General features: G+C 51.8%; 4 protein-coding genes and 1 long non-coding RNA gene across 19 annotated transcripts; 2 read left to right on the forward strand and 3 right to left on the reverse strand.

The window, feature by feature from the left end:
• Window positions 1-8,282: 8,282 nt before the first annotated feature.
• Window positions 8,283-9,773, reverse strand: LOC100999736 (dnaJ homolog subfamily C member 8). Its single transcript, XM_009203569.3, has one exon. It carries the CDS (start codon window positions 9,732-9,734, stop codon window positions 8,973-8,975), a length of 762 nt encoding a protein of 253 aa, XP_009201833.3. The 5' UTR covers window positions 9,735-9,773; the 3' UTR covers window positions 8,283-8,972.
• A 19,123-nt stretch (window positions 9,774-28,896) lies between these two features.
• HCRTR1 (hypocretin receptor 1) lies at window positions 28,897-39,941 on the forward strand. The gene is made up of 8 exons (XM_021938754.2): window positions 28,897-29,925; window positions 30,075-30,253; window positions 31,386-31,629; window positions 32,019-32,134; window positions 34,089-34,315; window positions 35,551-35,672; window positions 37,346-38,434; window positions 38,539-39,941. The coding sequence occupies exons 1-7, from the start codon at window positions 29,727-29,729 to the stop codon at window positions 37,534-37,536; spliced, it is 1,278 nt and encodes a 425-aa protein (XP_021794446.1). The 5' UTR covers window positions 28,897-29,726; the 3' UTR covers window positions 37,537-38,434; window positions 38,539-39,941.
• A 488-nt stretch (window positions 39,942-40,429) lies between these two features.
• PEF1 (penta-EF-hand domain containing 1) lies at window positions 40,430-55,726 on the reverse strand. Of its 8 annotated transcripts, XR_002522165.2 has the most exons (6): window positions 51,510-52,500; window positions 45,764-46,061; window positions 43,721-43,876; window positions 43,065-43,208; window positions 41,115-41,408; window positions 40,430-40,788 (listed from the first exon to the last, which is right to left on the reverse strand). XR_002522165.2 is itself a non-coding variant. In XM_003891486.3 (5 exons), exons 1-5 carry the CDS (start codon window positions 55,357-55,359, stop codon window positions 41,179-41,181), a joined length of 852 nt encoding a protein of 283 aa, XP_003891535.1. In that variant the 5' UTR covers window positions 55,360-55,726; the 3' UTR covers window positions 40,430-41,178. The 8 variants fall into 8 exon arrangements, 7 of the variants coding, with proteins under 7 accessions (XP_003891535.1, XP_031522380.1, XP_031522376.1 ...); XM_003891486.3 differs by lacking the exon at window positions 51,510-52,500 and adding an exon at window positions 55,336-55,726 and having other exon boundaries at window positions 40,430-41,408; XM_031666520.1 differs by lacking the exon at window positions 51,510-52,500 and adding an exon at window positions 54,874-55,287 and having other exon boundaries at window positions 40,430-41,408.
• LOC103883147 lies at window positions 54,705-64,202 on the forward strand. 2 transcript variants are annotated; one of them, XR_645273.3, is made up of 3 exons: window positions 54,705-54,790; window positions 62,334-62,473; window positions 63,922-64,202. It is a non-coding gene; the product is annotated as an uncharacterized LOC103883147 (long non-coding RNA). The 2 variants fall into 2 exon arrangements; XR_002522184.2 differs by lacking the exons at window positions 62,334-62,473; window positions 63,922-64,202 and adding an exon at window positions 58,726-59,756 and having other exon boundaries at window positions 54,709-54,790.
• On the reverse strand, window positions 62,985-115,234 carry COL16A1 (collagen type XVI alpha 1 chain). Of its 7 annotated transcripts, XM_009203592.4 has the most exons (72): window positions 114,905-115,234; window positions 113,176-113,282; window positions 111,111-111,185; window positions 110,883-111,000; window positions 109,588-109,711; window positions 109,012-109,278; window positions 108,329-108,409; window positions 108,072-108,197; window positions 107,198-107,251; window positions 106,874-106,900; window positions 106,299-106,334; window positions 105,233-105,259; window positions 104,185-104,247; window positions 103,861-103,902; window positions 103,691-103,735; window positions 103,554-103,589; window positions 103,107-103,169; window positions 102,602-102,646; window positions 102,421-102,516; window positions 102,190-102,228; window positions 101,531-101,575; window positions 101,370-101,396; window positions 100,743-100,853; window positions 100,326-100,361; window positions 100,045-100,080; window positions 99,856-99,966; window positions 99,447-99,482; window positions 96,958-96,993; window positions 96,805-96,849; window positions 96,354-96,485; window positions 95,537-95,572; window positions 95,241-95,348; window positions 94,827-94,949; window positions 94,668-94,721; window positions 94,424-94,465; window positions 94,051-94,086; window positions 93,911-93,964; window positions 93,651-93,719; window positions 91,749-91,793; window positions 91,631-91,657; window positions 90,827-90,886; window positions 90,588-90,635; window positions 90,416-90,469; window positions 86,050-86,103; window positions 85,799-85,831; window positions 83,519-83,635; window positions 83,392-83,433; window positions 83,212-83,298; window positions 82,440-82,484; window positions 81,430-81,474; window positions 79,630-79,683; window positions 79,003-79,056; window positions 78,414-78,467; window positions 76,874-76,918; window positions 76,719-76,772; window positions 76,420-76,455; window positions 76,010-76,072; window positions 73,486-73,557; window positions 73,223-73,276; window positions 72,242-72,286; window positions 71,997-72,041; window positions 71,646-71,699; window positions 71,165-71,218; window positions 69,480-69,530; window positions 69,055-69,144; window positions 67,583-67,618; window positions 66,919-66,963; window positions 65,791-65,979; window positions 65,285-65,351; window positions 64,361-64,537; window positions 64,080-64,157; window positions 62,985-63,334 (listed from the first exon to the last, which is right to left on the reverse strand). In XM_009203592.4, exons 2-72 carry the CDS (start codon window positions 113,246-113,248, stop codon window positions 63,132-63,134), a joined length of 4,851 nt encoding a protein of 1,616 aa, XP_009201856.2. In that variant the 5' UTR covers window positions 113,249-113,282; window positions 114,905-115,234; the 3' UTR covers window positions 62,985-63,131. The 7 variants fall into 7 exon arrangements, with proteins under 7 accessions (XP_009201856.2, XP_017814626.2, XP_009201864.2 ...); XM_017959137.3 differs by lacking the exon at window positions 113,176-113,282 and having other exon boundaries at window positions 114,905-115,182; XM_009203600.4 differs by lacking the exon at window positions 90,588-90,635 and having other exon boundaries at window positions 114,905-115,063.
• Between the last annotated feature and the right edge of the window lie 18,853 nt (window positions 115,235-134,087).

The following is a 134,087-nucleotide window of genomic DNA, read 5'->3' on the forward strand; positions in this document are numbered from 1 at the left end:
TTTAGAGAGAGAGTCTCGCCGTTGCCCAGGCTGGAGTACAGTGGCAGGATCATGGCTCACTGCAGCCTCGACTTCCTAGGCTCAAGCAATCCTCCCACCTCAGCCTCCCAAGTAGCTGGGACTACAGGCATACCACCACACCTGGCTAATTTAAACAATAAAAAAAAAATTTTTTTTAGAGATGGGGTCTCACTATGTTGCCCAGGCTGGTCTAGAGCTCCTGGCTCAAGTGATCCTCCTGCTTCTACCTCCCAAAGTGCTGGGATTGAGAAGCCTTTTTGACTCCCCAGGACAGCCCTCATCCATCACCCAGACTCCACTCTCACACCACTTCCTCCATCATAGTCCAGCATGGGAGCTGTCCACACCCTTCCTGACACGGGCCTCTGAGAGCAGGGCTGTGCCTCACGCTCTCTGCTCTCAGTGTGGCCTAAAACTATACTGGGCATGGAAGAAACACCAGACCCGTTTGCTGGAGGATGGAGGAAGCCTGCGAATGTGGATGCCCACTCGGCGGCGCCTATCCCGGCAGTGTCAACCTCCGCAGCAACCCTGCCCCCTGGTGGCTGAGTCCACACCTCCCCCTTGCTGCAGCCTAGAGAAGTAGTGGAGAGAAGCCACCTGTGCAGAATTTCAGACCTGAGCCCCTGCTATGAGTTCGTGTCTTACTCTTTGGAGCCAAAACTGTTCTGTGAGACCTGGAGACTGGCACAGGGGGACAAAGAAGAACTGGACAGAGCTGGGAATGGATCTCAGTCAGCCCGACTCCAGAGGCCAACTCATTGCTGTGGCCCCATGTGTCACCTCTCACCCAGATGTTGTGCTCCAGACTGTCCAGGAGAGAGTCTGAGTCTGGCTCTTTTTTTTAAAAAGACAGGGCCTTGCTTTGTTGCCCAGGCTGGAGTGCTGGAATGCAGTAGCGTGATCATGGCTTGTTGCAACCTTGACCTTCCAGGCTCAAGCAGTCCTCCTGCCTCAGCCTCTCAAAGTGTTGAGATTACAGGCCATGTCACCATGCCCAGCCCCAGGTTAGACTTTGAGGCACCCTAACCTTGTGGCAGTGTCCTCCACTCGGGCCTCCTTTCAGGTTCCTCATCTCCCCCAGCACACATACCTCCCTCAGCCTCTCACTCACAACCAGGCAGACCCAGATTCAAGTTCCACTGGATTCCCTGGAGTTCATTTTCCACTCTAAACCTTTGAATCTCTGTTCCCCAGTCTTTCCTTGTTTACATATTTATTTATTTTTGAGACAGGGTCTTATTCTGTTGCCTAGGCTGGAGTGCAGTGGTGCAATCACAGCTCACTGCAGCCTCAACCTCCCACGCTCTGGTGAGTCTCCCACCTTGGCCTTCCAGGTAGCTGGGACCACAGGTGTGAGCCACCACGCCTGGCTAATTTTTTGTATTTTTTGTAGAGACGGGTTTCACCATGTTGCCCAGGCTGGTCTCAAACTCCTGAGCTTAAGCAATATGCCCGCTTCGGTCTCCCAAAGTGCTGGAACTACAGTTGTGAGCCACTGCACCCTGCCCTGTTTCCCAGTCTTTAAAAGGACAGTAGTGATTTCCGTTATTTCTGTGTGGGAGCTGCCCTTGATTGGGAAATTTTAAGAATAAGGAAATGCGGGCCGGGCGTGGTGGCTCACACCTGTAATCCCAGCACTTTAGGAGGCTGAGGCGGGTGGATCACAAGGTCAGGAGTTCAAGACCAGCCTGATCAATATGGTGAAACCCTGTCTCTACTGAAAATACAAAAAATTAGCCACGTGTGGTGGCAGGCACCTGTAATCCTAGCCACTTGAGGAGGCTGAGGCAGGAGAATTGCTTGAACCCGGGAGGCGGAGCTTGCAGTGAGCTAAGACCACCCCACAGCACTCTAGCCTGGACAACAGAGTGAGACTCTATCTCAAAACTAAAAATAAAATTAAAATTAAAAAAATAAGAAAATGGGAGAAACAAGCTTGCCCACTGAGAGCTGGACTGAAGAAATCAGTATCTAGGCCGGGCGCAGCAGCTCACGCCTGTAATCCCAGCACTTTGGGAGGCCCAGGCAGGCGGATCACAAGGTCAGGAGTTCAAGACAAGCCTGGCCAATATGGCAAAACCCTGTCTCTACTGAAAATACAAAAATTAGCCGGGCGTGGTGGTGGTCACCTGAAACCCCAGCTAGTCGGGAGGCTGAGGCAGGAGAATCGCTTGAACCCAGGAGGTGGAGGTTGCTGAGATCACACCACTGCCCTCCAGCCTGGGCAACAGAGTGACACTTTGTCTCACACACACACACGAAAAGAAAGAAATCGGTATCTAATGAATGACAACAGGGATGTGCAGAGTCACCTTAAAAGGCCAGGCTACCTCTAACTCCTGAGAAAGATTCTTTGCTTGGCCAAACTTATTCAGGCTCTTGAATCTTCTCCTAAACTCATCTGAGCATTTCCTTGTAAAATTGGGTTTTAGCTAAAGAACCCCACTTAATCCCTTTAGGCAGAATACCTCATCTTCTACCCCTGATCATCCTTGATATCTGATCAGGTTCCTCGTCTTCCACCCTTCCGTAGGTGATGTCTGGTCACCCCGGCCTGTCTTCAGCAAGAATCCTGTTAGGTCAATTTAGTCAGAATCCCCCTTAGTCCTGCTGTTTCTTCTTAGTAATTTTTCCATCCACTGGCCCCCACCATCCTCCATGACTAAACTCCCACTTGCCCATTCTGTATTCAGAATCGAACCCAGTCTCTCTCCCCCACTGCAAGACCCCTGTTGCAGTGGTCCCTAATACCTCTCAAAATGGTCCTGAATAAAATCTTCCTTATCATGTTTTCACAGGTATCACTGAATAATTTTTCCTTTAATGGTCCTACAGAAGTTGGCAGGCACCATGGTGGAAACATCGACTCAACTAAAAGAGATGAGTCTCCGTGATCCCAAGATGCTGAGTGTTGTTCAGGGAGGGTCGGCTTGGCCATTGGACCAGTGACCAAGCTGAGCCTTGTGTTCGAATGGACAGGGGGTGTTCCTGATGGACTCTGAGGATGGTCCTTTCCCCATGGTAGGCTGGTGCTCTGGAGACCTAGGTGTGGTGGGTTTTCTTAGCCTGGGGCCATAAACTCAGGGTTTCAGCCTCTAATGCCGTTGGGACTTGGCAGATGCATGAGGAAGCCAGGAGTGTCAGAGAATAGGGAGTAACGGGGTCTGTGTCCAGCATGTATTGGAGAGTGTACGTGTGCCTAAATGCATTCAGAATCAATGACTTTTAAAAACATGATGCCATCCTGACTCACACAGGGTCTCCACAGGAAACAGATGGTGAACTCTAATTAGGAAAATTGGGGTAGAGTTTATTTTCAAAAGGATGAATGACAAAGAAGGGTCTAGGGAGGTCATCAGAGAGAGTGCAAAACTCTGGGTCTAGCGGTGACCTGGCTGTCACTTCCCCTAGGCCTACAGGGCCAAGGGGTAAGAGAGGTCACCAGAACTCTGAAGGAGTCATTTAAAGTAGAGGTGGCCTGCCAGCGAGGAAGCTGGGGAACAAACCCCTCAGCCTGGCTCTCCCCTCCCTCTCATTGGCTAGGCTCTGCACTTACCAAATCCCATGAGAAGCTAGAAGGCAAGGAATCACGGCTGTGGACTTTCACATGAACAAGAAATTAACTTCTGCCTTATTTAGACCTCTCTTTTCCAGGGTCTTTTGTAACATCAGCTGAACCCGTAACCTAACAAATATACTCATAACAGGAAACATCTGCCAAAAAGATATGATAATCATGAACTTACACATATCTCGCAGAACATGCTTATTTTGGTGAAACATATAAAGCAAATCTGGCAGAACTGCAAGAAGTTTATAGACAAAGTGGAATTGTAGACAAATATATAGATAAAGTGGAAAATTTTAATTGAACTTTCTTAAAACCAATGGATCAAGTAGCAAAACATTAGTAAGGCTACAGAAGTTTGTACAATATAATTAAAGATCTCCAGCTACTAGATAAACAAGTTTTACACCCCCACCCACAGAATACCCATTGTTTTCAAGCTCATGTGGAACATTTTTCTAAAAATGCTGCCTACTTGGCAACAAAGAAAGTCTAAAATTTGTTCAAGGAATCAGTATCGTCAGTCACATTTTCTCATCCCAATATAATAAAATTAGAAATCAATAATAAAACGTTGGCCAAGAAAATCCAATATGTTCAGGAACTTAATGACTCATTTCTAAGTAATTCACAGGCTAGGAAGAAAATTATTAATATAATGGAAATTACAAGATATTTAAAACTGAATAACAATAAGCTAAAGTGAAACTTGGAGGGAAAACATGTTTATTAAAAACAGGAAGAATTGGTAACAAATGAATTAAGCATCCAACTCAAGACCCCAGGAAGAGATATCAGAAAACCCCAAGAGAATAAAATAAAGGAAATAATAAAGATAAAGCAGAAAGGGATGATACAGAAAACAACCTAAAGTTGAGATGAGACTTTTTAAAACCTTAATAAAATAAATAAATCATTAGCACAAAATAGACAATATTAGGAACAAAAAGAAGGCTATGGCTAGAGACGCAATCAAGGTTTTAAAAAAATCACAAGAAAACACCATGGGGACCTCCAGTTCTGGCAAGATATCAGACTAAGTTAATATGGAAAATCTAGGAGATAAACTCAGAAGGAAGAAGTGGTTTGTAAGAAAAAGTAGAGAATAAAAAAAAATCGTTAAGTGTTGACAATTCAAACAAGCAGAAACTTCATAAAAAAAATTTAGAAGACTGATTAAAAAGAAAAAGAAGGCGTGGCCAAAAAAAACCCAAACAAACTGGGAAAACAATATAGTGACAGACAGGACACTATGATCAGAGTTCAAAAGCATTCTAAGGTTGTGCTAAAGGTGGAAATTGATTAACTTCAGACTTTAAAACTGAAGTATACATGTTAAAAATTTACGGATGACTGACCAGGCATGGTGGCTCATGCCTATAATCCCAACACTTTGGAAGGCTGAGTTGGGAGGATTGCTTGAGGCCAGGAGCTTGAGACCCACCTGGGCAACATTGCAAGGCCCCGTCTCTACAAAAACTAAGGAAGTTAGCCAGGCATGTGACGCACACCTGTATTCTTAGCTACTGGAGAGGCTGAGGCAGGAGGATCACTTGAGCCCAGCAGTTTGAGGTTGCAGTGAGCTACGATTGTGCCACCGCACTCCAGTCTTGATAGCAGAGTGAGATCCTGTCTCAAGAAAATAAAAATAAAAACAAAAACAAAACAACAACAAAAATACCTCAGTACCTCAGTTTGTTTCAGTCGCTGTAGTTGGCCTTTGTTTCTTGCAGCTAAATGCATCGGGCAAATACTAAGCAACAGAAAGCTGGTGTCACTTTATAAATATCAAACAACCTGAATACAAAGGTTTTTTTTTTTTTTTCTTGAGACAGTCTTTCTCTGTTGCCAGGCTGGAGATCTCAGCTCACTGAAACTTCTGCCTTCCGGGTTCAAGCGATTCTCCTGCCTCAGCCTCCCGAGCAGCTAGGACTACAGGCTCACGTCACCCCTCACCAGCTAATTTTTGTATTTTTAGTAGAGATGGGGGTTTCACCATGTTGGCCAGGATACTCTCCATCTCTTGACCTTGTGATCTGCCTGCCTCGGCCTCCCAAAGTGCTGGATAAAGGTTTGAATATAGCTAAAGCAATCCTTGAGGGACTATGTGTGTTTACTCTTAAATACATACATTTGATAAGAATAAAGATGACACATTAATGATTCAGTATCCAATTTAGGAAATCAGAAAAAGACAACATAATAACAGCACCCCATCCCCCACCAAATAGCAGGAAATAATAAAGAGAGAAATCAATAAAACAGAAAACAAAGAAACAATAGAGATGGTCAAAACAAGTGACTAATAAAATAGATCTATTTCTAGCAAGTCTGAGAAAGAAAAAAAGAAGGCCCAAATAATATTGGAAATGAAAAGGGGAGGACATGCGCAGTAATGTCTGTAATCCCAGAACTTTGGGAGGCTGAGGTGGATCACTTGAGGCCAGGAGTTCAAGACCATCCTGGCCAACATGGTGAAACCCTATCTCTACTAAAAATACAAAAATTAGCCAGGCGTGGTGGTGCATGCCTGTAAGTCCAGTTACTAGGGAGGCTGAGGCAGGGGAATCTCTTCAACCCAGGAGGCAGAGGCTGCAGTGAGCTGAGACTGTGCCATTGTACTCCAGCCTGGGCAACAGAGAGAGACTCTGTCTCAAAAAATAAATAAATAAATAAATAAAATAAAATAAAAGAAAGAAAAAAGAAATGAAAAGGGGAATTTAAGTACAGATAATTTCAATCATAAGAAACAATATCATGGCCGGGCTTGGTGGCTCACACCTGTTATCCCAGCCCTTTGGGAGGCTGAGGCGGGTGGATCCCAAGGTCAGGAGATCCAGACCACCCTGGCTAACACAGTGAAACCTTGTCTCTACTGAAAATACAAAAAATTAGCCAGGCGTGGTAGCGGGCGCCTGTAGTCCCAGCTACTCAGGAGGCTGAGGCAGGAGAATGGCGTGAACCTGGGAGGCGGAGTTTGCAGTGAGCCGAGATCGCGCCACTGCACTCCAGCCTGGGTGACAGAGTGAGACTCCATCTCAAAAAAAAAGAAGAAGAAGAAGAAGAAAAAAGAAACAATATTACACAAATAAATTTGAAAATGCAATGTAATGGGTGTCTGTAAAATGTAACGTCAAACCTGACTTAAGAAATGGAAAAGTGGCCGGGCATGGTGGCTCACACCTGTAATCCCAACACTTTGGGAGGTCAAGGTGGGCCGATCACTTGAGGTCAGGAGTTTGAGACCAGCCTGGCCGATATGATGAAACTCTGTCTCTACTAAAAATATAAAAATTAGCCCGGTGTGGTGGCATGCTCTTGTAGTCCCAGTTACTCCAGAGGCTGAGGCAGGAGAATCGCTTGAACCCAAGAAGCGGAGGTTGCAGTGAGCCAAGATTGTGCCACTGCACTCCTGTCTGGGGAAAGAGCAAGACTCTGTCTCAAAAAATAAAAAGAAAAAAGAAATGGAGGCCGGGCACGGTGACTCATGCCTGTAATCCCAGCACTTTGGGAGGCCGAGGCACATGGATCAAGACCAGCCTGACCAACATGGTGAAACTCTGTCTCTACTAAAAATACAAAAATTAGCCAGGCATGGTGGCGCACACCTATAATCCCAGCTACTCAGGAGGCTGAGGCAGGAGAATCACTTGAACCCGGGAGGCAGAGGTTGCAGTGAGTCAATATACCACCGCACTCCAGCCTGGGTGACAGAGCGAGACTCCACGTCAAAAAAAAAAAAAAAAAAGAAAAAGAAAGAAATGGAAATGAGAAATAATAACATTAAAGAAATAGTTGTTCAGATCATTCTGTTTTTATCTTTTCAATCTCTCCTGGACCTGTAGTTATCATATCATTTGCATTCTTAGTATTTATTAATTTGTGCCTTTCCTTTTAGAAGAAATCAGCCTTGGAGGTTTGACTATTTTTTTAAATCTTCTCAAAGAACCGACTTTTGGCTCATTAATCCTCTTTGTTTTCTGTTTTATTAATTTTTGCTCTGATCATTTCCTTTGTTCTGCTTTCACTAGGTTTATTCTATTGTTCTTTTTTATTTCCTAAGTTAGAGCAATATATAGAATATTTTCAGAATTCCAGTCATAACCTCCCCCATATCCCCCAGAGGTAACCACTACTCCAACTTCTATCTCCATAGATTAGTTCTGGTCCCTTTTGAATTTCATACAAATGGAATTAGAGGGTATCTACTCTTTCTGGCTTCTTTCACTCAAAATTAGGTCTGTGAGGTTCATCCCTATTGTTGCCCGTTTCAGTGGTTGTGTGTGTGTGCTTGTGTGTGATGTGTTTTGGTGTATAGCATTCCATTGTACAAATATATTACAATTTATTTTTTATTTTTTATTATATTTTTTGGGGGGTATAAAAATTTATTATACATGCCGGGCGCGGTGGCTCACGCCTGTAATCCCAGCACTTTGGGAGGCCGAGGCGGGCGGATCACAAGGTCAGGAGATCGAGACCACGGTGAAACCCCATTTCTACTAAAAATACCAAAAATTAGCCGGGCGTGGTGGCGGGCGCCTGTAGTCCCAGCTACTCAGGAGGCTGAGGCAGGAGAATAGCGTGAACCCGGGAGGCGGAGCTTGCAGTGAGCCGAGACTGCGCCACTGCACTCCAGCTTGGGCGACAGAGCGAGACTCTATCTCAAAAAAAAAAAAAAAAAAAAAAAAAAAAATTATTATACATAAAGAATATTACCACTAACAAATGCAGACAGGCTAGGACATGGTACTGGGTGGAGGACGGCTAGCTCTTTGGAAAGTGAAAGGTTTGAGTGGCGTGGACCTCATGCCACGCTGATTGGTCAGTAGATGGGGGCACATGCCAAACACCACAGGGCATCAGGGCATCAGATGCCGCTCTGTGTGCCCACAAGTGTTCCCTGTCTCATCTGGGCCTTCGAAGGGAGCACACCCAGAAGCCAGCAACTGAAGCGAAGGGGCTTCCTAAGGTGCCCCTTCCAGGCTTGTCTCTGAAGTCACAGCAACACCATTTTAAGCAGTATGTTTAATCGGATGATTTCCACAAACTATCCACGAAGTTTCTAACCATCACAATTCAGTGAAGTACAAAACACTGAGTGACAGGCTGTGGGGAGAGAAGGCAGCACCAGTGGTGGCACCTTCCAATCCTGGTTGTTCTAGGGGCAGGGAGAGGGGAAGGTCTTTTTTTTAACCAAGCCCTTCATTTCAATGTACAAAAGAATTACTCTGATCAATATTAAATTGTATTGAAAACAAAATGGACTAAAAAGCAAATTCTACTCTATGTTGGGGTGGAAGTGGGAGGAAAGAATGAGTCCTTCGAAGCAGGAAGGGAGATAGCAGGGGGAAGGTTCTGTGCCTGTGACCCCGGGTGGTCACTCACGCTGCTCCATTTTTATTTTTGGTGGTCTCAGGAAGGTCCGATTTTTCTTCTCTTTCTTCCCCTTTGTATTGGCTTGGAAGTTTCGCCAGCTGTCCACACGACCATCTCGACTTTCCTCAAAGTTTTTCTGCCACTCTCTTTCCCGTTTGGCTTTTTCTTGAGCTTCAATCTCTTCTTCCCTTTGTTGTTTCCTTTCATGCATCTCTTTGGCTTCTCTCTCTTTCCTTTTAATTTCCAGCTCAGCAAAGAGTTTCATTGTCTGTTTATATACAGCTTGTTTGAACAGTTCAGGATCATCCTCCTCTACAATTGTAGGTTTTCCTTCCTTCTTTAACTGTTTTTTTCGCTCTTTCTCAGTGTGTTCCACGTATTCTTTTCCTGCCTGAATTACATCCAGGGCCCTCTTCTTTTGCTCCTGATCCAGTAGCAACTTGTAAGCTTTGTCCACAGCTTCAAAAGCCTTTTGTGCTCTGTCAGCATCATCTTGATTTTTGTCAGGATGCACCAAGATGGATAACTGCCGAAACCTCTTTTTTATTTCCTCATCTGTAACTTCAGGATCTATCTGAAGAACCTCAAATGGGTTCAAATTGAAGTAAGAGGAACCAGGACGGGTCAGTCTTTCAATCTGATTTTTCGATGTTAGAACCGAGTCTCTCTTCTCTATTTGTTTCACCTCACTGTAAAAGGTCATAAAGGCTTCCTCGGTGCTGCCTCCGCTGCCCGAAGTCCCGCTCTCTCCTGAAGCCGCCATTTCCCCGGACCAGCCACCACGTCTATTTTTTATTTTTTGAAACGGAGTCTCGTTCTGTCACCCAGGCGGGAGTGCGGTGGCACAATCTCGGCTCACTGCAAGCTCCGCCTCCTGGGTTCACGCCATTCTCCTGCCTCAGCCTCCCGAGTAGCTGGAACTACAGGCGCCCGCCACCACACCCGGGTAATTTTTTGTATTTTTAGTAGAGACGGGGTTTCACCGTGTTAGCCAGGATGGTCTCGATCTTCTGACCTCGTGGTCCACCTGCCTTGGCCTCCCAAAGTGCTGGGATTACAGGCGTGAGCCACCACGCCCAGTCCTACAGTTTGTTGATTTATTCAACTGTTGATATACATTTGGGTTGTTTCCAGAAGTGTGTTTTTAAATTTCCAAACATGTGGTATTATTTCTCTCTTTGTCACCAACTCTTAATGGTATTTTGACCAGAGAAGGTGATGTGTATCACTGTGACTCTTGAAATTAAGACTTGCTTTATGGCCTGGCATGTAGTCCACGTCTGTAAATGCCCCATGTGTACTTGAGAAGAATAAGCATTGGGTGTTGGGTTCTCTTGTGTCACTAAATCGAGCTTGTTAATTGTGTTGTCCAAATCTTATACCTTTACTATTTTTTTTTACTGATTAGTCAATCAATAATGAAAAGAGCTATTTTGAAGCGTCTCACTTCTAAGAGTGTATTGTCAGTGTGTTATTTTTGGCTTGTCTCTACCATGTTGCTTTTTTGTTTTCAATTTGTCCCACTTTGCGGTTGCCTTCTTGCCTTTTTGAAAAGCAGACTGAGCTTTTGTTTGTTTTCTTACTTCACTTTTCTGTCTACTGGTTTGGAAATTATTGACTCTATTCCTATTCCTAGAGTGGTTCCCCTTAAATTTTTGCACTGCACACTTAACAAAGCCTAAATTTAATATTTCAACCCTACTTCCAAATAATACAAGGACCTTGGAAAACTCCAACTCCAATGGCCACCCCCTTCCTCCTTACATTCAAATTTCGTTTTAGTCCTGGCCCTTTTGTTTTCAGCCCCCCAAATTGCCATCATGATTATCATTATACTATTCAATGTTTGTTTAGATTTATCTCCATGTTCATCATTTTTATTTCCTCAAAACTTGTTCTTGTATCTCAGGCATCTTTTTCGATCATTTTTTCTTTTCTGAAGTATATGTTTACACATTCTTTTACTGTAAGTCTGTTGGTAGATTTTATTTTATTTTTTTTTTTTGAGATGGAATTTCGCTCTGTCACACAGGCTAGAGTGCAGTGGCTCGATCTCGGCTCACTGCAAGCTCCACCTCCTGGGTTCACGCCATTCTCCTACCTCGGCCTCCCGAGTAGCTGGGACTACAGGTGCCTGCCACCACGCCCAGCTAATTTTTTGTATTTTTAGTAGATACGGGGTTTCACCGTGTTAGCCAGGATGGTCTTGATCTCCTGCCCTTGTGATCCGCCTGCCTTGGCCTCCCAAAGGGCTGGGATTACAGGCGTGAGCCACCGCGCCAGGCCATCTGTTGGTAGTTTTTTTTTAAAACTTCATTTTGAGATCATTGTAGATTGACATGCTGTTGTAAGAAATAATACAAAGATTCCTTATACCTCACATCCCCTTTCCCTCAATGGTAACATTTTGCATAAATATAGTGCAATAGCACAGCCAAGAAAATGACATTGATGCAATCTACTGATCTTATTTAGGTTTTACCAGTTTTATATGCACGTGTGTGTGTGTGTGTGTAGTTCCATGCAATTTTAGCAAATGTAAACTTGTGTGACTGTCATCACAGTCAAAATACAAACTGTTCCATCATCAGAACTGGTTACCCTTTTATAGCCACTACTACTTCCCTCCCTCCAACATCCCAACCCCTGGCAACCAGTAATCTGTTCTCTATCTCTACAATTTTTTTATAACGAGAATGTTATATTACTGGAATCATAGTACATATAACCTTTTGGGACTGTCTTTTGGCTTTTTCTCACCCCTGCACAATTCCCTTGAGATCCATCCACATTGTGATGTGTATTGACAGCTCTTTCTTTTTCATTGCTGAGTAGTAGTCCATGGTATGAATGTACCATAGTTTAACCATTCATATACTGAAACACTGGGTTGTTCCCAGTTTTTGACTATTACAAAGAAGGCTGCTATGAACATGCATGTGCAAGTTTTATGTGAACAAAATGTTTCATTTCTCTGGAATAAGCACCCCAGACTGCACTCACTGGACCGTAGCCCTGTGCTTTCTAAATCTGCAAATGACTTTAATCCTCATTCTTGAATCATAGTCTTTACTGGGTTCATGTGTCTGAATCAACAGTTTTTTTCTCTAGGAATTTTGAAGAAATCATTCTTCTGACTTCTATCTTTAATGGCTATTGTTGCAAAATCTGCTGTCTGCCTAATTGCAGTTCCTTCGCACATAATCTATTTTTCCTCTCTGGCTGTCAATAGTTTTTATTCAGCTTTGGCATTTTCCAGTTTCAATTCAATATATCCAGCAGTCCTCCATCCTTTCTATTCCCTCTATCTGGAAATTTGCTTAGTAACATGTTAGATCCTATTATTTTTTTCCCCATATCACTTTCTTTTCTATTCTCCATCACCTTGTCTCTCTCTATTGAATTCTGGTTAATTTTTTCATATCTGTCTTTCAGCTTTCTCTTCAGCTATATCTAACCTACTGTGCTTTTCAAAACCTTTTTTTTTTTTTTTTTTTTTTAAGGCAGACTCCCTCTTTCACCCAGGCTGGAGTGCAGTGGCACGATCTCAGCACGCCACAACCTCTGCCTCCCCGGTTCAAGTGATTATCTGCCTCAGCCTTCCGAGTAGCTGGGATTACAGATGCGTGCTACCACACGCGGCTAGTTTTTGTACTTTTAGTAGAGACTGAGTTTCACCATGTTGGCCAGGCTGATCTCAAACTCCCGACCTCAAGTGATCCACCCATCTCGGCCTCCCAAAGTGCTGGGATTACAGGCACGAGCCACCGTGCCCAGCCTCAAATTTTTTAAATTGTGAAATATAACACAATATGGAAAGGCATATCAAATACAATTGCACAGCTTAAACAATAATTATAAAACAAACATCTACGTAATCCTCATGAAGTAGAAGATGATAGGCAATCCTAAAAGCTCCCTGTGTACATCCCATCACAATCCCTTACTTTCTCTCTTAAAGGAAACCATTACCCTCACCTTATGGTAATTATTGTCTTGCTTACTTTTTCTAGCTTTGTCCTCTCTGCATGCCTAAAGATGTGTTTTAACCTGTTTTTGGATTTTAAATAAATGGAATCTTACAGTGTGTATTATTTTTGTCATGCTTTTTTATTCTACATTGTGTTTTTAAAGATTCATTCTTTTTGTTATGAATAGCTATCATATGTTTAGTTTCACCACTGTATACTATTCCATTATATGAATATACCACAACTTACTCATACATACTTTTGTTGATAAATACCTGATTATTTCCATCTTGTGGCTACTATAATGTTGTTTCTCACCTGATACCTAGCCCAGACATCAGGTTTTCTTTCTTTTTTTTAATTTCAGCATCTCATTTTCCTTTGTAGTGTCTCTATTTAGTTGTTTTTTCCACATCTGCCTCATCACTTTTTTTTTTTTTTGAGACAGTGTCTCCCTCTGTTGCCCAGGCTGGAGTGCAGTGGCATGATCATGGCTCACTGCAACCTCTACCGCCTGGGCTCAAGCAATTCTCCCACCTCAGCTTCCTGAGTGGCTGGGACCACAGATGTGTGCCGCCATGCCCAACTAATTTTTTTTTATTATTATTTGTAGAGACTAGGTCTCGCTATGTTGCTCAGGCTGATCTCAAACTCCTGGGCTCAAGCAATCCTCTGGCCTTGGCCTCCCAAAGTGCTGAGATTACAGGTGTGAGCCACCATGCCCAGCCTGCATGATCATTTTTTAGAGTATCTTTTTGCTTCTTCATTTTTGTAATTTGATGTTATATTTACTAAAATATTTTATTCACAATTATGGTGTTTTATGTTCCATGTTTGATAAATCCAATATCAGAAGTCTTTGGGGTCTAAGTTTATTATTTATGGTTTCCAGCTGGCTCTCAGTCATGGTGACTTGATTCCTTGGGATTTTTGTTAACAGTGTGATACAGGTATGTATTTATCTTTCTTCCACATGGAAAACTAGTTTTCCCACCACCATGTATTGGAGGGAATTTATTTAAATGCCAACTCTGACATAGGTTGAGCTTCCAGTTTGCACAGCTCTGTTTCTGAGCTTTCAATTCCATCCCAACCATTTATTTGTACATCCCTCTACCAATATACCTTCCTACCTTAATGACTTTCATTGTATACATCTTGATATGTGGAGGGTGATTCTCCTCATTTTGTTAATTTTCTTCAAAATTACCTTGGCTACTCTTACCTATTTGTTCTTTCATATGACCTTAGGATAAGCTTGACATGTTTCCCAAGATATTAATTTTTAAAAACTCTTCTTTGAACCTCTTATTGAAAGTAAAATAAATTTATAGGTTAATTTAAAAATAACATCTTTACAATTAAGTATTTTCTTCTATGAGCAAGTTATACTTCTCCATTTATCTGGGTCTCTTGAATGACCATCAAGAAAGTTTTAGGCCAGGCATGGTGGCTCACGCCTGTAATCTCAGTACTTTGGGAGGCCAAGGTGGACAGATTGCTTGAAGTCAGGAGTTCGAGACCAGCCAGGCCAACACGGTGAAACCCCGTCTCTACTAAAAATACAAAAATTAGCTGGGTGTGGTGGCAGGCTCCTGTAGTCCCAGCTACTTGGGAGGCTGAGGCACAGGAATCTCTTGAACCCGGGAGGCGGAGGATGCAGTGAGCCAAGATCGCATCACTGCACTCCAGCCTGGGTGACAGAGCAAGACTCTGTCTCAAAAAGGAAAAGAAAAAGAAAGTACAAATTTCTCCATAAAAATTTTGCATATCTCTTAGGTTTATTCCTAGGCATCTCATAGTTTTTTTATGCTTTTATAAATGGTGTCTTTTATAAATAGCATTTTATGTTTGTTGCTCAACAACTGGGATGTGTTCCAAGAGAGGATTTTATTTGTTGTGTGAACATCACAGAGTGTACTTACCCACACTTAGATGAGATAGCCTACTACATATACACCTAGACTATATGGTACAGCCTGTTGCTCCTAGGATACAAACCTGCACAGCATGTTATTATACTGGTTACTATAGGCAATGCAATGGTGAGTATCTGTGTATCTAAATATATTTAAACATAGAGAGGTTACAATAAAAATATATTATGAAAGATTTTTAAATGGTACACCTGTATAGGGCACTTGCTATGAGTGAAGGTTGCAGAACTGGAAGTTGCTTACTATACACTACTATAGACTTTATAAACTGTACACTTAGGCTACACTAAATATATTTTTAAATTTTTCTTTAAAAATAAATTAACCTTCACTTCAGTAACTTTTTAAATTTATTAAAACTTTTTAATTGCTAAAAACTTTTTGCCAAGCATGGTGGCTCATGCCTGTAATCCCAACACTTTGGGAGGCCGAGGTGGGAGGAGGCCAGCCCAGACCCTTAGCTGTCACAGTATTATGGATGCTGGCAGAAGACTTGAGAGTCTTGGGTCAGAGACAAAGGACTTTATTACTCATGGCCCAGGAAGCAGCATCAGCTTCATGTCTGAGTCAATAGTTTCACTTGCCCCCAAGTCCCACAGTGATGTTGAGGGCAGTGGGGGTGGTATAGACGGATGACGCACATGCAATGAGTTTGCATAATAGCAGAGGAACCCTGAGTTTAGGGAATGGAAATCCCTGACCTTTGCAACTGTAAAAGTTATCAGAATCAAAATGGAGTCACTAATATGTTAAAAGTGACAAATAGAGCTGGAGAAGGTCATGAAGAGACAGCTCTCACGTACAAGTTGCCTGATCACAAGAACTATCCCAATTAGTCAGGCGTGATGGTGCATGCCTGTAGATCCAGATACCTGGGAGGCTGAGGTGAAAGGATCACTTGAGCTCGGGAAGCAGAGGTTGCAGTGAGCTGTGATGAAGCCACTGCACTCCAGCTTGGGCAACAGAGGGATACCCTGCCTAAAAAACAACAACAACAACAAACCCTATCCCAAAAGACTGCAACAACCATCACAATCTTACACACAAAATACTGCAAGGCTATCTGCCCAGAAATTGCCTGTCCATCCTCAGACTAGTGCCATCCTTATTATTGATCCTTGTAGCCAAGGATAATTATCTTGAACAATGGTGGATTCCTCCTCATTTTTCCCTCAAAATCTTTTGCCTTTACCTTCATGAATATGCATATGGTTTACTATGGCACACATATTCCCATTGCAATGCCTATTCCCGAATAGATATCATTTTCTTTTAGAGAGCCTCTTTCTCTGTTTTTTAGGTTGACATCACAAAGGGAGACATTATTAGGCCGGACAGTAATCAGTCTCCTGTTCAAGAAGGAGACACTAACTATATGTTCCAAAGATGGTTAATATACCAACATCCTTGAAAAGACAGTCCAGAACAAAAGAGCAGTTAGTGCCTCTGTGTGCAGGGCATCCAGAAATGAACCAGATCCATGGAAAATTCTCTCTCAACATGAACCTTCTCAACAGTTTTAATAGTTTGCCTGTAGAATCTCTTAGATTTTCTATGTAGATGATCACATGATCTATAAATATAGAATGACCATTTTATTTCTTTCTTTCCAGTGGTTTATACCATTTACCATTTATTCCTTTTTTTTTTTTTTTTTTTTAAGGCGGAAGCTTGCTGTGTCACCCAGGCTGGAATGCAATGGCGTGATCTCAGCTCACTGCAATCTCCATCTCCTGGGTTCAAGCAATTCTCCCGCCTCAGCCTCCCTAGTAGCTGGGATTACAGATGCACGCCACCACATCCGGCTAATGTTGTATTTTTAGTAGAGACGGGGTTTCACCATGTTGGTCAGGCTGGTCTCAAACTTCTGACCTCAGGTGATCCACCCACCTCATCCTCCCAAAGTTCTGGGATTACAGGTGTGAGGCACCACGCCCTTCTGATGACCAAGGTTTTCTGGGCCAAGCTCTCAGGTTCCTGCTCCTTGGTCCATAAGAAAAATTCTCTCTTCCAGTAGTCTCTTCAGCTCCTGCAAAAACTCAGGCCACTCTGCCAATGAGGTCAGACATACCGGGACTCCAGGAGTGGTCAGGAGAGGCATGACTGAGGCTGCGAGCCCATGACATGGGGCATGGAGTCAAGTCATGCTTGTTAGTAGGTAGTGAGGCTGTGATGAAGTTCAACTGGGAGGACTCTAGCTCTTGCCCTCCACTAAGGACCCTACTTTATATCATCAACAATAAAAGGGATATTGTTCTTCCATAATCAGTCTTTTGCTTTCTTTCCCAGCATGTCGGAATCTGGGTGAGGAGGAAAAGGACTATTTAAAGGAGACCCCCTTGAAAACTGGATATCCATATGCAGAAGAATGAAACTAGACCCCTATCTCTCACCGTATACAAAAATCCAACCAAATGGGTTAAAAACTTAAATCTAAGACCTCAAACTATGAAACTGCTACAAGAAAATTCCCCAGGACATTGGACTAGGAAAAGATTTCTTGAATTAAATCCCACAAGCACTGGCAACCAAAGCAAAAATGGGCAAATGGGAATACATCAACTTAAAACGATTCTGCACAGCAAAGGAAACAATCAACAAAGTGAAGATACAACCCACAGAACAGGAGAAAATATCTGCAAACTATCCATCCAACAAGGGATTAATAAGAAGAATATATAAGGAGCTCAGCCTGGCGCGGTGGCTCACACCTATAGTCCTAGCACTTTAGGAGGCCGAGGCGGGTGGATCGCCTGAGCTCAGGAGTTTGAGACCAGCCTGGGCAACACGGTGAAACCCGCCTCTACTAAAATGCAAAAGAAATTAGCCGAGTATGTCATCTTGCGCCTGTAGTCCCAGCTACTCGGGAGGCTGAGGCAGGAGAATAGTGTGAACCCAGGAGGCAGAGGTTGCAGTGAGCCAAGATCAGCCACTGCACTCTGCCTGGGTGACAGAGCAAGACTCCTTCTCTCTTTTTTTTTTTTTTTTTTTTTTTTTTTTGACGGAGTCTCGCTCTGTCGCCCAGGCTGGAGTGCAGTGGCCCGATCTCGGCTCACTACAAGCTCCGCCCCCCGGGTTCCCGCCATTCTCCGGCCTCAGCCTCCCGAGTAGCTGGGACTACAGGCGCCCGCCACCTCACCCGGCTAGTTTTTGTATTTTTTAGTAGAGACGGGGTTTCACCGTGTTAGCCAGGATGGTCTCGATCTCCTGACCTCGTGATCCGCCCGTCTCGGCCTCCCAAAGTGCTGGGATTACAGGCTTGAGCCACCGCGCCCGGCCGAGACTCCTTCTCTATTAAAAACAAACAAACAAACAAAAAGGAATATATAAGGAGCTCAAGCAACTCTATGAATCTAATAATCTGATTAAAAATGGGCAAAATACCTGAATAGACATTTCTCAAAAGAAGACATACAAATGGCAAACAGGCATATGAAAAGTTTCTCAACATCAGCAAACAAAGTTATCCCATCTTCATTCCACCTACCTTGTTCTAGCTGCTGGCAGCCGACAGGATGGCGTTCACCCACACTGAGGGTGGGTCTTCCTCTCCAGTCCACCGATTCAAACATCAGTCTCCTCTGCCCACACCCTCACAAACACACCCAGAAACAACACCAGCCATCTAGGCATCCCTTTATCCAATCAAGTTGACACCTAATATTAACCATCATACCATGCATAAGTACATAACAATAAAGTAGCAAGAAGATGCTACAAAAATTGAGATGTGGTATAAGATAACAAAAGTTTAGAAAATACTCAAGTAAAAGCCTATTTAGTGAGTAACAAACCAGTATTCACCATCAACACCCCACCCCCTAACAAATGCAGACATCTGGAACATACAAGGAGGGGAGAGATTTTTAAAGAGAGGGAACTGCTTTCTGAAAAAAATTAAATGATCTTCGACAGTCACGATGGTTCACACTTGTAATCCCAGCACTTTGGGAAGCCGAGACAGGCAGATCACCTGAGGTCAGTAGCTCAAGACCAGCCTGGCCAACATGACGAAACCCCGTCTCTACTAAAAATACAAAAATTAACCAGGCATGGTGGCACGTGCCTGTAGTCCCAGCTACTCAGGAGGCTGAGGCAGGAGAATCGCTTGAACCTGGGAGGTGGAGGTTGCAGTGAGCTGAGATCGCACCACTGCACTCCAGCCTGGGCGACAGAGTGAGACTCCGTCTCAAAAAAAGAAAAAAAAAGTGAGTGATATTTTTCATAAGGACTAGAGTGCCTACAGGGAGTGTTGATGTCTAGGGTAAATCCTTCCTTATGTGGCCCAGGGTGGAGGCTGGAGTGTCTGTTTGCATGTCTGCCCCCCTGCCACGTACCCTAAGCCTGCTGGTTCATCCTCCCCCACTCAGTCCGTGAAAGGACAACCTAATGACATTTTCAGACATGCAAAGATTCAGAAAGCTTTCCTTCCATGTACCCCTTTTTAAAATGCTATTTGAAAATATACTTCAGATAAAGGGACATAATTCGAGAAAGAGAGACATAGCGGATTCACAAAACAGTGGAATTAACCCAGTAGCACAGTGAATAGAAATACCAGAGGTCCATAAAGCCATCCGTCAAAATTACAACAGGAAGTCAGAAGGTTTGGAGAAGAACGTCTTTAGGAAGAAAATGGGCTCCATTCAACAAATAATGTAATTAAGAAGCTGGAAGATTTTAATGACTTGACTTAAAAGGCATATGTTTCTTGTCTCAAGGAGAAAAGAGGAAAGCAATTACAAACTCCACGAGAACAAGAAATTGTGTAAGAAAGTCATGGTCCAAATATGAAGTGAATTAAAATGTCATATGACTCTGAATAGCTGAGGGAGTGGAGGAGAATAACTTCAGCTTGAAGCCTGGAGCGTTTCCCTTTGAGTAGCATTTAAACCATAAGATTATAGTTCCTTCTCTGTGTGTCCCAGGATTCTATTTGGCTCTGTAGAGAATAATGTTTATAGAATCATCATATTATTTAAGAACACGTTATTGATTTTCAATATTTGAAATTCAGAGATAGACAATACACAAAACTAGAACATTTCAGTTATGGATATAGAACTACATGCAAATGTAGCGGTTTAGCAAAAGGAATTAGGAGAGAAAGCAAGAGTGATGTTTCATCTTACACAGTGGGGAGTTAACAGATAGCGCATGAAATTAATGGCACAAGAAAAAAGAGCTGGAAATATTTGTATCTAACCAAACTCTGGAGGGAAGTTACCTTTGCTAAATTCATCTCATCTTTCTTTTCTTTTTCTTTTTCCTTTCTTCTTTTTTTTTTTTTTTTCAGGCAGGGTCTTCCTCTGATGCCCAGGCTGGAGTGCAGTGGTGCAATCACAGCTCACTGCAGCCTCAATCTCCTGGGCTCAGATGATCCTCCCACCTCAGCCTCCCAAGTAGCTGGGACTACAGGCACCTGCCACCAAGTCCAGCTAATTTTTTGTATTTTTTGCAGAGATGGGGTTTTCCCATGTTGCCCAGGCTGGTCTTGAACTTCTAGGCTCAAGTGATCTGCCAGTCTTGGCCTCCCAAAGTGCTGGGATTACAGGCATGGGCATTACCGGTGGGAGCCACAACACCTGGCCATAAACTCGTCTTTCATAGTAGGAATTGTTTCAGACGCTGTTAGTTCTTCAATAACTACCCCTTCCTCTACCTTTAGTCACAGAACCCTTACATCTCAGCTGGACACCACCTGACATGGCTACCCAGACACAAATTACATTTCCCAGCCTCCATTGCAGCTACATGTGATCAGTTGACCAAATTCAGGTCAAGTTGATGTTAGCAGAAGTGATGCGCCTTTCCGCTTAGTTGAATTATGGACGTGACCAGCCATCTCTGACCTAGGTCGAGAGTTTTTTAATTTTTGTGACAGAGTCTTGCTGTGTCACCTAGGCTGGAGTGCAGTGGCATGATCTTGGCTCACTGCAACCTCTGCCTCCCAAGATTCAAGTGATTCTTATGCCTCAGCCTCCTGAATAGCTGGTCTTACAGCTGTGTACCACCACACCTGGCTAATCTTTGCATTTTTAATAGAGACAGGGTTTCACCATGTTGGCCAGGCTGGTCTCGAACTCCTGACTTCAAGTGATCCACCCACCTTGGCCTCCCAAAGTGCTGGGATTACAGGTGTCAGCCACTCCACCCAGCCTAGGCCAAGAGTTTTGTCATAAATATTATAGTAGCTAATAGTTATATACATGCTAAGTACCCATGGGGCACCTTTCAAAGTGTTTTGCAGGTATTAACTCATTTAACTCAATGGGGATGTGTAGTCACCTCCTATTGCTGCTGTAACAAATTAACCACAAACTTAGTGGCTTAAAGCAACACAAAGTTATTCTCCTACAGTTCTGGAGGTCAGACATCTAAAATCAGTATTTCTTTCCAGGAAAATCCATTTCCTTGCCTTCTTCAGCTTCTACAGGTCACCTGCGTTCCTTGGCTTGTGGGCCTTTCCTCTTATCACCACGACCGCTTGCTTCCATCCTCACATCTCGTATCACTACTCTGACCTCTTGCCTCCTCTTATAAGGACCCTTGGATTTCAAGGAGCCTACCCAGATAATCCAGGTTAACACCCCCAACTCAAAATATTTAGCTTAATCTCTTCTGCAAAGTCCTTTTTGCCGCATAAGGTAACATTCAAAGATTCTAGAGATTAGCACTCGGACATCTTTGGGGAAATATTATTCTCCCTACCACAGATGGGTGCTATATCATCCACTTTTAGAGATTATGAAACTCAATGTTTCATGCCCAGGATCACATAGCTAGTAAGTGGCAGATCCATGGTTTAAACCCATACAATATGGTCCTAGAATCTGTTCATGTAACCACCATACTCTTCTATCCTGGCAGAATTCTGGCTTTCTGATGACCATGGAATTGCCTGAGCAGCCCTGGATATCCTGCAGAGAGAAAGACACTTTTTTTTTTTTAAGACCAAGTCTCATTCTGTCGCCCAGCTGGAGTGCAATGGCACGATCTCGGCTCACTGCAACCTCCGTCCCCTAGGTTCAAGCGATTCTCCTGCCTCAGCCTCCCGAGTAGCTGGGCTTACAGGCGCCCACCACCACACCTAGTTAATTTTTGTATTTTTAGTAGAAATTTTTTTAGTAGAAAAATTTAGTAGAATTTTTTTATTTTTGTACTTTTAGTTTCACCATGTTGAGACCAGGCTGGTCTCAAACTCCTGACCTCAAGTGATTGACCCGCCTTGGCCTCCCAGAGTGCTGGGATTACAGGTGTGAGACACCTCACCCAGCCAATAAAAACACTTTCAACTTTCGAAGCCACTGTCATTTGGTGGGGCTCTTTGTTACAGTCGCTATATTCAAATACAGGAGTTAATAGGTAATCCACAGAAATAAAAATAACGCTTTTCATTTTTTCTGAATGGTTTGAATAATTTTACAAGGAAAATGTGTTGTTAATTTCAAATAACACAAATTTTAAAATCAAACCTGCTTAAGTTGCGGGACAAAACTGCCGACCTGTCTACGTCGCACCTGGGTTAAACCCTCCCACCATCTTTGGGATAGATTGAGTTCAAGCACCTCAGCCTGCCCTGGAGGCCAGCGTTTCACCCATCTTTTTGTTTCTCATTGCTCCTCTTCATGGGAAGACTCTCAGGCCAAACTAGTATTTGTTGCATACTAGTTTGCAACAGGCCTTTCACCATGCCCACTCCTTGCCTGTGCTCATGCTGTCCCCTCTACCCGGAATACTGCCCCTTCTTCCTCTCCCACTCCTGTCTAGCATGTCTCATTCAAAGCCTAGCTGTGAGCTCCTATTCATCCCTCAATACCTAGCCCAAATTGCCTCTGGAAATTTTTTCTGTTTATCTTGGTCTTTCTCTGCCCTGCTAAATATTTTCCTCAAATGTCTGGTGATCCAGGTTATAGTTTGAAGCCCCAGCTCCCCACCTTTCCCACCACACACACACACACACACACACACACACACCCCTCCCAGGAAGAACCGGCCCCTCCTTCTTTGCCCTCCCCCACTTGTGTGTCCCTGTGTCAAAATAATCACACCAGCACACATTTACTATGACCATTGTTTATTATTAATATTATTTATTATTTTAGGATTTAGATCTTTAGCAGCTCCCAGGACCAATACATGGCTCAAAACAATACCAAATGTCCACTTATGTCACGATGTCTGACAAATGATGACCACTCTGACTTCTTAAAATGTTAAATTATTTTTAAATATGTGCATGTGTATGATTATGTCTGTCTCTGCCCTGCTGGTGCCGCAGCTCCTGATGCCCTGCACACCTATCTGGTCTCAGAGAATCCTTACAAATTCTGTATGGCAAAGGTCCTTGTTAGTTTCCTCTTATAACCAGCAAAGTGAGGTACAGAGAAGCTGTTAGTTTTCTATTGCTGCTGTAACAGATTACCACAAATTTAGCAGCTTCAAACACAAAGCCGGGCACAATCGCTCACGCCTGTAATCGCAACACTTTGGAAGGTCAAGGAAGGTGGATGGTTTGAGCTCAGGAGTTCGAGACCAGCCTGGGCAACATAGCGAAACCCTATCTCTACAAAGAATACAGAAATTAGCCAGGTGTGGTGGTGTGTGCCTGTGGTCCTGGCTACTTGGGAGGCTGAAGCAGGAGGATTGCTTGAGCTGGGGAAGTTGAGGCTGCAGTAAGCCATGATTGCTCCACTGCTCTCCAGCCTGGGCGACAGAGTGAGGCTCTGTCTCAAAAAAAAAAAAAAAAAAAAATATATACACACACACACACACACACACGTGTGTATACATTATATGTATATATATAATATGTGTATATATACACAAATAAAAACAACATAAGTTTATTCTCTTATGGCACTAGAAGTCAGAAGTCCAAAATGAGTCTTGTGGGGCTAAAATCCAGGGGTTGGCAGGGCTGCATTTCCTCTTCATCATCTTGTCTTCTCTTTCGGACCCTCCCGGCTCCCTCTTATAAGGACCATGTGATCACACTGGGCCCACCTGCATAATCCAGGATAAACTCCTCATCTCAAGACCCTTAATTTAGCCACATCTGCAAAGCCGCTTTTGCCATGGAACATAGCCACAGGTTCCGGGGTTTAGGACGTGGACATCTTTGGGGGCCATTATTCAGCCTATCACAGAGATGAAGGAAGTGACCAGCCCCAGATCACCCAGTAGTAAGCAGCAGAGTGGCGGTCTAATCCCAGTCTTCCTGACCCCAAATCCTGGCTCCTGACCTCCCCTCAACACCAGGGGCGGGGTGGGGACGGGGTGGGGGCGGGTGGGTGGAGATGTATTTTCTGTGGTTTCTGCGCACTGTTGTTTGTGCTGTCCCATTCCGCCCCCACCCTGCCTCCACAAGCTCCATCCTGATGCATTTCACACCACCCCTGTCCACTCGTCTCCATGAGGGTCTCCCTAGCCTAACCAGGAGAGTCTCCGTCTCTGCAGCCTACCCAGTCTCCGAGTTTGTTGAGTGAGTATGTGGGTAAGGGGACAGACAGAAGGCTGCCGGCTCCAGTCCCTTCTCCCTGGCTCCTGCCACTGACTTGAAGATGTTCTCTAGGCCGGGAGCGGTGGCTCACACCTGTAATCCCAGCACTTTGGGAGGCCAAAGCAGGAGAATCACTTGAGCCCAGGAGGTGGAGGTTGCAGTGAGTCATGATCATGCCATTGCACTCCAGCTTGGGCGACAGAGCAAGACTCTGTCTCAAAAAACAAAACAAAACAAAAAGGGAAAATGATCTCTAGCTTTGGGAGTCACAGAGAAAGCCTGACTCTGGGTCCTGGGCTCCTCCTCTCCTAGTGGCTGCCTGTCTCCTTCAAGTCACCCAGACCCTGAAGGAGGGGGCCCATCCAGAGGAGAAGAGGCACAAAGGCTGAGGACCTGGATATGGGGAACAGGAGGTCTCTGGGTCCCTTCCTGGGCATGAGCTCCCAGAGGCCACTGCTGTTGGCCAAAGACCAAAACACTGCAGCTGCTCAGTGGTCTCCCTAGGCTCCGCCCTCAGAATCCCCCTTTCCCACAGCACAGCCCATCTCTCCCCTCACCCACCCCACACCTCGGCCTGCTGCCTGATCTCTGCTCTTCTACAAAGCACCTCTGCCTTCTCCAGAGTTTTCCTATCCACGTTCCCAGGTCTGTAGCGGCATTAGCAAGAGGAAACCCAATTACATTCCAATTACTCTAGTCCTAGCCAGACAGAGGTTACTGTAAGTCACAGCAGGATTGGGAAGGAGGAGGAGGTAGCACCTGGGGCCAGTGCCTAGGGTGACACTTGAAGATGGATATGACAGGGACCTGTGGCTCAGAGGCTCAGGATTAGATCAACAAGGCTGGGGCTGGCTGGTTCCAGGAAAGAGGTCGTGTGGGCCCCTGTTGACAGACAGCTCAAGCACAGCAAAGCCTTGAGGCCAGTCCTCCCTGGGCAGAGGAGGCGCCAGGGCTGGGAGCCCAGCCTGGACATGGAGGACCTGAGGTCCCTGGGGCCCTCCCTTAGACATGGGCATTTTGCCAGAGTTCCCAGAGCCCAGTGCTGTTGTGCTGAGGACCAAAATCCGGCAGCTTCTTGTAGGTCTTCTAGAGCACTGCTGGTTCCCACTGCCCTGCCCCCAGGATTTTCTCTGAGCATACACCCACTGTCTCTCATGCCCATCTAGGCCAAGTAACTGGTCTCTCCCACCCTTAGGCTGTGGCGAAATAGGCCAGATTCAGGACCAGAGGGGCTGCGAGGCCTAGTGCCTCCAGGCCACAGCCCTGGCTCCTGCTGCTGACTTGAAAATGCCTGGCCAGGGTCTGCTAGGGGAGACAGGGAGATCTGTTGCTTGTGATGGCAGGAATCTCTCAGGATCCCTTGACCTGGGGAGCAGCCATCTTCGGGGTACCAAGGGATAAAGGGTGGGGGAAGGTTAGCAATTGAGATCCCTCTTAAGTGGAGATGGGACTGACTCTGTGAAATTGTATACTGGGGGGAATTCCCAGCTATGATTTCCTCCCTACATAGACATGCACCACCCTGTATCATGACTTGGGAGAACCTGGCGAGCCCCTTGCCCACTCCAACCCGTGGTATCTGCGAAGCCCTGAAATATGGAGATCTGCACTCTGGGCTAGGTTCTAAGCCTGGGCTGTGCTGGGCTTGGCCGGTGCCTACCGCCCACACAGAAAAACATGAATCTGTACCTTCCACACCGCTGGCTGCACCTTGTTTGCCGCAGCTGTCATTGGAGTGTCCCCACACGATCTGCCTCCCATCCCCCCCACGTGCTGCAGCCCCCTCTTCAGCCCCTACATAGCAAACAGTCACAGCTCCAGGTTGGGGGGAGAATGTGGGGGGATAAGATGAGTCACTGCTGTAGGAACAGATGTACCAAGTTCCGCATACGCACACTCACATAGCCTTGCACACAAAGGCATGGCCACACTCACATTCCCTCACTCACAGGGAAACACACTGGGGGGCCAGTGCTAGTCAAAGCCACAGTTGAACATTCAGATCCACACTGAGAAACACACATCTCCTCACACATACACATTCCTCCCAGACACCAAAACACAGAGACAGATCAAGACCCAGACAGACACATCCCACCCAGGGTGACCTCCAGTCATCAACCCAGAGCCCATCCCCTGCTCATATGCACAGTCAGACACAAACACACTGGATTCCCTAGACACACACCACTGCCCTTACTTGAATTCAAGACTCAAACACAAACACACACGCATGCATACATATGCAGACATGCACGCACCCACCCACCCCCACACACACACACACCCGCCCCTCTTCTGAGTCTCTTCACTCATTCTCCTACCTTGGCCAGCACCTAGGGCAGGCAGGATATCACCCACCATGCAGATGCCATACCTGCCCAAGGACAAAGTTCTGCCTTGAGTTTAGCTTCAGTCCATCCTCCTGTTCTGCAGAGGTGAAGGTCACTGGCCCCCTCCCTTAGGCTGCTCCAGTTCCTCTCCCACACCTCTTATGCCTAACAGTGCATCTCCAGAGCCTTTGAAAAGGGCTTTGGCTGCAACGGGAAAGATGGTGGTTACATCCCAGGAGTCACCTCCCAGGAGGGAAAGAGTGTGAGTTTCAGAGGGTGACGTGTTAGGAAGGTCCTATCCTGAGGTAAGGGATGGCCAAGGTGACTGCATGATGCTCAGGCAGTCACCCTTCACCTACCTGTGATTTCCAGAATCCCCAACCTTCAAACCTTTGCACCTGCTGTTTCCTGACCTTGAATACCTTCCTCAAATACCACGATCCCCCTTGCAGGGCTACCGTCTTATTCTTCAGGTCTCCAAGGAGATGCCCCTGCTCCAGGAAGCCTGTTCTCATGCCCTGGCTGAGTCGGTCTGTCCTCCCGTGCCCCACAGTTCCCAGGGCCCTCACACTCTCCTCACACCACAGGTTAATTGCCTGGGTGTACACCTGCCTCCCCCAGCAGCCAGAGGGAGGGAGGGAGCCAGCAGGTGAGGGAGCCTCTGTCTGGTGAGAGAGGCTCATAGGCCTGAGAGGGGCAGAGGCTTGAAGCCCCGCTCTGCCTCTGCTGTGCGACCTTGGGCAAGTCATTGCCCCATGTGGGTCCAGTGTCCTCATCTCTAAAATGGGGACAATAATGACCACCTCACCAGGCTAATATGAAGATTAAATGAGATCAGTCATCATGTGCATTATACAAATGGTAGCTGTATTATTATAACTCATTGCCTGGCACACAGCTTAATAAATCGTTATTTGTGGAATTAACGAACCCCCACTTCTGTCCCCATCAGTGTCCTTGTTTTTTGGGGGCAACAGTAGGTATAACAAAAAGAAGAATTGGGGGCAGATAGGATGGGGGATTGGGAGATGGGAGAGAAGGGCTCTCTGGCATCGTTGGGAGCTAGCTGTTCCAGCAGCATCTGGAGCTGGGCTGGAGGCGGTGCAGGCGTCCTCTCTGTCTCATCCCTGTGACCCACCTGTGCCATCCTCCTCCTCAGTTATGTCAGGCAGCAAGGAGAGGCGCGGCTGGGCTCCACCTCTGCACTGTGGCCCTCCGAAGCTGCCAGGTCCGCCGGCACACACTAAGTGCGCCCAGAATGCGGGGTGGCCAGGGGCATAAATGTTGAATGAATGAGGATGGAATGAATGAACGGATGGACGCATGAATGGAGGTGGGATGGAAGCGTGAAGTGGGAGACGAGAAGAAACGAGCGTCTCCCTCCGCCCTGCGGGTCTCGGGGCTGGAAGACACGGAGCCAAGACCGTCTGGGGGCTCCCACCCCGCCCTGCCCCTCCCGCCGGCCCTCCCTTCCCGCAGCGCGCAGCCCGGCGGAGCCCGCGCCGAACCACAGCCCGCGCAGTTGCCGGGGCTCGCGCTCAGCCCCGCGAGCCCAGGCAGCGCAGCCTAGGGAGGGGGCTGCCCCGGCCCCCTCCTGCAGCCCCGGCCCCCAGAGGCTCGGCCTTCCTCGTAGGAAGGCGAAGTCCCCGATGCCAGGTCCGGGTACCAGCAGCCGAGAACACCCGGGTCCCGGAGCCAACAGGTGCGGGGTGTGGGGGACCCCCAGGCCCGGGATGGGGGTTCCAAAGGACCCGCGGCGAGGGATGGGAGGAGCCAAGAGTCTCGGGGGGTAACCTGGGTGCTGGGAGACTGGCTCCTCGGCCAGCGCTGCTCTCCTCCAGGCAGGCTCCGAGTGCCCTCGCTCCCCGTGCCTTCCAGGAGTCCCCCGCAGCCCCCGAGGTGCAGGAAGGTCCCGTGGACGGGGCGGGCCTGCCAGCGTTCAGTGGGGTATGAAGGCGTCCCCTCACCCTCCCCAGGGGTCTCCAGGGATCCGCAACCCTCCGGCACCCGGCCGGGGTCGTCTTAGCCCAGCAGGGGGAAGGAGGGGCTGAGTGCGGGAGGAGGGAGGGGCGGGGAGCTGGGCTGGCTGGATTTATGAATGGAGAGCGGCCCGCGCGCCGGAACAGCGCCTCCTGGCGGCCGTCGGGGAGCGTCGCGGCCCTGGGGACCCAAAGGGGGCTGCTTAGCGGGCCTGGACGCTCCCCTTGCTCCCAAGGGGTCGTCAGTCCCTCCGCGCACCACCCACATTGTGTGTGTGTTGTATGTGTGCGTGTGCGCGCATGCCCACCGGAGGGTCTCGCAGGTATGGCGGGTGGGGCTTGGGTCTCTTAACACCTCCTTTGGCCCGTTTTCCCAACCCAAAGTTAAAGCTTGTGAACTGGCTCAAGAAATATTTGCAATCGGGATGGCTTATCCTCTCAAATCTATGGTGTTTGATGGGTTCGAACAGACCTGGCTTAGGAGCTTTGTGACCTTGAGCAAGAGACTCAATCTCACTGAGCTTCCCTCTCATCTGCAAAGCAGGGTACCCTAATAATGGTAACCCGAAACGTCCCCTAAACTACCTTCTTGTACCAGGTTCTTGGTGAAGCACTTGGCACGCATCGGAGCTCATTACTCCTCATCGCGGCCCTGTAAGGTAAGTAGGGCTGTCACCCCATTAGACAGATGGGGAAGCCGAGGCTGAAAGAGGCCAGGTAAGCTACCCAAGGCAACTGGTGTGGAATTGGGATGCAACTCAGGTCTGTCTTCTTCCACCAATTTCATGACTGTGAGAATTAAGAGGGAACTTATATGCAAAGCACCTGGCACACTCCCTAATTTCCTTCCTTCTCTCTTTCTCCACTCTCTCCTTTCCTTCCTCCCTTCAGGAAGTTTGGGGCTGAGATCCAAAAAGAACTGGGTGCAAGCCTCCAGGCACCCTGAGGGGAGTGGGCTGCGGGCTGGCCCAAGTTCCCTCCTCCCCCTCTGCAGAGCCTAGGATGCCCCTCCGCCGCAGCAGCTCCTGAGCTCATGGAGCCCTCAGCCACCCCAGGGGCCCAGATGGGGGTCCCCACTGGCAGCAGGGAGCCATCCCCTGTGCCTCCAGACTATGAAGACGAGTTTCTCCGCTATCTGTGGCGCGATTATCTGTACCCAAAACAGTACGAGTGGGTCCTCATCGCAGCCTATGTGGCTGTGTTCCTCGTGGCCCTGGTGGGCAACACGCTGGGTAGGTCCAGCGCTTGCCCTTCAGTGCTGCTGGCTTTCCCTGGGGATTGAAGGGGGGGGATGTATGTGGGGAGGGGCTCGCTGATTGGGCAGAACTAGGATGGGTGTGGCTCTGCCATCAGCTTCACCTCACCCCGCTGCACCCTGCAGTCTGCCTGGCCGTGTGGCGGAACCACCACATGAGGACGGTCACCAACTACTTCATCGTCAACCTGTCCCTGGCTGACGTTCTGGTAACTGCCATCTGCCTGCCGGTCAGCCTGCTGGTGGACATCACTGAGTCCTGGCTGTTCGGCCATGCCCTCTGCAAGGTCATCCCCTATCTACAGGTGAGCTCTGCCCAGGCACCCCTCACCACTCCTTGTCACACCTGTACAAAAACGACGGCCTTGCGTAGGTCTCAGTGACCCTCAGACTTGCCTTTCAGACAGGTCAGTGGCTCGTGACCCCTGAAGTGTCATCCTCTGCTGCTAGCAAGGGGAAGCCACCAGATCGGACACTCCAGGACACAGACACAACCCCACACAATCACAGAGATCCCCTTCTGGTCACAGCCACAGACATATACATAGGCACGTGTGGACACATAGAGTCACCTCCAGGTACACAGGCACACAGTCAAGGAAAAAGGCATCAGCCCACAGTGACACATACACAACACCCTGGGCCTGCTCCCCAATCCCAAAGGGGCAGACGTGAGGAGCCTGATGGAAACAGCCTTCTCCTCTCCCTCCTGCACTGGCCAGGAAAGACCCCAGTGGGGGAAACCAGGATGTCCAGATGGGGTTAGTGGGGTGGAAGAAGGCTTCTCTCAGTTTGTATCCTGTGATCCACTTCCTGCACCCCAGAGGGCAGGGGGTACCCCTAGAGGCAATGCCTACACACCTGTGGCCCAGACTCATCTCCGTCTCCCAGAATGAGGGTTTTTTCCTAACAGCCTGGGGTAGGGATTGCATTCCATGGCAGAGATAAATGCCTCTTGGATTTCCCAGTTTTGAGGCTTCCCACTCAACCGGTTAACTCTGGTGACCCTGAGCATAAAGACAGATGGATGAGGGAATTCTGTGCCTGTTTCCTCATCTGTAACAGGGGGGCAAAAGCACTTACTTTGTGGGATTGCCATGAGGATGAAGAGAACAGTGCCCAGCACACAGTAAGTTACATAGGTACAAGTTATTATTCACCGGAGGGGTCCACCTACCATGTGCCAGCTCTGAAGCTGGACATTGTTTACACATGATTTCACTTATTCGCACAAGAATCCTGCCAGGTAGATGGTATAAACCCATTTCTGTAGACAAGGCTCAGAGACGGTGAGTGACTTGCCCACATTTACACAGCCAGTAAGTGGTGGAGTCAGGATTTGCACTGCCCTGCACCTGCCGTCAGCCTCCTCACTCACCTACTCTCACATCTCTGGGTGGCCCCCAAAATGACTGACATTGTGTCCCCGTGGGGCAGGCCGTGTCCGTGTCAGTGGCAGTGCTGACTCTCAGCTTCATCGCCCTGGACCGCTGGTATGCCATCTGCCACCCACTATTGTTCAAGAGCACAGCCCGGCGGGCCCGTGGCTCCATCCTGGGCATCTGGGCTGTGTCGCTGACTGTCATGGTGCCCCAGGCTGCAGTCATGGAATGCAGCAGTGTGCTGCCCGAGCTAGCCAACCGCACACGGCTCTTCTCGGTCTGTGATGAACGCTGGGCAGGTAATGGTGGAAGCCTCAAGCAGGCATCCCCTCAGGTGGGCACTTCGGGAGCACGTACCCCAAGGGCAAGCATCTAGCAGGGTCCCTTCCAAAGTGGGAAATCCCAGGGCAGGTATTTCCCCAGGGGACACCCTAGAGTGGCTCCTACCAGGGATACTCCCAGGGTGGGTGCCTCCCTCATGCAGATATCTGCTCTAGTGCAGACATCCTTCCAGGAGGGACACCCCAAGTTGGACAACTCCAGGGTCTCTGTCTGTCATGGTGGCTGTATGGGGTCCAGCTGCTCCTAGGCCTTGCTTTGACCCTAGTCAGGACAGGGTGGCATTGCTAACCAGGGAAGGGTGGGGCTCGCGGATTGGGCCTGACTCTGTATCTCTTGACCCCTGCAGATGACCTATATCCCAAGATCTACCACAGTTGCTTCTTCATTGTCACCTACCTGGCCCCACTGGGCCTCATGGCCATGGCCTATTTCCAGATATTCCGCAAGCTCTGGGGCCGCCAGGTGAGGCCCACTCTGGTGTCACTGTGTGGGCTGGGGGTGGGGGTGCTACTGGTCTGAGTAGACAGTCCTCTGCCATCAGCACGTGCCATCTTGGCTGCAACCAAAGAGAGGGGAAGCCCAGAGACACGTCAAACTCAAGGCCAAAAGCACCAGTGGCTACCCTGGAATGGAATAGTAACACATCCTTCTAATATTAGTGGCTGCTGTTTATTGAAGTATCTACTCCCAGATAGTCTTGCATCCTCTTAGCCACCATATATTACCCACATTAAATATATGAGAAAACCGAGACCCAGAAGATCAACGTAACTTCCCCCAAACCACTCAGCTAGTGAGTAGATCAGGAACTAAAGCCCAGATCCGTGAGCTTCCACTGCTGAGTTTAGTACCACTGCAACAATAATAATAGCAACTCCGTGTTGCTTGCCAAATTAGGCACTTTGCATCCAGTGTCTTAACAACTTCTAACAAAAGAAGCAACGTTACCCACGTCACAAATGCCAAATAAGGGCAACCAACTTGCCAGATTCAACAGCAGCAGAGCCTTCTGGTTCCAGGGCCTGTCTTCTTTCCTGCATTACAGACTGACCCTGGGTGGGTTTCCTAGGTTTTTTTGGGGCAGGGGTGCTCAGAGGCCCTTGGCCTAGTGAGTGGGAGTCCTGGACTGGTGTCTGGGCGGTAAGAAAAGGCAGGCCAGAACATGACCAGGCTCAGGAAGGGACTCTCACACCTGGGGACGTCACCTACATTCCACAGGAAGTACTGGCTTGCGCCCAGGCCATGCCGGGCAGTGGGTGGGGACACGGACTGGCTGTGACCCAGGTCCTGCCTTGGAGGCGCACCCAATCCAGCAGGGCCCTTCCTGGCTGGCCAGCCCTGCAGTCCACCAACACTCATCACCTGCTCCCACAGAACCCCCAGCCAAGCAGGACACAGGCACGATCCTCCTCATTTGACAGACATGAAAGCAAGGCTTAGAAAGGAAAATGAGGTGGCCAAGGTCACATAGCTCACAAATGTCTGAGCTAGCTCTAGACCCACGTTTCCAGAACTCTAGCCCCATGCCCCTCTGTGGTGGGTGATTCGAGTGTCTGGTGGCAGGAGAGGCTTCTCCAGGAGCCCAGAACCACTCCAGGCTTATAGGCACTGGTCCAGGCCATTCCATGCTGCCCACCTGCCCACCCCTTGCCCAGAGCTCCTCACAGTCTGGTATGACCCAGAGGAGGCACAACTCACCCCCACCCCTACTCTCAAAGACAGTGTTGGAGATTTAGGGAGGATGGATGGGCAGTTGAGAGGATGTGGCCTGGGGCCTTGTCAAGGGTCCCCACCTCTTTGAGTCTTAGTTGCCTCATCTATCCCTAAGGACCAATAATATCTTTCCACAAGGCATGTTGTAGGGGGTTTCACAAACAGCTAATGGAAAATGAAAGTCTAGGCTGGGCACAGTGGTTCACACCTGTAATCCCAGCACTTTGGGAGGCTGAGGCGGGCGGATCACCTGAGGTCAGGAGTTCAAGACCAGCCTGGCCAATGTGGTGAAACCCCGTTTCTACTAAAAATACAAAAATTAGCCCGGTGTGGTGGCACACACCTGTAATTCCAGCTACTCGGGAGGCTGAGGTTGAAGAGAGCCAAGATCGCACCATTGCACTCTAGCCTGGGTGGCTAGAGTGAAATGCCATCTCAAAAAAAAAAAAAAGAAAAGAAAAGAAAATGAAAGTCTATCATTCACTCTCAAGTCCAGAGTGTTAGTCTTTATCATAAACATCAGATTCCTTCCTCTCGCAAAGGTTCCCTATCATAAACATCAGATTCCTTCCTCTCGCAAAGGTTTTATCCCTTTGCCCATCTCCACCCTGCCCAGGGTCCAGCCTGGAGTGGGCCCCACAAAAGGCAACCACCCTCCCAAGGTGCTATACCCACCGCTGCTGTCTCTATGTGTGCTGGACAGATTCCCGGCACCACCTCAGCACTGGTGCGAAACTGGAAGCGCCCCTCAGACCAGCTGGGGGACCTGGAGCAGGGCCTGAGTGGACAGACCCAGCCCCGGGCCCGCGCCTTCCTGGCTGAAGTGAAGCAGATGCGTGCGCGGAGGAAGACAGCCAAGATGCTGATGGTGGTGCTGCTGGTCTTTGCCCTCTGCTACCTGCCCATCAGTGTCCTCAATGTCCTTAAGAGGTGAGAGCCTGGGGTATGGTTGGGGTGGGGAGAAGTTTGAGGTTGGGGAAGGAGCTCTCCTTGCTTGGGAGAAAGACCTGGCTCCACCCTTCTCCACTATGTGACCTTGGGCAGGCCATTTCTCTTCTCTGAGCCTCTGTCTCCTAGGGCTATTGTGAAAATTTATTCACTTAATCATCACATTTTAGGGGGTTGGAAATAACCAGTGAACAAGTGCACAAGACAGACAAAGTCCCTGCCTTCATGGAGGCTGCATTCTAGCGGGAGAGAAGGGAAGTAAATAGAAAAATCAATGTATATTATAATGTCAGGAAATGACAACTGCTGGGAAGAAAAATAAAATAGTACAGAGAGTGACAATGACAAGGGTTGGTGGGTTTTTGCTTTTGCTTTAGATATAATGGTTTAAAAAAAGCAGGGGGCCAGGCGCATTGGCTCACGTCTGTAATTCCAACATGTTGGGAGGCCAAGGAGGGAGGATCGCTTGAGGCCATGAGTTCAAGATCAGCCCGAGCAATATAATGAGACTTCATCTCTACTAAAATTCAAAAAATTAGCCGGGCATGGTGGCATGTGCCTGTAGTTCTAGCTACACAGACTGAGGTGGAAGAATAGCCTGAGTCCAGGAGGTTGAGGCTGCAGCGAGCCATGATTGCACCGCTGCACTCTAGCCTGGGTGACAGAGCTGTCAAAAGAAAAAAAAAAAAAAAAAGCCTTTCCAAGGAAATGACCTTTGAGCAGAGACTTGAAGGAAGTGAGAGAGCTAACCATGCATGTGTCTGGAGGGACAGCAAAAGAGGGTCACAGGGCGCCGGGGAGAGAATGCAGGCTATCGGACAGAAGACAGTCTCACTTTGAGACTGTGCTTGGCCACCTCCTGGTTGTGTGATCTTCGGCATGTCACTTTACTTCTCTGAGCCTCAGTTTCCCTAATAGAAAAATGGATGATGTCTATGACTCATCATGTTGCTGTGAGGATGGATGAGAAAGTGGATGGGAAGCCCTAGGGGATCCAATGGCCAGAGGCTAGAGATGCCCATCGCGGTGCTTGATACCCTCCATGCTTGAGAACCCCAAAGCCTGGCCAAGACCTCAGGTACAGAAGGCAGGAAATGTGGACGGAAGTGGGCAGCAGGAACTCTTGCCCTTTACAGCTCAGGTTCTGTGAGCAGCACTCCCCCAATACACGCGCACACAGCTACTCCACTTCTGACGCTCCTCTACCCTGGGCCTAGGGTGTTCGGGATGTTCCGCCAAGCCAGTGACCGCGAAGCTGTCTACGCCTGCTTCACCTTCTCCCACTGGCTGGTGTACGCCAACAGTGCTGCCAACCCCATCATCTACAACTTCCTCAGTGGTGAGCAGGCTGGGGATGCAAACTCACTGAGGGTGGCCAACAGTCCACATGACAAGTCTCCCCATCCCCAAGCCAGGGCCCAAATAAAGGACGGTGGGTGAGGATGTATCTGCTGTGGGCACAGTGATCCTGCTCTGGGAGGACCCACCCCGAGGAGCCCTGTCCTGAGTGGGAGACGGGCCACACTCCCCACGGTGGCTGGCACCCAGGATCCAGTTGTGCAGATTCTGCAGACCAGTGAGTGAGTGGAAGGGCAGGGGCTAGGTCAGTTCACCCCCCACTCCCACCACGGGTGCAGGCACAGCAAGACCTCCAATCAGCACAGGCAGAGGAGTCCACCCTCCCCAGAGGGAGTCAGACCTGTGGGAGGAGGGCCCTGGAGCCCCTGCCTGAGGAAGGATTGCACAGTCCAGGTGTCAGGGCTAAAGGAGGGTCACTGGCAGATAGGCCAGGCCCAGGAAAGGGCTTCCCCCGCTCAGCTAGACACACTGGCAGAGCGACCAGAATCTCAGGGGTTGTCCCCTTTGGAAGTCTTCCTCCCCTGCCGCTCCCACTCCCACTCCCACTCCAGGCCTCTCCTCTCTGCTGTCCCAGTGCCCACTCCCTCCCTCTACCTCCCAGTCTCAGGGTGGTAATGGCCCTGAGGCTGAGCTCAGCAGAAGTGTGACTCACCAGCCCTCTGACTTTGGGACTAGACTTCTAAAGAACAGGTCCAGATGACTGTTCAAGCCTGGACAGAAATAATCTTTGAGGAACTATTAAAAGGTTAAAGAAGGGATCCGGAGTCAATAGTATAACCCTCATTGAGACTCAAGAATTACTCAACAAGGCTGGCTGCGGGTTTCCAGCTCAGAAAAGAGAACAGAAGATGAGCTCTGTGGGGAGGGGAGGGCAGACAGACTTACTGATACATATGCCTTTGTTTGGCCTATGTTTACTGAGCACCTACTGTGTGCCTGGCCCTGTGCTGGGTACCAGAGAGGCTGGCAGGCTAATGACACATGATCAAAGGGGCTTCAGCCTGACAAAATCTGTTTCCATGGTATACTTGGGCTGAACAAGGTGGTGTGGCGGTCCCTCCTTCCCTCCTACCCCTTGAGAAGGGCTTTGGAATTAGAATTGGGTTCAGCTTCTGGCTGGGTGGCCTTGGGCAAGCCACTGTACCTATGTGCATCTCATCTGTGAAGTGAGGATAAAGGACTCCAGTCTTTCAGGGTGCTGGGATGCTCTGGGGAACAGAGGCTGAGGCGCCCGGCACAGCGTGACTGCCAAATGCAAAAGGGCTGCTGCCACTGTCATTTTCATCATTAAAGGGCAGAGAGGGCACAAGCCTAGCAACAGATAGTGACCCCCATGTACACACCAAGGAGAGCAGAGGTGACCTGAGGCCCCTGAGCCAGACACCACGTTTTGAGCCAGCCTCTGAGCCAGAGCACAGTCAAGGAATCAGATGGCAACTGCGTCTCTCCTCGGGAACCCGCTCCAGGGCCTCTGTCCTCTCTCCCTGGCGGTGCTGAGGTTGCCTCAGGGCTCTCCCTCCCAGCTCTATCCCTCCCTCCCTCCCCGCCTCCTCACAGGCAGCTTGGCTGGAGCTGCGTGGGTGTCCCTGGGCTCAAGGCCCCTTCCTGCTGCATCTGTCTCCTTATGGCTGTGTCTTTTGTCTCCCAACCAAGGCAAATTCCGGGAGCAGTTTAAGGCTGCCTTCTCCTGCTGCCTGCCCGGCCCGGGTCCCTGCGGCTCTCTGAAGGCCCCTAGTCCCCGCTCCTCTGCCAGCCACAAGTCCTTGTCCTTGCAGAGCCGATGCTCCGTCTCCAAACTCTCTGAGCATGTGGTGCTCACCAGCGTCACCACAGTGCTGCCTTGAGCGAGGGCTGCCCTGGAGGCTCCAGCTCGAGGGATCTGCCCCTACCCCTCATGGAAAGACAGCTGGATGTGGTAAAAGGCTGGGGCTTCAGTCCTGGGTTTCTGCCTGTGTGACTCTGGATAAGTCACTTGCCCTCTCTGAGCTTGTGTCCCCTAAGCAGGGTTGATGTGAGGATTAAGCATGCTGAAGCAAGTGGAAAGCTCCCTGTAAACTGTGAAGTGTTGTGGACACGATTATTGTTGTACTTCTCTCACTTGGCCATACCCCACAGTATAATCTGTCCCCATCATCCTTCCAGAGCTTGGCCATCCTCCTAAAGACCGCTTTCCTACCCAATTACCGGCCTTCCCTAGAGTCTGCCCTAAAGGTCCCAACAGGCATTTCCATCTGGTTCCGTGGCTCCCTGAAGCCCAGGGCTGCGCTTGGCCAGCTCTTCTGATGCCTGTGTGAACTAATCTGGGCCCAGCCTTTCTCCAGTGGGCCACAAGCGCAGCCACACCCTAACCAGGTGCCAAGGGCACACACCACAGACCTGACCTTGTTGGCTTTGTGGTGTGATAAAACACTCTCCATGGCCACTTGGCACAGAGGCCAGCAGCCCGAAGCAACTGTAATTAAAGCCTGGCACTGAATGTTCCCTTTCCTTGTCATTGCACGAAATCTGTGCTGCTGAGGTTAGGAGCAGAAGAAGGTGGGGAAGCTAGGGGGAGGGAAGACAAGAAGGCACTAGAATGCTCTTATCTGCTGACCTCCCACCCCCACCACACGGGATCCAAGATGGACTTAGCCAGGCCTCGGCACACGTGGTGCTGCCTCCTCATGCGGTGCCAATCCTGTGACGCCAGAACCTCGCCCCTCGACACAACTGTCTGCTCACAGGCCCAATGGCCTGGGGAAGGTAAGGGGGGCCGGGTGGGCAGATAGCGGGTTAATGGGCTGATTTACTGTTATCCTCATCTTCTTGGAAACCAAGGCTTGCGTCTATTTTCTATGAACTCACAGGATAGAAAGAGAAAGCCACAGACTTGGCCAGACATGCTCCGTCTGCCACCGAGATGATTTTAAGGCTGCCAAAGGCTCTGAGCCTTGTTGCCAGAGCAGGACGTGGAGCGCAGTCTGAAGTGCTACTCTGCTGAGAGGAACAAGGACATCTGGCAGGGGCCAGCTCTGCTATGCTCACCACCAGGTCTGCTTAACTTGATTAATGGAGCTGTGGGCTCCCTCTGACCTCAACCGTCAAGAAGGTGGGCAGAGCCTTGGTGCTGCCAGGGGCCCGGCCCAGGAGTGTTGAAGCACTGCTCATCCTAGGCACCCCGCTTTACCCAGAGCAGGTGGAATGTGTGGCCTAAGTATGCCACCTGCTCTCCACACGACTTACCAGCCCAGCTCTCTGTGGACGGCGCAGAGCTCCAGCTGCTGCCATGATGGGTTCTCCTGCTCATTCCACACTCCCACTGGGCCATAGGATCCAAAGCGGTTGGCACAGTGCGTAGGCAGGCTTGGAGGTGAGTGTGCAGGATGAGGTGTGACAGCTGGCCCCCAAGCTCAGAACCAACCAACCATGCTCATAAGATCAATCCAGGTCTTGGGCTCCTCAGCCTCAGCTGAGCACAAAGGTGAGAGACTACAATTGGCACCATCGGGTTTCAGCAGACACTTGGTTCAGTGGGAACAAAGAAACAACAGGCGCTGCTCCTAATGGCTGCAGTTCTACTCCACGCTCTGCTGGCTGAACCCAGCACCATGGGGGGCCTCAGCCCTCCACTCTGGGGGACTCAGATAAACTGAAGAAAATTCAGGGGAGGTGAACAGGATGCCGAGGGGAGAGATGCTCAGCGAGGGACTGCTCAAGAGCCCGGGGCTATCTGGCCTAGGGAAGGGAGGACTTGGGGAAAATGTGGTATATAGGGCAGGCTCCACTATGTAGAGGGTTGGCATGCAGAAAGGGTGATGTATGTCCTGAGTGGCCCACAGAGAAAACCACAGCCAATGGTGGTGTCTTCAAGATGGCAGGATTTAGAATCCACACCAGGAAGATGTTCTGCCAGTCATGGAGGAAATGGGCTGCCTGGAAAGGCACTGGGTTCTTCGCCTTTGGCGAAGCAGAGGCCAGACTCACATGGGGCCTATGAAGGGAATTATAGCTCTGGATAGGGGCTGGCCTCTGGGAACCGGATTCCATCTAATGCTGGGATTCTAGCACTACAGCAGCCCAGAGGAGAACGCAGCTGACCTGGCTAAGCCCGACACACTGCTGGGCCTCACTGACCTGCAAAACAGTCATAGTTACTTCCAACTACCCACTGCAGGGAGGAGAGCCCTGCACAGGGCCTCAGAGCTCTTTATCTCAAAAAGCCAAAAGATAATCACCATTACCCAGAATAAAGCCCCCTGGCAAACTAGAATGTCTGGTGTCTTTGGCTTTTGATTGAAATGTGGTCAGCTCATTATAGACACTCGGTGTAGACTGGGTATTATGCTGATCTAAAGATCTGACTTGCAAGTACAGATGTCTGTGCTTAATAAAAATGGGGGGAAAGTTATGACTTAATAAATGGAGTTTGTCTGGAAGATAAAACTAGGGCCTGAGAAAATAGAAAGGCCAGGCTATGAAGTTTGAGGTAGCTGCTTTCAACCCAGAATGCCTGCCCTAAAACTGCTATGAAATAGCTTCCTGAATAGACCTTCAGGCCATACTGAACTGAACCTGGCAGGGCCCCCAGCTGGCTACCCTACACTTCACTTCCCTCTGGCAGTGGATAGGAGCCCCACATAGGCCATGTCCCCACAAGCTGCTGCTTTCCGCATGGCTGGTGTATAGGATGTACTTAAATAGTCAGTGAAAGAAGGAGTGGATGGACCTGTAGCTGAGAAATCACGGTGGAAAACATGGAACCCCAGAGTTTCATCCTTTTATTGAAGCTTACAATTTCACTGGACTTTTGGCCCCAAATGAAAAAAAATGCAAATTAAAAAAAGTATTGGCAGAGAGAGGTGCCCACTGTCCCCTGGAGACTGAAGCCGAGCAGGGCATGGCAGGCAAGTGAGGGGTCCCAGCTGCGGAGGCAGAGCCTGGCCAGAGGGGCCCAGGGAGCAGATTTGTCTGAGCAGGGCCAGCCCCAGGCAGTTAGAAGTTAACACACAAGGATTTATGGGTGTGGCGGAATCCAAGCCACTGGTCCCATGGGCAGATCTCTCTCATGCTTGGTCAGATTCCACTTTGGAGAAAATGGGCTCGTGTGACAGGATGGCCTGGTGAGGGAACACAGGTAGTAGCGATAATGGGCCAATGAACACTCACCACTGGCATCAGGGTGGAGCTCAGCTGACTGGACACTAACTCCATTACAAGAACCTGCTCCTGGTGCCAGGCTGTGCCACTCAACTGCTCATGGCCATCAGGACATTCAAATTCCATCCTCTCCTCCATCAGGCCCCTATCTGTGTGGCCTTAGCCCCGGTCCTCACTATTTGGTGGCTATGATGCAGGACTCTCAACCCTCTTTTGGAACAGTGTTGCATCAAGCAAGGGAGAATGTTCTTCTAAAGGGACAGGAAAAGAAGAGATGTCCACATACTTCTCTCACTCTAAGAAGCCAGGAAAGGTCACTGGTGCATTCCACTCTCCACAGATGGGTTGGGTCATAGCATCCGAGAAGCTGTCATGGTGACGAAGTCCTCGAAGCTGAGCCGAATGTTGCCTTGTACAGCTGTGTCCTTCTCCCGGAAGGCCTCTGTCAGCACCTGCAGCTGAGTGCACACCTGGATGAAGCGGTCCAGCTGCATGGCAGGATTGGCAGAGCGTGGGCAGTAGCGGGAGACCAGAAGCTGGGTGAACTGGGGGCTCAGGTTGTAGCCCATTTGGGACAGAGCTGGAGAAGAGGGGCACACAGACCAGACACACAAAAACCTGCCATGAGCACCTCCATCAATCAGCAATACTGGATCACAGCAGTTCAAGGAACTTCGAGAGGACGGGCACAGAAGCATAAAGAGGGCAGAGAAATCCCAAGGGTCTAAGATATCAGGAACACAACAGGGGCCCTGTCTGGATGCTACCCTTAGGTGGAAGGCCCTCATCCCTCTTTCTCCCAGTCTCCATTATTGTCTCTTCAACTGAGGCTCATGGGATTCCAGAGATGACAACGGACTATCCACAATCATCTCTGACTCATTTGCATTCCAAAAGGAAGCCTGAGCTCCCAGGACCACCCTGCTTGGGGCAGACATCAGAGGCAGCACAGCAGAGGTATGAGGACCCACTCTGGAGTCAGCCCCTGGGCAAGTTGCTTAGCCTCACTATCCCTATCTTATCATCTCTAAAATGGGGATAATACTTAACTTGTAGGTTCTAGCAAGGATTAAAATGGGTGATCATGTAAAGCTACTTAGCACAGTGACTGGCACATAAAAAGCACTCAGTAAGTGCTATTTTAATAAAGTCACCGCCACTCCAAGGTCTCTTGGAGCATCCTGTCTCTTCACTGGGATGCTTGCTTCCTTCCTTCCTCTGTTCATAACTTACCAGGCCAGGCTAAAACCTCAACTCTCCATTTGTTATGCAGGCCCTTAGGCAGGTTACCCACACTAAACCTCAGTTTTCTCACCTGTAAAAGGGAGATAACAAGGGATTCTTAATTGAAGGGTGTGGAATTATAAATAGTACCTAGCACATGGGAAGAATGAATCACATAAGCCTATTAAAAATAGCAAGCATTCAGTAAATATCTGTTTTGCTGTGGTTACTATCACCCTTACTAATATCCATGGCAAAAGCTGGCAAGAGTAGGTCATTACTATAGGCCATCTCCCCTCCCTTCTGCTGGGGGCAGATGTGGTGCACTCACTCCTGCCCACAGACCTCCTTAGTCTGAATGAAATCCACAGCCTGGGCAAAGGACTAGACTCTCTGGGGAGCCCTTTCTCCCTCCTGGGTGGCAAAGCTCCCTCTTGGGTCCTCCCCCTCCACCTCTTACTAACCTGCCTGAGCCCAAACTGTGGCCTCCTGCCTTACAGAGTCAGTTTGGAACCAGACCTGGGGCTGTGGCCTCAGGTCATCTTCCCCAACTGCAACTTTTAGAGTGCTCGGGGTCCCAAAGTTGGGAGAGAAACTGCCCACTAGCTGGGGTGGCAACAGACCCATCTTTCTGAGCCCTGGTTCAGGGCTCTTTCCATTCTACATGCTAGAAACTGGAGAGGAAGGAGTCACCTCAGCCACACACACTGGTCTCATAGCCCTTAAGGTGCCAATTTTCCATCCTTAAGGCTCCCTGTGGCTGGGCCCATCTCACCCAGCACTCCAGGGTCCAGCCCTGATTCTGGACCCAGGTGTTTCCTTGCCCTGGATCTTGGCTCAGTGCCCCAACTGGGTCACAGAAGGGGTGAGGGACGCAGGCCTGCACTGAGAACAGCATTCTGTAGTGCAGGTGGACATTCGGTAGCAATAGGAAATCCCTTTGTGTATCTTAGGGTGTAAAGAGAAGAGTCTAGCTCTGTCCTGCCCATCGTGCCCCAGCCATGACCCGCACCTTGCTGCAGCTCTGTGTAGCTAATGGAGCCCGAGCGGTCCCGGTCATACTGCTGGAAGAGGTTCTTCCACTGCTGGATGAATTTCCACAGGGCTGAGAAGCCGTAGACATCGATGCGGCCTGACTTGGTCTTGTCAAACATGTCTGAAGGTGAGGAGGGAAAGGAGGGAAGGAAGGCTTCAAGACTGAAAGCCAAGGGTCCCCCTCAGGCCCCACTGAGGCAGCCCTTCTCCCCAGGCTGGAGTAGGCGACTTCACAGAACCAAGGCCTAGGGCCTAGATGCTTGCACCTGAGACACCCACATCAAGCGTTGCACCGTCCTCCTACTCTGGACACCTTTAGCCCCACCCCATCCAGAACTGCATTTTCTCTGCATCCTTGGCACCTGACCCCTCCCTGCTGTTTCCTACCAGGGGAGGGAGTACCATTCTACGAAGAGGAAACTGAGTTAGCCTGTAACTAGGCAGGGTCTAGAACTTAAGAAAGATCTCAGGAAAAGAGCTCTCAGTCTAGGGGATCTCACCCTGAACCTAGCTTCGTCCCCGCAGTCCTCCCTGGTCAATGAATTTCTCTTCAGAATGTCTACCTACCCAACTACTATACACTATCAGGTGGCTCTGCCCCAGCTCGGGCCCAAGGGCAAGGCGGAGACTCACTTATCATCATGAGGCAGGTCTCATCATTGAATGAGGACCAATTGCAGTTGACCAGGGCCTGCTTTAGCTCCTTCATGGAGATATAGCCACTGTGATCTGAGTCCACCGACTGGAACCAGGAGTAGGCCTCAGGATCCACATTGGGAGGGGCGCCACCTGGAGGAAGGGGTGTGAAGGCCATCAACAGAAATGCCAGGAAGGGCCAGCCTCAGTAACTTCCTGGCTACAGGTTTTTCCTACACACAAAGCCTCACAAATTCACCTTCCCTGTCTTCCACCAAGCTGACATTCTTACTCTGATGGAAGAGGACTTTCAGTGAAGATTCATGAGTATTTGCAGTTGATTTCTATTCCATGAGTCCTCTGGAGTTCTTGTATAATGTTCCAGACACTACTCTTAATTGATTTTATGTTTTTAAGGGACCCATACTCCTGTAGCATTTCAAGAATTCTCTGGAAAAGGTGAACTGCGAGATGGGGGGGAATGGGTGGTAGATAAAAGTGTAGAAGTGGCCGGGCACGGTGGCTCACGCCTGTAATCCCACCACTTTGGGAAGCCGAGGCAGGCATATCACCTGAGGTCGGGAGTTCGAGACCAGCCTGACCAACATGGAGAAACCCCGTCTCTACTAAAAATACAAAATTAGCCAGGCGTGGTGGCGCATGCCTGTAATCCCAGCTACTGGGGAGATGGAGGCAGGAGAATCTCTTGAACCCGGGAGGTGGAGGTTGTGGTAAGCCAAGATTACGCCATTGCACTCCAGCCTGAACAACAAGAGCGAAACTCCATCTCAAAAAAAAAAAAAAAAAGGTGTAGAAGCTGGTAAGTCTGTCTATCTTAGGACACTGAGTTAACTGGCCACAATAAGGGTCCCTTCACACAAAGACAGCCATGGGCAGTTGTGGAAGACAGAAACCACTGCCTAGTACCAAAGTTCAGTAACGACAGACGGAAAAAGATCTGCTTGACTTAGGGATTAGTCTGACCTCCTTGGGAAAATCCAGGCAGGTTCTACCCATCATCCTAAAACATCGGTGTCATAGGGGAGCAAGGGCCACAGCCCTGGGGCAGGAGAGATTCTGTAACATGTTTGATCTGTGTAGTTTGTATAGAAGAGCTCAGGCTTTGGAATCAAAGCAGAGCTGGATTCAAACCCTAGTTCTGATCTTTACTAGCTTATGTGACGTTAGGCAAAATGTTTAATTTTCTGAATAATGACTTCCACGTTTCTAAAACGAACCCATTTCCCCAGAATCGTTGTGATGATTAAATGAGATAACAGTAAAATAAAATCCTCAGCAAAGAGCCTGGAATGTGTGTATTCTGAGATATTTTCACAGAAAAACGGATATTTAAACTGAGTTTCTCCCCATGGTAGGCTATATTATCCTCTCCTGGCTAATAATCTCTAGCCAGGAGACACAGTCTGCACACCCACAGACATTGTACTAATATGGTACAATGGTTGAAAAGGCCAGTTCAATAATCTATTATTAGATTATTTGCTAATCTCCCCTTCCCTATAAGAGCATTGTACATCCTCTCCCACTGCCTGGTGGCTTGCAGAGGGGCATCCATTCCCATCCTACTGATGTCAGTCTTGATCAGGGGGTGCTCTGGCCAAAAGAATGCGAGTGGGCAAGACATACAGTACTTCAGAGACACTTTTAGAGGCATTGTGCATTCCTGCTAGCTCTCCTGCTCTTTCTCTCTGCCACAAAGATAACATATCCCAAACAGGAGCTGCTCCTTCAGCATGGATCCCTGAATGAAAACACACACGGAACAGAAACTTAACAGCCAACTAACAGCTGCTGACATATAAGCAAAAGAAAGTAAGCATGAGCAAGTAATACAAACAAATGCTTGCAACAAAACTAGCTGACAGACTTCTCATTTTAAGGACACACACTGAAGCTGGAAGCAAGGTGCTAAGGTGCCAGAGACCAGGCTGCCTGCACACCCACAGGAAGGACAAGGGCTGGCCATGGATAACTCAGAACCACATCAAGAGGTACCCAGAGTCCAAGATCACTACTTACCCTGTCCATAAGGCCCAGGCTGCTGGGCACCATAGGAACTTGGAGGTGGCTGACCATAGGGGCCCCCTGGAGCTGCACCGCCATATGGTCCTCCTGGAGTTCCAGAGGGGAACATGCCAGGATTGGGGTGTCCATAAGGCCCTCCACCAGCTGGTGGCCCATAAGGCCCTCCAGGGGCAGGACCCCCATAACCACCAGGGGGTAGCCCACTGCCATACTGCCCTCCACTATTGGGGGGTCCAGGGTAGTAGCTACCCGGAGGGGCTCCTGGTGCTTGTCCTGCAGCTCCTGGGCAGCCCTGTAGGAAGAGCAAGATTATCAGTCAGAATGATGAGGCCAGAAACTAGGCAGAGTATGGCACTTCACAGCCATAAAGCACTTCCACCACCATCCTTTCAACTGATCTATAGGCAGGGTTGGAATTACGATCTCACTGCTCAGGTGGGTAAACTGAGGCTTCCAGAGGAGCAACGAGTTACCCAAAGTCACACTGCCAATGACTTGCAGAATCAGGGTTGAAATCCTCCTTTCCTAAGTCTCCTTTTCTGCACACCAAAGGGTGGGATCCTGTCTGGTTTGTTACTTTATCCCCAGCTCCCAGTGTAGAATGGATGCTCAGTAAATATTTCCTGTATGAATGAATAGGCAAATGAATCAAACAGAATTCTAAATGTCCATCCTGTGGTACTCCCATCTCTATTTGCAGAACTCATGGGGCAAATGTAGTCTCTAACACACACCCTTGACCCTCATCAGGGACAAATGACATAGCTATAGCATGGATTCATCCACAGCATGTCTTCCTTACCCTAATGTAAAAACATTTCCCTATCCTCACTCACAACTCTGTGAGGCAGGCAGGGGAGACCCTATTTCTAAGGCAATATGATACAGTGGTTTAAACGGCCAGTTCAACAGCCAGGCATGGTGGTTCACACCTGTGTAATCACAGCACTTTGGAAGTCTGAGGCAGGCAGACCGCTTGAGCCCAGAAGTTAGAGACCAGCCTGAGCAACATAGAAAAACTACATCTCTACTAAAAAAATACAAAAATTAGCCAGGTGTGGTGGTGTACACCTCTAGTCCCAGTGACTCAGGAGGCTAAAGTGGGAGGCTCACCTGAGCCTGGGGAGATCGAGGCTACAGTGAGCCATGATCGCACCACTGTACTCCAGCCTGGGTGACAGAGTAAGACCCAGTCTCAAAACAAACAAACAAACAAAAAACAACCAGTTCAAGAGTTCAAGTTCAGGTTCTGCCACTTACTAACTGGACTGACTTATCCTCTCTAAGCCTCAATATCTTCTGCTGTAAAATGGGAATAATAAAGCTACCTCTCAGGTTAGTTTGTGAATGAAATGAGGCCAGTCATGACACAGGGCCTGGCACAGATTAAGCACTCAATAAACACTATTAATAATAGCCTCCTACAGAGGACAAGACTCAAGTCCAGGAAAGTCACACACAGGCTGTGTGGAGGGGCTGGGACCAGAACCTGGGTCTCTTGGCTCTATGTCCAGGGCATCTGTGCATTAGAACATACATGGGGGCATTCCCTCTCTCATCCATCTTCCCACACCAATAGCCAGGGATCCCTGAGGCTCGGAGTGTTCCGCTCCATCTCCCTAAATGGCTAGCACAGGATGCAGCAGAGCACAGCCCCAACACATCTGCAGACAAGCTGAACTCAAGGGCACAGACAGCAGCTAGGCCCAGCTCCAAGGATGGCACCATCTAGATATGTTCTAGATCAAGCTGTGAGTGCACCAGTGGCCAAGCTGCCGAGAGCCTGCGCTTTCTCTTTTTGTTGTGTTTGATAGCTTGAGATAATTACTCTTAAGGCTAAGGCCAAATTCATGAGGTTTTTTGTGGGGAGAGCAGGAAGCAGGCCCTGTCACCTCCCCAACTCAGCAATCCTTGGGAGCTTTTCCTCCCTAGAAGCTGTCAGAGCTACTATACTAGCAAGACTCCTTCACAGACAAGAATGGGTCAGACAGATCTCAATTTAAAACTCTGCTCCCATCAGCTGAGTTCATGACTGTGGGCCTGTGGCTTCATCTTTCTGAGCCTGCTTCCTCACAAATAGAACAATTCCTTCCTCATTGGACTGTTCTGCAGAGTATAAGAAATAAATGCAGCAAAATTCTGTTTAATTTTTAGCTAAAGAATCCTTTGATAACCAACCTGGGCAACATAGTAAGATCCCACCTCTACAAAAAAATTTTTTAAATCAGCTGGGCATGGTGGTACACCAGTAGTCCCTGTTACTTGGGAGGCTAAAGCGGGAGGATCACTTGAGCCTGAGTTGGAGGCTGCAGTGAGCTGTGACTGTGCCACAACACTCCAACCTGAGTAACAGAGAGAGACCCTGTCTCCAAAAAAGAAAAAAGAAAAAAGAGAAAGAACAAATCCTTTGATAAAATAAATAAAACTAATACAAGAAAGTTGCTCTGGCTGAAGTAAGGTGGGGGCTCCAGAGCCCTACCATATGGAACCCCCTTCCCTTGCTAGATTCTGAGGGGCTCTGAAGAACCCTCACAGTGACTGAAAAGACAGTCTGAAAACCACTCACATAAGAAAAATAGTTTTCACAACAGTGCCTGGCATAAAGCAAATGATCAATAAGTCATAGCTGCTATTGTTATATTAATTACTATTATCAGCAAAATCCTGGGCCAGGTGAACTGTGGGGGGTGGGGTATAAAGGAGAGTGAAGCAATCTGAAGGAGCTCACAGTTAACAGGACTTAATATGTAGACGCTGTGTAATGTCTAACAAAACAGCATAAGGAAAATAGGTGTTTGAAATGGAGACATAAGTCATGTGCCACAGGGCTGCAAAGGAAGGAGGGCAAAATCAGGGAGTGCTTCCATGAGAGTGGCATTTGAGCTAGGGCTTAGAGAATGAACAAGATTCCCAAGGGGTTGGAGAGGTGTGATAAGAGAAATACCCAGAAGACAAGTCACTTAACCTAACCCCCTCATTTGACAGACGGGGAGGAGGGAGGGACTTGCCCAAGTCATGCTGTGAGCTGGAGGCAGAGACAAGGCTGGACCACTCCTCTGCACCCAAGGACTCCCCCTGCCTCCTGCTACAATGTTCCTTCCTTAAGCAATAGGGCTCAGGATTCTAGCATAGGATGGAAAGGGAGTGGGGACTTTACAGAATCTGGGCACACCCAAAGAACAGGCCAGACATGAAGCCAGAAGTAGCTGCCCCACTATAAGCCCTGTGAACAAAGCTAAAAACTGCATCTGGCATCTAGGAAACCACCTATAAACCACCCAAGAAACACCCCCAGGCCAACAAAGCAGGTGCGCCAGGCAGGTCTCCTGCCCTTCCGGCTACTGTAGTCTGGCAGCAATTAAACCCTTTCCTTTCCGTCCTGCATTAAAGACCTCCTCTGTAGTTTACAAAGTACTTTCACAAACACAAACACTACTGACAGAATTTTGCCAATGGCCTCCTAACAGAAAAAAGGAAGATGTTAGTTGGCCTCTTTTACAGATGAAGAAACTAAGCCACAGAGCTGTTAAAGGACTTCATTTGGCACACATTTTCAGAGTGACGATATTGTACTAGGCTCTGTGGTAGATGTGAGGACACAACTAAATGAAGTCCTGTCCTTAAGGAGCCCACAGAAAAATCTACTTATGTGCTATCAAGGAAGCTTAGATGGAGGACTTTGTGCTGTTTGAAGAATGAATAAATAAACAACGCATGAGGTGGATCAAGGAAAGCTTCCTGGAGGAAGTGGCAGTGATATTGGAATTGGTCCTTGAAGGATGCAGAGGCATTCTCCAAAAGGCAGGCAGGGAAGGACACTCCAGACAGAAGGGAGAAGAAAGACAAAGGCACAGACTTCAGAGTGAGCATAGTGCATTCAGGGAATGAGTTAAACTGCAGAGCCAAGAATGCCTTGTGAACCCAGAAAGGCAGGCCCTTTATACACTCCTTGACCAAGCACCTCTCCCACTGCATTTCAGTTAGCTGTGAGGTATCAGTGTCTAAGAGTAGTTTCTGTCTGTCTAGCATCTCCCCCATCCAACAGCAAGCTCCCAAGGGACAGACACTGGGCCTCACTCATCATGGTACCCCAGGGCCCAGCACAGTGCCTGGCACCTGCAAGTCTCCACAAATATTTGAACAAATGAACACCACTCTAAAGAGTCTGGTTGGGGCTTTATGCCGGAGAAAAGAGAGCACTATAGAAGGGTTTCCAATAGGAGAGGAACGTGATCAGAACCTTGTTTAGGGAAGTAGCCAGCAGCGGTGTGGAGGATGAGCCAGCGAGGGAGGCAGTAGCCCAGGTGTTGGGCAGGCAGGGCATGAACCAGACAGCACACTGGGGGATGAAGAGAACGGAATGGATTCTGAAGCTATTTCAGAGATAGACCAGACATGACTTGGTGACTAATTAGATTAGGAAAGAGATGGAGGAGTGAGGAAAGTGTTTAGAATGACTCGGGTTTTTCTAGCTTGCACAAGATGAAGGAGGTGGAGCCAACTGAGACAGAATCCAGGCTACACAGGAAGTTTGGGGAAGAAGATGAGGTGGTCCCTGCCTCACAGAGGGTCACCCAGTGTCAATGAGTTGTCAGCAAAGGTCTGAACCAGAAATGAAAAACAGCGTCCCTGACTCCATGTTCTTTTACACTACTCCATGCTCCCAGCCCTTTTCAGAGCTTTTCCAAGAGTTATTTCATACCGATAAACACAAGATTGTGAAGTGGGAGAAAAAAGACAGGAAGAGTTCAGTAACTGCAGCTTCTGAAGCAACACAGAAAAACTATCTCTAGGGCTCTGGCTGATTGCAAATAAGCTACATCTGACGCCCTGGGGGAGCGGGGGGCAATGAACATTTATTGAGGCTCTGCTAGGGGCTTCCAGTTCAATCAGCTCTCACTGATCCTCAGTCCTGTGAGGTAAACACTATCATCTCCATTTTGCAGATGAGAAAATTAAGGGGCAGAGAGTTTAATACCATACCTGAGATCATGTAGCTAGAATTGGTGAGTTGGGATTCCAGTCAGGGTCTGCATGACTCTACACTACCCCCTCCCGTTTGTTCACTCAATAAATGAGTGAGAGCCTAGCATGTGTCTGTGCGAGGGATTGTGCTAAATGTCTTTGTCAAATATAATGAATTTCTACTGCGGACAGAGGTAGAGGGGGAAGGCTGGATTAGGTGATCTCTCAGAGCCTTCAAGCCCAGAAATCAGGGAGTCTCAGGAAAATCTTATTCTTTTTCATCCCAGCACCTAGACCCAGTTCAAGAGCCACATTTTGTAAGACACCCCAAAGATTCTTCAGTCTAACCTCTCAGTTAATAATGGAACCTCTGCAGCACCACGTGGAATCTCTACTTGCACTCGTGCAAGCAGTAGGGAGCTTACCTCCTCCCAAATAACCACCTCAGAAAGTCCTGGGTTTTTTTTCTTTTTTCTTTCCAGTTCTGAGGACTCACTCTTCTAACCTCAAGACCCTGTAAAGCTCAAAGGTATCAAAGGCTGTTCCAAGCTGAGCCCTGACGACGAATGGAGGAGGGAGCATTGCAAAGACAGGTCTGCACCCCAGAGCTACTCTTCAAGTGCATGGGAGGAGGTGGGAAGCCCAAACTAAGGGGTTAAACAATCACTAGACAAAAGGAATGGTTCAAGCATTCACCAGCAGAGCCACTTGAAATAGGAGAGAAGTATGCAACCAATAAACAATGAGCCAAGAACCATCCCCAGACTTCAATTACCTCTGTGCTCACACTTTCAAATCTTTCCAGCTTCATCACTCCGGAGCTACAGACCAGCAGCCTCCTGGACCTTCCCTCCAAACCCATGCCTCCCTGTGTTCTCATCTCAGTGAATGGGGCCCCCTTCCGCCTAATCACGCAAACCTAAAGCCTTAGTGCCCTCCTGGGAACCTCCTCCTTCTTCCTCTCTGTCACCTTACTTAGGCACCAAGTTTTCTCAACTCCACCTCCTACGTGCTTCTCAAATCTCCTCTACCAGGTCACAGTTCTCTTTAGCCTAGATTACCTCAATAGCGTCAAAATCAGTATCCCTGCTTCCTGTTTCTCCTGCTTCAATCCATTCTCACAGCACCCCACGGTGAGCGCTCTGAAGTACAAATGGGACAAAACACTTCACTGGCTCCCTCCCTACTCTTAGGATGAAGCCACACTCCCCAAAAACGCACACAAGTCCCTTTGGGATCTGGCCCTTGCTTACCTTTCTAGTCTAATTTCCTACCCCTTTCCCCCACATCACTACAACTACACTGAACTTCTTAAAGTTCCTCCAAAATCCTAGGCTGTCTTACTTGCTTCCTGGGCTTTGTGCAGCTATTTCCTCCACTGGAATATCATTCCTTTCTTCACTCAGCTAAGTTCTACCAGTGATTCAGTTTTTGGCTTAAATATCACCTCTTTTTAAAAAGGCTTGATGTACCCCTAGACTGAGTTAGGTATCTCACTCTCCGGTGCTGTACCTTACGCTTACTCCCATTTAATACTTATCACATTGCCTCTTCAATCTGCATAACTGCATTACTCCTCCACTTGGGAGTATTCTACATGCCCAACACCATACCTGGCACTTTACATGGATTATCGTATTTAATCTTTAGAGTAATTCTGAGGTATATACCATTATGACTCCATTTTAAAGAAGGGAAAACTAGTCCAGGCATGGTGGCTCATGCCTGTAATCCCAGCACTTTGGGAGGCTGAGGCAGGTGGATCACCTGAGGTCAGGAGTTTGAGACCAACCTGGCCAACATGGCGAAACCCCATCTCTACTAAAAATACAAAAAAAATCAGCCAGGTGTGGTGGCGTGCACCTGTAATTCCAGCTACTTGGGAGGCTGAGGCAGGAGAACTGCTTGAACCCGGGAGGCAGAGGTTGCAGTGAGCCAAGATTGTGCCACTGCTCTCCAGCCTGGGTGACAGAGCGAGACTCTGTCTCAAAAATAAATAAATAAATAAATAAAAATGTTTTTTTTTAAAAAAGGGAAAACTGAGTCTCAGATTTTTGCAACAAACTTCTGCAAAGGAGTGGCACAGCAGGGATTTGACACCAACTCTCTCTGGCTTCAGAAACTAAGCTCTTAAGCACTGAAATCCACCAAGGTGGTTCCCCTATAAGACCAAAGGGTGCCTGAATTTTACTACTCCAATACCCAGTCCCTGCTTGGGTACCCTGGACTGGAAGCAGTGGAAAATTACAGGAATTCTGACTCCTAACAATAGGCTGGAATCCTCCAAAGCTATGTAGTGGGTGGAGGGGAGGCAGCACTGACTGAGATGCTCTAAAACAACCGGTTTCCTTTCTTAGAACACCTGAGACCAGGAGGCGGACAAGGGTATGGTAGGAAAAAAAGCAACATTTCTTTTTCTATTCCAGACTCCTCTCTCTGTGCTCCTTTTCAGTATTTCACTCCAAGAATAGCCCAGGCAGCATAGCATCATGAGAGCAGTCACAGCAGCAAGAGTTGCCACCAGACACTGGCATGTACTAGGCACTAGCAACGTGCCAGGCTCCCTGCATTTCAACCTCATTTTAGCCCTTTTCACAGGTATTATTTCTCCCTTTATATAACAGGTGAGGAAGCTGAGGCTTAGAGCCCTTAGTTTGTCCAAGGGTATATAACTATTAACACAGCTAGAATTCTAGCACAGTTCTGTCTAACCTGTCACTGTTTTTAGGATGCACACAAATTGTCCCTAATGCTTATTAGTATGTAGATTCCTGGGTACAGAACAGGTCTGAAGCGGGACTCGAAAGCGTGCTTTCTTAAACAAGCTCTCAGGTGATTCTGTGGCAGAAGACCAGCCACTGGGAAACACGGCACTATGAATGTTTTCTCAGCCTGTGTTGCTCAGAAATACTAGAGTCACAAAAAGTGACCAGACATCTGAAAAGAAAGAGGGAAGGGGGAGTTTCTATGGTTAAATGTGTTTAAGAAATACTGCATATTATATTCCTTTCTGGAAGATTTACCATGTACATTAGCAAATTAAGAATTTTGAAATTGTTTGTGGTCAACAAACTTATTCAGCTATACTTAAAGAAGAGTATTTCCAAAACTTTAGTTAACTACAGAATCCTCCTATATTAACAATATCTATTAATACCTCACAAGACTCAGCAAACGGAACGGACTTTAGGAAACAACTGCTATGTTACACTTCCTCCTAACTCCAGCCTGCAGTGGCCTCTTTCCTACCTCTCTCTACGGATGCAATAAGAGAAGTCCTAAGCTCTGGTCATGGCCTCACCCTCACTTACTACATGTGACTTTTGGGAAGCCACTTAACCTCTTTGGGTTTGTTCCTTAGCAGTTAATTAGGGGTAATAATACCTGCTTGCCGATAGAGCCTTCGTGATTAGGATAATGGAGGTCCGAATACTGTGTAACCCGTACAAGACTGCACTCTTTGGAAGGGCTGTTACATCTTTTGGCATGTGACTATACTCAGCTGAGCACTGTGTAATATACCAGTTGACCTTGTTTTCCCAAATTTCCTGCACGGGTTTCATCTCCTAAATAACTGTGCGATCGCAGGCCTCTGTGGGCTTCATTTCCTCCTCTGTAAAATGAGGGGTCTATTTTGAGGACCCTCTGGGCACTGGCCTTTTAGAAGTCTAGTAAAAATCAAAATGCTAAAGGGCAACACTTGTTACACCTCACTATGTACCAAACGCTTCGTAAGCATCACCTCCTGACTCTCCACAATAGCTTTATGAGGCAGATCCTATTATTCGGCCCTATTTTACAGGAGGATACTTGGACTCAGAAAGGCAAAACATCTTGCTCAAGGGCTCACAACTATTTAGGTAGTAGAGCTAAGGTATGAACCTACCTCTGACTCCAAAGTGCACTTCAACACCCTACTATCACCCAACAAACAATTCTGGCCACAGAATCACCTTGCTGTGGTATTCCTCACTGAATATACGCTGGGGAAGAGGAATCTGAAGGCAGCCCGGGTTCTGACCTCGGCCCTGCTGCCTAACTGCCTGGTGACTTCAGGTAAGTTCTGTGTCTTCTCGGGGTTCACTTTTCTACATGCGAAATGGCGGTGCTGAACTAAGTCAGTGGTCAAACCAGCTCACTTGTGGCGCCTGCTACGACCAAAGTTTCCTGATGACTCTGATGCAGTGTGGGGTGGGTCCGGAAGCCTGGATTTTTATCCGACGCCCCAAACTAGATCGACGGAACCAGAACTCTAAACGTCCGGTCATGGCTGATGTCCCCGCCCAAGGCCCCCGTGGGGGCCTTGGGAGGCTGTGGAGCCCAGGCCAGCGCCAGCCTGGACCTGTGGGGTCCAAGGTCCCCAAATCCTCGCGTGAGCGACGTCAAAGGGGACGCGACACGACCTCGCGAATGTGCGGTCCTTCATGACGTGAGCCGGGCGCGACCGACGGTCCCTTTTCGGTTCTCTACAGCGCGAGGCCTCGCTGAAGCGAACCCATCGTGGGAAGGGCGCAGAGAAAGCGGGGAAAAAGAGCAGGAGGGCGCCGGGCCTGCGCTTGGCACGGCCGCTACCTGGATTCGCGGGTCCCTCACACACTCACCTGCCGGTACGGATAGCTGGCCATGGCGATTCTGACGTCACACGCAGGCAAGGGGTGGGGCTTTCCGCTCTCAAACCCGCCCCTCGCCTCGGTTTTGGGGCTGGGCCCGCATCTGACTGGACGTCCATGCCTGTCAATCTTGGGCGCAATCGGCCGACGGAAGTGACGATAGGGCGGTGGGCGGATGCCTACCCGAGAGACCAGGGGAGCTAAGTGACTGATGGAGCTTCCGGAAGTCTTGGCCGCTGTGCCGGCGCTAATGTTCCTCCCTTTTCTGAGCTGGAGTGGGCCCAAGCGGTGGTCAGGTTGGGATATTTAGTGAGAAGCCTGGGTGGGATGTCGCTGCGGTAGCCATGTTATAACCTGGCAAGTGGGACGCATGATAGTGACGTAGTTGCTGGCGTAGCTCCTGAGTTTCCGCAGAGGAGCCGTGGGAAAGGAGAGGAGGGGGCCGGGCGGTTCTCCTGACAAGGGGGAACCCACCGACTCTTCCCGGTAGGGAGAGGCAATGGCGGAATTGCTTTTCTAATGTCAAAACACTGGGTACCAGTTAGTAGCCTTGTAGTGGGATACAGATCTGTGGTCTTTGGAGAAAAAAATCCTAGACCGTTAGAGTTGAAGGAAAATTGAATTATCTAGTGCCTCTTTCTTCATAAATGGTGAAACTGAGGTCCAGAGAGGCAATTGACTTGCCCTAGCTCACAGTGGGTGGCCTAGAACCGGGGTCAATGGATGTCCAGTTCTCAGCAGGGAAGTCTAGGTTGTTCCCCATCGCAGGTCAAATCCTGGTGACCGAGTGATCTCAGCACCATGTACTTGCCACTCAGTGGTTCCGGTTGTACACTTATTTGTGTGCTTATTTGATTACTTTGTCAAGTTCTTCCAGGTGGGCTAGGGTTTTGTCTGTTTTTGCTTGTCATTATAACTCCAGTATCTAGTACAGCGACTGACACGATTATTACGAAGTGTTATCCAGCCTAGCCCGTCTATCTAACCAAGTGCACTTTCCAAAATCACAGTGCTGATCATGCCACTTACCCATTGCACAGCCTACAACGGATGCTGTTCATCCACGCCTACAAAATAAGGCCCAGTCTCTTCATTCTGGCACTCCAGGCCCCTTCAGAATCTGGCCCAACCTCACCTTTCCAATCTTACCGCCCCTTCTGCTACTCTGTATTTCTGTGCTCAGTTCCACCATTCAGCACTTCTGCTTTGGAGGGAGGATCTTTGTTTTATCACTTTCTAACTGTATCACCTTTGGCAAGTTTTTTTTTTTTTTTTTTTTTCAAATTTCCAACTTTTATTTTAAGATCAGGGGTATATATGCAGGATGTGGTTTGTTACATAGGTAAATGTGTGCCGTGGTGGTTTGTCGCACAGATCATCCCATCACGTAGGTATTAAGCCCAGCATCCATTAGCTATTCTTCCTGATGCTCTCCCTCCTCCCACCTCCCCCTACCCTCCGACAGACTCCCGTTTGTATATGTGCTCTCTTCATTCAGCTCCCACTTATAAGTGAGAACATGCAGTGTTTGGTTTTCTGTTTCTGTGTTAGTTTGCTGAGGATAATGGCTTCCAATTCCATCCATGTCCCTGCAAAGGACATGATCTCATTCCTTTTTGTGGCTGCATAGTATTCCTTGGTGTATATTTACCACATTTTATTTAGGCAAGTTATTTAACCTCTCTAAATTTCAGCTTTCTTAGCTGACAGGAACACATGTGTAAATTTGAAAATGAGCTTATTGTACCTGCTCATGCCCTAGACTTAGGTTCAAACCATTCCTTTCACCTGGACCAGCAGCCCTCCCATCTCCTGTCCTGCAAGTCTTAGTTCCAATTCCATTCTCCACCTAACCCTCCCACATTCCCCTTAGCTCCAGAGTTAGCCACTCTCTCTTGCCACTCCCCCTTTGCACTTGGTACTGTCACTGTGCCATATTCCAGCCTACCTTGTATAAGGGTTTTCTTTTGATGTTTTCCCCAAAACCCAGTCCTCTCCATCTCAGAAAATCCACCCAGTCTCTCAGGCCAAAAACCGAAGATCATTCCTGTGTGTCCTTTTTTTCTCCATACAATCCCCCACCTCCCTCATCTCCATTAGCTCTAATTCAAACATGTACACATCTGCTCTTTTCTCCCTGTTCGTACTATCACTATAGTCCAAGACACTATCATCCGTGCCTGGATCACTACAATAGCCGATTGACTAATGTTCCTGCTCTCACTCTTCTCCGCACACTTCATTTTCTCCACAGGCAGCCAAAGTGGTTATCTTATTCCTTGACTTCAACTCCCTGGGGACTTCCCATCACTCTTACAACAAAAGCTAAACTCATCCTAATGACATTCATGGCCACACATACCAGCATCTCCAGCCTCATTTCTTGCTGTTGCTGTCCCCCTTGCCTCATTCCAGCCATGCTGGTCTGGTTGTGCCACTCCTGGAATGTACAGAGCTCATTCCTGGATGTTGGCTTTGGCTGATCTCTGACTGCCTGCTCATTCCTGCCTCCAGGTCTTTGGACTAGCTCTTCCCTCTGTCTGGGATATTCTTCCCTTGACTTTTCACCGGTTGGCTTTTCCTTATCGTTCAGGTCTCAATTAAGATATCACCTGGGGTGGGGGGCATTTCTTGACACTGTACCCCACACATTCCCATCATCTCTCTTATTTTTTCATAATACGTGTCACTAGTTGAATTGTCCAATTTGTTTACATGTATATTGTAGAACTGTCATTTTCTTATGTATTCCTTTAACCTCAGCACCTAGAATAGTGCCTAGCATGAATTCAGCGTTAGTAGTTATTATCATCGTGTATTGAGTGCTTACTAGGTGCCAGACATTGTGCTAAGTACTATATGTTGTTTAATTTTCACCACAGTCTTTTGAGATAGATACTATTACCCATTTATAATGAGGAGCTGAGGCTCAGAGAGGTTAAGTGACCTTCCTGTTATCAAAAAGGTAAATGGAACCCAGGCGCAGTGACTCACACCTATAATCCCAACACTTTGGGAGCAGAAGGGAGGACCACTTGAGCCTAGGAGTTCAAAACCAGCCTGGACAACATAGTGAGATGCTGTCTCTATAAAAAAATAGTTTTAAAAAATTAGCCAGGCATGGTGGCATGTGTCTGGAGTCCCAGCCACTCCAGAGGCCAAGATGGGAGGATTGCTTGAGCCCAGGAGGTCAAGGCTGCAATGAGCTGTGTTTGCATCACTGCACTCCAGCCTGGGCATCAGAGAGACTCTGTCTGGGGGTTGGGGCGGGGGGGGGAAGATAAATGGAGAAGTAGGACTTGATCCCAGGTCTGCATTTTTTTTTTAACTACTCAGTATTTAATAGTAAGTCGTGTCTTCTTTACCTTTCTAACTCCCTAGTTCAAAAAAATATTGGTGGAATTGAACTGCAAAACTTCAGAAGGGAAGAAGGTTGAAGGTCAAGGGGGTATATTTGCCTGAGAGAGAACAGTGAGAAGCTGGCCTGCAAACTGGAGTCATGTGACACACACTCACTTATTCCATAAACATATTATCCCATTGAGTTCCCACCTCTTGCCAGGCTCTGTTCTAGGTGATGAGAATCCAGCTCCTATGAGAATTATTTGCCCCCATTCCCCTATGCCCAGCAAAGGGCTTAGGAGAACTATCTGTGGGAGGTCTGTGCTATTTCATGATGGGGCATCCACGTCTTCTCTTAGGGAGTCAGGGACCCGCCAAAGCCAACAGCCGGGGCTGTGCCCCTGAGGACCCACACAGGCCCAGGTATGTTTGTTTTGGAGGGGGCTGGATAAAAGAGAGATCAGGATCTTCCTAAGACTGAAAAACAATCAACTCGCTTCCAAAACCTCAACTACCTGAGGCAGACGGAGGTGGGTGGAGAAGTTCCTGTTATTGTTTCACTTGTAGCCCAAGGGGAAAGCATGGATTCCAGCCTTTTTTTAGAGCACAGAGCACTTTCCTGAGTTGGTGGAAGCCCTGCGGTTGACCCATTAGAGGTGAGGCAGAGCTTGGTAATGAAAGGCCCATCCACTGGAAAATATTGCCTCCCCTAGAGACACAGCCTCCCAAGAGCCACTTGGCTCTGCACCAAGCTTCTGTATGGCTTACTGAGAAGGAATACCAACACCCACCTAATTATTATGGAATTAATTCTCTTTGATTCCAACTAGATCCAGTTCTGAAATTTAAATTCCAGTTGGATGCTGTGGATCAGAGGATGATTTGCAACTTTCCACAGAAGCAACCGAGGAATGAGAACAGCAGACGTGGCAATTTGGCCACACTTCCCTTCCATTATGGGATCATAAGGAGAGTACATTGACATTGTCTATTCCCATAAACTATTCAGGACAGCCACAAAAAAGATCTAGTCCTTTGGGATCTCCAGCACCAAAAAAAAAAAAAAAAAATCCAATGCTGGGCATGGTGGCTCACATCTATCTATAATCCCAGCACTTTGGGAGGCTGAGGCAGGCGGATCACCTGAGGTCAGGAGTTCAAGACCAGCCTAGCCAACATGGTGAAACTCTGTCTCTACTAATACAAAAATTAGCTGGGCATGGTGGCTTACGCCTGTAGTCCCAGCTGCTCCGGAGGCTGAGGCAGGAGAATCACTTGAACCCAGGAGGCGGAAGTTGAGTGAGCTGAGATCGCACCACTGCACTCCAGCCTGAGTGACAGAGTGAGACTCCGTCCCCCCACCTCCAAAAAAAGAAAAATCTATTCTTGTAAAGGGGTTAACAGACCCCAAATGAAGAAAGAGTCTAATTAGATTCTGTTGAATTTGAGTGACAGAGGAAAATATTATGACAAAAAGGAAGATTTAAATTCCAGAAGCATCAAAGTTTAGATATTTCTCTGCAGAATAAATACACAGCAGCCTTTTCTCCATCTTATTGAGCAGAGGGTTTCTAACTAAGGACCCTCCAGTCCTATCCTTCACACTGCAATCGGCGAACTCCCCACTCGGCAAACCTGACTTGACACACCTTTGTGAGAAACTCACCAGTGGCTTCACACTGTGTCTCCCCTGCTCATGCTCCAAAATCCAACCACACTATTCTGTCTCCCATCACTCAGCCTGCTGCACCCAGTCATTTCTGGGCCTTGGCATGTGCTGTTCCCTCTGCCTGAATCCATCTCTTTGTCTAGACACGTTTAGGTTCCCCAGCTGTGCACTCCCCTGGTACCTGGCACTGCCCTGTCATCCCACTTTATTGTAAGTGCTTGTTTAACTGTCTGCTCTCCCTGTGGACACTGGGGGGGCAGGGACCATATCTGTGTAGTTTGCCTTGGGATCCCCAGAGCCTTAGTACAGTCCCTGGGACAAAGTGGGAAAAGGAATGGACTCATCAAGTTAGACTTTTCCAATCTGAATGATCTGTGTGCTGCCTCGAAAGTCTGGAGTAGATTAAGAAGTGAAGACAGAAGGATAATGGGGTTGGAATGTGCAAAAGCTGCCTAAGAGGAATGGACGACACATGCCCCTCCTTGCTTTCTCTTCAGCTTACCCAGCTCCCGAACTGATGAGCAAGATCCATGGATTTTTTGCTGACCACAGTAACAGAAGAGACTATAAAATTCAGCTTTCCATCTGGTTCTTCATGGTCCAAGAAAATACAGCAATTTCAAACTCCAGGGAGACATGCATTCAAATCATGAAAGCTTAAACCTAGCCTGTCGTAGAATCCCTTAAGAGTAGCATGAATTTGACTCAGGAAGAAAAGTGAAGAAGGCATCATTTACTCTATAAGGATCGATTCCCTGGTGACCCTTAAAGGGGATGAGTTTGATATTTCCTCATAGCAGTTTTTCCCCTCTGGTCTTCAAAGCCAACCTGCTCAATTCCACAGCTGGTCCTTGCTTCTCTTTCTTTCTGCCGGCGCCAACATGCTCCTCATCGTAAGGCCTATCATCAGCTAGTACTCGGCAGACTAGGCTGAAAGAGGAAGCTGGCCTTCCAATGGGAGTGCTTTAACATCTGTCCTCTTCCACTGTCCAAAACCTGGCCGCTACTTCAATGCAAAAATGATGCCTTTGCTTTTTAATGTTTTATGTTAGAACCAGGGTTAACTGAGAATAGCTGGGGAGAAATGAAAAAAGAATCAGCACCTCCTTTATCTAAAAACATCACATGAGACACTCGGGCGTGCTCAGGAGTCTGATTTCATTCTCCTGGCCACCAGCACACCTTTGCTCCTGGCAGGAAAAAAAAAAAAAAAAAAAACAGGGCAGAGGTTCTGAAAAGCCATCAATAGGCTGGTCTCCTGTTATTTGGGACCCAACTAGAGAAGGGAATTTTCAGAAATGTGCTAGAAATACCAGCTCTGCAGAGATTTGACAGCCGGTTTGAAGGCTTCAGGCAGTTTGGATAAGCATCTAGACTTTGGGTACATTTCTGAGCCTGCTCTGTGAGTCCTTTGAAGTGTATCCAACTTGAATAAACCTTCCAGATAACTGGGGCCAGTGCAAAAGCTTTCTTTGGAAATCCCCCTGGAAGTGCCTTGTTGCTTTCTCGCAGGGCATCCAGCCCATCAGGACAAGTGATCTAAAAAGTAGAGAAGGAAGAAGCTCAAGAGAGAATGTTTCTATAATGTTCAGTTCACTGTCTTTTTTCCCCTTCCTAGCCTTTTTTACATAGGGAGAAGGGGACAACAGATAGATCACCAAACTCCCAGTGGACTTTGAGGAGCATGAGCTTAGATCTGCTCGTGGCTTGCCCATGACCCCTTTGTACTGATACAACCTGGCTGTTTCTAAAGATCTAGGCTAAAATGTACAGGAAAAGTACCACATATGTTAGAATAATGAAGAATAACAGGAGATATTATTTGCCCTCCAGAAAGTCATTGCTGGAAGCACTTATAGAGAGCTGGTGACGGGGCCATGCATTGGTACAGGCAGAAGGTTCCATCTCATTTCCCAGAGAAGCATTCCCTGGCCACCTAGGACAGAGCTGGAGCCTGTCTTCTCTCCTGTTTGCACAGGTTTTCTAATCACAGAATTACTGGAGCATCAAGAAGTGCCTGCATGCTTGGAAGGGCTTCCAGGCGGATGAACACACCTCAGCACCGGGTAGCATTTTCCCAGGGTGCAACCCGGACCGGCTCTGGGTCACACTGACAAGGTGAAGTGGATGGGCAAAGAGTGGGTGGGGTACCGAACACTGGTTTCTTTAGGGAATCAAATAGGGAGGGACCTTTAAAGCCGGAAGTGGGGCCTTCCAGCATGCTTTGGTTCACTTGAGAGGAGGGGCTGAATGATGCTTCTTGTCTAACTTAAGAGACGTAGGCATGAAAGACAGGGCACAAGATCCCGAGGAGCAAAGGATCATCAGCTGCCCCTATCCAGCAATATCCCACAGCGCCACTGGCTGACCACAGGCAAAGAGAGAAATACCCTTTATTTTTTACTTTTTATTTTCCTAAGACTGAGTCTCATTATGTTGCCTAGACTGGTCTCAAACTCCTGGGCTCAGGCGATCCTCCCATCTCAGCCCCTTGAATAGCTGGGATTACAGGTGTGTGCCCCTGTACCCAAAATGCTCTTTTTTGATCCTGGGGCTAAATGAGAAAAGGAGGGCAACAGGGAGCTCTGGCTGCAGCACCAGAGGAACCCACTGGAAGGGAAAGGGCAGATAGTTTTGTTTCTTTATTATTTAAAAAATATTAACAGCAATTAAAAATAACACCAACAACAAAAACATTCACAACCTGTCACAGAGTCCTAAAAGCTTTGGCCGTTTATTCCCAACGGAGTCCTTCATCCAAAGGCAGGTGGCGATTTCAGCCAAAAGGCCCCTTCATGGTTTTCATGGGTGGGTACTGCTGCTCCATCGGCATGGCCCCAAAGCAGTCAGAGGGGCTACAGTGGCCAGCCTTGCCTGGCTGGCCCATGGGACCCGGGGGCCCAGGGATGCCAGGGATGCCTTGCTGGCCCATTGGTCCTGTTGCGCCCATCTTGCCATAGCCTGGAGGACCTTGAGGACCTAGGGAGGGAAGGGCCACAGAGGGAAAATCAGAAGACCCAGATCATAAGGGGAAAAAAAGCCATAATGGCATCAAATAATAACTTACATTTGATGACTGTTTCTCAAGTTACCACATGTTTTCATGAAGACCTAGTCTGATCCTCACATTGATTCAACAATAACAATACTGCTGGCAAGTTTTATTTAGAACTTCCATGTGCCAGGCACAGGGCTGAGTGCTTTTGATGCATTATTCATTGAATCTGCACAATTTCCTGAGAAAGAAGCTATTTTCTAATTTTGTAGATGAGGATACAGGCTCAGAGAGGTTGCACCTCTGCTAAGTTGTGATGCTGGGTCTCAGAGCCAGGTCATCAGGCTTTGGCCATTTTCCTTCAGGCTATACAGCTAAGCATGCATCTTAGAGAGCACTTCCAGAGGGTTTCAATGGCCTCTTCAAGGTGTACAGCCAGTGAGGTGCTGAGTAGAACTTGAACTCGAGTTCCTCGGCCCCAACTCCATGCAGGTCTTTCCTACTGCGTCACGCTAGCCCAGTTTAAGACTTAAGAACAGGCACTGAGTCTTCCGCCCCCACATCCCCACAGGCCCTGGCAGAGTGTCCTGCACACAGCGGCATTACTATAAATGTGGTTGACTGGCCTGTCGTTGTTTGGAGTTTGACACAGCTGTGTCATAGAAGAAACGGAAAGAAAAGGGGTCTCTGCTGCTCTGGATTCATGGTCTCAAATGGTGGTTTTCCTACCTGGGGGGCCGGGAAGACCGTTTTCTCCTGCAATGCCAACACCAATGTCCCCCTTTTCACCTTTGGTACCAGGCAGTCCTGGAACAAAAGAAATAAAACAAGTCCTATCCCTGAGCAGAAAAATGACGCAGCCAGTCAGATTACTTGAAACAAACACACACACACACACACACACACACACACACACACACACACATCCCATATTCACAACAGACCTCATGGAATACTTAGGTCTGCCCCAAAGGACTACATGTGTCCCTTGGAAACTAGGGCAGAGCTACCTCTCATTCCTGGCAAGCCCTGCCGTCCTTCTCTGCCAATCTGACCAGGGAGCCCAGGTGACCCTGGAGCGCCTGGCCTGCCGGGAGCACCATCCTTCCCTGGGGGCCCTGGTCGACCTGGAGCCGCCGCCATCTCCATGGGGAACTGCATCCTGGAGGTGTAGTAAGCCATTCTCTCTGTAAAAAAAAGGACAAGGACAGGGACAGGTCAGAGGGTCCCCCGGGGACTCAGAATGAATGCAGATGCCGCATATAGGTCACCAGCATGGAGTCCACAGCAGCCTTCCTTCACAGGGATGTCAGGGCAAGGAGTATGGCGGTCAGTCTCCCAAGGGGGGTCCCATGTCCTGGGCTCCACATCGCTCCCCATGGAGATCCTTCCAAAGCACAGATCTGACTATGGCATCTCTGCTCCAACAGCCCTCATTAGTTCACCGCCGGCTTCAGAATAAAGCCTGGATCCCTTGCTTGGCATTCAAGGTCTGCTTCCCAAGCAAGACGTTCAGCCCCTTCAGGACAGGGCCTGTGTTTCCCCCAGTCCCTGGCACATCAATGTTGGATGAACAAATGAACAGAAAAAACACTTCAAATAGACCACCCCAGCCATCTTCCAGTGCCACTCGCCCCTGTATTTAGAGCTCACTTCAGGCAGACTCGTTTGATACCAATTTTCTTGTCTGTCTCCTTTGCTCAAGTGGGGGCTTGGGGAACGCGGGAGGGAATCATTTTATCTCTGAACAGAGCAGGTGACAAGGAAGGTCTGAAGGATAATTGAACATCTGCCTATCAACCCCAGGCCTGTGAGTGTGTGGAGGGTGAGAGCAGGAGGACATTGAGGTTTAAGGAAAAGGAGGCCAAAGCAGGGCAGAGAAGTCTCAGGAAGGGCAGGCAGCACCCACTGCCACCCAGCTGGCTGCCAGTTACCATCAAACATTTTAATGATCTCTTGTCTGATGAACCTCTTGATTTCATCATAATTCACCATGTCTCCCTGAAGAAAGAGAAGAAAACCTGCCTCAATTATACTTCCAAGCCTGGCACTTTCCCCTATGGAAATAAAGGATGGGGAGGAAGGCAAAGGTCCCAGGAGCCTCCCACACTTTTTTTTTTTTTTTTTTGAGACAGAGTCTCACTTTGTCACCCAGACTGGAGTGCAGTGGCGCGATCTCGGCTCACAGCAACCTCCATAAGTCCTTAATCCAAAGTCCTAACCACCCAGAAATGGTACAAAACATTTTGTGCTTAAGTGCATTTTTCTGGGGTGAGGGTCCTGTCTTCCCCACTCTTCTGCACACAGTTAAGAGCCGCCCTCTGTGGGAGCCATGCTCTTTCCCACAGAATGTCAGCAGGAGCTTGGAAGATGATCTGTGCTCCACCCCACATGCCTGCTCTATGGGACAGTGCCCACAGCCGCCAGCCTTCCCCCTTACCATGGAGCCAGGCACACCAGGCAAGCCAGGGCTCCCTGAAGGCCCTGGAGCTCCAGGGTGGCCTCTCTCTCCTGCAGGGCCTGGTGGCCCAACAGGCCCCATGGAACCACTCTTGCCAGGCCCACCAGGCATGCCGGCTCTCCCCTTCTCCCCTGCCTGGCCCTTCTGTCCTGCGGCTCCCGGATCACCCTACAAAGATAGATACTTAGTGCTGTCAAATTTACATCATGATGTCTCACCAATCTGCCCTTTTCTCTCCATCCTCCCACCAGGCCCCCAGTGTCTCCCTCTAGACTGTGGCCACAGCATCCTGACAGGTCACTCCGCCTCACTGCCCCAGAGTGGTCCTTCTAGAAGAGTTCTCCTGGCATTACTCCCTTTACTCCCTGCTTAGAAATTCCGATGGCTCCCAAATGTCCTCAGGATAAAGCACTCATTCGTTGGCTGGGCATGCAAGGCCATTCATGATGTGGTCCTGATCTTTCCTTCCTCAGCCTCCTCTCCCCACCCTCCACTTCCCGCCAGACCTCACTGGTGATAATTCTCTGCTTCTGCCGTGTTGTTGTGGTCCTCCTGGCCTGAAATCCCTTTCTCCTCATCTCTCTCTACCCTGTGCACCCCTCCAGAGCTGAAGCTCCCGTTCCCGTTCTCTCCATAGCCTCTCCGACTCCCCAGGCTGGGTTAGGTGCTCCTCCCTCTCATCCCACAGCACTATGTCTCATCATCTTCTGGAAAACTTGTCAATCCCTAGTGTAAGTGTGACTGGTCTATTGTGAGCACCTATTGTTCAGGGACCTCTGTTTACCTGAGGCCAGGACAAGAGCCTGGAATGTGAGCAGGAGCAAGGGGGTACTCGGGAAATGGAAGCAATGAATGAATGAATCAGTCAATCAGTGTGTAAATGAATTGGAGATTTCCTTCCTCACAACCAATAAAAACCTACCCGGGGGGCCGGGTAATTACCCCATAGGAGAAATTTTCAGACACTATGCTGCTCCAAGTTCTGCAATTTTTTACCTTGCCCAGTGGCCTTCCTGTGTCTCCTCTCTGTGGCTAAAGTCATAACTTGGAGCTGGGCTACATCCACTCATGAGCTTCTCCTCTCAAACCCAGCCAGTGCCCACTCACCTTGGGACCAGGAGGTCCATAGAGTCCCTGCTTTCCAGGGGGTCCCTAGAGGAAAGCAAAAGTCAGAGCTGAAGTCCGGGCAGCATCTCTGAGGCTCCCTGGGGAGGGAGGAGCGGTGAAGAGGCCCTTTCCACAGCCCAAGGCCCCCAAGTGTGTCCAACCAGGCTCTGTGTGAGCAAGGACTGCAGCCTCCCTGCCCGCAGAGGGGCTGACAGCTGGAAGGGAGAGTGATGTCTTCTGGAGCATGGCCTTGTTGAAGCGTGTTGGTTGGGCCCCCATCACAGATGAAGAGAGTCGAGAAGAAGTCAGAATGAGAGGGCCAGTCTGTGGCATACTGGGGGGCCTGGAAAGACGTGGTGCCCAGGAGATGTTTGTTTGGAATTTATTATTATCATTATTATTGTTGTTGTTGTTGTTGTTGTTGTTTTCTTTTTGACCAGGTACAGAGTTTTAAAAAATGGTAAAACAAATCTCACTCCCATCCTTGGCCTCAAGTCTCTAATTCCTCTCCCCAGGACAACAAGGGTTAACAATTTCCTGTATATCTGTCCAGAGATAGTCCGTACATAGAGGGAATGTTTACTGAATAAATGAAGAGGAGTCAGGGCAAGGTGAGGAGGGAGAAGCATCCCCAAGGAAACAGAGAAGACCAGTACAACCGTACCTCTTTGCCAGCTGCACCATCTGTACCAGGTTCACCCTGGGGAGTAGAGAGCAATGGAGACGTGATGAGCTCCATCCCAGTTTGGTGTCAGATGCCTCGCTGTGTACACAGGGCATGCCCAGCCCCCTGTTCCACCCAGAGGCCACGATCCTCCAGCCCTCACCCTCTGACACTCTGGGCCATGGAAACTCAGACCCCCACCCCCTACTCCAGCCTGATCCCAGAGCCCCAACAGCTCCCAGCCCCCATCTACAAGAGCTTTACAAGGGAAGAACAGACCGTGCCTGCCTTGCTGTGTGCTTGGATCCTGGCACCTTACACACTCCCTGGCTCTGAGTCTATGTTAAACGTTTGCTGAATGAACACATGAGCAGCCTGAGCCGGCCCCCTCCCCGAGACCAGCAAGGCTGCCTCCTTTGGCCAGCCCCCTTCTGATGGCTGCTGGAGAAGAGGACTCTGATTGCTAGGTAAGTGGGAGATTCATCCAGGGGCCATGGAGGCTCCTGAGCCTGCAAAAAGGGAGGCAGGGTCCTTGGCACGAATCAGGGCGAATAGGTGTGGTGAGACTGGGCCCTCCTGGCAGATGGGCTAACTAGAGTCAGACACCCCAGCCCAGGCCACCAGCCCCACGGTCACTGCTGCTGCCCCCCAGAAAAAGTCTGCATTGACGGAACGCATCCTGATGGGTCCCAGGAGACCTCGGTCCCTGCCTCTGCTCTCCCAGGAGACTTTTCATCCCTGACCCTGGCAATCAGTTGCACCTGATGGGGTTCACCTGTCTGGAACTTTTAAGAGAGGTAGATTTTCAGAGTGGCTAAGGACCAAGTTCTGGAGTCAGGCAGGCTGGGGTCAAGTCAGAGCTCTTCCACTCACTAGCTATGTGACTCCGAGCAACCTGCCTCTAAGGAAACCTTGCAGAGCCCCCATTTCCTCATCTGTAAAACAGGGACAATCAGATCCACTAAACGGGGCTGCAGCACAGATTAAGACAAAATGCACAGCAAGCACTTAGTCCACCATTCGGCACACATCGATGACCGATATATCAGCGCTCTTAGTGTTAAACGTGAGCTGAGACCAAGTCCTGGTTTCCGAGGACCTCGGGAAGTTACAGTAACAGCACTGCATTTCTGCTTCCTGACATTTAGCAAGATTTTCTGTGGTTACCGACAAGCTCCCCCGGGGAAGGGGCAGGGGCAGAACAGGGACACATAGCCGAGGGGTCTGCAGAAGGTTGATGCTGTGGCACCATCACAGGCAGTGACCTCGTGTGCAGCCTGGCACAGCACTGCCTTGCAGGGCCTGTTCTTCCAAACTCAGCATGATCCTCAGGCCTGAGCACCACGCTGCCATCCTGCCATGCTGACAGCCTCTCTTTCCTTGGAGACCCCAGATATATTGTGCTGTGCTCAACGGGCCTTAAGCCAACTGCTCTTTCCCCCTGGGCTATGCTGTGGGATGTGGGATCTTACCGGGGGGCCAGGGTGTCCAGGGGGGCCGGGCTGGCCTGGGAGGCCTGCAAGGCCCCTTTCTCCGGTGGCTCCTCGGTCTCCTTTTAGACCCTTGAGAATAGGAAGGGGGACAGTGAGAGGGGAGGGAAGCAGGCAAAATGGACCCCCATGTAGACAGAGACAGACACCCCATCCTGTGCCAGGGACTACAGGGAGAGGTGGCACTGCCTGAACTTGCAACAGGACTCTGAGATGACCTCCAGCCCTCTCCAAAGCCCGCTACCACATCCTGGAAGGCGAGATCTTTGGAGGCCGGAGGGGCTGACGCCAGGGAAGTAGGGGATGAGACAAAGTGTTCTGCATCCCCACAGCTTGCTCTGAATGGCGCCACAGCCAAGCAGGGCAAAACTCCTGGGAGGGAGGAAGGAGCGGAGTGTGCTACTCACCACTGCAGAGATCCCAGCAGGTCCTGGCTGGCCTGGAGGCCCTGGTGGCCCCTAAAGAGAGATGAGTCAGTGGGATAGAAACAGATTCTAACAGTAAGACCCCTGGGAGGCACAGGGCCTGACAGCAGGAGCCAGCTCTAAACTGCAGCGCCTCCATTTCCTCTGGAAACCTTCCTTCGCTCTGGTCTTGCACTTGAGCTTCTGACAAGATTTGCGCCCAGAGCTGAGGCCTGGGGGTCCTGGGCACACAGGACCCTCCCTCCAATGCAGGCTGAGTGGAGCATCTGGGGCTGTGCTGAGGGAAATGATCTGAAAGCCATGGCCAGAGGCCAAGTGCAGAGGAGAAAGGCCTGGGGGAGTTACTCCCTGGCCTAGGTGGCTACTGAGACCCCTGCTTCCCTAAAGGCAGCCCACTTCCTGCTGGTCTATGGAGAAGGGAAGACCAGGAGCTGGGGGTCTGTGTAGCAGTGGGGGAGGGGCAGGGGCTTGGCACTGACCCCGCCATCCACAGTGACAAGGAGCCAACACTCGCTGGCCAACACTGGGGTGCACAGGACTCCAATACCCAGACAGACCCGGCTGCTGCACTAGGTCTGCACTAGGGCGGCGTCTAAAATGCCCTCCTCTAGCTCTGATGCCTACATCCATGCCTCTGCAGTGCAAAAGGTCACCTCCCTGGTCAGAGTGACAACTTCTCTGAACCCCCCGGGCACTTGGGTCTCTCTCAGAGCGCTTCCCTTCACACGCCCAGGTGGCACGTTCCAGAGGCCATGGCCTGTGTTCTATTCATCTCCAGTCTCCTGGGGTGGAAGTGTCCAGCATGGAGACTGCCACACTGCAAGACGACGGGGCCAGACGGACAGAAGTGAGAGGCAGAACCCTGCACCCCCTTGGCCCCAGCCCCACTGAGTCTCCAACGGGGCCACGCTTCTGAGCGTGCCTCCCCCTGTCATCTGCAATGTGAGGGGGAACCAGGCTCAATATGGCGTTCCCAATCCAGGGCCTCTGGACCCCTTGAGATGCATAAAAATAGTGATGGGGGCCTGAGAGTTCTTTTTTTTTTTTTTGGTCGTGAACTATTTTTAACATTTCCAAGAGCCTCCTGGAAATTATTATGCAGCCAGCCACAACAGGGCTGCAACAAAATGCCAGTATCTTCGCTTTTCTCTGGAGTCCCATCAGCTCAGTGCCGTCACACTGATCAAAGGCACTGCCTGGCAGTCGTCTATGTTAGTGATGAGTAAAGTAGACAGGAAATTCATTATTGCTTGATAAATGTCCTCTCCAAGTCACCTCATCTTGGGAAACACACCACCTCTTTACCCAGTTGCCCAAGCCAAATGCAGAAGTCACCCCTGGTTCCTCTCTTTCTGTCACTCTGTCTCCCCAGCCCCAATCCAGCTCATCAGCAAATCCCCCGAGCCTGGCATGGCGCAGCGGCTCCACGATTATTTGTTGACTGAATGACCTTCATCTGATAAGTGAACTTGAATGTGCCCAGAAAATAAGAAAATAACAAAAAGCCTGGAAACCACAGAAAGAGTGGCCCAATGCCCCGTCTAGCTCCCATGGCTGGGGCAGCCCCTATGGCAAGTTCTCTCAGGTCATGACAGCCTACGCGCCACCACCCACCCCGCCAAAATGCTAATTCTTATGGAGACAGAGACAAAAGTGGTTCAACTCACAACGTGGCCGGGGGGACCAGGTCTTCCCTGGGGTCCCATGGCACCAGGTTCACCCTGCAGGAGCCAGAAAAAGGAAAAAATGACACTGAAACTGACTGGCTTGCACCATGTGGCTGTCGGGTGGGAGGGGGCTAGGCAGAATAGGTGGTAACGCCAATGGCCAAAGGAGCCGGGCCAATTCCCAGCCTCCAGACCCAAGTCTCCCAGAGAGTTAGGTAGAGAAGGCGGACCCTCAGCCTGAGCAGGCCAGGCCCTGCCTTTTTAGGTTGGCGACCCAGCAACCTCCAGGGAGCAGAACCAGTTACAATCCTTAAGAGGAGAGAGAAAGTTCAAGACATGCAGTGTTGGGTGACACCCCTCCCAGAAGGCTGAGGACGGAAAGCAGCCAATTTGCCAGTGAGCAGGAAGCAGCAGCTACATCCCAGACTCCTCAGAGTCCAAAGGCAAACTGAAGGCAGCCGTGTGGATCCCTGGTCCTCACCTCTGCGCCAGGCCGGCCAGTGCTGCCAGGGGGACCTGGTTTGCCACAGTCACCCTAGAAGAGAGAGGAACAGCTGGAGCTCACCAGACCTTCACTTGACATCCCTACCCCAAGTCAACCTCACATTAGAGGGGCCCTGCCACCTGCCCCAGCTTTGGCCAGAGGCCCTCTGATGCCCTCCAGCTGGTAGACAGAGAAACCCTGACCCAGTCTGCTGCCAGGCACCAGTGGCCCCAGGAGGCTCTGATACTGGGATGGCCTCTCTGCCCAGGATAGGCTGCCATGTCCGCCTGGGGGCAGGCCTTCAGGAAAGCAGACACAACCTGCTTGGCAGAGGTCACCAGCCCTTACCTTAGGTCCTGGGAGGCCAGGATGTCCTGTTTTCCCCTTGAAGCCCTGAAAGAAAAGGCAGGGAGTTCTCCTGTCCCTCATGTCAGCTGGGGCCTCTTCCCACTCCTCCTTTCTCAGTTCAAACCATTCAAACCAATCCAAAGTCATAACACGGTCCATGGAAGATCTGGATTTGAGCTGTTGCAGCCACCCAGACAGAAGCTGCAACTTCGCAGCTTCCAACTCCTTCCTCCAGCTCAACTTACCGGTGGTCCCATGAGTCCAGGGGGGCCAGCAGGACCAGGGTCCCCCTAGGAAAAGAGACGAGGAGGATTGAGACAAGAGTTTTGCTCAGCTTGTATCCAACTCATACCACTGTCCTCCCCTCTCTCAAGCCCTCCTCAGCTATCCCAGGATGGAGGGAAGAATCCAAACCTGGCTCAGCCTCTGACTGGCTGTGGATCCTCAGTGACTTCCAGCCCCTCTCCGGGCCTTAGCTTTCCTTCTTTGGGATATATAAGGGGGCTGACTTTGATTTTTTTTTTTTTTTTTGAGACGGAGTCTCGCTCTGTCGCCCAGGCTGGAGTGCAGTGGCCGGATCTCAGCTCACTGCAAGCTCCACCTCCCGGGTTTACGCCATTCTCCTGCCTCAGCCTCCCGAGTAGCTGGGACTACAGGCGCCCGCCACCTCGCCCGGCTAAGTTTTCGTATTGTTTAGTAGAGACGGGGTTTCACCGTGTCAGCCAGGATGGTCTCGATCTCCTGACCTCGTGATCCGCCCGTCTCGGCCTCCCAAAGTGCTGGGATTACAGGCTTGAGCCACCGCGCCCGGCTGACTTTGATATTCTACCCTGTCCCATGGCCCCAGCCCTTTCAGATTCCCCAGCAAAACCCAAGGAGCCAGGGCTTGCTCAAGTCCTTCCATGTCCACACCCTGATTCTTCCTGAAGCCCAGCCTGGTTTCCTCGGCTGTCTGAGTTTCTGCATACATAGTGCCTTCACCATCTGCCTTTGGTGAGACCTAGCTCGCCTAACCTGCTTAAGGCCACTAGGAGAACTGGGAAGCCAAGGGGCTGTGATGCCATCGGGGAGCTGGAGTGCAGAGAAAGACAGACCAAGGGAGGGCATGGGTGCCTCCTGACAAAGACAGGGATATGTTGGTTCTTTCCATCAAGGTTACCTTGACTTTGGCTCCCTCGGCAAAAAGGAGGGGAAGGGATGCTTGCCCTCCCGGCCCATCATCTCACCCTCAAGCCAGGCTTGCCGTCCTTCCCATCCAGACCATCCAGACCGGCGGGGCCCTGGAAACAGGAAAGAGGCATTTCTGCATGCTGGTGCGGGAGCCCTAGGAGGTGGGAGACCTGGCCCAGCCCCTCAGTTCTCTCCACCCCTCCCCTGACTCCCATCCCAGCACACACACACGTGCACCACACACGTGCACCACACACGTGCACCACACACATGTGCACACACCCCACACACCTGCCACGCTAAAAGGGCACACACTCACCTGAATCCCAGGAGGTCCCGGTGGCCCAGGGGAACCAGGCATGCCTGATGGGCCTCGAATCCCTTCGCTGCCCTGGAAACCATCCCCCCCCACCAATAAAGTCATCAGGGCTTTGCCCTCCCTGTGGAGACCAGGCCCTGGGTCAAGGGTCCTGGTGACTGCTGGAATCAGGACAGCTGGCTTCTGGGCCCCATCTGTCCCTGTCTAACTGCATATGTGCCACTCGTTGCCTCCCCAGGAGGATCTGTCTTCATCTGCAAAGCATCCCCTTTCCTTGCTGCCCCATGAGGAAGGGACAGGGCATCTTCTCCAGTGCTGACCCAGGGGCTGGCATGGCAGGGGCTCAGTAGCATGTGCTGAACTGAAAGCACAGCTTCCATCCACTGCGAATGCTGCCTGTTGCATTCTACTCCTCCATCAGACCCTCTGCCTCCTCCCCACCTACCTCCCGGCCTTTCCCCCCACCCCAATAGACATGGGCCGGGGCTGCACAAAGGCCTCAACAGCGCACCCAGTGCCATGTGGGCTCTGATTCCCCAAGATGAAAAAGTGGGTGCCCCTGTCCTCCAGGAGCTCACAATCCAGTGAGGGTTACGGGCCCAACACAACCAGGGGCAATACAACAGTCCATGTGTTCTGTGTGGAAAGGAGCTGAGGGAGCCCAGAATGGGGAGCAGTTCCCTCTGGCTGGGGATCAGGGAAAGTGTCACAGAAGTGTCACCAGATGCTAGACTCTGGGATTGGGCAGGTGGAAGAGAAAAGCACATGCCAAAGGGAACCTAAGAGAAGGATAAAGATTTGCAAGTGGTCACATGCCTGGCCTGGCCAGGGTGTCTGGGGGAGCCTGTGGGATGGGCCAGCAGGCAGAAGAGGCTGGAAGAGTCACCTTAATGAGTGGGGGCCCTGAACGCTGTGCTAAACTTTACTGAACAGTCAGTGGTTTTTAAGCTGTACTTCTCAGAGCGCTGGGGCTCCTGGGGGAGTCTTGAAGCTGGGGGCATGAAGTGGGGACTGAAGAGGGGGACTCCAGGACCCCCATCGTTGTCTCAGCCAGGGAACTCCACTTGTATTTGTTTTGTAGATTGAGGTTTTTACATTTGCTTTTATGTGATAAAAAGGCTCTGGGACTACAAAATAAAGTCTAAAAACCCCTGCTACAGGCACTGGGGAGCCATTGAAGGTTCAAAGCAGAAGAGTGATGAGAACTGATGCATGGATTGGAGTTTACTAGAAAAGGCAGGGGGAGGCAAGCAGCATAGCAGGGGAGGCTGCTGCATTCTCCCAGTGTGGAGAGGGTGGCTGCCCTGGATCAGTGGCTGTAGGGTGGTCAAGGGAAGGGATCCCACTAGAGAGACTCAGCAAAGGGGAAAAAGAACTTGGGGGGGCATTGCAATGCCACCAGCCACCAGGAGGGGTCAGCACAGCCCCAACCAATGTTGGCCCCCACTGGGAGTTGGGATGAAGAACCACTGGCCAGAGGTTTGGGATTCTCTGCAATGACCAGCCTAAGGAGAGCAGGGGCTGCCACTCAGGTCCTCTGCAGGGAAGGCAAGTGAAGAGAGCTAGCAACCACCACTGTCCCAACCATGGCTGATCAGCGTGGGCTCTGGGGAGGTAGTGAGGGTCCCAGGTCCTCCTGGAGCTGGGAAGGAAGTCTCAGCTCTGCTGCTAACACCACTGTGTGCCTCTGGGCTGCCCCAAGCCTTATGGGCATCAGTTTCCTCACCTGCACAGTGAGACGTTCATGTGTGTGCTCTCAGGGGAAAGAGGCTCTCCACAAGGCTGTAGGCTCCTACCTGTCCCTCTGGACCCAGATGCCCCCGACCCCCAGCTCAGAAGTCAATCTTGGGGCTTCTTATACCACCCACTCAGCACATCTAGGGAGCCCAGAGGTTGGGCCGAGACAGGGATGTCAGCCCCAAACCAAGGCAGAGCCATGTCTCCAGCATTTATCAAGCCAAAGTCAAGAGCAGCCAGCATAGGAGCTCCCCCAACTGCTGCTCCCCCAACCCTTGCCACCAGGCAGGACACAGGCCACCCCTGCCCTCTCTGGGCCCTTGGGGACAACTGGAGCATGGCTACCCAGGAGGAGCCCATTCCCCTTCCACGCTTGTGTCCTCCTTCAGGACGTGCTTCCCCTTCTCTCAGCTCCTTGCTCGTCCTCCCGCCCAGGAGACGAAGGTGGCCTGGGCTGCCTGTCGCATTCTAGTCCTCCATCAGACCACTGCCTCCTCCCCACCTACCTCCCTGCCTTCCCCCCCATCCCAGCAGACAAGGACCTGGGCTGAACAGAGGCCGCAGGCATCCTGGGCCAAGCAGACATCCCGAGGAGCCCACTGGTCCGCTGCAGGCCGTGTCAGCCTCCAGTAGTCACTGGGCCCATCCTGGAGGCCTCTTTTTCCAGCCTTGATGCAACTGGGTCAGTCTTGGAATTTCCTGAAAGCCTGATGCTAGGGGTGGGACAAGGGCATGGGAGCTGCATGGCTCAGATCTGTGACTTTGGCCAGCCCGGGGTCCTGCTCACCTTCTCTGCTTGAGGGCCAGGTGGGCCAGGTGCTCCAACTTTGCCTGGAAATCCAGGGGGACCCTGTATCAACAAAGGGGCAGGCAGGAATGAAAGTGGGGCTGGAGGGGGAGCTCCCCTTCTTTCTTCTTCCTGTGTGTGATGCACTGTTGTTAATACAATTCATTTCGACTTCCTAGAAGCACCACCCGGGAGCATGACATCTGCCGGGCCTGCCGGGCTGGGGCCCACCCAAGAGGCTGGGCTCTCAGGTCCTGGTTCCTGGAATCAGGCCTGGCCACCCAGGCCGTTCTCCCCTGCCTCTCCCCTCTTCTCCCCAGGACCATCCTCCCCTAGCCTGGCCTGGTCAGGCCTGTCCCTCCCGATGAGACCACATCAGACAGAGCCGGCTTTGTGTCTTCTTCACTCACCGGTGGGCCCGGAAAGCCTGGCTGGCCTTGAAATCCCTAGGGTGAGAAGCAAGGGACAGTGTACTGTGCCACCCCCTCTCTCCTGCCTGGCTGCCCAGGAGGAAAGAGTGACAGGTGGGGCACCCTCAAACCCACGGGCGTTGCTCTCCCCTCGGCCCACCATGGCTGGCAGGTAAGGCTCTGGGCATGAGGTAGGTAACAGCCCAAGGACAGGTAGGGTGGGGAGACTAGAGCTGGTGATCATCAGGGACCCAGCCCCTTCTCTGCCTCCCTGCAGCCGGGTCCCAATCGTCACTCACCTGGTCGCCCTTCTCACCCGAGTTCCCTTGGGGTCCTCGCTCTCCTCTGGGACCCTGTCACCCACAGAGAACAATGCAGCCGAAACCTAATCTTCCTGCCCTCAGATCCCAGGACAAGATCAGGACTATGTCTCCCCATGCCCTCCTTCACTCACCGCTGGGCCTGGGGGGCCCGGGAGGCCTTCAGATCCTGGGGGTCCCTAAGGACACAAAGGAACAGAATCAGTCACTCCTCCTGGGGAGGTGAAGGATGAGGTAGGGGGATGTGACAGGGGACTGCCTAGAACAGAGGCGGCACATGCTGGGAGGCCCCTGAGCTGGCAGGCCCCCTCTGCCTGGTCTGCTCAGGCTTCCCTGCTCTTGCCTGAGCTGCTGAACCAGCCTCCTAACTTGTCCTGCCACCTCCTGGTTCACTCCAAGTCAGCCAGCAAATGGCTGCCCTCTTCTCCTCCGACACAGCTCTGATTATGTCACTCTCTTGCTCAAACACCTTGTGCGGCTCCCTCTGCATCTGAGTGGGGCGCACACTTCCCAACAACGTTGGTCTTTGCGGCAGCCTGTGATCTGGCACCAGCCACCCTTTCCCACTTCTCCTCCCTCTCTCCTTCTCATCTTCCGCCTTGCTCAGTCAGACTGCTGTTCTCTGACACACTCTATACCCTCCCACCCCCAGGCCTTTGCACCCTTGGCACAGCTTTCCCTCCTACCTAGAATGCCCCCTTCTCCCCGTTCTAGGTCTCCTGAACTCTTGCCAAATCATTTGATGGCTGGAAGCTGTTCCTGCAGTGCCCCGCCCAGCCTCTCCCTCTGGAATTCCCCAGTACAGACAGCCACAGGGATCCCTCCCTCCTGCTAGTCAGCTCTAAGCTCAAATGCCACCTGCTCAGAGAGGCCTTCCTGCCCCTCCGCTTCGATGGTGCCCAAACACCTCTCCAGCCCCTTCCCCCGTCCCACTTCCTCCAGGAGTCCCAGCCCTCATCGTTCCTAGGCACTTGTTTATTCATCTGGCAGCTGCCTCCCCCATGGCAGGGCAAGAGGGCAACTGCCTGCTGTGTTCACGGAGACATCCTCAGAGGTGAGCCCGGCACCCCGCAGGCCCCTGAGAAATATCTGTTACTGAGTAAATGCCTGATGGGGTTTGCGAATTCTACTGGGGCCTCACTGAAATTGGTGACTCTGTAAGGCTGCAGTCCCAGTTTGACTGATCCTAGATCTGAGGTTTGTGAGGTTTGTCACCAGATAGATGTGGGTTCAAGTCCAGGTTCCACCACTGACTCACTCACTAGCTTCGGGACCCTGGGTGAGTCTCAGCTTTGTCACTCTGGGGGCCCCAGTGTCCTCATCTGGTCACAGCCCAACTCCCGTGCTCAACATGGGGCCTGGCAGGCCTTGGCTCTGGAGGGTGGTCCTGGGGGGCCTGGGGACCACTGGGGGTCTACAGTCCCAGGTCCTCCTTTGCGTGAGGCAGAGGAATGCTTCTGCAGCTGCCTCCTGGCCCCCTCCCCTTGGCAGCCCTGCGAGGATTCTCCTCACAGCCTCCACCTCCGCAGGGCCCAGCCTGTGCTGCAGGCTCGGGGGCGGGGGGGCAGCAGGGGTCACAGTCCTCCCCTTCACAGGCTGCTGCCAAGTCTCTAGCCAGAGGCTGTGCGGCTCCACGTGCAGCCCTGCACCCGCCCCCGCGCTGCTGGGACTCACCGGCTCTCCTTTCTCTCCCGCTGACCCGGTGTAGCCACGTTCCCCCTTGATGCCCTGACAAGTGGCAAAGAGACAGTGGAATTAGCCCCGCAGAATTAGCCCGTCACGGCGCTAATGCGAGGAGTGGAGACTGTAGCTGGCACCCAGACCGGTTCTGGGGGGATGGCACTGGGAGGACTGCTGGGGTCTCCAAAGCTGCCGTGCCTCCCACCAGCCACCGTGCCCCCCAAGCCCCCATTGGAAAAGGAGGATACACCCACCCAGCAGCTTCTGTGGGGGTGGCACCTCTAAGCTGTCTCTCCAATCTCCCAAACCCCCCACCCCCAGGAGGTAGATCTCAGTTCTTGCCGTGTCTGGGCCTGGCAGAGTGTTCTGAGAGTCAGGCCTGAGCAGAGTGGTGGGACCAAGCCACGCTGCAAGGGGGCTACAATGGGGAGAGGAGGCTGCATGGACTTTAGGCAAAGGAAGAGGCTGAAATGCCCGTGAATGGGGAGCCCGCCGAGGGTTGCCCAGCCTGGCTCTGTCCTGACCACCAGCCCAAGCCTCCGGTACCCAGCACCCACTCCCCAGCAAGAGTCCCCTTACTCACAGGCAGTCCTGGGGGGCCCATGGCACCTGGGTAACCTGGTTGCCCTGGAGGACCCTACGAAGAAAGGCAGACATGATGGATAGCCCCCCAACATTTCTGTTCTCCCCTCGCTGGGTAAGAGGGTAGCCAAAGCTAAAACCTCTGAGGCTGCCATCTAGCAGGTGCCAGCCTGCCCCAGCACTGCACACTGGGCCATCTCCCCAAGCCCCAGGTCCCCTTGGTCGTGACCTCCACCACAGACCTGGGCTGGGGGTGCGAACCCCAGCCTGGCCCAGACCCTGACAGCTGAGCCGGAACAGGGATCCCAGAGCAGGCGTGAGGACCAGGGAAGAGGGGGTGGGCAGGGATGCTGAGTGACGAAGGCGGAGGGCAGGAGGGGAGCCCTCAGGGACGCTGCTGGAGGACAGGGGCTATGCATGCTTCTGGCAGGGAGTCAGGGCGCATGGAGATCGGCCTCCTTTGCTCCTGGGGGAGTGTGGAAACCTCACACTGAGGGAATCCTGGCAGAAGGGCAGAGAGTCATAAGGAGTCCACCTCCCAGCTTCCACTTGGCAGCCACCCCTCGGAGCCCAAGCTCTGCCTCCCCAGCTCTTCCTCCCTTTCCAGCCCCTGCCAGCTTCCTCTTACCGGCTCCCCCTTGTCTCCAGTCAGGCCTGTGAGGCCTCGCTCTCCTTGAAGGCCCTTGGAGAGAAAAATCATAAGAAACTGCAGGAGCGGGCTGTCCCCACCCAGCCCCTGACTCCTTCCCCCTGCCCCACTGCCTTCTGTTCCCACTCCAGGCAAATGTGGAGGCCAAAGTGGCTCTCTAGTGTCCCTAGCAAGGTGACCCGTAAGGGTGTGCTCCAGCAGGATGAGTGGTAGAGGTGTGAACCCCCACATATGAGTGCCTTTCAGGAGGATACTCTGCAAGACAGGTAACTGTAGAGATATGCCCTCCAGTGGGGGTGACTCTGGGAGGGTACCTCTCAGGTGCCCGTCACTGGTATGCCCTGCCATGGTAACTGACTGGGGTACACCTTTAGGAAGCTGACAGATCAGATGTGTGCTCATTCTGAGGGGCAACCATCAGGAGAGGTACCCCGGATGGATGCTGCCACCAAAGTGTATCACATCATCAGACACCCAACACTTACCTGTCCAAGTCCCCCACCCCAAGCCAAAGATCACTTTCTTGGAGGGAGGCAGGGGAGAGACACAGGAAGGCTGCCTCCAGAGCAGTCCCTGTCACTTTGTAGGGTGAGAGGGCATGTCACTTTCCACGAGAGCTACAGCCCCCACCCCTAAATCCTTACCCCGGCCTTTGCGGGTGCCGCGCCATTACAGGCATCTTTTGTGCCCCCTTCTCCCTCATCCCCTCAAGAGACGGCGCCCAAACCTTTCCACGACACAAGACAGATGGCTAGACGGACAGATGGCCCCTTCACCCAAGCAAGCAGAAACAGACAAGGCCCGGCCACAGATGAGGAGGTGGGGACAGATGGAACTGTGACGAGGAGGGGCCCTGCTCCCTGAGCCTCCATCACCAGGCCTGGGAGGAGAGGAGCCAGGCCCCAGGAACACGCAACCTGACAAACAGGAGGTTAGTTTCCGTGACCCAGGAGGGAGCAACAGTGAGGCTGGGGGTGATGTAAACACACCTGTGACGATGACGAAGGCAGAGCAATTAACGACACCTGGCAGAAGGAGCCGGCCAAGGTGCCGGGCACAGAGGGGCAGGGCCGCACGACACCCAGAAACCCAACTGGCTGGTATCACATGCCCCACCTTGGAGCAGACTGGGACTGGAGCCAAGGAAGAGGAAGGGAAGAGGAGGCAGCTGAGAGTTTCCTCTAGGACGATGGAAAAGGTGCAGGAAGGGCTGCCTTTAAATCCCTGGGTGCCTCTGGACAGCCCTGCCAAGCAGCAGGGCAGCAAACCTGTGCCAGCCTGCAATGTGAAGCCCTAAAGCTTTGGCATCTCTGCTGGGCTCTGAGCCAGGTGCCTGGCAGGGTCCCAAGAACTACTTTCAGCAAATCTTCAGGCAACACCGAAGGTGGTGAGAAGCAGGAGGCAGAGTGAGAAGGCAGGAATGGAGGAGCCCCCTAGAGGCACCAGCTTAAGAGGGAGGTTCACAAGCTCAGGAGGACTTGCGGGAGTGCTGCAGGATGGTGGGAGAAATGGAGAAGGAAGACAGAACGTGGTAAGAGAGAGAAGAGGAGAGAAAGAACGCAGGAGAGGAGGGAGAGGAGAAAATGAAAAGGAGTCAGAGACTGGGAGGATGTCCAAGCTGCTGTGACCTCAGAGAACCTGTGTCGTTAGCTACCGTGCCTGAAGGGGGACAACAAACACGGAGGACGGAGGTGAAGGCACGACAGGAGGGAGACAAGCAAAAGCCACAGAGACCTGGCTGATGAGGGGAGGGGAGGTCGAGCAGTGCTAGGTTCTTACAGGCAATCCGGGGGAGCCAACAGCACCAGGAAAACCTGGGGGGCCCTGGTGGGAGAAACAGGCAGGTCACATCTCGTAGGCACAGTAACCCTGGACAGCCTGGAGGGCACAGTCTGGGGCTTGGGGGTCATGGGGAGAGGAGGTCATGGGAGTATTTTCAAGGCAACTGGAAAAGAGACTCCTTGAAAGTCTTGGCTCAAAAGACAACTGTTCCTCCCTTGGCTCCGGGAAGAAGGGCTCCTCCGTTGACAGAGATGCGGAACGGCTCCAGAGTCAGAGTGCTTCCTGAGTCTTCCGGAGTCTAACTGAAGACCCGGTTGCCGCAGAAGCCCGTTTCTTTCAGCCTTGCCCACCATGCCTGCCACCCGACCTCCAACTGTCCCCCGAGTGGGGGCTCCCTGGCTCTAAGACAGCTCCCACCAGCCATTTTCTTCTCCAAAGAAAGCATTTTCAGTTCTTTCAATCTTTCCTAGTCACTTCTATTTTCCTGCCATGTCGACATCACAGAGGACTCCAGAATAGATGCCCTGGTCTGGTTTTTGTAGATTTACCCTAGAGATGGCCCTACAGAGCAATGGAGGACAGCTCCATCTAAGCCCCGAGCCCTTGTGGGGACTGGCATCACAGGGGCATGGAGAGGTCTGGCCGGCATGCCGCGTGCTTCCCTGGCTGGGAGGCTGGGAGCCTGAAGCCTAGGCCCCCTGCTGAGGGCAGCCTGGGGCCACTGTGGAAAGTGCAGCAGGGGGTGGGGACAGGGAAGCAAAGATGTGCCTCTGAGGACCTCCCCTAAGCAGGACCATAGGCAGTGGGCAGAGCAGGGTGGTTCCAGGGCATTTGGTAGTAGGAGAGCACAGTTCCTGCAGATGCTCTGTGGAGGGACAGGGAGGGCAGTGGAAGTTCCCTCCTCCTGCCTTGCCCAGCCTTTTGGGGACAAGGCCGCGGGATGGTGTCTGAGCGTAACGACCCCTTTGAGAGCCTCTCAAGCAGGCCAGGGCACCACAGATACTTACAATAGGGCCTGGAGGACCCGGGGAGCCCCTCATGCCAGGCGGACCCTGCAAAGGAAGACAAGGGAAATGGATGAAGAGGACCAGGCCCCATAGAGCCCCCGGGGTTCCAGCAGCTTTCCTCCCAGCTTGCCAGGGCCAAGGTCAACAGAGGGCAGCTGTTGTCCAAGCGGAACAATCTTTCATTTGGCTCATTCAATCATCCTACAAACATTTATTGAGCAACTATTATGTACCAGGCATTAGTCCAGGGGCTAGGATCACAGCATAAACAAAATAAATAAAAACCCTTGCCTCAAAGCAGTTACATTCTAGGGGAGACATGGACACTAACAAATAGAATAGGAGCTGGCACATAGTGGTGTTGAGTTGACACCTGTGGAATGTTCCTGAATGAAGTAAATAGGCAGGATGCTGGAGGGTGATTAGTATGATGCAGGCCAAGGGGACTGGAGGCTCTGGGGTTGGTGTGGTGTTCAATTTTAAAGAGGGTGGTCAGGGGAAGTCTGAGAAGGAGACACTTGAGCAGAGCTGAAGGAGTGCAGGAATGAGCCCCGAAGAGTGTTGCAGGCAGAGGACACAGCTGGGCACTGGGAAGGAAGAATGTGTCCTACCCTGGGTCCTGTGTATCCCAGAGGAGCCATGTGCCAGGAGAGCAGATGAGCCCAGAGTGGTAAAGGGCATCAGTCACGTGAGGCCTCAGAGGCCCCCAGAAGGTCTCAAAGGCAGACAGGCCCCAGCCCCTTTAAGGATGAAGCCTCATCCCTAGTCTTACCTCTTCTCCTCTCTGGCCTGGCAATCCTGGAGGACCAGGCAGGCCTGGGCTCCCAATGCATCCGGGATCTCCCTCATTGTTGTCGCCCTGGAAAAGGATGGAGATGGTGACAGTGGGCAATCAGGGCCTCTTTCTGTGGGGCATGGGGCATGGTCAGGGGAGATAAGGTGAGGCACTCACCCGGGCCTCCTCGGCTCTTGGGCGCTCCAGCGACAAAAAGCACTGCAAGGGACAATGAGAGGCACTCTGTCTGATGAGGCAGCCAGGGAGCCCTCCCACACGGGGCGGCCTCAAGCCCAGTCCCTACCTGGGCGCAGTTGTCGAGGCCTGGCACACCAGGGATGCCCTGGTCTCCCTTCTCTCCCTTCTCCACGAGGTATGCTGGGTGGGCCCTCTGCCCCTGGACACAGTCCCCGCAGATACTCTGATCAGGGAGTGGGGAGAGGAGTGGGGTCTGGGTCAGAGAAGGCCAGGATGGGCCAACTGGGGAGCCCACCTGAGAACCCAGAGCCGGGGCTCCCTGCCCCGCAGTCTTCCTTCTTCCCACACTCCCTCTCTCCCCAACCACATCCCTACGGCAGCTTTGCTCCATCCTCAGGGGACCCACTCCCATCAATTGGCTTTGAGTTTCCTCCAGGAAGAAGCTCTGGTAGAGCTAAGCCAAAGCCACTTTCCAGACAGGCGTGTGGGCGGAGGCGAGGGGCCCGCAGAGGGACCATCTGTCCCGGCTGTTCCTGCAACCTGCACCCACTGCGAGGACAAGCCACGAGGAGCGAGGCTGGAAAGGCTGGCTCCGAATGCCAGCTTCTCTGCCCAAGGGAGCAAAGGAACAGCTGCAGGAGGAGCCAGGCCCTTCCCAGGAGCCCCTGGGACAGATCTCGGATTGCTCACAGGCTCCTGGCTCAGATTGCGCCACCAGAATTGTCTTTCCCACAGGAAGGGGTTTAACCTTCTTTAGGTCACAGACCCCTCTGAGAGTTTGATGGAAGCTGTGGGTCCTTTTCCCAGAAAAATCAAACCCACTAGTGAAAACCAGCCTGTAGTTTCTGAGGACTCAGGAGCCTGGAGCCTGTCTGTGGCCAGTGTGGCGTCCACAGACGCCCAGGCAGGAGCCCCTGCTCACTTTCACTGCTCACCACCAAGCCCAGTGATCATGGCTGGCATTTACTCAGCACCCATGACGCTGGGCACTGTACATAATAAGCCCTGCACATGATCACATCCCATCGTGACGGTGCAGTGAGGCAGGGAATCTATAAGCAGTGTGGAGATGGGAAAGCCAGCACTCAAGACAGGCGGCGTGACTTGTCTGAGGAAAGTGGGAGTCTGGATTGGCGTGGGCCTGTCCTAGGCCACAGTCAGCACTCTCTCCCCAGGCTTCCTGGACTGTGGGTGCAGGTGGTGCTGGGGCTGGGTCAGCATGCCCCGGGGTGCCATCTGACCCCTTCTCCACACTATGCACAGTTTCTATTTGGGATCCTCTGAAGAGCACCTGATGAAGATGCCAGCAGATGAAATGTTACAGGAGAAATGTCAAATCCTGGATTTGGAGTCACACGATCACTGCCCAGTCATTGACAGAAGCAGAGGGGAGCAGAGCTTGGGGTTTTGTTGCCACAACCCCACTGTAATCCAACATGTAACTATTCCCTAGAGATTACCCGGACCTCCTCTGGCTGCTTCTGGAGAAATCTGCCGTTCAGAGCAGGGGAGGGATAGAGAGTCCCCATGCTCTGCCCTGACCAAGGCCCATCAGGGTCACAGGATGTCCAGGGCACTGACTAGCCAGTGTCAGAAGAGGGTGGCCAGGATGACGGGGGCTCTGGAGGCCAACACATGGGAAGGACTCCTGAGGATGCTGAGTCAGAGGAGAGAAAGTCCAGGAACATAAGGGCCTCCTTCAAAAACCTGAAGGCAACCTGGGGAATTACTGTGCTCTCATTTCTAGAGGTGACTAAGCAAAGATGGGCTATGCAACCCTTGATTCCAGTCGGAACTTCTGCTCAGTTTGGGAAGCCGGACCAGGCCCCAGCCCTCTGGTAGGGTATTAAGGCTGTGTACAGGCCCTGGCACAGGCCGACCCTCTGACCAGGTCCGAAGTCCCCTTTCTTGAACTACCAGAAGGGCTTCTCAAATCCATCTCCTCCCTGGATTCCTTCTGGATTGACTAGAGAACGGCTGAAGCTTTCTTCCAGGCCACACCCAATCTCACAGCCCCCTACCACTGCACTTTCCCCTCCTCTGCTTTGCTTTGGAAGCTGCTGGGCTCTGCTGCGGTGTGACCCGGGTGCTATGGGGTCTCATTGCCAGCTGCTGCGGGCAGGCTTCAGGGCTGGGTTCTGCCGACAGCATCTGCCATGTGGGCACCTTCACAGGATTCCTTTAAGCACTCATTCAGCAAATGTTGCCTGGGGGCCTGTTACAAGCCAGGCATCAGCTAGGCCCTCATAGACAGATGCTTGGAACGCGTATTCCCTGCAAACTGCTGCTCTCTCTGCGAGGTGCCACACAGCTGAGCACTTACTGAGAGAATCCCCTTAGGAGACACCCCCGCCAGCTCACACTTCTCTCCTGGGTACCCTCTTACCTTAAGGAGGTGCTGTTCAATTGGTAAGGATCCCTGCAAGAGACAGATGTGTGGGCTCAAGCAGGTGAGGGGAAGGGACATGGAGACTTATGGGATCAGGTAGAGCCTTGGCACATGCCATGCACCTTCCAGCCTCAGAAGGGGGAGAGAAGAGGGACCCCCACTGCAGCTACCGGGCCAGCTTCATAGCTTGAGCAGCCCTGGGAGGGGCAGGGAAGGGGCATGGACAGGGAGTCCTGGCTGGTACCCACCAGTTCCGCAGTGAGCCCAGGCTGTCCTGGCAAACCGTTGTTTCCAGGCACTCCCTGTAGCCAAGAAGAGACACGAGTGAGTGGGCTCCATCTCTCTAGCCTGCTGGTCAGCCTGTTTCCTTCTCATCACCCCGCCTCCTCTTCCCCTTGTCCTGCAGAGCTGAGAGCCCTGGTTGGCACAAGGCTGACATCTATTCTTGGCTCAAAAGCCTCTCGACCCTCTTTATAGGGAAAGCCAAGGAGGCCCAGAAGAGTGACCCCCCCAAACCAGTCCAACAGCGAGTGTTTTCCCCACACACCAGAGGAAGGTCAGAAATTGAGTAGAGGGTCTTCCATGGAACTACTGTTTATTTCTGTGCTAAGTAATTTTTCTATATTTTCTCCTTCTCTTTCTTTTTCCTTTCTTTTTTCTTTTCTCTTTTTTTTTTTTAGAGACGGGGTCTCACTCTGTCACCCAGGCTGGAGTGCAATGGCATAATTATAGCTCACTTAGCCTCGAACTCAGCTCAAGTGATTCTCCCACCTCAGCCTCCTGAGTAGCTGGGACTAGAGGTGCTCACCACCACGCCCGGCTAATTCTTTTGTATTTATTGTAGAGACCAGGTCTCACTGGTAGGCTGGTCTCAAACTTCTGGGCTTAAGTGATCCTCCCACCTCGGCCTCTCAAAATGTTGGAATTATAGGCATGAGCCACCACACCCAGCCTACTTTCTCATTTAATCATCACAGTTATCTTGTTGAACTAGGTACTGTTATCTCCATCTTAAAAATAGCACAAAAAATCCAGAGGAGGCCGGGTGCGGCGGCTCACACCTGCAATCCTAGCACTTTGGGAGGCTGAGGCGGGCGGATCACCTGAGGCCAGGAGTTCAAGACTAGCCTGGCCAACATGGCGAAACTCTGTCTCTACTGAAAATACAAAAATTAGCAGGGCTTGGTGGTGTGTACCTGTGGTCCCAGATACACGGGAGGCTGAGGCAGGAGAATCACTTGAACCTGGGAGATGGAGGTTGCAGTGAGCCAAGATCATACCACTAAACTTTAGTCTGGGCAATCTCAAAAAGAAAAAAGAGAACCCAGAGTAAGTACTTGCCAAAGGTCACAAGTTGAGCAAGGCACAGAGCTGAGGTCCAGAGCGAGGATCACTGGCTTCTAATCCCTCTCTTAACCACGATTCCAGCATCAGTCCTCAACAGACATCCCCAGAACATTCACGGACACAGCAAGGGTGGGTGCTTGCCAGTCAGATTCATCTAGATACAAAATTCTGACTACCTGTGTAACTTTTGGCAATTTATTTGGGGGAAGAAATTCTATGCCTCAGTTTCCTTATCTGTAAAACAGGGATAGTTTATGGTGAGGCTTCAAGGAGACAATGGCTGCAAGGATGGTTAGGTTAGATGCATGTCATCCGGACACTGTTCCCCTTGCAGATTCCTGAGGCACATTTGCATATTAAACACTCCATGGAGGCAGGGAGTATGTTCCATTTTGAATCCCCAGTGCCCGACATGGAGGAGGTGCGCATTAAGTACGTGTTGAGTGAATGCACTGCTGCTCAGCCTGCTCCTCCCTGCACAGGATTTCCTTGGCGCACTCTGAGATATGGCCTCCCTTCAAGTCCCAGCTCCCAGCAATGGAACATATCACCAGCCCCCGAGCAATTTCCAGGCAGACTCTACCAAGCCTGGGTCAGACCTGGAGCCAGCCACTATCCAGCCCTGCTGGCATCTCCGTGCACCATCAGGGCTTAGAGCAGTGCCTGGCACAGGGAAAATGCCTTGAACATGTGAACTATTTTTATTTATTTATTTATTTATTTATTTATTTATTTATTTTGAGATGTATCACTCTGTCTCCCAGGCTGGAGTGCAGTGGTGCAATCTCAGCTCATCGAAACCTCCACTTCCTGGGTTCAAGTAATTCTCCTGCCTCAGCCTCCCAAGTAGCTGGGATTACAGGCATGTGCCACAAAACCTGGTTAATTCTTTTTGTATTTTTAGTAGAGATGGGGTTTTGCCATGTTGGCCAGGCTGGTCTCGAACTCCTGACCTCAAATGATCCGCCGACCTCGGCCTCCCAAAGTGCTGGGATTACAGGCATGAGCCACCACGACGGCCCAAACATGTTGATTATTATGCCCTAAATCATTATTCATCCCCTGCTCCCCTCTCCATGGCCAGTGTGTTAGTTCAGGCCTGATGTTTTGTAATTGTTTACCCAACCTCCCAGAACTAAATGTTCTACCTGCTGTCCTACTGTGGAAGCGAAGTGCAGCCAGAATTGAAACCTAGGCTCAATGACCTACTAGTTGCCTCAGGCAACTTTCTTGACCTCAGTGCCTCAGCTTCCTCCTCTGTGAAATGGATTGAGATGAAATAAGATAACTAAGCACTGGGACTATACGGCCTTGGATGAGTAAGTGCTGTACATCCCTGAGCCTGTGTCTATACTTCAATAAAGGAGCTGCTCGGCCCTTCTGGATCCCACCTGGCATGGGGCAGGTGCCTGTCAGCAGCAGCCTCGGCTTGGTCTCACGCGCTGGCACTAGGCGAGGACTCTGGTGCCTGGGACCAGACTCAGCAGTCACTCTTTTCTGCCTCATTCCCCAGCATGTCTTGGCAGGGTTCACGCTACATCAGCTCTCACTTATTAATGGGTCACTTTGAAATGACTCTTATGCTTCCCCAAGGAAACTGCAAGCCCTCTGCAGACAGAATCCTGCTTCCTGGCAGTGTGGCAGGAAGCCCCAGACACTCGGCAAATGTGTGGCTGCAAATATGTGGCCTGGGCTCTAGTTCAGCACTTCCAATGGGGTAGAGAGAATTGGGATCCTGGCAGAGACTCCCATCAGCAACAGTGGCTCACTAGAGCAGACTCCCAGCCCACGGTGGCAGGGGAGGTGTGCCAAGGTAGCGGGAGCGGGGAGGGAAGATACGAAATGTATCAAATCATTGGGGCAAGGAGGAGTAGCTTGTAAAAAGCTTCCCTGTGATGCTGCCCTGCTTCTTCAGGTGAGAATCACTCTCTTAGGAGCTGGGAGCCAGACACACAGACGGTGGTGTCTATGCCACCTAGAACCTCTGGAAAACATGGCTTGGTATGCAAACCACTGGGAACTGTCCTGAAAGGCATCAGAAGAAGGCAAAAATGGCCTTGCATGGGGAAGCCCCAGTCCAGCATTGTCAATTCCTAATTGGGTGGCCTTAGACAAGATACTTCGTCTCTCAGAGCCTCAGCTTGTCCAGCTGTGACTTAGGAATAATAACACTGCCTTCCTGTTGGGGCTTTTTATGTAAGGCTCAAATGAATGAAAGAATGGATGTAAAATAGTAATAGTACTCGTCATCATAATAATGATAGCTAATGCCTTCTAAGCATTTGTCATATAAATAATGTATAATAGTCATAGGCACAATTCTATACACTTCACATGCATTAACTTGTTTAATACTCACAAAAGCCCTATGAGTTAGGTGCACTTAGCAGAAGAGGACAGTGAGACACAGAGAGGTTAAGGAACTTGCCTACCATCACACAGCTAGCACAAGGCAGAGCCGGGATTCAAGTTCAGGCTGCCTGGCTCTGGAATGTACCCTTTATTCACAGTGTCACACAGATCTTGGCTCCTAATGCTCTCCCCTCACTATCTCTGGCTTCCTTGCAATTCCCCAAACACATCAGGCACATTCCCACCTCTGGGCCTTTGCACTGGCTGCTTTCTCTGCCACAAAGCCTCTCCCTCACAGCTTCTCTCCTCATCTCCTTTCAGTTTTGATTCAAACGTTACCTTCTTTTCAGTACATTTTGCAAATACTTCTCCTGCCCTCGTCCCATTTTCTATCCTCACTCCCTTCTTTACCTTTCTCCTTCGTACATATCACTTTCTAACACACTATATTTTATTTATTTATCTTGCTTATTGTCTGTCTTTCCTACTGAATATAAGCTTCAAGAGGGCAGGGGCTTTTATTTTTAGCCACTACTGTATTCACAGCACTTAAAACTGGAAAAATAGCAAATGTGCAAAAACACGTGTTGCATGAATGAGTGTTGAATGCTGCTCCAAAACAGTGGGCCGGGCTCTGTACCAGGGTAAGGGATTTTTATCTGACCCAGATTGTGGATTCCTGACAGCTGATGCAACAGGGCATTCCTTGAAACCGTGCTGGGAGTGCAGAGCCTGGCCGAGAGGCTCAGTGGGCCCTCCTTGCCACCCTGGTAGGCAGCTGAATAGAGGAATGAGAAATGGCATGTCTGTGTTTTTGGGGTGGGGGAGAAGCGTCCTTGGGGTCCAGCCTGGAGCAGCCACCCTGACCACATGAGCTCTGCCACCCAAACTCCTCCTTCTCTTCTCCCCCTTTACCTGCAGCCCGGGCACTCCAGGGGGGCCTGGTGGTCCAGGAATACCTGGTGGACCCTGAGGGAGAGAGGGAAGAGTCAGAGCCAGCAAAGAGCTCTGCCCCATGGCTGAGAGCAGCTGTTTAGGGTGGACAAGCCGTGGGGTGCTGGCGGACAAGAGGAGACAAGCGACACACCTGCGGGCCCGGCTGCCAGGAGCTGCCCATCCAAAGTCCCGGAGCACCCTGGGTGGGAGTGGGGGTCGCAAAAGAAGGGGAGAGGTTATAGGCAACGTCTACACCAAGCGTGGGGCTGCGTGGAGAGGCGGATGGCTGGGGTGTGCGGCCCTGCGGAGCCCTTGCACCCTGGGCACCAGACGAGGCTGAAGCTGCTCCTCTCCCCCGGGCTGGGGGAAGGCTCTCACAGTGCCACTTACCGGCATGCCAGAGAAGACGAGGTCTCCTCGAGAGGGGCAGGAGCACTCCCCTGGCTCACCCTGAAAAGACAAGAGCCTTTGTGAGACATGGACGAAGACAAAGGGCCTCTTGAAATGGACATCCGAGAGGCATGGGGCTCTAGAGATGGAGAGGCCAGGGTTTCAATCCAGGATCGGCCTCATATGATGTTGCCCTTGGGCAACCTGTTCAACCTCTCTGCACCTCAGCCTCCTCGCCTGTAAAATGGGAACAGTCATTACAGGCGCACGGAGTCTCAGGAAGACAAAATGGATTCGTGTATACAGGGGTCCTGTCGCATGGAGATTATTCAGCAAACCATGGTCCTGCTGTTACAGTCATCAGTTATAACCTTGTCTGCTGCCATGCAGGTAATCTCGTCTTCAGTACAACTGCAGCCCCGCTCCCCTGGCTTCCATGCCCTTCTCTCAGGGGCCCCTCACCTCTCTGCCCTCTCACCACTAGCCCTTCCCAGCTCACTTCCTGCCCCATCCTCTGACTCAGCCCCCATTTGAAAATGCAGCTGCCCTCCTAAGGGGGCCTTGGAGTTTTCCAGTCTCCCATAATCCTGGTTGAGTCTCAGGCCAGCAACCAGGTGAAGTTAGGGATATGTGGAGCCCCTGAAACCAGGGAGCTGGGGGTAGGAAGGAGCCCAGGTTGCCTCCTCCACCCCCATCCTCCAGTCCAAGGCAGCTTCATGTGCACAGGCTCCCCTGATTCGTGGTGGGAAGGCTGGAGGGGCTGCTAACCCCCCAGCGTATGGGTCACAGGCCCTTGGAACTCACCTTCTCTCCTCGTGGTCCCTTTTCACCCTGCAGGGAAGAAACACAGAAAGGTGAGCAGATATGGGTGCCGAGGCAGGGCCAGCCATGGCTTCCTGCTGTCCCGAGACACTGTACTCACTGGTGTCCCTCTGGGTCCCGTCTGTCCTTGCTGCCCATCACGGCCCTGAAGGGAGAGAGCCCAGAGTCAGAGGGTGAGACTGGGCAGCGGCCAGCCATCTGGCCTGCTGCAGAAAGAGGCTGTAGGACAAACAGAAGCAGCGCCAGGCTCCTCTGGCACCCAGGGCCCAGGGCCCATGTTCCAGAGGAGCAGACTGAGGTGCCGAACAAGGAAGAAGACTGGCATTTCCTGAGCACATCTGGGTGCCAGCCACCGGGCCAAGTACCCGTCAGGGAACATTGAATGGAATCCCCTCTCCCAGTCCAGCAGGACAGTATTGTTCTGGTTTTCAGGTGAGGAAACTGAGCCTTAAAGAAACTTCATGATAGACCCAGCAGCCAGCTGCAGCCAGGCGTGTGTAGCCTGAAGTCTCTGCTCTCTCCTCTCTCTCTTTAGTGCTTGATACACTTTCTCCCTATCACAAAAGTTGTGTCTGTTGACCTAACTGGGAGAAGGGGATTTCAGCCCCTTTTTTATCCACAAAAAACTGGAGACTTTGAGAAGCTGTCACTTGCCTAAGGTCACACCCCTAGCAAGTGTGCGGCTGAGGACGGGAAGCCTGCTGGATGGAATTCAGCATGAGGAGAGGTCTGGAACATTCTCCTGGAAAGGCAAGCAGCTTGGACAACGGCATGGAGTCTGCTCAGGCCAGGAGAGGCCAGCCTGGCCACACAGGGCGTTCCCATAGCTCCTTCATGTAGGCTCCTCCACCTTCACACTTGGGACTTAAAGCTCCCTGAGGACCTGGCCCACGTCTTTCATTCTGCCCTGGGGCTCCCTGGGACAGGCAGGAATCCTGGCTGTCCAGCTCTGCGGGGCAATAGAGACTGGCTGTGTGGACTTGGGCGAGTCCCCGCCCGCTTTGGACGTTGGTGCACTCTCCTATCAGTGAATCCCAAACTGGAACTAGAATTTCTCCAGGGATCCGCAAAGATAGAAGAGGATACAGTTCACTGGGCTATTTTTAACATTAACAAAAGCCCAAGACAAATTACGCATTTGCCCACCACCTGGCATGGAACAGACTGGCTGAAAGGTAGCATGCCTTTGATTTAGGCTGCAATTAGATTATCTGGTAAAATTCTAGCAGGTTCATGTGGAGTAGAAGCTGACGACTACACAGGTCTTTGATGACTAAAAATGAGAAAATGCACTTATGATTACTTAATCCGTGCAATTTGTTCAATAGACACGTCTTTTAAAACATGGGAGCCACTGGGGGAATAGTACAAAGGGAAGGTCTTTCCAATTACACTGGAAGTAGTTGCTGGTCTGGATCTGTGCTGTCTGATACTGTAGTCCATAGCCACATGGGGCTATTTAAATTTAAATTAATTAAAATTAAATGTCACTTAAAACTGAGTTCCTCAGTCACACTAGCTGCATTTCAGGTGCGCTCAACAGCCACCTGTGGTTGTGCCGAACACAGCGTTTCCATCCTCATAGACAGTTGTACTGGGCAGCACCGGTTCACATGTCCCTAATGACTAGGGATGGGCTTTGAGTCAGACAGGCCTAGGTTGAAGTCCGTGGCTCTGCCTCCTCACCCTCTGACCTTCAATTTCCTGATCTATGAAGTGAGTTCCCTTACAGGGCTGATGTGAGGATGACATGAATTTCTGTGTTTAGAGCTTAGCACAGGACCTCAGCATGATCACTGCTCAAAAAATGGTGGTGAACATTATTGTATTATTCAAGCATTCCCTTAAAGGAGTGAGGTCTTCCTTGTCTGAGGCTGGGCTGAGGCCTCTCTCCTCCCATGCCCTGTGCTGCTGGGATGGGCAGGGTCAGCTCCATGCCCTCTTCCCAGCAGAAACATCCTTCGTTCCAGCAACACCACCAGAATGGAGCACAGAGACTTACCGGAGGCCCAGAGACACTGGCCCCAGGAGGTCCCACGGGTCCGGTGGCTCCTTTCACCCCTGGAGATCCCTGTATAAGAGAGGGTACAAAGGTTGCAGGGGCAGAATTGGAAGCCAGCTACAACCCAGCAGGTAAGACACATCCCGACAGGTCTTAGGCAGCCCTCTGATAGGCAGCACTTGGCCCCTGTGTCCCCTGTGCCTGCTGCTGGGACACTCTGGAATACTGCAGGCCCAATGCCCATGGAGGCAGAGGCTCACCTGGGCACCCTTCTCTCCAGTGGGGCCAGGTGGTCCCCGAGGTCCCGGAAGTCCCTGCAGATGGAAGCACAGTTAGTTAACCCATATCCTAGAATGGCCCTCTCGCCTGCTATCCTCCTCCAGGACTCAGGCAGACGTACCTGAATGCCAGGCAAACCCGGGGCTCCAGGCTCCCCCTGCAAGTCAGAAAGGGCAGACTAGCACACAGCAGCCACAGCCAACCTGTTCCTCTGGCCCTGCCACACCGGCAGACCTGGTCTGGGTGGGGCATCTACCAGCCCAAATTCAGAAGAGCTCCCCAAGGAGACCCTGAGGGTCAGAGAGGCTGGGGTCAAAGGTAAGTCCCTGACAGAAGCAACAGCAGGCCAGGGTTATGGCCTGACTCCTGGTCCCAGAACTAAGTCCTGTGCATCTGGGGGCAGGCAGAGCCCTGCAGTTTGGGAGTGGATGGAATTAGGTAGTTGGCTAATAGAAGTGTTGAGGGGACAGGCAAAGGCAAGGCTAGAGACTCACCTGGGGTCCCTGGACTTCCCTTCCTGGAGGCCCTGGCTCTCCCTGAAGAGGCAGAAGGACAGTCCCTGGCTCGAGGTTCCCCAGTCACCCTTCACCCTTCTCCCCAGCCCCTTCTCCCCCAGCTTCTCCCTGCCCTGTACCCTGCCTCCATTTCCCACTCCAGGCCCACTGCCCCCATGGATCGGTCTATCCCACCCCTTGCCCTCACGTAGCTGCAGCCCAGGGCCCCAAGACTCACACATACCTGCATGCCCTTCAGACCTGGGGGCCCTTGTACTCCTGGTAGACCGGGTTGGCCCTAAAAGGCACAAGGTGGCCCATGGAGTCCCTGCAGGGGAAAGGGGGACAGGAGGGAGAGGAGGCAAAGCCCAGGCAGGGAAGGGCCAGAGGGCAGGCAACTCACGGGTTTACCAGGTCGGCCCATGCCTTCGGGACCCGGTTCTCCTTTGGGGCCGGGCTGCCCAGGCCGTCCTGCCACATCTGTCACTGTCCCCTGCAGGCTGGGGCAGGCAGTGCAGCCATCACCCTGGTCAAAGATGGGTACAGCCTGGAGCCCATGAGCCAGCGCTGGCACCCAGGCCAGGATACCCTGCACCCCTCTGAACACTCTGCCCCTTGAATGCTCCCACCTCAGCCTGGGAAATCAAAACAGGCCCCTGACACTCCTAGCAGAGGAGAAGCCCTGAGGAGCCTCCACTCAGTGACTCTGACAGCTGTTAAGGCCCCAGCTGGCCCTGCAGTCCTTCCCTCACTGGTGCGCCACCTGATTTTTTTATGCAGCAAACTCCCCTGACCCCAACCACCCCACCTGACTAACCTTTTCTCCTTTTGGCCCCGCAGGGCCCCGAACTCCAGGCTCTCCTGACAGTCCTGGCCGCCCTGTGGTTCCCGGTGTTCCAGGGTCTCCGGGATTCCCAGCATCACCCTGTAAGGAGCGGAGTTCAAGGAAGGCAAGGCCAGCCCAGCCGGGGGCAAGTTGCCCCTGGGACCAGCAGGCACTCACGGTCCTTTGCTGGGGCTGAGGGTTCAGGGCTAGGGAAGGAGGAAAAGGAGGCAAGGAGGGGATCTGAGAGGATGCTGTGCCCACCCCCATGCCCACAGAGGCCCTCTCACCTTCTGCCCCTTCAGTCCACGCTCTCCAGCCTTGCCCTGAGGAGAAAGAATTTCCAGCACCCGCTCACTCATACCAGCCACCCTGAAGTGCCTGGCACCACATCAGTTCGGGGCATACAACAGTAAATAAACAAAACCAAATCTCTGCTTTCGTGCCAGTGAAGCATTATTGCCCAGGGTCAGAGGAGAGATTTGTGCCAGACTCCTTGCCTGGGTGACATGGGCAAATTAGCTCATCTATCTCTGTACCTCAGTTTCTTCAGCTGTCAAATGGGGATGATAAAAATAGTATAGGCTTCTGCCCTATAGGGATCCTGTGAGGTTAGACAAGCGAATATGTCGTGTGCAGCAGTGCCTGGCACATAGTGTCCACTGTGGCAGTGCTGGCCGTTACTATGAAAGCAGTAACAGTGATAATAACCACAGTGGTAACTGCCATTTCCCCAGTGCCCATGGTGTGCTGCTAAGCACTTCACACACGTCATTACTAGGCTTTACTCTGTGCAAGAAACAGAGGTGGAGAGAAGTGACTTGCTCAAGTCAAAGACTTAGTAAGAGGCAAAGCTAAGATTGGAACCCAGGTCTCTCTGGTCCTAGGATGACGCTCTTTCTGCCCACTCTGCCATACTCTGTCCCAGGATAAAGGGCAGAGACCTGTGAGGGCAGCTCCTTCTGGAGACAGAGACTCTGACCCCGCCACACCCTCCCCACTACCCCCAACTGCCCAGGGAGTCAAGAGACCCAGGCAGGACCCCTCCCCTGTCCTAAGCCCCGCCTGCATCCCCCTCCAGAGGCCCCTGCCTATATCCCACCTCACCTGTTTTCCTGGCAAGCCAAAGCCTGGAGGCCCAGGTTCCCCCTTCTCTCCGGATGGGCCAGGCAAGGCCACCACACGGACATCCCCATCCTGAAGGTTGGACAGGGCTGGACACGGCTCACAGGGCTCCCCCTGCCAGGCAAGGACATTGGGTTAGGGGGTCCTCCAGGCCCTAGTGCACTTGAGCCAGGTTTGGAATCTAGGGCTGGGGAATGTCACTGGGTCTGACACTGCACCTCTGCTGGGTGAGGGGTTATCTCAGGAAAGATGAAGGGAGGACAGGAAAGAAACAAAGGTGGAGCTGAGTGATCAGGGGTCTCGTGCCTTGCCAAGGAGTCAGACTCTGCCTAACAGACAGCAAGGAGCCCCAGAGGGTTTGAAGTCGAGCAAGACGAGTGTCTGTCTAGGAAGCTTACCCAGGCTGCAGCACGGAGAATGTCCCCAGACTCACCTTCGCCCCTTTGATGCCTACTGGTCCCACTGGTCCTGGTGGCCCCTGCATGTTAAGACGCTCCAGGTAATGCCCAGCAGCTGCTGGGGCCATGCCTGTCAGCCCCTCCCACCTTGTCCTCTCCCAAGCTGTTGCCATCCCAAACATACTTACTGGACTGCCAGCTGGCCCTGCCTCCCCGAAGTTACCCTGAGAGAAAGCACAAAAGCCATGATTGAAGAGGGGATGCAGTCTAGGTGCCAGAGCAATTGCAAACCCAAAACTATAAAAGCAGCCCCTTTGGATATCCAGACTACCCTCTCATGTCCAGAGAGGAAGAGGGCTTTCTCCAAGGTCCCCAAGGGAGTCTGTGACCAGCCAGGGGCTAGAAGCCCTATTTCTGTTCCCAGCCTCACCTCATGGAATCCAGTCCACCCTCAGCCCTGGCTCAGAACACAAAAATCATGAATGCATTTTTCCAACAGCCTTTCATTGGACACCTTTATACACGGAGCACTAGGCTGAGGCAGTGCGTAGACAGCAGTGAGCAGCACAAACAGTAATGCCTGTTGAGCTTGCACATGCAGAACTTTCTAAATCATTTTAAACAATGGTGAGTACTATGAAGGAAATCAACAAGGTGATGAGACAGAGTAAGTGGAGGTGGTCAGAGAGGTGTTAACCCTGATTATTACCAGAAGAATGAGAATAAGGTCATCCAATGAAAGAATAGGGGGAGGGTAGAAAGGAAAAACATTCTAGATGTTTCTAGTGGGAACCACAAGTACAAAATCTGACAGGTGGGAGTAGTCCAGACATATTCCATAATGGAAAGAAGGTTCATATGGCTGAAGCACGGTAAACCAGAAGAGAAGGGGAAGAAGTGGATGAATGTGGGAAGGATGGGGGCTGGGGCATCCGGGGTCCTGTGAGGCACAGCAGAGCTATGGTAGAAAGCAAGTCACAGAGGGACTGTAAGGAGGGAAATACTGATTCTTCTACAAAGCCACATTAAACTACTGGATGAAGGCCGGGCACGATGGCTCACACCTGTAATCCCAGCACTTTGGGAGGCCAAGGAGGGTAGATCACTGGAGGTCAGGAGTTTGAGACCAGCCTGGCCAACATGGCAAAACCCCGTCTCTACGAAAACTACAAAAATTAGCTGAGTGTGGTGGTGCACGGCTGTAATCCCAGCAAATCGGGAGGCTGAGGCAGGAGAATAGCTTGAACCTGGGAGACGAAGGTTGCAGTGAGCAGAGATCATGCCACTGCACTCCAGCCTGGGCAACAGAGTGAGACTCCGTCTCAAAAAAAAACTACCAGATGAAAACTGGACTGCTGCAGGGCTGCAGTGGCCACCGGCAGGCCAGAGGAGGTTCCACCATACAGGAGAGGGGCCATGGGAACGCAGATTACCATGGCAGTGGTGGGCATGGAGAGAAGTGGAGGAGTGAGAGAACCCTCATGGGCAGAACTGTCAGGGCTCGCTGGGGGGCTAGAGGCAGGAGGGGACAGTGTCAGGAGTGGAGGACCTGAGGACGACCGTAAGGCTGGGCTTTGAGGGGCTGGCTGTGAGCTGATGACTGAGATGGAGAAGCTGGGAAGAGGCGGCAGGCGGGGTGGGGGTGCAAAGGCCCCACATGCGATGTGACACGTGGGCTTCCCCTGTTAGGGTTGAGTCTGCACACATACTTCAGTGTTTCTCACACTTGAACATTCGTACACCCACAGAACCCCTCATTTGGGTAACACTGCATTAGAAGTTCAAGCCTGCCGTTTGTCTCCAATGCAATCATAAATAGATACGTTAACACAGGCACTGAAATTGACCCAGTGGCATAATGAAGATTACAGTCTCTGGAGCTAGGCTTCCTGGGCTCAATCCCAGCTCTGCATCCAATCACCTGTGTAACTTTGGGCAATTTACTTGGCCTTTCTGTGCCTCCGTTTCCTCATCTGTGAAACAGGAATAAGGGAGCACCTACCCCATAAAAACTGGGAGGACAAAACAAGTGAACACACTTACAAGATTTGGAATAGTGCCCGGCACATAATAAGCAATAAAGAAGTGTTACATATTGTCAGTATTATAAAGTAATCTTTGTTTTTTTTTTTGTTTTGTTTTGTTTTGTTTTTGTTGTTTTTTTTTTTTTTGGGAGGGGGGACGGAGTCTCGCTCTGTCACCCAGATTGGAGTGCAGAGGTGCAATCTCGGCTCACTGCAAGCTCCGCCTCCTGGGTTCACGCCACTCTCCTGCCACAGCCTCCCGAGTAGCTGGGACCACTGGCGCCCGCCAGCACACCCGGCTAATTTTTTGTATTTTTAGTAGAGACGGGGTTTCACCGTGTCAGCCAGGGTGGTCTCGATCTTCTGACCTCGTGATCCTCCCGCCTCGGCCTCCCATATAAAGTAATCTTGAATGTGCTTAATAGTTTTAGAATATCATCACACCTACACTAAGGAATTCTCTTACAGAACATGAGGGCTCTCAGAAATACATTCTTTGACTCCAGTCTGCAAAGCACTAGTAAATTAATTTTACTGTGAATTTACCGTCTGAATCTCTTGTTTATATTACCCTTATTCCCCGCCCGCGCCGCTCCTCCCCTGCCTCCCTGCCTAGAAACCCCAGTGTCCCTGACATCTAACCCAGGTCTCACCTTCTCTCCTTTCAGCCCTGGCAACCCAGCTTTCCCCTGAAAAACAACCAAGACAGAGTCTCAACATCTCCCCACTCCCACCTCTCCAAGGCTCCCTGGGTCCCAGTGTCCAACCGGAAAGAGAAACATAAAGAAACATAACCGGAAAGAGAATTGTGTCCTTCAGGTAGCTGGACAGTTTCTTCAGTTAGACAACTGAAGCCAGAGGTGCTAAGAGGAAGTTCCAGGGCAAGGAGCCTGGGGCAGCACAGGGACGGAGGGAGGGACGAGGAGACAGGCCTGGGACACCTGCCTCTTCCGCTCCCTCCTGATCCCTGCCCTGAGACTTGGGATCTGAAAAGCCAAGGAGATCACCAGTATGGCAAGGATGGGCTGAACTGGGCTGGACTGGGAGAAAGTAGTCACTCACCGGAAGGCCAGGCAGACCAAAGCCAGGGGAGCCCACATCTCCACTGGCCCCTGTGGAGGATGCAAGATGCTGGGCCCCTACAACCGAGCTGCAGGACAAGCAGGACTCCCCCTGTGTAAAGAAGAGGAAGGATCAGAAATACTCCCAGGTAGGCAGAGGAGGGCAACCAGGAGAGCGGGGTTCCCTCACCTTCTCTCCTTTGATGCCTTGGATGCCAGGGTCTCCCTGCAGGGAAAAAAAAAAGGTTTGTGGGCTGAGACAGGGCACGATGGGGCACCCCCAAACTCCCTGGCAATATGCGAGGACAGCAATGTCACACACGCAAACCATCCAAACACCTAGGGGTCCCATGGGGTTCAAGGCCAGCACCCCAGAGGCAGGGTTCATCAACCCACATAACAAGCAGGAGCATGGCGGGGGAGGGAATGAGGCCAGGTTAAGTTACCCCAGTGGAAAGTTCCCGCACGTACCCTGTCGCCTTTTTGTCCGACAGTTTTCGGGTGGTCCTGAAAGAAGGGGTCTGTGAGAGAGGGGGCTCACCCAGTCCTGCTCACTCCTTTCCTCCACCCCCAAAACACACCCAATCCTAGGACACAGCCTCACTCACAATAAGGGTGGGCTCCCTCCCAGCTTGCCCAAAAGGCATCCTAGAGTCTCCTGGAAACCCCTGGGAGGTTGCCATGGAGACCTGAGGTGGCACTCTAGCCCAGCCCTGAGCTCTGTGGTTCAGACCCCTTAATACCATAAGAGCCTAGACGCTCTGCCCATAATCTCTCAGTAGCCACGAGAAGTACACAGTCCCTCTGCCCAACTCCTCTCTATGATCATGTCCCCAGGTTTCTTTGTGTGCTGGGGGAGGTCCCTCAGTGGTCACCCTGGGCACTCACCCTGGCTGATACAGGATCACCAGGCTCCCCTTTGGGCCCTGGCTTTCCAGGGAGTCCGACAAAGCTCTGGAACCCTTCAGGCAGTGTTGGGCACACTTCACAGGGGTCACCCTAGCAGAACGGAAAGGCAATAAGTGGACAGGGTGGGGCTGAGACCCCGGGGAAGGCAAGGGGCCTCTTGCACATACCAGCCTTAGACGTTGGGTCTGCCAGAGCCCCACCCCCAACATCAAAGTGGACAGCAGGAATGCCGCTGGGGCTTCCTGTTCAACTGACTCATTCATTCACCACAAGATTCCAGGGCGGCACAGATCTACATCCTCGCTGTAAGCCTTGAAACATGACTGTGTCCCACTGACAGACACGGAAACTTGGGCTAAGAGACAAGCTAATTGACTCAGACCTTTCATAACCATGTGTGTGGTGGAGGCAGGGTTTGAACCCAGCTCACCCCCAAGCCAGGTTCTTTATGTACTCATTGCACATGGACATCAGAGGAAGAAAGGGTGGGGGTCCCCTGAGGAAGGTCCAGCACCCCTAGGCCTAGGGCCCTTGATGGTCACTGTCGTTTGCAGAGAGGGGGGTCCCATTCCCACCCCAATCTGGACAGCCAGGCCTGGGACTCACCTTCTCTCCCTTCACACCTGGTTTCCCCTGTTAGAAAAGAGGCAATGGGCATCAGTGCCAGGGCAGAGGGCTGGTGTGCCAACTGAGGGCTGGAGGACCTAGCCCCTCCCTCCAGAGGCCTTGGAAGAGCAACCCTCCCCCACTGGATTGAAGTCACTCACAGGTTTCCCACCAGGGCCTTCCTTTCCTGGGATCCCAGAGCTGCCCTGTGGTCAGAAGAAAGGATAAGGGGGTTGCCTCCTGGCCAATGCGACTTCGGTGCATTCCCCTTTCCGCACCCGTGCCCCTCTGTGATGGCAGAACATTCTTTGCCAAATCTCCCCATCGCCATTTGTCCCATTTGGTCGGTTCCTGTTGCCTGCCCTCCATGTCTAACCCACGTCATTTCAAAGGAAGAGAGAAAATGAGGCCTCTGTGTGCCCCTTCACTGTGCACAGGTTAGGAGGTCATCCGCGCGACCCCAAGGAAACCCCAGCATCACACACAGAAATTTCCAGAGCTTTCTGCACATCCAGGCACAAGGCCCTAAAATGAGCTTGGGCCCTCCAGCAAAGTCCACTTTGGTCTTTACAACACTTAGACCTGCCCATCCCTATACCTGGAACACAGGCTAAGGTTTCAACCTCAATGAGCACCGGGATGGGGACAGGACACTCCCCGCCAAGGGGCCTGGCCAAGCCGAGCCCAGCCTCCTCCTCCAAAGGCCCGGCCTCCTCCCTGGGACTTGTTTCCCCTGTGGGAAGCTGCCCCGGCCCCTTCTCCTGTCTCTTCCTGTCAAGCATGGAGCTCTCCATGTGACTGCACTCCCATCTATGCTTACCTTGTCTCCCTTAGGGCCTGGTGGGCCACCTGGATCCCCCTGAGGGCAGAAACAGAGTCAAGTGGAAGTTTCCAGGGACCTCTCACCACAGCGAGATCTTCTACCCTCACCCTCTCCTCCAGCCAGGACTCCTGGGACAGAGCCTTATCTTCCCCGCTTCCTTCCCTGGCCAGAGTGGGAGAGGGGTCTCTGAGAAAAACACAGCAGCAGGAGAAGCAAGGAGGTACTCACCGGGGTCCCAGGCAGTCCTATCCCAGGGGGTCCAGGGAGGCCAGGGGGTCCGGGCTCTCCTGCCAGCCCCTCAGGCCCAACAAAGCCAGGGTCTCCCTGGCACAGACATAAGGTGGGCATCAGAGACCTGCTACCCCAGCCCTGCCACCCCATCTCCACCCCACAAACATCCACAACTCACCTTCTGCCCTTTGGGCCCAATGACACAGATCTCTCCTGGCCGGCCCTGTCGGGGGATAAGGGGGAGGGTGTACAAACAGCCCTGAGGCCTGGCTATCATGCACGCTAATCATGTGAGATTACGGGATCAGGCTGTCATTAGTTTTTGGGCTATGAGTGTTAGTAGTACTGTGTTTAGTGAGTATTATGTTTCAGTGCACCCACTGGGAGAGGTGAATGCCCACCTGTCCCACCCTCCCCGCCCCTCCCCCAAACCAGAGCCCACCCTGGTGCCCCGAGGTCAGCACATTGTCAACCTTAGGGTGTTAGAGGTTCGGGGCTCTGAGGCTGGGAGTAAGGAGGCCTGGGCTCAGGTCCTTTTCTGTCCCTGCTTATGCCTCCTGGGACACAGCCCCTCCCCACCCTGTGTGAGCAAGGGGAGGAGGCTGGATTCCGAAGGTTAAATCCCAGCATTCTCAGACCCCGTGCTGGGGGTTGTGGTGGGGAAGGGGGTCCCAGGCACCTACGTCCCGGCCTGGCTTTCCCGGCACACCCTTGAGGCCTCCGTCGCCCTTCTCGCCTTTCTGGCCCTGGGGAAGGAAGAAGCACAGTGACCAGGATGAGGGAAAGGCCTGGGACAGCTGGGCAGCTCCATCTGGGGGAGGGACAACTGCCTTCTAGACCCCTGGTCTCTGTCTCCCCTGAGAGTGAATGGCTTCAATCACCACGGGAGGGTGGACAACAGGAAGAACTTCCAGACCAGCCAGGCCACTCACTGGGGGAATCTGTGGCATTTCCCTCCAGGTCGGTTGGGTATTTGGACAAGGCAGGATGACCAGGGCGGGGGAGGAGGGTCCTGCCAGCTCTGTGCCCACTGACATCCTCTCCTAAGAGAACCCCAATTCCTCCTTGCTCATGGCTGTAGAGCCTGCAGACCTCCCTAGAACCCGCCCCTCCAAATCCAGGCTTGTTACCTTCTCGCCTGTTGAGCCTGGGAGTCCTGAGGGTCCCTGAGATGAGGAGGGGAGACAAAAGAAGGGAGGGAAGGAAGGGAGGGTAAGGCTGGACCCTGGACCCAGCACCCCTGCCCTATCCCTGATCCCACACTCACCAGAGCTCCTGACTGCCCCTTCTCTCCCTTTGGGCCTTCTGCACACTGAACAGGGGAACATGGTGTTGAGCGGGGGCAGAGGGTCACCTGATGGGCTGCCAAGCCCACAGCCCCTCCCCAGGGGCTGGCCCCATATTGGCCCTGAAGCAGGCATCACCTCCAAGTCTTACCTGAAGTGGGGCATCCGGGGAGATTCGAACACAGTCATTGCCCTGAGGGTAGGCAACAAGGGATCAGGGGTGGGAACTCTGGGGAAGTCCCCTAGACGTGTTGTGAGGAGGATCGGCCTGGGAACCCCATAGTCCTAAGTATCCCTAGAAAAGAGGGGCTTCCACACCTGAACCCCTAGAAAGACCCTGGCCCTCACCCCACTCCCCTGATCTGGGCCAGGCTGCAGGCTTTCTGCTGGGATGATGAGATGATGGCTCACATCCCACCTCACCCCAGGGCACAGCTGGCAAAGGTCCTGCCACGGGCAGGGCTGAGACACTTACCCGTGCTCCCTTCTCTCCCTTGGAGCCTGGTGGACCAGGCAGGCCCCGCTCACCTTTCCCTCCCTGAGAGTGAAACCAGAATGGAAGCTAGGACCAGAGGGGGCACATGGGAGCCTCGAGGAAGCTCTCCCCACCCCTGTCCCCCTCCACCCATCCCCCACACATGGGTACGAAAATACGCACACATGTGAGCAGTGTCCTGCCCCGCCCCTCCCCCCACCACACACAAGCATGTGGATTCCACACCCATTCATCCACATGCTCTCCTACCCCAAGAGACTATATATGGCAAATCTACAGTCTCAAGGGGGGTATCCCATCCCCCACACCCGTACCCAAGCACATCAGCTCACACACAGCACAGCTGGAGGCGTATGGACACACACACGCACGGTGGCAGAAACCCACGCTGGCTGAGTGTCAGGCTGCCGGACTTCAAACCCTGTACTTGCTAGCATGTCACTCAGAGCAGGTCATGTCACCTTTCTGAGCCTCAGTTTCTTCATCAATAAAACGGTATTGACCAGCACATACAAGCCTAATTCACAGTTGCATAGCTTCCCTCCCCGTCACTCACAAGCTCTGTGGCCTCGTTAGGCCCACAGGTACATGGGTTCAACTCCAGCCTTTGTGTGCCACACATATGCAAACATGTGTCCCAAAGATGCATGTAGCCACACCCATACACAATCATTCTAACACACCTAGTCAGACATATGTGGGCACAGCTGGGCCTCAGTTTCCCCTGAAGTAAAATGATAGCACCTACGCTGCAGGCTGAGTATTGAGAGGGTTCAGAAGGGTAACAAATGTGCACAGCTCTGGCCCAGGGCCTGGGACACAGAAGGGTCTCAGAAAAGGGCAGCTTTTAGCATCTTTGTACACACACAACTCCCTGCTTTCTCTACCACGCATACACCTAATCACCCTACACACATACAGGCTTAGGTGGCCCTGACATAAACACACAGCCACAGGGTCACATGCTGTGGGAATGGCTGGGGTTGCCAAAGAGGACAGGAATGTCCTGTTCTCCATTAGGACTCACCTTGGGGCCAGAGGGAGCAAGTGTCACCTGAAGGGACAGAGGAGAGGGCATCACACTTCTGGTAGAGAGAGAAAACCAGGGGCCCAGAGAAGTCAAGCAATTTAGACAGGGTCACACAGCATGATAGCAGGACCGGCAGCCTGTATCCCAGCCCCTGCTCTGCCTCCCAGGCAAACTAGCGAGCGGACTCCATTTCCTCAGCCTGTAACATTTGCAGAGAGTCTAACCTACCTCCTCTAACCTGCCTGGCTTTGGTTAGCTCTGCCTCCCAGTTGCTGGGATAACATGGCTGCTTGGTTTCCATGGTAACCCCTGCACATCTGGGGACCATCAGCCTTACCAGATTTGGTGGGGGACTGGATTGAAAGAGGGGGTGGGGAGCAGAGGAGGTACTCCTGATATCCCTCAAAGTCAGGGGGCCTTGGAGCTGAGGGGAGCCAGGGTTGTGCCCTTGGTGGACCAATGTGGGAGGTCAACTCAGAACGTTAGACCACAGAAAAATGGTGACTCTTGCTGCCTATGGAAGAGGCACAGTTGGGTGCCAGGTGGCCTCACACTGAGCCCCTCTCCTTGCCCTTCTGGACCCCCAGAGGAAGGCTGGACCAGGGCCAGCTAGAAAGGGATAGCAGGCTCCGAACCAATGCTGTGGGAGCCCTTGCCGCGTGCTGAGCCAGCTCTTCCCCTTCTCTAGGCCTCTAGGAGAACGCAGGAAGCCTCCACCAGAGCAGGGGGAGACCTTGTGGGGAGTGCAAAGCTGGAATCAGCAACCAAGGCCCTGGTCCTGCCAGCCACCACCCCAGTCCTGCCGGCCACCACCCCCTGCCCAGCCCCTGAACCCGAACACACTGCAGATGACAAGGCAGGTCACCGGCTTTCTTCTACACAGCCCTGGCTTGGTGGGGATGGCAGTGGGGGTCAAGTCCGGCTCTGGGAGATGGGCAGAGAGTGAGAATGAAAGTGTACAAAGACCCCCTTGTCCTCACCCAGGAGGCTGCCAAGCCAGCTCTAGGCAACGTCCATTCCCGGCTCTTGCCCGCTCCACCCTGCACACCCTCCATTCACTCACATTGCTGTCCTGGGCACCATGGACACAGGGTGGACACTGAAAGGGAAAAGCAGGCCAAGAGGTCAATTCTGAGCCCCTGGGGTGAGCCCTCCCCACCTCCATCACCATCAGGCCCACAGAACATCACACATGTCTTGAGTGGAATCTGAGGGGAGCCTGAAAATACGAATCCTATAAAACAAGCCTCACCCCTCATTTCCCACCCACCCAGCCCCACAGTCGTTTTTCAGAAGGGGAAACTGAAGCCCAGAGAGGAATAGCAATACACTCTAGGTCACACAGCATGCTGGGGCAGAGTATGGCCCAGAATCCAAGGGCACCGTGACTGAAGGCTGGGCTCTCCCCATGATGCCTGTGGCCCTTTGCTGCCAACTCAGCAGGAGTGTCCTCCAGGGCTACCTACCCCCCAACCCAAGGAGAGGCAGTGGGCAGACAGGGCCCAGCATCAGGCCCCCAAGGAATGCCAGGAGCTGTGTAGTCAGCCAGCACCCCTATGCTGAGGCTCCGTGCCCAAAGCCTGGTCCAAAGGGTTCACACTGGCACCTCCCCTGCTGCCAGTCCCTTGGGAGGCTTACCTCATCGGCTGCTGTCTCCCGATGGACCTGAGGGAAGGGTGGGGGGCGTGGGAATGGGCAGGGAGCTCAGGGGGCCGAGCACTCTTTCCAACACCCCTACCCCCAAACCAACAGGAGTGGGCACTCTAGAGAGAGCCAGGCACTGCATCTGTCTCACCCCCATCCGTCCTTCTTGATCAGAGCTGGCACCTACATGTCCTAAGCTCTGTCCAGGAGGTGGGAAAGGCGGGAGGAGAGTGGGAGTGGAGCACCTTATCCCTGGGGTTTACAGGGGCACAGAGGGCAGACTGATGGCGTGTGGGGTCCTCCACACCCCACCTCTACCTTTGCTCCCCTTTCTGCCTTCTGGTTGATTCTTCCCGTTAGCTGGGCATCCACCTGGGCAGACAGAGCGAAGAGAAATCCTTGAGGAGGGGGACGTTCTGGGGCTCATGCTGGAAAGGGGTACCCAGGCAGGGGGCATGGACCCCAGGTATGCCCTCAGCCTGGCATCTGGCACCTCCTGGGGCATCGAGGGCCTGCTCAGGCCCCTGTGGCTGCCCCAACAGGTCCCCCTCCTTCTCCCCCACCCACCCATGTGATGTCAGAGCAAACAGGACCATGCATCAATGGGATCCTGTGTTCCTGCAGCCCAAGGCTGGGCAGGACGCCCAGGCGGGCAGGGAGACTGCCAGCCAGGGGGTGGGGCTAAGGGAGGAATCAGGTTTCCGTGCCACCTCTAAAGAACCTGAGAATGGGCAGGGCAGCTGGCCATGGTGCTGGGTGTAAAACCAGTCTGGCACTGGCTGGCCCTGGGCCCAGGAGATTGAGCCATCCCTGCGGGGAAGCAATATGACCTGACCTCTGATCCCAGGTACCTCTGTCCTGGAGAAACTGCCTTTGAGGGACAAGCTTAGTCCTGCCCTCATCAGAAGAGTCTGGATGGCATCCATGAGGGTCTAGGCAGTGCCAGAGGTAGATGGTACCACTCTCAACACCCATAGGTAGGTGGGCACAGGGCCACCCAGTGGTGGCCAGTGGGCTGTCTCTGCCTCCTTGAATCATTTAGGGGTGGTGTACAAATAGGGAGGGCTTCCAGTGCCCCTCCTGCCATGGGCCCATGGCCAACTGACCCTAGTGGCAGACGTCAGTCAGCTCAGGGGAGGGGTATCTCACGTATGCCTGCCTGTGCTGGCATCTTCCTGTCCTGCCCACCCACCTGGCTGTTTTGAGGTTCCTCCAGGCAGAAGCAGCGGGTGTAGACCTTGCCTTCAGACTGTGGATTGATCTCAATGAGCTCATTGCTCTGGGTATCCCGGCGGGCCTTGGAGGTCTCTGGGGGGCACTGTTCAGTGGAAGAGCAGGGCTAGGGTCAGTACAGGAGCAAACTCCTCCTAAGACCTCCAGGCATCACCTTCCAGACCCTCATCTCCAGCACAGTGTGTCCCTGGGCAGTCCAAGGGCCGGGCCACTCACCCCTGCCGGTAAAATCTCACAGCAGCCCTCCTCCAGCACGAGCTCCGGGTCACAGTAGATGTGCACCTGCTGAAGGTCAAACTGCAGGGGACACGTACATCAATTTCACTTCATTTTATCAAATAGCTCTGTGTCCTGGCCCCCCAGGAGGCACAGAGATGTCTCCGCCCCAGGATGTGACCTCAGGGTGTTTCCAGGCTGGCCTGGGAGACATCAAAAATAGAGCTGTCACCAAAGGCAGAACAAAACTGCGCGCACAGGAGCGAGGGAGAGGAGGCCCAGAGGAACAAAAGAGGAGGAGGTTCCATTCATGCTGGGCTTTGAAGGGCTGGTAGCTACTCAGCAGATGAGTATGCAAGGAAAGGCATTCCAGGTGGAGGTAACAGTGTAGGCAAAGGCACGGCAGTGTGAAAGTACTCGGTGAGCTGGTTGGCTAGGATGGAATTGATCAGAGCAGAGCTGCATGGAGAGAGGTAAAGGAAGACAATGCTGCAGACACTTATAAGGACCAGATCATGAAGGACCTTGAATGCCGGGTGAATATGTTTACGCTGCATTTGGAGGGCAACAGGAAAGCAGGGGAAGATTCTAAGCAGAAGGACTTGCTCCGATACAGATTCCAGGAAGCTCACTCAGGTTCCCAGAAGGCAGGAACAGAGGTCAGGGCCTGACCTAGCACTTACCGAGACAGGCTTGCCCTGCTCAGCGTCCAAGCCTAGAAATACATGGCCCACAGGCCTCAGGGGTCGCCGGGGCCCCAGAGGCTGGGAGGAGGCTGAGCTGCAGTCCACATGCACAGAGGCCACACGTCCAGCCACACTCAGCATCAGCTTGTGCCAACGCAGGTCGAAGAGCTGGGGCACTGGGAAGATGCAGGACACAAAGTCGCCATCCTGGCCCTGGGCCCTGAGCTCCAGGCTCCGCTCTTGGTTGTTGACTTCCAGGGAAATCTGGGTAGAATTTGGAAGGGGAAAGGACAGAGATTCAGAGCTCCAGAGTCAGCACAGGCACATTCAGGGACCTCGAACTCATTTCACAGGAGGGGAAACTGAGGCCCAGGAAGAGAAGAAAGCTGGCTGGGGTCAAGGAGCTATACATCCTGAAAGAATGAGGCAGGTATTGGTGGGCTGGGGGCAGGTTTGAGGGTAGGCACAGGATGAAGCAGGGAGATCCCAGAAATCACAAGCCGGGATGAAAGCTGGGCTGGCCTGGTACTACCCAATGCCCTAAGAAGCAATCAGGGCACGGGGGAAGTTCACCTGTGGATACCCATCTGCATCGGTCACTTGAAACAGATACCACGTCTTCTGGTGGGTGTGTTTCTTCAGCAGTAGTGTCAGCACCAGGGCAAACTCCTCCGGGAGGCCCCGAGGGAATACTCGTCTGGAGATGGAGCAGGGAGGGTGCCCCGAGGCTCCCGTGAGGACCCAACTGCTGCCCACCATGGGCCCTCAGGACTGCTGAGCCTACCCAAGACATCCACAGGCACACACCTTCCATCATATATATTCATTCACTCTCCACACCTTTACTGAGTGCCTTCCGTGAGCTAGGTGTGGGTCTGGCTGCTGGGAATAACAGTGGTGAAGGCCGGGCACGGTGGCTCACACCTGTAATCCCAGCACTGTGGGAGGCCGAGGCGGGCGGATCACTTGAGGCCAGGAGTTGGAGACCAGCCTGGGCAACATGGTGAAACCCCATCTCTACTAAAAATACAAAAATTAGGCAGGTGTAGTGGCAGGCTCCTGTAATCCCAGTTACTTGGGAGGCTGAGGCAGGAGAATCGCTTGAACCCAGGAGGTGGAGGTTATGGTGAGCCAAGATCATGCCACTGCACTCCAGCCTGGGCAACAGAGCAAGACTTGGTCTCAAAAAAAAGTACACAGTTGTGAAAATACAGAGGCAGTGCTTGCCTTCATGGAGCCTTCAAGTCTGATGGGGGCAGGGAAGCCATGAGCAAAGAATCCCCAGAATGACTATTTCGCTATTGCATTGCAATTTGAATAAGTACTTCCAATGAACCCAGAATACTCTGGGTGAATAACTGAGCCTAGGGTGGAAGGAGAGATGCTGAAAAAAAGATGGAAAGGGTTCAGCATGACTAGAGCAGCAAGAGATAAAAAAGAGCCTTTTGAGAGCTGAGGTTGAAGAGGCAAGCAGGGGCCAGATCACCCAGGGGCTTGTGGGAGTTTGGACTTCACACACATGGTGCACACACTCACATGCATGTGCCGCACGCACACACACACACACACGTACATGACTCTTGCCAGGTTCCCGCCCACATCCTGTGTTCTCACAGTGCCCATAGGATGCAGACATGTTCCCACCCACTGCTGGCCAGAGACAGGGGAAAGACAGAAGGTAGGTCTGCCAGGTACCGCCTCTCAGCACACCCCGCAAGCCCAGGGGTGGAGACCAGGTTGACTCCTGGCAAGGGGTGGGATGAAATGACCCACAGAGAGGCCCCTGGGTTTAAGCCCCACATCCAGAGTTGCTGAGGAGTGTGGCTGAGGTCAGTGTTGATTCTCAGTGGTCGCATGGATGCCTTTACCGCGTAGGCTGGGTCACGGAGGCCGCCCCCAGGCGCAGGATGAGAGGCCCCTTGGGGTTGCGGATCTTCTTGATGGCAGACATCTTCATGAGGCTGAGTCGGCGGATGAGGTTGAAGCCTTTGGGGGAGACATCAGGTGAAGAGCTCAGCTGAGCAGGCGGAGCGGGGTACAGATCACTCCCAGAGGAAGGTCGTGGGGACGGCGGGATGAGATGGATGGGCGCTCACCAGTCACATTGGCTGGCAGGCTACTACTGTGTTCCAATTTGAGTCCTTCCTGCTGTGAAGGTGGGCAATGTGCACCTGGAAGAGAAGGGGCAGGGGGGCATTAGGTGCGCTCAGGCCAAGATTGCTGCATGGCTGGACGCTTGGGGAACCTGGGAGGGAGCAAGTTTCTAGTCCTCACTCTGGACCATCAGCTAGATCCTGCCTTCACCACCTGCCTTCTGACCCTGGCTCCCCAGCGAGCCTGGAGGCCCAGCAACCCAGCAAACGGTTGGGAAGACTGAGGCCCAGAGACTGAGGCCCAGGCCAAGCTCACTAAGTGAGCCAACAACAGAGCAGGCCCAGAACTCCAGGAACCCAAATCTCCCAACACTCCCAAGTCAGGAGCTAGGCCGGCAAGGGAGGGAATACACGAAACTCTAGGTGGCTCTCGAGCACAGATGGAGTGGGGGGCTGTGTGTTTATACATGTGCCCCTCCATGACGCACACCCAGGTAGGGGACAGAGGAGCTCTTCAGGGGTAAGGAAACGTCAGAATCATGCACACTGTGTGTTACGTGCAATTATATGTACATGTCTGTACCTGTGGGAGTTGTAGGTGCCCATGCCACAAGGGATGACATGTGCAGCTGGCACATGTGCGCTCAGCAATGGGAACTTCCTACGTCCAAATCAGACAAGCAGGCCAGACACAAGTATGAGCCAACAGAATGAATATTTACCTGAATAACCACCTTGTGAAACAGTGAGAAGAGACTGAGGGTCTGAGGGCACCACAAGCTTAAGGGTACCACCAGGGCCTTGGAGCTCCAGGAAGGGCATATTAATGGGTAAGGGCTCCCAGAGAAGGAGATAGCATAATTCAGGTTTCCAAAGCCCTGAAAGAGCAGGTGGGCAGCCATGGCCTCCCTCTCCCTGGGGTTGACCGAGCAGAAGTGTTGGGGGAGGTGCTACAGCAGGAAAGAGGCCAGAATCAAAAAGGCCTTCTCATCAATGCAGAGGGATAGGTGGGAGAAGACAGTGCAGACAGCTCCTAGAAGCTGGCCTTGCACTCCCTGGCTAGACTGGCTGGAAGAAGAAATCCTGGGACCCAGGGGCCCGGTCCCAGTGACCCCACCGGATTCTCCCTCCCCCAGGTCTGGTCAGAAAGACCATCACTGTCTTCAGCATCACAGCAGCAATGGGTGACTCACCCCTTGGCAATGGGCCCAGATTCCTTACAGATGTTGAAATTCTCTGCCCCATCCCCCCAGGGGACCCAGTGAGGGAGAGGGAGCAAAGCTCACGCACACACAAGCAGAAGCACATGTGTGCACATACAAGGGGCAGGCAGCCGCACTCACCCGGGTCCACAATCTCTTTCACCTCAGCTTCTTGGTTTTTTTGCTTTCCTAGCTGGATTTGGGTCCTAGGAGTTCTGTTCCTGCGTGGCTAGGCAGCTGAGCTACTAAGCCCAGAGGGCACCCAGCAAGGCCAGGCAAGTTGCCTGGTCAACTTCCCCTGGCTTTGGGCCCTGGAAAGCTGCACCCTCTGTCTCATCCAGAGTCTGGGCCTCGGGGCAGGCCTTTTATTAGAAATTCGGGGCCAGCCGTGGAGAAGAAGAAGCACGTGAGCTAGAGGGATGGAGTCTCCACCATGAAAAGGATCAGCGGGACTTGGGGTTCTCTGGGGAGGCGGCGTCCTTGTGCAGGGAGAGTTCACCGCCTGTTCCTCCCCACCCCACTGGTCCTACCAGCAATGTGTCCACAGGATTGGCTTACGTATTGGGGTGGGGGATTGTCCTGTTACACACAGAGACACAGGAATACATACGAATGCACACAGCCAGTCTAAGAGACAAACAGAGAGATGCTCAGAGACATAAACATATGAAGACACACGTGCACACACTCTCCAGCTCACCGCACGTAGGCTCGAGGGCGCCAACACTTCAGACCACCCTGAGCCCAGACTCTGCTATAATTGCCCACATGACCACACATACATGGTCACATATGTGCAAGGACCCCAGCACCCCAGGAAACCAGTTGCAGGCCTGTGATACTCTGACTCTCCTGTGTCATCTCACCTGTATTTGCCCCATGGCTGAAGGTAGCCCAAAGACCGAGCAGCCACAGGCCAGGAGCCCAGGATACCCACATCCTGGTCCAAAGAGGTCGGCTACAGCCACAGCACCTGAAAACCACAGACACCGGGAAGGTGGATTTCTGAGTTCACACAGCACAACTCCACACGTGGGCAAGTCGTGGCCCGCCTGTGGGGCCCAGGCACTGGTATTGGGGTGGCAGGAGGTCTGGCCAGGCAACGGTCTCTCTCAGAGGCCCAACCACAGGCCCTGGGCTAGGATTTGAGCAGAGGTGATATTCAAAATATTTAACCACCGGTATGGCACGGATACCAGCTTTCAGGCAATGCAGAAAACTGCCTACTGCACTGAAATAGTGTCCAGGCAGCATCCGGCTGCGCCAGTGGACACTTGCTGGATTGAGGAGAGGTCTAGAAGGTCTTAAAAGGCCAGAGAAGTTGGAATAGTGATGGGGGCTTAAAGCAGAGGCTATTTATCAAGACACATGGAAGTATTTCAATATTCTAACACCTTGTGCACTGTCCTGGTATTTATACCAGCCTGATACTTTACTAGTTGCACCTAGCTCAGGCCAGGAAGCCCTGCCAGGCACCCACAGGGTCAGGGGCTGGTGACTGGGCTGAGATTGTGGGCCACAGGCTTCCACAGGGCTGTGGGGGGGCCAAGGAAGCTTTCCCCATGGGGACAGTGGGTAGGAGAGCAGGTCTCTAGGGCTCAGGACTTCATTGCCAACCTCCTCCTGTCCACCCCCCCCCACCCACTGATGGATGCTTGTCTTTTAGTTTTATTAAACCCTGATGGATCGGCCCAGATAAATCAATGCAGGCTCAGCAAGCGGCCAGCAGAGCCATACATCATCTGGCCTCCCCCAGGACAGGCAGCTCACGTGCACAAACACAGAGCCATGCATGTGTCAGCGCAGCACACGCAGATGCACAGGTACACGTACATAAGGACACACATATGTGGTACCAGTGTGCATACAAAGCTATCTGCCCACAGGCATGCTCACAGAAACATATGCTCACTGATATACCCAGACACACCAGCTTGCACATACCCACATGCGCACAGCCAGCCTATGACCACCCCTCCTGTAGGTCTTCCTGTTGGAAAGTTCTAATGCAAGTCTGACTGCATTCCTTCCAACTCTAATGGAATCCAATTTTCCTTCCCTCAATCATGGATAGGAAATGAAAACAGAAAGGGCCCCTTACCCCAATATATTTGGGATAGGACTCCAGCCCCCTTCTCCCTGGGACAGAACTGTGCCCCCAACCTATTCATCCCCCATCCTAGTGATATACACATCCCAGCTCTCAAACCCTATCCTGGCCTTCCTCCTGCCAGCCAATAGAAGAGCTGCCAGTTGTGGCGCCATGTGGGTGCATGTGGAGGCGTGAGGATGGATGTGATCCTGTCCCCTTCTGGCTCCTAGTCTCTGGTCGCCACTCCTCAGGCTCCAGCCAGAGTAGAGGGCTACAAGGACAGCCAGAGAAGCTTCCAAGGAGATGGCTCACCCCAATACAGAGGCGTAGATTTGGGCACAGGGACAGTCAGAACCAGGATGGAGTTTAGAGCTCATCTCGCTCTAGGGAAGATGACCAAGGCCCAGAGAGGGAATACCACTTTCCCCAGGTCACACAGCAAGTCTGGCAGAAAGGGCCTCTCAGCTCAGAGTCCTGAGGCCACCCACTGTATCCCCACTTACCGGTGGCCGGGGATCCCCCCACCTCGCTGAGCAGTGCAGGCAGCAGCCGGAGGAAGCAGAGGCTGGGTTCCTCAGGCCCGCTGGGGGTTCTCCATCTCTCCCTGACAGTCACAGGTCCCCAGCTTCCTGACACTCTCTAGAGCTCTCCCGGCTGTCTGCGGCCCGGCGCACGCCTGCCGGGGACTGCCGGCCACTCCGGGTGGGGGAAGAGGGGCGGTTCCAGGGGGCTGGGGACCTGCCAGGGACACTAATGGAACACAGCTGGACTGGCCCGCCAGGGAGGAGGAGGAGGAGGGCCGAGAGGGGGCTCCAGCAGCAGCAGAGGCGGCTGGACTGCGGGGTGCGCAGCCCCGCCCCGGGTCTGGCCGAGCTCCCAGGCCCGCCCCTCCTGCCTCACCGCCAGGTGAGCGAGCCTCGAGCTAGGCGGGACCCTGCGTGTCCAGAGCTGCCCTGGAAGGGGGTTCCTGCGGGCCCTTTAAGAGCCAGGCCTGGAGTTTGAAGTGCCCCCCTTTCCATGTCCCTGGCTGGGCCCCCAGAAGGCTGCGGGGCGGGGGGTGCGGGGGAGGGACAGGGGTGGAGGGAGAAGGGTAGAGACCCTCCTCCCAAGTGCGTGGCACCCATGATGTGGCTGCCACCCAAGCCTTGGTGGTCAGCTTTTTCCAGTTCCTCTGCCTAACATTCCCAGTCAGTCAGTCCCTAAGTCTGTCTGTACTGGGAGGAGGGGGGGAATCCCCTCCCCCCCCCCCCCCCCCCCCCCGTGCTAAATTAACCCCTTCTGCTCTGGCCTGACTCCCAGAGAAGCGAGACTGAGGGAGTCCCCTTATTCCTCCTTACTCCATGAGGTTGGAAGGGCTCAAATCCCTGGCCCCTACTCTGGCTTTGCAGTTCCAAATGTGCTATGTAACCATACTCCTTTTTCTCATCTGGAAGATGGGATCGTGAGAGTATGTGCCTCATAGACCTTTGCTGTAAGCAGGAAATGGGCCAAAGGCTGTAAGCGTTTAGCACATGGTCTGGCACATAAGAGGAGCTCAGTAAATATTTGCTGCTATTATCGTTATTACTGTGATCCCTGGCAGGGGACGGGACTGAATTTCAAGCCTTTATACCAGAACTGTGGAGGGGCCTGCTTTATATTCACAGTCCAAGGACGCAAGAGGAATTGAGCTGGGCTGAAAGATTGGAGCTCTGAGGCAGAAGGAGCTGGTAATGTTTCCAGTTCTGTCCAGAGGCAGGGCCATTGACCAAGGTGAATCCCCCACCAAGGGTCTCCTCCCCCTGTAGACCAAAAGCAAATTTACTGGCACCAAGGCTGAGGATCCACAAAGTAGGTTCAAGAGGCCATGAGATGCTGGGCTGAAGAGGGAGAAACTAAGCGTCCCCAATTAAAGGGGGCCCTGTGGAAGCAAGGCACCCAGCCCTGTGGCCCCAGCTAACGCTAACGCAGGGGGAGGTTGTGGGGGGCAGGCCTGGGATTTCCCGTCTCCAGACCCAGAGGCGCTGAGTCAGCGGAAACCCCAACCAGGCCACAGAGGCGCCCCACTGTGGTCCCAGTGAGGAGCTGGCCCAGATGTGGCGGTGGCAGTGGTGGGGCCTGGGAAGTGCTGAGCTCAGCAGGCGGGAAGCGGAGGGGGTGGGGCCTTCTGAGCACTCTGGCTTGAGGGGTGGGTGGGCACAAGCCCCGCCTGCCCTGCCAGAGGGTGCTGCCCCAGCAGTGGGCACTCGGGAGAGGTGGGAAACACACATAGGTCAGGCTCTGTGCTGAGAACTTCACATATGCTAACTCTTTCGATCTTTGCAACAACACCTTAAGGCAGAATTCCACTTTTATTCCCAAATCTGCAGCACAGGAAAAACACAACTTGCCCAGGATCCCACAGCTAGTCAGCGGTGGAGCAGGACTCATGTCCAGCCAGCCTAGACTCAGCACGTGCTCTTAACCACCGTGCCATCCCGACAGCTCCCACCCGCGCCCCAGACAGGGCAGGTGACTGGGCCGGGGATGGAGGAACCTGAGAAGGGAGAGCCAGATGCCTTCCCACAGCACCCCAAGGGTGCTCACAGGAACAGCCAAGCCTGGGACACACCTGACGCCTAGAAACACTATCATAGACACAGTCTAGGAATGTGCCCGTGCCCCTTCCTCCCTTCCACACATACGTGCGCACATCCAGAAACACGCAGTCAGGTAAAGTTCTAGCACAGCACTTGGGTATGCAGACTCCATATGCGTGTATAGGCACTCATGTTCACACAGACACACCCTGGCCCTAGAAACAGTTACACACAGATGTGTAGACACACAGGATACGCCTCCACATAAAAGATACACAGAGACACATGTAAGAGCCCAGATTACCCCACAGAAATATATCCCTGGACATATCCAAACACAGGTGCATAATTCTCAGAATGCGTGCAAACAGCACTGCATATACTTGAATGTGCACAGACACATGCATGTACACACAGACATGTGTGCATGCAAACATACATGTGCCCACAGGCATAATTACTCAAATATGCAAGCAGAGAAGCCTGCAGACCTGCAGCACATACATGTGTGCACACAGACATAGATGGCCACACAGACTTGGCTCCCAGAGAAACACCAGCTGGGACATGCACACAATGACACATGTACACATATACATACATGCAGCTATGCTGACACTTTTACACGCATTCAGTGCCAGAAAGCCCTGCACTCCAGCAATCTGGGTATCCCATGGGGCTGGGCTCAGTGCCCTTACCTCAGATGGCATCACCACGAGGTAATCAATGCTGCTAATCACCACCAGCTGCCCTGGAGCCTGTGTGCTGCTGCTGGGTGGGGCTACCAAGGCCTTCTGGTAGTATGCCCAGATGCTGGCAGTGCCCAAGGGCCCTCTGCCCCCCACTGGGGAATCCCCGTATGGCAGGGGTAGCCCCTGAGGCTGGGACAGGGTGAAGAGCCAACCCAGGGCCTGGTCCCAGGACAGGCCCAGGAGCCCCCATGCGTTCAGGCAGAGATGGTGTGAAGGTCTGAGGCTTGAACAGTGGACCAGAACCCCCACATGTACATGTGCACACCTGGGCCCTGGCATATGCGCATATGGGCTCACACGCAGACACATCACACATAATTGATTACTCTTCCACAGATATGCCCTTCCTGACTTCCTCATCCCTTTTAAATGCCACCATAATTCATTCTGTTGCTCAGGTGAAAACCTGAAAACCTTGGCTCCTTCCTTTTCCCCACCACCCCCATCCAATCCTGTCAATTCTACCCCGCAAATACAGCCCATATCCATCTACTCCTCCCCACCTCCACAGCTGCAACCCTCACCCAGGCCACGATCATCTTCTGCTGGGCTGTTTGTTGCAAGAGCTCCCAACTGATCTGCCTGCTGCCATGGGGCCCCACCACCCACTTACTTCCCATCCGTCAGCCAGTAAGACTTTTCTTTCTTTCTTTTTTTTTTTTGAGACAGAGTTTTGCTCTTGTCGCCCAGGCTGGAGTGCAATGGCACAATCTCGGCTCACTGCAACCTCTGCCTCCCTGGTTCAAGCAGTTCTCCTGTCAGCCTCCCAAGTAGCTGGGATTACAGGCCCCCGCCACGACGCCTGGCTAATTTTTGTATTTTTAGTAGAGACAGGGTTTCACCATGTTGGCCAGGCTGGTCCCGAACTCCTGACCTCAGGTAATCCACCCGCCTTGGCCTCCCAAAGAGCTGGGATTACAGACGTGAACCACTGCACCCGGCCAGGAAGACCTTTTCAAACCCATATCCGTTGGCTTCACTCTGTTTTATCAGTCTTCTTAGAATAAAGCCCCAAATCTTTCCCTTGGCCTTGCCAAGTCCTTCATGATCTCGCCTCTGCCTTCCTGTCCAGCCACCTCACCCCAAAAGCTATAGCCACCCACTCACTTCCTTTCTCATTCCTGAATTCACTAAGTTCACTTTCCCCTCAGCCCTTGTGCACCAACTCTTCTCTCTGCCGGCAAGGATTTGCCCCTTGTCTTTGCCAGGGTGGCTTTTTGATATCCAGGTCTCACCTCCTAAGTCAACTCCTCAGAGTGGCCCTCCCTGATCACCAGATATGAGGAGCTCCTAGTTGCTCCCCATCACATGATCCCGGTTTGGGGTTCGTTTGCTTGGTTGGTTTGGTTTGGGTTTTTTGAGACAGGGACTCATTCTGTCGCCCAGGCTGGAGTGCAGTGGTGTGATCACAGCTCACTGCAGCCTTGAACTCCTGGGTTCAAGTGATCCTCCCTCCTCAGCCTCCTGAGTAGCTAGGACTACAGGCTGGCACCACCACTCCTGGCTATTTTAAAAATATTTTTGTAGAGGCAGGGTCTTGCTATGTTGCCTAGGCTGGTCTTGAATTCCTGGCCTCAAGTGATCCTTCTGCCTCCGTCTCCCAAAGTGCTGGGATTACAGGCGTGAGTCACTACGCCCAGCCTGACCCTGTTTTAAATCTCTACATAGCTCTGGTATTTGTTTGTTTGTTGTCTTTCTCCACTAATAAGCATGAAAGCTCCATGAGTGTCCCTGTCCACCATTAATACCGTCCTTCAGCTGAGCCTGGCACCCTGCAGGCACCCACTATTGAATGAGTGGCTAAATGCATGCAAGCAGCGTCCAAGCGCACAGACACAGCCATGCACTGCAGGAGGTATGGCATAAGCACACATGATTATGCACCTGCGTCCTCATATGCAGACACACCAGTGCAGCTTCGGGGTCACAGAGGAGAGACTGAGACCAGAGAACCAGGACTCTCTCTGGCTGCTTTGGTTTCTCGGAGTGTGTCTCTCACTGTCTCTATCCTCTGTCTGTGTGAAATCTCTGTGGCTCTTTCTTCCTTCTCAGCGAGTCTGTCCCATCTCTAGCTCTCTCTCGTAGGTCCCTCTGTTTTCCTCTGTGTTTGGGATCCTGTGTATCTAACTTGGCATCTCTATGTCTTTGTGTCTCTGGTCTCTTTTTCTCACACTTTCTGCATCTTTACATTTCTGTCTTCTGTCTCTCTTTGTCTCTGTCTTCCCTGTCACTATCTCTCTGCGCGTTTGCATCTCTCTTCACCCTGTCTCTGTCTCTCCGTGTGTGTCTCATTCTCCATCTGCCCGTCTCTGTTTCTGGGTCTGGTCTCCATCTTGCTGGCTCTAGATCTCTGCCTCTCTGCCTTTCCTTCTTCCTTCCTCTTGTCCTAAATCAGCTCGGCCACCACGTCTTCACGGCTGTCCGCGTCCCTGTGGCAGGGAGACCCATCTTTCACCTCTGACTGGCAGCTTGGTGGTCGCAGTGGGAAGGCCAGCGCTCCTCTCTGATAATGCCCCACCTCCGCTACGGGCCATGGCAAACTCCTCACTGAGACCTGGGTCCTGGCAACCTTCCCCAGCAACCAGGCCCAGACAGGGCATCTTACTTCAAGCAGCTCATGTTACCAGACACCTGCTTGGTTTGACCACCCCGGAGCTGCAAGAGAGGTGAGCCCAGAGCCTGATGGGCACTGGTGTGGATGTGGCAATGGCCAGGGAAGGTGGACACGGGAGGAGGGAGACACTCCAGGTATCCTGGCCTCAGCTTGGCTGCCCCTGGACTCGACCCACCTGTTCTGAATGACTCACAGAGAGTTGTGGCAGGCACAAAAGCCCTGGATTCCAGTCTTATCTCTAGCCACTGTGTGGCCCTGGGCCCTGGTCCCCATGTGTCATACAATCCCAGCTTAAACTACCTAGCCTGGTGTGTTACAACATCTAAAAGAAACAGGCCTAGGCCGGGCGTGGTGGCTCACACCTGTAATCCAAGCACTTTGGGAGGCTGAGGCAGGTGGATCACGAGGTCAGGAGTTAGAGGCCAGCCTGGCCAACATAGTGAAACCCCATCTCTAAATATAAAAATTAGCCGGATGTGGTGGTGCACCCCTTTAGTCCCAGCTACTTGGGAGGCTGAGGCAGGAGAATCGTTTGAACCCGGGAGGTGGAGGTTGCAGTGAGCTGAGATTGTGGCACTGCACTCTAGCCTGGGCAACAAAAGTGAAACTCTGTTTCAAAAAAGAAAGGAAGGAAGGAAGGAAGGAGGGAGGGAGGGAGGGAAGGAGGAAGGAAGGAAGGAAGGAAGGAAGGAAGGAAGGAAGGAAGGAAGGAAGGAAGGAAGGAAGGAAGGAAGGAAGGAAGAGAAAAAAAGAAACTGGCCTAATTATTCTACCCCAGTGGTTCTCCCCAGGGGGCACCTTTGCTCCCAGGGGACATCTGGCAATGTTTGGAGCCATTTCTGATTGTCATAATGGGGGAGGGGTTGCCACTGGCATCTAGAGGACAGAGGTCAATGATATGCCAACCATCCTACAATACCCAGGACAGTCCCTCACAATCAGAATTATCTGGCCCCAAATCTCAGTAGTGCTGAAGGGGAGAAATCCTGTTCTGGGCTGGTCACGATGGCTCACGCCTGTAATCCCAACACTCTGGGAGGTGGAGGTAGGTGGATCACTTGAGGTCAGGAGTTCGAGACCAGCCTGGCCAACATGGTGCAATCCCATCTCTACTAAAAGTACAAAAATTAGCCAGGCATGGCGGCGCACACCTGTGATCCCAGCTACTTGGGAGGCTGACACAGAAGAATCACTTGAACTTGGGAGGCGGAGGTTGCAGTGAGCTGAGATCACGCCACTGCACTCCTGCCTGGGCAACGGAGCGAGACTCCATCTCAAAAAAAAAAAAAAAAAAAAAATTAAGGCTGGAAAGTCAGGTGGGCCAGAGATTGGAACTTTACTCTACCTAACCCCAGGACCCATGAGTTTACTCAGGTCACCTGCAGTCCCCCAAGTTCTGTAAAGCAGGAGGATAGGCGTACTCAAGCTTGGAGGACTTGTTAAACACAGGTCGGCAGATCCCACTCTCGGAGTTTCTGATTCAGTAGTTTGCTTTCCTAACAAGTTCCCAGGTGATGCTGATGTTGTGGACCCAGGGACCACATTTGAGAACCCCTGCAGGAGAGTATGATGTTTGATTATCTGCACATGGGTTCAAATCCTGACTCCAGCCCTTACTGAGTCTATGACTTGGGGATATCATTTAACCTCTTCCTCTGCAAGCAGAGAAAACAGCAGTGCCTATCACTTAGGGTTGCTGGAAGGATTAAGGGAGATGGTGACAAAGAGAAAGCCCCTCACAGGATGCTGGCACCTAGTGAACTCTCAGAAGTGCTCACCAGCATTAGGATCCCCAACCCAGGCAATGCTCACCCTCTCCAAACGGAAGCTCCCAGAGAGCAGAGAACTAAAACATCCTCTTCTCCTGCCTATCAGATATTTCTCCAGGCCTAAGCAGAGCAAGGCACGAGATGCCATCTGAGATAAGCCTGAGGTAATCCCAGCACTTTGGGAGGTCGTGGCAGGTGGATCACAGGTCAGGAGTTCAAGACTAGCCTGGCCAAGATCGTGAAACCCTGTCTCTACTAAAAATACAAAAATTGCCAGGTGCGGTGGCAGGCGCCTGTAATCCCAGCTACCTGGGAGGCTGAGGCAGGAAAATTGCTTGAACCTGGGAGGCGGAGGTTGCAGTGAGCTGAGATTGCGCCCTTGCACTCCAGCCTGGGCAACAGAGCAAGACTCCCTCTAAAAAAAAAAAAAAAAAACTCAGCATAGTGGCTAAAGGAAGGGGTGAAGGAACTCTAGTTCCAGGGGAACTGGGTTCAAATCCCACCTGTACCACTTACTAGCTGTGTGGCTTTTGACAAACTATCCTATCTTTCTGGAGTAAGCCTCAGTTTTCTCGTTGGTGAACCAGAATTGTCCCTACCTCACAAGGATGCTGTGAGGGTTACCTGTGACAGGACATTTAAAGTGCTGAGCTTGGTTCCTGGAACTCAGTGAATGCCAGCCATTCTAGATGTACAATGAGAGTGTGTAACTCTCATTGCCACCACAAAGAGAGTATGTAATCTTCACCACCACAACACATGCAGTGCCTTGGCGGGCTTCCCTCCCCTCAACGTTTAACTTTGAGGCTATCTTCGCTTTCCTTCCCACTTGGAGGTGGAGAAGGAAATTAGGAACAGGCCCCCAGAGGGGGTAGATCTGGGCAGAAGCTTGGAGGAGGGAGGAGGATCATCAATTATTGGCCATTGATTTGCTTGAGCGTCTTTGTGTCCTGCGAAACCGGAGGCCACAGAAGGAGCTGCTTTTGTTACCATTTCTCCCTAGAGCCTGTGACAGAGACTAGGTGTTTTATAAATAGTTGCTGCATGAATGAAAGAGGGTGTCAAGCTCCTTCTGAGGACAAACTCCCCTCCATGAAGTGCAAACCAAGGAGTCTCCTGGGGCATACTTGGTGATGAGGGGAGTATTCAGGGACTCCCAGATTCTTTCTTTGCATGCAAGAAACTCAGACAGTTGGTTTCATAAATTCTTCGAATCCTGGAATCTCTGGGTGGAGAGAAGCTCTGGCAGCTGCCCAGCTCCTCCTCCTCCCAGCAGTGCCTGGACTGGGGCTGGGTGGGAGAGGCCTGATGACCTGGCTAGAAAGGAGGCTAAGGGAGTGATCAGGCCAAGGGAAAGTTCAGGGAGAAACCCCCACTGTTTCACCAAAGCAGAAAATAAATCGGAGAACAAGAAAGGGTGCGATCCTGGCTCTGCTACTTCCTGGCTTTGTTATCTTGGGCAAATTCCTTCACCTCTGTGAGGCATAGTTTCCATATCTGTAAAAGCGGGTGATAGTAATAACACTAACCACATGGAATTGTGAGGAGTCAATGAGATAATGCATGAGACTACGCCAAGTCCATAGTGAACATTCAACAATGCTTATTCTTATGTACCTTATTTTTATGGGAGCGGACTCTTGTCCTGCATCTTACACCCATGTTCATCTCTGACATTTCCCCCGATCCCCCATTTTATTATTTACATAGCTGGTTTCATGTAGCTTTAAGAGCTCAATGACATTTCTGACAGACATAAGACCTTTTTCCATGAAGCGGTCTAAACAATAATATGTAAAGAAAGAAAACCAACTGGAGTATTTGTTTGTCAGCCTTGACCATTCAGAAAAGGCCCGACACTGGTGTGTTTGAACAAAATAGGACAGCTGGTGGGAGGATGGGAGAAAGAGCCTGGGACTGGGGGCCTGGGGGCCTAGGTTCAAGGCCGAGGTCTACCTTGATGCATTGTTTGGCTTTAGGAGGCTTCTTGCCCTTGGGAAACAAGGGAAGGCTGAACTTGGAGACTCCTGAGCCCACTCCATTCCTCCGAAGTCTGAGGGTCTTAAACCTGTAATGATCCAAACATGTCCCCTCTTTGGGATGGGGAAGGGGAACCGGAGTGGGGTGAAGTGAGACAGACCTGTGTGAGGGCCAGGGTGCCACCCTCTCCCTCACCCCCAATTCAGGCCTCTTACATGCCTCAGTTTACCAGGTGTTCCAGATCCATCCAGGTACCCTGTGACCATTCCCCATAACACCTCAGCTAAGTCCTTCCAGGGAAAGGAGCTCACCACACCACACCCATTAATCCTCCTCTGGAAGAGGAGAAAAATAGGTGTCAGAGATGGTAACTTGCTGAGCGGAACTGAAGCCAGATGTGTGTGATTCTCAATATGCCACCACTGCTTTTTAAAAAATTATTTCGGCCAGGCGCAGTCGCTCACGTCTGTAATGCCAACACTTTTGGGAGGCGGGTGGATCACCTGAGGTCAGGAGTTTAAGACCAGCCTGACCAACATGGTGAAACCCCGTCTCTACTAAATACAAAAAAATTAGCCTGGTGTGTTGGCGGGCACCTGTAATCCCGGCTATTTGGGAGGCTGAGACAGGAGAATCGCTTGAACCCAGGAGGTGGAGGTTGCGGTGAGCTGAGATTGCGCCATTGCACTCCAGCCTGGGCGACAGAGCGAGACTCTGTCTCAAAAAAAAAAAAAAAAAAAAAAAAAAAAAAAAAAAAAAAATTTCAATCATTAGGACAATCTCAAGTATGTCTCACTCCCAATTGACAGGGGAATGGGCCATAAACCTGGGTGTCATCCTCGGGTGGAGCACCTACAGTAGGAAACAGGCCCTAGGAAGTGGAGTGAAATCCAGAGCTGTCACAGGGTACTCCGCTGTGCCATAGGCCTCTTCCTGTCTTTGGAACTCGGTTTTCTCATCTACAGAATAGCAGTGTTTGCTCCAGAACCTCTAATATCCAGGTCGGGACTTTGTGTTGCTGTGAGCCCAGGTCCCCACCCTGAAGTCTAGGACAGCCCCATGAGCTTGGGTGGGAGAGAAGGGCAATGCAGACGTGACTGTCCTGCCAGGCGGGGGCGCCGCCGCCAGACGCACGAAAACAACCAAATAAATCAGACCCAGGAACTCCTAATCCTTCCCGGCTGTGGCTGCTACCGCTTGCCCCGCCTGGGAGGGGGGCACCGCCCTGCCAAGGGTGCAGAGTCGGGCCAGCAGAGCCGGATTGATGCCTGGCCATCCAGGAGTCCTCAGCCCCCGAGGTGGGAGGTTGCGGGGTTGGAGAAGAAGAAGGCTCTCCCGACACGGTGACTCAGGCCCTCCTGGGTGGGCACGTCCCTGCGCCCCGGTCTACTTTTAGAGCCGGCTCTGGGCCTGAGCTCAGACTGGAGGGAAGGGGGCCCTCATGGGAGGCGCAAGGGCCTGACCAGCTCCTCCAGCTCGGGGTTCAAGCCCCAGGACCTCCAGTTGTCTACCTGGAAAAGGATGAAAGCACATGGAGGGTGGGTGTCACGGGGTGCGGCGCAGGCCCAGAGAATGCGCCCCCCTTCCCCACAAGGCCTGGCAGTTCCAGAGAACTGGGCGCGGCCTCCCAAATAACGACCTCTGTTAAGTGGGACCAGGAGCCTGCTGATGGTCGCTCTGTCTGCCTATTGGACCAGGGGCCAGGGCGGGCGGGGCGTTGGGCGACAGAACTGGCCAGGATGGGAGAGGAGAGGAAGCTGCCAGGTTCTGGGGATCCCGACCCCACCCCGCCGACGGCCACGCCTCCAGCCCACTCTGGCCACGCCCCCGGTCTGCCTTTGGGTCACACTCGTGGCCGGGGTGCCTTCCCTGACTCCGCCCTAGGCCCTGCCTCCTATCTGGCTCCGCCCAGCCCTGGCCAACCTTAGATCCTGTCCCAAGGTCCAGAGAGGCCTAGATGAGGGGTAGTCTGCCTCTGAGAGGCATGGAGCCCTCCTCCCGCGTGGGGTCAGGGAGAAGGGGGGCGTTGAGGGTGAGAAGAAGGGGTGAGGAAACGTTCCTGGCGCCGCGAACGGGAGGCCTCCAGGCGGCAGGACGTAGCTGCGGGGACCCGGCAGTCTGCGAGGCTGGAGTGGCCGAGGCCGTCCCGAGCATAGAAACAACTTTGTATACGTGGGAACAGAAAGGCCCAGGGAGGCGCCTGGGCAGAAGTGTCTATCTAGGACGATGCCCCTGCCACGGAACCCTGGAGTGGGGGCAGCTGATGGCTCAAGACACATGAGCTCTGGTGGCGAGTACAGGGATGCAGGGTTTGGGGAGGCCCATGTCAAGGTCCATCCTTCTGGGGTGAGGGGCGGAGGGTGGGAGGCGGAGCCCGGTCTCCGGGGCACCAGCCCTCCACCTAGCGGGAAGCTTGGGAATCGCGGAGTGCAGAGGTGGGGTGCAGGAAAGAGTTCCACCGCCGCGCCGGGCTCCTTTTTCTCCCTGGAGGTCCCACTGGTGCCTACCCACCACCATCCTGCCCAGTCTGCTCCATCCCCGGGATTCGCCCCAGATAGAAAGGGGAGTCATTCTAACATTTGTCTTCCCTTCTTCCTCCCACCTCCAGGTCCCATCCCCTTCCCTTCTTCCTTGCAGTTATCCTTGGGAGCTGCCTCTGTCCGTTCCAGGCCCTGGAACACCTGAAAACTGCTCTTCCGGCCACCAGTTTTACCTTCTCCCCCATCCGTTTTTCATTGCCATGTGGCATTTCTAAACAGGAATCTGGTTGTGTCACTTTCTTGATTAGAATCATTCAATGGCATCTCATGATCCAAATAGACTCCAAACACTTGGAGCTTGAGCTCTTCACCATCCAGCTCCACCTCCCTCAGCCCCAGTCCCTCTCTGGGGCTTTCTACGTTCCCCCCATACGGGGGAACTGTCAGCTCCTCATCCCTTTTCCAGGAACGCCCTCCCTGGCCTAATCCTTGCTGTCTTCAGGGCTTAGTCTGGCAGACTCCCCTTCTTGGGAGGCCTTTCCTGAACCCCAGGTCTAAGTTAGGTGCCCCTTGTCTAAGCTCCCACAGCCCCCAGTATGTGCCTGCCTCTCTCAGAGCAGTCACTGCCTGGGTCTCTAATGGCTTATTCATTCCTGTGGCAGGACAATTGATTGAGATATTAATTGCTTTGCTCTCCTGTAGTTTCCCCTCCCACTTGCAAACTGGTAGCGAAGCCCTTTGATTTTTCTAGCCTCGGGGAACTGTGCAGGCCTGAATGCAAAGAGCTGCTTGAAGTCTGATGGCTCATCCTGCGTTTGGAAAGAGCTAAACTTCTGGAAGCAGGCGTGCCAGGTGTTCCCAAGGGATGGGGAGAAGAGGACAGAGAAATGAGGGACGAAAGCTAGCTGCAGAGGGTGCAGAAGCTGGGGGTCCTTTGGGTGGTAGGGACCTGTGTCTAGCTCCCCTGACAGGTGGTAGCTCCCTTGACAGGTGACAGGAGCTGTGGGGATGTGTGGTAACGCACCTGGGGTGGCTGGAGTGCGAACACTGGGGAACCAGCCTTAGTGCCCCAAAGTAGCAGGGGAACACCTTAGTCACTGAGCCTCAAGAGACCATATGGACTACTAGGACAATGGACATCTCTGTGTAATCAATGTAGACTGAATACAGGAGGCACTTCTTCTGTGCCCATGTTCAGGGGGGCCAGCAGCTCCTTGCACACGTCAGTGGGAGAGGTGGTAGGGAGCCTCAGTGATGGTTGAGATTAAATTTTTTGCCAACTCATAGGAAAACGTTTAGAGTGAGTCAGACTGGAGTTGGTTTAAAGTGAACACAGAAATGGGGTATTTCTTATTTGTGTGCCAAGCTTCCTCCCTACTACACCTGTGTGTCTCTTAATACACTGCAGAGCTGAGACTGTATGTACCTCATTCAGAATTGTATCCTCAGCACCCAGCGTGGTACCTGGCATATATTGAGAGCTCAAAATATATCGGTTGAATTCACTTTTCTTCTGTAACTACAGAAATCCTTCTAAAACCCAAGTCTGCTTCAGTGGTTCCTCTCTGGCCCTCAGAATAAAATCCAAACCCTGATGATGGCCCACAAAGCCACTGTGATCTCACCGCCCTGTATCCACAGCCCATCCTCTCCAGCTGAACTGCACTATTTGCAATTCCCCAAACTTGCCAAGTTGTTTCATGCCTCGTGCCTTTGCTTATGAGGCACCCTCTCCTGGAGTGCCCTTTCCCCTTTCTCTGCCTGCTGAGCTTTCAATTAGTCTTCAGAGCTCAGTGCAAGTGTTTCCTTGTCTTCCCTGACACCCTCTTCTGAAGGCAGAGGAAACCCCTCCTGCTCTGCAGCCTAATGCTCAGGCCCATGTCTGTCTCTCTCTTCCCCAAGCCTGGTTTCCTGGACTGTGGGCTTCTCTAGTAGAGTGAGTCCCCCGTGCCCAGCATGGTGTCAGGTACACGACAGGCTCTCAATAAATGCTCACTATTCACTGGGCTTTAGCCTTGATCCTCCAAGGACTCATGGTGTGACCTCGAGCAACCTCTCCCTTCTGAGCCTCAGATTTCCTTTCTGCACAATGGGAGGAGTGGAACGGAATGTTCTCTAAGGGCCCTTTCTTCCCTCAATTGAACTTGGAAATGAGAGCATGTAAAACACAACTCACCTGTGTGCAAAGCAGACCAGCTAAGAGCAGAACATGCTCAGACATATAGCTGCCCATAGCATCCATGCATGGCCACCTGGGAGCAAGCCCTTACCTAAACAGCTGCACATGACACTGTCACACAAAAGTGCATGTGACCCTCTGGACATGAATGTGCTGTCCTCCCAATCCCCATCCCCCATGAACCACTGGCTCTGACAGTGAAAAATTCAGCAGCAGTCAGGGATGCCAGTCTGGCAGTGAGTTAATATTCAAGGAATGAGCCTTCTGCAATATGCATGCCCTGAGGCTGGTGTCCTATGGGGCTCTCCCCTTCCCAGGCCTGCACAGGAAAAGCCCTCCCCACCCCACCACAGGCACAGACATAGATAGTCTGCCTGCGGCAGGGTACTGAGAACTAGACCTTCAGCTCTAATTGCTTCCTGGACAGCCCCCTCCCAATGTCTCCTCATTCATTCATTCAGCAATATCTATGCAGTTCCTATCCTGTCCCAGCAACAGTATGAAGGTATGACCCTGTTCTGCCCTCAGGGGCTCACAGTCCGGTGGGGGAGACAGACAATAAATAGGAAACAAGTGATATAAACTCAGATCAGGAGAAATGATACTGTGGAAAGCATTAGGTGATGTGATTTCTAAAACATGACTTGGTGGGGGAAAGGGGTAGTCAAGGAAGGCGTTTCTGAGGAGGTGGCATTGGAGGAGTTATCAAAAGATGAGAGCCAGCAAAGCAGACAGCCAGGGAAGAGACTTTCAAATTGAGGACACAGCAAACACAAAGGCCCTGGGAAGGGAGAAGCCATGAAATGTGTTTGAGGAGCGGAGAGGAGGCCATGGAACTGCTCAGTCAGTGACAGCAAGTGGCAGGACATTCGGACAGGGTAATGGGCAGGGACCAGAGTGTGCCGAGCCTCCTGGGCCACAGTGAGAGACTTTGTTTTCGTCAAAGAGCAATGGGAAGCCCCTGGAAACAATATCCATCCCTTCCCCCAGTTCCCCCATCTTGGGAGCCTTCTTAGAGATTATGCCTTCCTCATCTTTACATTGTTGGTGCCCACCCCAAGGCCCAGCATGGGGTTGACATCAGACACCGTTTACTGATAAATAAATGACCAAATCAAGTTCTCCTGGCTCAAGGCTTGACTCAGTGGCTCAGAGTAGGTCAACGGGGCCAGATTAGGACATTTACATGCCATCCATTGGGAAGAGTCTGGCACTCCCATACATCATTCATAACAGAAATAATATTAATCCATGGTGCATACTTCTTTACACACATGCTGGAATGAAAACCACTTCCTTTTGGATTTTCAATTGCAAAATTCTGGATTAGTTCATGAAAGCAGAACTTCTTCTTTTATTTCCGTTTTTTTTGGGGGGGGGGGTTTTTTTTTCCGAGATGGAGTTTCACTCTTGTTGCCCAGGCTAGAGTGCAATGGCACAATCTCAGCTCACTGCAACCTCTGCCTCCCAGGTTCAAGCGATTCTCCTGCCTCAGTCTTCCAAGTAGCTGGGATTACAGGCACCTGCCACCACACCCGGCTAATTTTTGTATTTTTAGTAGAGACAGGGTTTCACCATGTTGGCCAGGCTGGTCTCAAACTCCTGACCTCAGGTGATCCACCCACCTTGGCCTCCCAACGTGCTGGGATTACAGGCGTGAGCCACCGCGCCTGGCCTCAGAATTTCTTTCTGCTTATGTGTGTGTGCATATGTTACTGTCTTGCTGGCATCCCAAACTGAACTCAGTCTGCCCATTGGTCACCCAGTGCTAGATGGCAGGGCTTGCCCAACCATCCCCTCAGTGACATGGTCTTGGCTTGTGCACTCTGGATAACGAGGAGAACCAAGGGTGCCGTTGTGGCCCAGGCCTAATTGACAGCAAGCAGCCCTACAGGTAGGAAGAAGGCAGTAGCACTGTCAGCAGGTTTGGGAGCTGCTCGTTGTGAGAACTCGGAAATACCCTCCTTGGACCATCAAGGCTTGCTCCTGCCCATCCCTGACCCTCTAAAAACAGTACAAAGTGACCAAGGTCCAAGAGATCTCTCAGAGAAGGTACCTAAGGCTCAGAGAGGTTACGTTACTTGTCCAAGGTCACTCAGCAAGTTAGAGATGGAGTTGCAGTTGGGACCAAAGCCTGGCCCCCGAAGCAGACTGGAGGCATTCTCTCCCTGGGTGAACCGGGCTGGGGAAGAATGCTGAGGGGCCCTTATCTGGATCCACAGAACTGATAAGAACAAACTGGAAGCTGGACACAGCCAAGTATTTGAATGGGGACTGCCCTTCCCCCAGCCCCTCTTTTGCTACCCAGCTGAGCTCTAAACCTCTAAGCTCAATGCTCCCTCAGCCTCCTCTCTGGGTCCTAGAGATGAGCTCATCTCAGGGCTCCCATGCCACTTCCACAGCATCACACTTACAGAACCGGGCACCTAGGAAGGATCCAGAAGCCGGGTCTCAAGATTTGCTCTCACTTCTCTCCCAGTGGCATATGTGGCAGGTGCTAGCCCTCCTTCACTCAGTCAACCCCCAACCACACCTGCTCTATGTATGGCCCCAGAAGGGAATTAGACTCAATGTGGGGGCCTGGGAGAAAAGTTGACCTCCCCTCCCCACTTCACTGACCTCCCCAGGGATGGCACTTAGGAAACTCAGACAAAGCAGCTCAGTGATTGTTGGGGGATTAGAAGCTGGGTGGTTCAGGGGAGCACCTCCACATCCAGGCCAGTTCTCCCAGGCCAGGTCCAGGCTGAGCTCTGCCTCTACTAGGTTGCACCCCACCCCACCCCCAGTGAGTGGGAAGTGACAAATGAGCCTGAGGAAGGAGGGGGGAGCTGACGATCGATGGCATTAACATGGTGCCCAAATTAAATATTGACTTTCTTGGTTGACTCTAGGGACACTTGGATTGATGGTTGAGGCTTTGTCATGCCACCACAGGGGATGGGGACATAACAGCCTGGAGCAGGTCCATAGGGAAGCTGAGGCCTGGAGAGGAGGGGCTCACCTTTGCTTCTGCCTGCTCAGGAGGAGTAGGGGTGAGGGCTTCAGGGAGCCTGGAGCACAGTGCCTGCATCTCCACCTTTCCCATGGAGTCCAGAGTCCCATCCTTCCAGAAGGTCTTGGAGTTCAGGCTTTGTTGAGTGTCCCCCCACCCCATTCCCATCTCCAGGAACTGTGGCTAACCTGAAGTGCAACAAATGAGCAGAATCAATCTCTGTGATGATACTCATTACTGGGTCTCAGGACCCGGTCTCCCAAGGTGGTAGGGCTGGTTATTTCTGATCATTATGTAGGATCTTGGGGAAGAGGTAGGGACAGCCTCTCTATTCATGAAAATCTCCCATCATCCTCTCCAGCTAACTCACCTTTAGAGACTACAGTAGGCCCTGAGCTTTCTCTCCCTCTTTACTCTTTTTTTCACTTGTCCTGAACAAAGGGAGTCTCCCTCTTTTCAAAGCTCCACTTTGAGAACTGTCTCTAGTCCCTTGATTTATTGACCTCCCACCCCACTCTACAACCCACCTCAATGCTGGTTCCTCCCATAGTAATGACTCCAGCCTAGCCCCTCATTCTGAGTTCCAGCCCTGTGTGTTCAACTACCTACTTTCTACTTGACATCTCCCCTTGACCATCTCAAAGTTAACATGCCTGCTATGGTTTGAATGTGTCCCCCAAAAAGCATGTGTTGGAAACTTAATCCCCAATGCAACAGTGCTGGGAGATAGGGTCAATGGAGGGGTGTGTTTAGGTCATGAGGGCACCGCCCTCATGAATATATTAACACTGATTATAAAAGAGCTCGGGTCTTTGAATTCAATCTCTTGTTCTCTCTCTCACCCTTCCGCCTTCTGCCATAAGATGATGTAGCAAAAAAAGACCTTGCCAGATGATGGCTCCACAACCTTGGACTTCCCAGCCTCCAGAACTGCAAGAAATAAATCTCTGTTCTTTATAAATGACCCAGTCTCAGGTATTGTTATAGCAGCACAAAATAGACTAAGACAATGCCCAAGGACAAATTCATGACCGTCTCCCCCAAAGCTGGTCCTCTTCCTGTACCCCTATGCCAATGACCCGGTTATCCATCCAGGTGTGTAAGACAGAAGCCCAGGTGTCATCCTCTGATACCCAATCCACACCAGGTGCTGAGTGCTGACAATTCTACCCACTACATATATAGAAATTCCATTCCTCCTCCACAACACCCTCTAAAGTCTCCTTAATGCAGATCATCTCCTTGCTGGTCTCTCTCTATCCACCCTCACTCTTCAGTGTCCCTGCCCCCACCAATCCATTTTTCATCTACTCAAGAGAAATTGTGTTGATATAGAAATCTGATCATGCCAGTCCCCTGCTCAACACTCTTCCATAGCTTCCCACTCTCCTTAAGGGCCAAAACCCCCAATGGAGTCTCCTCTGCCTTGGACACTTAGCATGTATTTTCAGGGCCTGAGAGTGTGGAAGTCTTCCTGGAGTAGGTAGCCTTGGAGGAGTGGAGGGAGGAATATGGTGGGTACTGGGGACTGGATTAGAAAAGCCCCAACTGGGCGACCCCATGAGGTTCCAGGGTGGGCATGAGGAAGCCTAAAGGGAAATGAGTCCTGAGAAGCAGAAGTCAGCAGCATTCCGCACCCAGGTCCTCCCTCAGGCCACCTAATTTCCTTTAAACTGGCACCTAATGGAAGTGATTTAAGCCCAATTGAGTTTTAATGTGTCTGTTCTAGTCTAGCCTCAACTTGCTTCCCTTCTCACAGAGTCTGTGGCTGCAGTAAGGGTAAGGGTGAGGGTGAGGGTGAGGGTGCACCCTTCCCCCAGAGCTGCTGAGGGAGGCCTGATACCAGTCCACAGGTCTCCTCAGGACCTTCCCCTACTTCCCCAACACCTCCTCCCTGCCCACCGGTATCCCCAGGATATGTGGAGTCCAGGAACCCTGGCTTTGGACCTCCCTTGTGCAGGCACTGTGCTGGCAACTTTCCCTCCTTCGCCTCCTCAAGCCCTCTCCATGGCCCCATAAGGCAGGCTGTGGGGAAGTACCTCCTTTTCACAGAGGGCACTGAGTTCACTTGCTCAAGGTCACTGCCTTTGTTCTTCCTAGAGCTGTGCTGTCCAACATGGTAGCCTCATGGGAGTACTAAGCAGTCAGAAGGTGGTGAGACTGACTTGAGGTGCACTGTATGCATAAAGCACACGAGATTTCCAAGACTTCGTATAAAAAAGAATGTTAAATATATCTCAGTCATTTTTTATATTGATTATATGTTGAAATGATCTTTTTTAATATATAGAATGAAATATATTAAAATGAATTTCACCTTTTTAAACTTTTAAATGGTTACTAGAAAATTCTAAATTACATA

This window comes from Papio anubis, chromosome 1 (assembly GCF_008728515.1).
Source record: "Papio anubis isolate 15944 chromosome 1, Panubis1.0, whole genome shotgun sequence".
Lineage (NCBI taxonomy): Eukaryota > Metazoa > Chordata > Mammalia > Primates > Cercopithecidae > Papio > Papio anubis.

Bases quoted from the DNA above. Each gene is read 5' to 3' on its own strand.
- LOC100999736 (XM_009203569.3), bottom strand. From the start codon at position 9,734: ATGGCGGCTTCAGGAGAGAGCGGGACTTCGGGCAGCGGAGGCAGCACC.
- HCRTR1 (XM_021938754.2), top strand. From the start codon at position 29,727: ATGGAGCCCTCAGCCACCCCAGGGGCCCAGATGGGGGTCCCCACTGGC. The intron at 32,135-34,088 runs GTGAGGCCCACT...TGTGCTGGACAG, and splicing joins GCAAGCTCTGGGGCCGCCAG to ATTCCCGGCACCACCTCAGC. The intron at 34,316-35,550 runs GTGAGAGCCTGG...CCCTGGGCCTAG, and splicing joins GTCCTCAATGTCCTTAAGAG to GGTGTTCGGGATGTTCCGCC.
- PEF1 (XM_009203639.4), bottom strand. From the start codon at position 51,614: ATGAGAACACAGGGAGGCATGGGTTTGGAGGGAAGGTCCAGGAGGCTG. The intron at 43,877-45,763 runs GTAAGTAGTGAT...CCCTTCCTCCAG, and splicing joins GCCTGGGCCTTATGGACAGG to GTGGCGCCCCTCCCAATGTG. The intron at 43,209-43,720 runs GTGAGTCTCCGC...CCTCACCTTCAG, and splicing joins GACCTGCCTCATGATGATAA to ACATGTTTGACAAGACCAAG.
- COL16A1 (XM_009203592.4), bottom strand. From the start codon at position 113,248: ATGTGGGTATCCTGGGCTCCTGGCCTGTGGCTGCTCGGTCTTTGGGCT. The intron at 95,349-95,536 runs GTGAGAGGGCCT...CGCTCCTTACAG, and splicing joins GTGGACTGAAGGGGCAGAAG to GGTGATGCTGGGAATCCCGG. The intron at 86,104-90,415 runs GTAAAGGGGGAG...TCTTGGCTACAG, and splicing joins CTGGAGTGCCCGGGCTGCAG to GGAGTGCCTGGAAACAACGG.